At 42.2% G+C, this 144,179-nt stretch overlaps 1 protein-coding gene across 4 annotated transcripts; it reads left to right on the top strand.

Annotated features, from left to right (window-relative positions):
• The first annotated feature begins 62,800 nt into the window (after positions 1 to 62,800).
• LOC126471501 (uncharacterized) lies at positions 62,801 to 113,521 on the top strand. Of its 4 annotated transcripts, XR_007586312.1 has the most exons (6): positions 62,801 to 63,166; positions 86,844 to 86,930; positions 93,919 to 94,020; positions 94,441 to 94,516; positions 109,100 to 109,382; positions 112,632 to 113,521. XR_007586312.1 is itself a non-coding variant. In XM_050099717.1 (3 exons), the coding sequence occupies exon 1, from the start codon at positions 106,209 to 106,211 to the stop codon at positions 107,388 to 107,390; it is 1,182 nt and encodes a 393-aa protein (XP_049955674.1). In that variant the 5' UTR covers positions 104,537 to 106,208; the 3' UTR covers positions 107,391 to 109,382; positions 112,278 to 112,535; positions 112,632 to 113,521. The 4 variants fall into 4 exon arrangements, 2 of the variants coding, with proteins under 2 accessions (XP_049955674.1, XP_049955673.1); XR_007586313.1 differs by lacking the exon at positions 93,919 to 94,020; XM_050099717.1 differs by lacking the exons at positions 62,801 to 63,166; positions 86,844 to 86,930; positions 93,919 to 94,020; positions 94,441 to 94,516 and adding an exon at positions 112,278 to 112,535 and having other exon boundaries at positions 104,537 to 109,382.
• The last annotated feature ends 30,658 nt before the right edge of the window (positions 113,522 to 144,179 follow it).

Raw genomic sequence — 144,179 nt, 5'->3', positions numbered from 1 at the left:
AACGTACCGTTATCTCAACGACCTGCTGTGTGGCAAGAACTAAAACAAATTACAACATAGATTATAAGTAGTATAGAAATTTTCATTTCAGCGGTTCCAGTGACGCAGTTGAAGACAGAAGAACTTTTCTTTCAACGCCGCGGCACCATCGAGAAGACTGAATATTAAAGTAAAATTTATGATTACGTAGCAGTGAATGACATATTAATTTTTCACGGAACATTTGTTACTGAAGGTACCACTGACTTGGTGTGACACCTGACGAACTGACAGATGTCATCTGTGAAGCGATCTTTTACTTTGAGAAATAGATTAGACGCACATCTCTCAACACGAAAAGCATCTATCAGTAGTCAAGGCCACACAGACACTCTATACACACGCACAAAACGCGAGGAATCGAACATTTTCTCTCTCTTACTATTTTGAATATTTATTGAGTAGTGAAAACGCCTGGTCTTGCCTACTGATGTAATGAATGTTGTGTCTAACCTATCTTAATTTCAGATGACATCACAAAAAAAAACATCGATAATATCCCAGCAAAACCGCTAAAGAGGATGTAAATATCTGCAATTCATGAAATCAAATGTGACACAATGTAATAACCTACAGCGATGTAATGATGATGTAAACATGTTTATGTGCAACTATATTATGTTTATGCTAAGAAAATATGTGACGTGTGTATGTATAATTACTTATTTTTTTAACTGATGTATAGTGTAACTGTTACTATGTAAAAAATTTGAACAAAACGAGTGCCAAAAGGACATTGCATAGTGAACCACTGTTCACGGACATTAACAAACATTACTAACTCTGCAACTACGCAGAAACCTATGTGAAAGAAACTGTTAATGCCATTCATTATGCAGCGTATCAATGTAAACGCGATGAACGATTTCCTTGATTAATAACTACGAACATTTAGGTGAGCTATATTCAGCAAAAAACTGAAAATGTGAAGTGCATAATTCGTGCATCGTCTAGTGACATTACTACAGTACCCAACTTCAAGATGTTAACTGGATTAAATGGACACAAAGTGCCTGTCCAGAAAACAACACGACGGGTGGAAGAATTTTGGTTGGAACTTCAGGGAATGAAATGTTCTCGAAATGTGACGGACACTCTTACCTGGACTGTCCAAGGATCGACGCCAGCTATGTGCCGTCCGAGGTTCTGCAACCAAGCTTCCACGGAATGTAAAAAACGAACTGCACGTGGACCAATTACTCGACGGGTCACGTCTGATCTGTAATAAGCAATGCTTTTAGTCACAACCAACTGCATCACTACGACTATAATGGAAATGAGAAATGGACACGCTTATGTATTAATCACGTTGTTATACAACGATGTTACTGTGATCAAAAAACTTTACCACGACGATACTAACCTGTAAAAAATTATTGTGCAGCGGATGAATATGAACTGTAATAACGACACGATGTGTATAGGTCAACGCACCTGAAAAATACGGACATTTTTCTTTGAAGTATTTCAAAACAATACTATGTAACTAAGAACATTCAACAATCTAAGTTGTATTGTGTTATAACAAATATTGTAAATTTAAAACTAAGTTACCTGTCATAGAATGTAGTCTTCATATGTAATCTTGGTTGAATATTTTCTTTGTGCAACGACTGAAAAACGCGCGCACACGAACAATATGAACTGCAATACTGTGCCGCGTGATCTAACTGTACGATATAACGGCAGTCCCGCAGTTACACAGACGCTACTGCGCATGCGCGCACTCTATCTGCCAACATAACAACTTTTACGGCGCACCCGCGTCATTCAAATTTTGTATATAATGTGTATAATGTGTAATGTAAGTCATGTAAATAGTTGTAGATAACTTAGATTTTCTTGTGCCTTTAGGTGAATTGCTCGCCTGCAGGTGTGTCCTTTCGCCTCGCTATTCAGGGGGCAATATAAAGGCACATTTGCATGCCGAGCGTGAGTTTCCACGGAAACGCGAAATATTAATTAAATAAATAATCAGTGACAAATAAATAAAGCCTATGGCACACAACTGCAGCGCTGTGTCGCTGATAAAACAAAAGCACAATTACGTTACTCTTATGTCTGATGAAGAAGAGAGAGCTCTGGTAGAAGTGGTGCGAGAAGCACGTATTTTTATTTTATTGTCTGGCACACCGCCATATTTCATGTTATAGAAGAATACTGCGAGTTGCAACCACACTAGGCACTCGATTCTGTAAAGAATTTATATTTATAAAAGTAAGTAGGATTATGAACTGTAGGCTTATTCATTGAATATATCTGATTTAACTAACTGTGTAACTTTTTTATGTTTAGTAGACAATCACCTCTGTACGACGTATTGGCATGGCTGGCAAATTATTGTAATATTGAGATTTAGATTATGAGTCCGCACCTACCGCAGCAGTCTTTGGAAACGATTTAATTACGAAGTCTGATTATTCAGTTTTATTTCACGGTCAACTACGAGTAACATTGCCTTTACGAAAAAGCCATTGTCAAGCGTCTGATACCGAATAACTAAACGTCCACGTTCCAGATAAGCAAATGCAATTGCAATCACAATCACCATCATACAGATACAATGATCAATATCTAAATAACAATATATATTTTTATTTATTTATTTTATTTTATTTATTTTATAGGCACTGTGTCAAATTGTTTCCGGAAATCTAGGAATATGGAATCTGTCTGTCGCCCCTCATCCATGGTTTGCAGTATATCACGTGAGAAAAGGCCAACGTGAGCTTTGCACTTGCGATGCTTTCTAAATTCGAGCAGATTTGTGAACAGAAGTCGCTCCGTTTCAAGTAATTTTATTATATTCGACTGGGAATATGTTCAAGAATCCTGTAGCAAACGAATGTTACGGATAATGATTTGCAATTTCATGGGTCCGTTCTTTCATCGTCCTTATATAAAGGAGTCACCTCTGTTGGTTTCCTGTCGCTTGGGACTTTGCGCTGGGTGAGAAATTCGAGATAAATGCACGTTAAATAAGGGGCAAATGCCGTAGGAACTCTCTGTAAAATCAAACTGGGACTCATTTCAAACCTTGTGACTTCTTTGTTTTCAAACCTTGCAGTTGCTTCTGTACATCAGTGAAGCCTATTACTCTGTCCTCTCTACGGGAAGTTGTGCGACGGTCAGACAACGATAAGTTTGTGCGATCCTCCTAGGCGAATGATTTCTTAAAAGCTAAGTTTAAAACTTCGGCTTTACTTTCATTGACTTACGTGGCAACGTTGCCACACTAGACTGCCCAGAAAGTGAATGGGTAGCTGTCTTAGCCCCGTCGAGAGATTTTACGTGGGACTAGAATTTTCTCCAGTTCTCCGGAAGATCTTTCGCTAGGTGATGGCGGTAGTTGTATGTTTTCCGCATCGGCCATCTTACAGATGCAGGATTTTACTGTCTGTCATCATTTGACGGATGCAGTGGCAATAGCGCTCCAAGCGGTGAGAAAGCACACAGCCAGGTGCGTCTTGAGGATAATGTTGGTTTTTAATTATTTTATACTCGATTAACGAAACAGTTCCTATAATTGTGCGTTCCTTGCGTTAGTAAATTACTTAAACATATGAATTATCGTGAACTCATACGAAACCAGCCGAATTACGTTAATTCAATAACATAAGCTACAACTTTTTTGTGAAGATATACTTTCAAGTCTGTACACTTGACAGCAAAAAAGTGGGTCACTGCCGAATACAACCAACATAACGCAGCTGTGTTGCAGGTCCTCTAAACACCAAAGCCCTGTGCGGTTTGACTACACACAATGGGTACCGCAAGAGACTACTTGAGACCAAAGGTCTTTATGGCAGTCAGTCTAAGCGTCAGCTAATATCGTCATACAAAACATATTAGAAAGCACGTTCTTATCGATGAGATACCCCATAACACTCATAAACTAACCTTAATTACAAGTGACATTCCAAACGTTCTGAGAATACGGATTATTTTACATATATCGTACAGTAATCCTCAGTCAAAATTAAATACTTGAGACAATATACGGAGTTACAAAGCTGTACGGCAATTGGAAAAATATTTTTCGCTCTCGAAAAGGTTTTCCATCCACGTGCTGAGCGTCGCTCAACAGCGAGTGGCTCTGGAAACTGGATATTGGACAAACCAGAAAAAAACGCGATTAACGGCAACAAGCACTCTAAGGAAATCTCAGCATTAACGGCAGCACACCGGTAATATCATTGATCTCGTAACACATCAACAGCTACGTGTACACATATTTGAACTTTAAATGACATGACCGACGTCGTCGTTCTGGACCTGGATTGAAACCCAGCACCTATAGCAATAGCTAACTAAGCTAATTTTTGTTTGTGCCTAATTGAGACCCAATCACTAGGCATAAAGAGACGTGAAGTATAGACGTTTACACCAGCATCAGTTATCAATTCAGATCCTGAAAATAAATGACGAAAATAGTTGTACTGGACTGGGAATCCTGTCATAACAGTTACCTTCCTGGGAACTACCCCCAACGACGTTTAATATGGTGTCATTCACATGGAACAAGGTATGCTCATGTGTAAAATTGAAATGCCATCATATAAAGCTTCTGACAGTGATGCGAAACCAGCACCTAATCGGATTGTTAACGAAGTACGTAATATCAGAAGCTAAATATCAAATGTTTTCACCAATACCGAGATTTTGGAACCGTAAATGACGAAAGAATTGTTTTTCCTGACTGGGATTCGAACCCGGCATCTAGCGCCGTCGTTTTCTAGCCAGGAACAGACGATAAATAGCTATTGGTTCACCAGTAGCGAGATGTACGCATCTTTAGCTAGACATCAGGCGACGAAAAGTTCTGTGCTGAATGGAATTCAAACCCCTCACACGTGGTCATGAAGACACTTTAACTATCAAATTCTTTTCCAATAATAGCTAGGAGTGCATGTTTTCACTTTCAATGATATGAAGGAAAATACTCTGTCGGCTAGAAGTTGAATCCACAACATATCGTCGTTGGTGACCACAACGAACACAACGTCAAACCCAAATCCGTTTTCGCCAGTAGGATGGAAAGGAATGTTTGAACTTGAAAAGATATAAGGAAACGTTTGATCTTGTAATGTTGTGATAGAAAGCTCATCATGTGCCTGTGAGTTGAAACGAACACGTTACAGCTGACAACGCCCGAAGAGACGTTGAAAATGCAACTCTTTTGCACTAGTAGTTAGGAGTGCGCATGCTATGGATTGAAATAAAATAATGAATATTTTGTGCTGATCATGATTCGAAACCAGATAGGTGCCTTTCGAGGAGGCCTAGAAGAGTTTTCAATCTTTGGGAACACAGTGAAATCGAATTCTAAATCCCAGTCCAGCACCACAAATTTTAACGTCTCATTTTCAAATAAAGTAAGAGCCTTGTGAACTTACATGGCCATTGGTTCATAAAATGAAATACGTTTTCTAGTTTACGACGGCTTGCTGGTGACAGAGTCTCTGCCTTCCGGGGTTTCTCCATCCGTCACAGCTCAAACGCATGCCGCTCTGTCCCAGTCGGCAGCGAAGGGATGTTATATTTACTGCGGATATTGAACTATGGAGCTTATTGGCGTTCTGTACTTGGCGTTACTAGAGGTGAAGGAGAGCTACTGGTGTGTGTTAAAAATCTACGCCTGACGTGAGATGTGAACCTACACGTTTTACACATCAATACAAGATTAATCCAACAGACCACAGAACCCCCTGCCAAGCACGTAATTATGAATTGCAGAGTATTCATTTAGATGCAGATGCAGATGTCAAGGGACGCGTAACAGGAAGGAGGGCGGGATCTGGGAATGGATAGAATTGCAGAATTGCTAAATTTAAGCGTGAAATGCTTGCAAAGTATTGTTTACTTAGGTGTGTGCCACAGTTAGTTTTATCTTAGGATCGAGAGATACGGAAGGACTGTTTTCAGAACGAAGACTGGGTTATAGGGAAAGGGAGATCAAAGAATACGGTTTCATAGGTGTTGAGAGGAATGACAGAGAGTAATGACAGCAGCAATTAAAAGAGAAAATGTAGCGTCAATGGAAACCGCTAGATATGTTTATAAAGTTTTGGGGGAATGGAATAGAAGGGCACTTGAGGCGATAGTGTCAGAGAGAGAGAGAGTCAGAGAGAATAGAGGAGATATTAACAACGGGTAAACGTAATATGAAATCGTTTGGGTATTGTGTTGATTACGGAGGGTGTATTCATGGATGGAGGGAAGAGAGAGATGTATTTGAAATAACAAAAACTACTGTGACAGAGTCCATATACGCTGATCAGTTAGTAAGTATCTAGATAGGGTATAAATAAAATCAAAATAGAATATTTAACAAACAGTATATTCAAAAGAAACCCACTTGAATTAAAAAGGCAACTCAAAGGAAAATTAACCCATATTGTATCTTTTCTGTTGCCATGTGATCTTCCACTAGCTCCCAAAGAGGAAAATTGTTGAAAAAGAAGACGTAACATAAAATTTTACAGTCTCTAATATTTTGTCCAGAATCGTTCATTATTTTGTACTTCTATCACGCGTCTTGGCATAGAATGTATAAGCCGTCGGACATAACAGCCTGAAGAAGCAACTTCCTCCCAGGCTTCCAGGACGCAGTCCCAAAGAGCGTCCGCAGTAGTTGGTTGGTTTCGTGGACAGTTCTCTGTTAATGTTCTGGCGACCTCAGCCCACATGTTTTCCATGGGTTTCATATCAGCCGCCAGTGGCGGCCAGTCCATGACGTTGACGCCAATCGTGGAGAGCCGCTTCTGAACAAATGCAGACTTGTGAATGGGAGAATAGTTCTCTCGCAATGTGACGTCCCCTTCTGCGCACAGCATTCGCACTGACGGAAGCATCACATTTTCCAATATGTGGGCATACTGCACGCTGTCCAGAGTTCCTTCTATCCTGTGAAGAATTCCCGCCCCTCTCGCAGAAATCCAACTCCAGCAGGTAACAGATAGCCGGCCACTTCTTCTCGTCGTGGTTACACACTCGCGTCGATGGCAAGTCCCTTGCGGCCTGTAAACTATTCGTGGACCGTCGTTACTGGTGGAAAACACCTTCTCACGACGTTGTCCGACGACGCCCTCAGATGGAGCTCCGTAAATGCTTGCCGATATAAAACGTTGTCTTCGCTAAGTCCTTGTTTCACGGCAGATCGTCGTGCATGTAGTCCAGCGTCCCTCAGCCTTCGGCGAATCGTGTCACTGGAGCCAGGGAAGTTGGTCTCCCACCGCAACTGCTTCGCGTTCAGAAAGGGATTTTCTGTGCTCCTAGACACTGCGTCCCTGTCTTTCTGCTGTGAGCTCACTCTCTTCCTACCTGAGCCAGGAGCCCTGTTGGTGGTGTCTCTTTCAAGGTGTATCCTCCACCATCTCGTTGCAGTGGTATGTGGTACGCCATACCGTCTGCCAGCTTCTCTGATGGAGCATCCTCCTTCTTCAATGAGAGCGACGACTCTCTCTCGAATAGACCTCTCCCAGTGAGCCATTACGGCAGACAGCCCGATGTGTGTTTCTGCTCGCCGTTCTTATACAGATTCCGATGTGTGTTTCTGCTCGCCGTTCTTATACAGATTCCAGGAGAGGAGGTAAACATATTTACGTCAAAATGGTCCAAATGGCTCTGAGCACTATGCGACTTAACTTCTGAGGTCATCAGTCGCCTAGAGCTTAGAACTAATTAAACCTAACTAATCTAAGGACATCACACACATCCATGCCCGAGGCAGGATTCGAATCTGCGACCGTAGCGGTTATGCGGTTCCAGACTGAAGCGCCTTTAACCGCACGGCCACACCGGCCGGCTTATTTACGTCAAACGGAGCGGCAGAGGCAGAGGCATGCGGCGCAGCCGTGCTGGCTCGTCCCAGGCTGTTGGCCCACCAACGCCACCAAAAATGGTTCAAATGGCTCTGAGTACTATGGGACTTAACATCTATGGTCATCAGTCCCCTAGAACTTAGAACTACTTAAACCTAACTAACCAACCTAAGGACAGCACACAACACCCAGTCATCACGAGGCAGAGAAAATCCCTGACCCCGCCGGGAATCGAACCCGGGAACTCGGGCGCGGGAAGTGAGAACGCTACCGCAAGACCACGAGCTGCGGACCCAACGCCACCGCTAGCTCTCTCATTTCCGTCTCGCCTCGGCCAGCCTGGCTGGCCCGTAGCTCGCGAGCAGCGGCTAATACAGACCCGGGCCGCATGGCCACGATCACCCCTTGAAGGATCAAAAGTTACACCTAACCTACCCAAGTCTGTAGTATAAACTAACGTTGCTACAGCTATTATGCTATAACATGTGCAGGCACATCTCACTTGACGATTCATTCAAATATTTAAGGAATAATACGTTCAAAACATAGCTACCACAAAATATTTCACCTAGCTAGCAACAGCGTGACGCACGAAACTATTCTTTCTTGTAAGCGCTCTGCATTATATGCAGCCTTAAGACACAACAACTGAGCGGAATGTAAAAGTAAACAGGTTTGGCAGCAGCTTCTCCAAATAATAGTATATACGTAGAATATAATACACGTTTTGTGCGCTTATAACATGTACTCAGTGTCTCTGAAACAATATGTGCTGCACGACGGAAATTACTTTTTGCTGAGGCACTTCATTTACATCTCAATGAGACACGACTACTAGAGAACATTGCTCTTTACTGCAGTCAATCCACTTGTAAATTAACACCATGATATCGCAGATATTAGGCAACACGTTACTGGGGATGAGAAAGGCCTTAAGGTTTGCAACGAAACACGCTACTCCTAGCTACCACTGAATAAGAATTTGATTATTAACGTGTCTTCATAACCATGTGTGCGGCGTTCGACTCTCTGTCAGCATAGACGTTTTCGTCGCCTTATTTCTAGTTAAATGTGCGCACATCTCGCTAATGGTGGACCAATATTGGACATTTATCGTCTGTTCCTGGTTAGACAACGACGGCGGTAGGCGCCGGGATCGAAACCTGGTCAGGCAATAGAACTTCAGTCGTCATTTACGGCTCCAACCTCACTACTGGTGACAAACTGTGATATCTACATTCTGATCTTACGTACTTATTCAACAATCCGATTAGGTGCTGGGTTCGCATCCTTGTCCCCAGCAATACATGATGACATTTCAATTTTAAACATGTGCATCTTTGTTCCTTGACAATGCAACAACATACAGCGTCTTTCGAGGTTAATTACCAAGAAGGTAATTGTCCTGTTAGGGTTCCTGGTTTCGTACAAACATTATCGTCATTTACGTTCAAGTTGACAATTGATAACTGATATTGGTGCAAACGTCATATTTAACGTCCCTTTCTGCCTAGTGATCGAGTCTCGATAAGGCACAAAGCTTTGCTAGGTTAAGAATGGCTTTACGCTCTGGGTTTGCATCCGGATCCAGAACGAAAACGTTAGTCACTTCATTTAAAGTACAACTTTGTTCACATTACTCATCAACAGTTACTTGTACACAATGATATTGTTGTGGGTTGGCAGGAGAGCCAACACCAGGTTACAAGAGGAAGCCGAAAGGCTCGCCTTTTAGCTCACGCAGGCTGGCGTGAGGTCTGGAACAGGAAAAGGAAATTAGAATTTAGAAAAACGGACATAGCTGGTGGAATACTTAACTTTAATCCATTAATGGTGAACGTCGGTCTTGCCGTTACATTATTCACAATATTAATAGCAACTGATAATGGCGCCTTTCTAGGTCGTAGCCAATGACGTAGCTGAAGGCTATGCTAACTATCGTCTCGGCAAATGAGAGCGTATTGGTCAGTGTAGCATCGCTAGCAAAGTCGGCTGTACAACTGGGGCGAGTGCTAGGAAGTCTCTCTAGACCTGCCGTGTGGCGGTGCTCGGTCTGCAATCACTGATAGTGGCGATACGCGGGTCCGACGTATGCTAATGGACCGCGGCCGATTTAAAGGCTACCACCTAGCAAGTGCGGTGTCTGGCGGTGACACCACAGATATTACTTGTGATTCGCTGTTAATGTTGGGATTTCCATAGAGTGCTTGCCGCCGTTAATCACGTTTTCTTTTAACTGCTTAGTATTACATAAAGTTGATGCGAAACCAGCCCCCGTTGAACGTCGTTAAGCATATGTTGGGTAAACCTTTTAGACAGCAAAGAACTTGTTTCCAATTGCCATACAACTTTATAAATCCATATACTGTCTCAAATATTTAATTGTGCCTAAGGATTATTGAACGATTTATGTGGCAAAACTAGTTGTCCCATAATGTTTTAAATGTCACTTATAGTAATTAAGTTTAGTTTACAAACCTTAAGGACTGTCTGATCTCTTCTGTACTAACGTGGTGTTACTTTACATCTGGACGGACTGTCGTAAAGACTGGTGTTCTCTTCTAGTCTCTAGCGATACCCAGTGTGTGTCTTAAAAAGACTGTACTGTGGAGGGTTGCGACGATGTGCAACAAAGATATGCCATGTTGGTTGCATACATTCAGGTGCAGCCTACACGTTGGAATTCAGGCGTGACACACTTTCTTTGTTGTTGAGTGTACATATTTGCAGCTTACTCCTCTAAACGCAAGGGAATATAAACGTGTATTTCGAGCATGTGAAGCCCGTATTTCACATTTGCGTGTTGTTGTAATCATAAATACTTTCCTTGAGACTTAATTTTATGGAGTCAAACGATTCGCCTATTCTTAACCTTTATTCGTTCCATTAACGCACGAATAATTTTGTAAATCTAGTTACTTTTGCTTCAAAAACGAATGTGTTGATGTACCGTGCCGTTTGTGGTTCAACTTTAGCAACATGTATAGTACTGGTTCCTTCTGTATTGGGAAAACGTTCTATCGCTTTTGATGATTTATTATCACGTCTGAGGCGTTTTATCTAAAGCTACAGCTATGGTGGAGTATTTCGTACATTAAGTAATGTAGGTGAAATCATGTTCCAAATTCATTGATTTGGCCTGCAGTGTAGCGGACAAAATTCGACTTTGAAGGGTAGACATATAATGTCTTTATGTAGAGGGTCAGGTCATCTGGTATTTGCTAACAGTTTTTTGTTATTAAAGGAAAACATTATTCGGTAAATATCTGTCCGGTACAACAGAATCGCAAATACACAGTTCTGTGATGTACCGTTTCGTACCTTCCAGGGTTCTTAGGAAACTAAAGAATGACAAATGTGTGATTTTGTAGGTATTGTCGATTTTTATGTTAGTTAAGGTTCCCAATCTGGCGGTAATTAACACTGAGGGACAAAATGAAATTTTCTGAGGAATGAAAACAAAAAGGGTTCGATTGTGTTCGCCACGAATTTAAATTATTTTTAAAATATTATTTCTAGTATTACCACTGAGTTGTCTATGACTCTTTGCCGCACCTGTTATACTTTGTGCGAGTCGACTGAGCTTCTGCAGTGGTTTCGTTTTGCAAGCTGCCTGCCACGCACGTGAACTCAACACGCAAACGACGAAACAAGCGCTTCTGAGCTCAGGCAGAATACAGCACAATAATACAAACGTTAAATTGATAATTATTAATGACGCTAAATTCCAATGCAGGTGAAGTTTCGTTATTCCCAAAGTAAAATTTAATTAAGTTCGTATAATTAGAAAGTATCCAGCTAACTTTCGAAATTAAAAGGAAAGAAGTTGTAACGGCACCTGTATTATATAGGAAACAGCGTCATATTGAGACTGCAGTTCAGTGAGCTAGAGTCCTCTGACGATATTTTTCATTAAAAGGGTCGCTTCATAAAAACTAGACTGAGGAAAAGTTATTTCAAAAATAATTAATTTATTTTCTTTCAATCAATATTTTTCATGTTATTTTCATCAAAAAATTTTAGCCGCAAAACGCGTAGAAGGTTAAGATTTTTCTGAAGCATTAGCGTAATAACATTCTAATTGGCTCCCAAAGGCTGCTCAGCTCACAACAGCGACGTATACTGGATAGCTTCGAGTTTTGATCCCAGTATGAGAGAGAACTAACGATAGAAATCAGTCACAAAGTCACGGAAAAGTGTCGCAAAGTGTCAGCTAGGCAGTGCACAGACGACGCAAACGCGAGTCTCACTGAGAAACAGTGGAAGGAGCGTGACGCTGCAGCAGTGCGCCGCAGAGCGACTTCCGAACGAGACACGAACCGCCGCCGTGTGCTCGCCCCAAAATGCTCTGCTGACCACCTGCTCCGACACACTTCTCCAAATTACCGCAAGAGGAGAGGAAAATTACAGGGTTGCCACTGTGACAACTGAAAATCTCCCTCTTTGTTGCTGCATGTAGCGAAAGCTTGCAGAATTTTCTTCCCCAGTACTAGTTGTGTTTTCTTGTCGACAAACTAAAAGTAGCCAGTGTCCTTACGATTGGCGGCATGATGTCTGGGCGTGTAAATACAGTTCCCTTCCCATACCGTTCACAGAAACATAGCGGTGTTCTCTTCTCTGCTTTCGCTTTTAGAAGAACCAGTGAGCTTTTATTGAAACTCTCTGATGATCTCCTGTGATTTTCACTGCTTTAAAAGAATCTTTTGAAGTTCTCTGGTTTAAGAGGCACTCACAGTGGCTCACTCACACGACCGCTCTCCATGGGTAACAGAAGAAATATTGAACTTAATTGATGAAAGGAGAAAATATAAAAATGGAGTAAATAAATCAGGAAAAAAGGAATACAAACGTCTCAAAAATGAGATCGACAGGAAGTGCAAAATGGCTAAGCAGGGATGGCTAGAGGACAAATGTAAGTATGTTGAGGCTTGTCTCACTAGGGGTAAGATAGATACTGCCTACAGGAAAATTAAAGAGACCTTCCGAGAAAAGAGAGCCATTTGTATGAATATCAAGAGCTCAGATGGAAACCCAGTTCGAAGCAAATAAGTGGAAGGAGTATATAGAGGGTCTATACGAGGGCGATGCGCTTGAGGACAATATTATGGAAATGGAAGAGGATGTAGATGAAGATGAAATGGGAGATATGATACTGCGTGAAGAGTTTGGCAGAGCACTGAAACACCTTAGTCGAAACAAGACCCCGGGAATAGACAACATTACATTGGAACTACTGACGGCCTTGGGAGAGCCAGTCCTGACAAAACTTTACCATCTGGTGAGCAAGACAGGAGAAATACCATCAGACATCAAGAAGAATATAATAATTCCAATCCCAAAGAAAGCAGGTGTTGACAGATGTGAAAATTACCGAACTATCAGTTTAATAAGTCACAGCTGCAAAATACTAACGCGACTTCTTTACAGACGGATGGAAAAACTGGTAGAAGCCAACCTCGGGGAAGATCAGTTTGGATTCCGTAGAAATGTTGGAACACGTGAGGCAATACTGACCTTACGACTTATCTTGGAAGAAAGATTAAGGAAAGGCAAACCTACGTTTCTAGTATTTGCAGACTTAGAGAAAGCTTTTGACAATGTTGATTGGAATACTTTTTTTCAAATTCTAAAGGTGGTAGGGGTAAAGTACAGGGAGCGAAAGGCCATTTACAATTTGTACAGAAACCAGATGGCAGTTATAAGAGTCGAGGGACATGAAAGGGAGGCAGTGGTTGGGAAGGGAGTGAGACAGTATTGTAGCCTCTCACCGATGTTATTTAATCTGTATATTGAGCAAGCAGTAAAGGAAACAAAAGAAAAATTAGGAGTAGGTATTAAAATCCATGGAGAAGGAATAAAAATGTTGAGGTGCGCCGATGACATTGTAATTCTGTCAGAGACAGCGAAGGACTTGGAAGAGCAGTTGAACGGAATGGGCAGTGTCTTGAAAGGAGGATATAAGATGAACATCAACAAAAGCAAAACGAGGATCATGGAATGTAGTCGAATTAAATTGGGTGATGCTGAGGGAATTAGATGAGGAAATGAGACACATAAAGTAGTAAAGGAGTTTTGCTATTTGGGGAGCAAAATAACTGATGATGGTCGAAGTAGAGAGGATATAAAATTTAGACTGGCAATGGCGTGGGAAGCGTTTCTGAAGAAGAGAAATTTGTTAACATCGAGTATAGATTTAGGTGTCAGGAAGTCGTTTCTGAAAGTATTTGTATGGAGTGTAGCCATGTATGGAAGTGAAACATGGACGATAACGAGTATGGACAAGAACAGAATAGAAGCTTTTGAAATGTGGTGCTACAGAAGAATGCTGAAAATTAGATGGGTAGATCACATAACTAACGAGGAGGAAATGAATAGAATTGGGGAGAAGAGGAGTTTGTGGTACAACTTGACAAGAAGAAGGGACCGGTTGGTAGGACATGTTCTGAGGCATCAAGGGATCTCAAATCTAGCATTGGAGGGCAGCGTGGAAGGTAAAAATCGTAGAGAGAGACCAAGAGATGAATGCGTTAAGCAGATTCAGAAGGATGTAGGCTGCAGTAGGTATGGGAGATGAAGCAGCTTGCACAGGATAGAGTAGCATGGAGAGCTGCATCAAACCAGTCTCAGGACCTAAGATCACAACAACAACATTATCGACATTTGGGCGCAATATTTTATAGCTCTCAGGGTTAACTATTTTGGATTTGAAACATGATTCTTAATGGAGGGGTTATTTAATATTTATTCTGTGTTTTAGTATTTACTACTTTAATAGAGATTTTCTTGTCTTATTACTAACCCTATTTCTGCACATAATTTTTATTTCTGGCAGCGTTAGTTTCCGTAATGAAAGTAGATTTCAAATTTTGGAATTAATTTACAGTGTGAGCGAAAGTTCTTTATCATTACTATTAACGACACTTTGGGAGCAAGATGATAATTATTTTGCAATTGATATCTGATTCTTTATACTGGAGATACCTAATACTTGAGCTTCCACGTTTTATCATTTGCTGAACTTGTTGTCTTACTATTGTTCCCACTCGGTTGTGTTGTTGTTGTTGTGGTCTTCAGTCGAAAGACTACTCGTAGATGAAGAAGCTTTCACAGGATAGAGTAGCAAGGAGAGCTGCATCAAAGCAATTAGTGCAACCTACATCGTTCCGTATCTGCTTCCTGTATTCATCTCTTGGTCTCCCTCTACGATTTTTACCTCCCCCACGCTTCCTTCTAACACTAAATTGGTGATCCCTTGATGCCTGAGACTGTATTCTACCAACCGATCCCTTATTCTAGTCAGATTGTGCCACAAATTTCTCATCTCCCCAATTCTATTCAGTACCTCGTTAATTACAAGGTCTACCCATCTAATCGCCAGCATTATTCTGTAGCACCACATTTCAAAACTTCTGTTCTCTTCTTCTATAAACTGTTTATCGTCCATGTTTCACTTCCATATATTGTTACACTCTATACAAATACTTTCATGAAAGACTTCCTGATACTTGAATCTATACTCGATGTTGAGAAATTTCTCTTCTTCAGAAACGCTTTTCTTGGCATTTTTAGTCTACTTTTGTGTGGGGTCGTATCCACTTGTCGCGTATAGGGTGCCTAAGGGATGCCGCGTTCTCGGAATGCTATACAGAAATTCAAGCAAATAACGTTAGTAGTTTTATTTCTATAAATCAGATTGACAGCTCTCGACGTTGAAGTAACAGTGGTGTCGCAAGCGATGGACGACATGCAAATAAGTCAGAGTCCTTTGCTGCATACAAGGTTCATGCAAGTTCGTGGATCAGTAGTAAGGCTATCGTAGTGTTCTCTGCTAGGCCTGTCCGAATACTGAGCCGATACCGAGCGGCCGAGGTTGGCAGGAGCGGCACTTGTACTCGTATTCTCCTCCTGTGGAGGCCGCTGCTGTCGTGGTGCGGTCCTAATCAGTGCACCATTGGCCGACTTCGTTTCACCGCCTTCTCTTCTCGCGTGTGGTTGCTGGTCTTACCTAACCAACCGACCGCAAAGAAAAATCGGTCGTTCTTCGACCAATAAGACTACTCGCGTGCAGTTAGTCGGTCGGTCGGCCAACAAGCTACACATGCACAATTTGTCGGTAGGCCGATAAACAGGAAACTGGATAGGGTCCTTTACTGACGCGTGACACTACTGCCTCTTTATCTAGTTTGTTAAACATATAAATCCTTGTGCTTGTTTTACTTGCCCTTTGTAGTTTGGTAATCATTGTTGATATTACTCTATCATGACCACCGAAACCAGTTTCTATGTTGGCATCCTCAGTGAGGTCAGATCTATGTGATTTCGCGAGTGTTGTCGCTTGCGCTTAGTCACTTTCGTGCAATGAGTAATTTGCAAGTGACAGTCTTTTGAATGTGTGCTGGAAAATCCAGTCTGTGACGATGTGGGTGGTGATTACTTTGGGGACTTGTGGTACCGCGGAAACGAGAGCGTAAGGGTGCTGCATTTCCAGCGTTTAATTTGTGTTGTGGTAGTAGCGCGAGTGATAGCGGAGCACGCGCAACGGAAAAAAGGAAGTAACATTTTAACAAACGTGATATCCATAGAAGAAGCGTAAAGACTTTATAAAACTTCCACCACGGAAGAAGTATGGAGATAAATGTAGACTTATTGACGAAGTCGTTTCTAATGATTAGATGAAGCCAGTTTATAGAATTTCTTAATGGAATGAGAAATGCTCATTTGGAAAACGTGAGAATGAAATTTCAAATACGTAATAAACATCACTGCAGTCAGTAGTCATCAACGAAATGACGTCTGCAAAGAGATGAAAATAATAAAAAAGCACTTACGTCTCGTGAAATTGCTTTAATACTGGAATACACAAGCAGATCAGGGGTTTATTACATTACAGAACGGGTTCGATGTGGCGAAGAAGACTTTCGAAAGTAGATTAATTTGTGTTTAATTTTACGGAGAATTTACAATTTTCTCAGGGAAACATTCGGATACCCCCTGCTTGCAGTATCAGCCTGACATTCTTGGATAAACCGCAAATGGCGTTGCCATCCAGGCACTGTGTAGGATGTTTTACTGATGATGAAAACTGCAGATGGAACACTGAGTGACAGGGAACGTATTTGCATTTTGTCGTTTAATGAAATGAACATCGACAGTAGAATTTATTATGCTCAACGTGATGACACGAAGCGTGCACCTCACAGCAAAGCCTTATTTGTAATATTGCGAGAGTTGTTTGCAACATTGAAGCAGTCTGTCTACTTCAGTTTTGATATTCAAATCGTAGCTCCGCTCGTGTTCCAGGCAACTGCTTTCGTGTGCCAGTATTTGCTGTACTGCTGTGGCTGCGGTAGCAGGCATTGGTGCAAATAAGTAGCTTGGCGAGGAGAACAGGTGTTTTTGTGGCTAACGCCAAGTGATTCTCTGAAACGCGTGAGGATGTTCGCTGACGCCTCACATTTGCTCAAACTCTCAAGGAACCACTTGCTGGATGAAGGTATTATGTTGGAAACCGAGCAGTGACAAAAACCGTGTTGTAGAGTTATCTCAGAACACATTACAATGAATAGCACAGACCGAGAGCGAGTGTCCTTTGTAGTAATGTAAGATAGTAGTTCAACTGCTAAGACGATTCCCTAACAATTCCTGCAGGAGGGCACTCAAGTGATTTCATACAGATGGAGGATGAGGCTTTCCATGCGCTCAGTTCAAAACCACACGAAAGTTAAAAACTGCATGCCTCTGGATGTGGTACTCATTTTCTATCCCAAGAACGGTGCCTACTTAAATTTTATGAATGTTACGAGTACACGCGCGTTGGCTCCTCAGAGTATCTCCTACATCAAAAAGGTTTCTCGGAAACAATTCCGTCACGTTCCGTTCTGTTCAGTGAGTTAGCAAGCTTATAACATGAATACATTTTCACTGCCAGGCTAAATCGAGACTGTTCGGAGAACTTTTTTCCTCGTAAGAGGCCTCGGGCATTTATATTTGTGACATCACACATCGATACTGCCCTACTGGCGTTCCACAGTTGGCAACGAAACTGCAAATCTACCTCAGATGCTGGCAGTGGCTGTGCGAGGTGTGGCGGACCCAGTGGTGCGGCCTACCGGGCCACGATTCCAGCCACTCTGCACCACGAGCGCCTCTGCTGCTGCGATGTAAGATGGCTGGCAGCAGCCACTCACCTACACCTGCGCCCGGAGCCACTTCACTACGTGAAGCTACGCAGGCGAAACAGAATTGTCGAGATTTGCCAGTAACATCGACAAACCGTGGCATCCTGCTGTACCTATCGCGCCTACTTTCATGCTCTTTAAGCTCCACAATGATGGAACACGATCATCCCTATTCCGCTACTTTGTGTGCTAGGTGTCCATCGGATGGAGGGTGACAATACTCCGTGAGCATCATTGTTATGTACAGAACAACTCATTAGTTGGACAGTACAGTAATGTACTCGAATGCGCCCAATGACTCACAACGAAATATTCTACAGATGCAAGGCATTTGTTCAAATGGCTCTGAGCACTATGCGACTTAACTTCTAAGGTCATCAGTCGCCTAGAACTTAGAACTAATTAAACCTAACTAACCTAAGGACATCTCACACATTCATGCCCGAGGTAGGATTCGAACCTGCGACCGTAGCGGTCGCTCGGCTCCAGACTAGCGCCTAGAACCGCACGGCCACTCCGGCTGGCAAAGCATTTGTTCTGTTTTTCTGTGTCTGTGCATGTGTTGCGGATGGCTCCAATAAACCCGACCCCGTCCTCCCACTGGGCGATCCACAATGCAGTACGTCCGGGATAGGGTCCGAAGGTGAATCCACCAGCTGGAATGCTGGGTGAGGTTTATGACAGCCATCCGCATCACAGCACAGAGGTAGACATACAGAAGAATGGAACAAATGCACTGCATATGTAGAGTAATTGGTTGTGACTGACTAGGTGCATCTGAGAGTAGTGGTATACCGTCCGACTAGTAAGTCGGTTGTACTGTGCATAACAATAATACGGAAGAACGATTGACGCTCTCCATCCTATGGACAACCTAGCACACAAAATAGTGGAATGGGGATGACTGTGTTCCATCACCGTGGATCTCTAAGAGCAAAAAAGTAGGCGTGATAGACAGAGAAGGATGCAGTGCCTTGTTTTTATTACTGCCGAATCTCGACAGTATTGTTACGACATATCGGTAATATGCTCTTTAGCAGGATAATTAAGTGTGCTAACATCCCCTGCAGAATCGCTTTTCGAAGAGTTCGTCTGCATTTGGCTGTAGCACTGTCTAAAATCGCCTAGAAGAGGTTGAAACCGAGACGTCGGGATTGGTAATATGCATGCATAGTCTATATGTATATGTCTAGTGGAAAGTTGGAAATTTGTGGTAAGATCCTATGGGCCCGTACTGCTTAGGTCATCGGTCCCTAAGCTTACTCACTATATAATCGAACTTATACTAAGGACAAAACACACACCCATGCCCTAGGAAGGACTCGAACCTCCGACGGGGAGAGCTGCACGAACCGTGACAAGACGCCTGTAACCGCTCGGCTACACCTTGCGGCTATGTGTAGTGTTGCCAGCGGTTGACGGTTGTGGTTCGAATGCATAACATGCTAAGCTTTCGTCTATAAATTGCGTTACCAGGGATGTGCACTCTGTAGCTATGGGAAAGGGAAACTGTCGTGGTACAGTACGCTACGTGCAGTCGATGCATTGTCAGCTACCGAATAACTTATTACTAGGATAAAAAATACTCGAAACCTACAGTTTGGAGATGTTCTGGCACGGTTGTGGGGGCCTGTCAGAGCTGGGCGGTGTAAACAAAAGTAACGATGCTCATGTGGTGACCGATAAGAGCGCATACATATGGAAAAAAGTGGAAGTCAGATGAACGTATAGAATTGTGTCAGACTTTGAGTTTCCAGCAAGTGTGTGGCTACATGAGACTGCAGACAAGCTCTCGCATGTGCCACAGCAGCACACGGATTTGTTTCCAGACTACGAGTTTCCAATCTGCACCATTCGCTGGGTCTCATCAAGGTATCAGCCGAGTGTTACAATACTTTTCATGACCTTTCTATGTAAATGCGTGCATGTAGATCATCAGGAGGAGGGGAATTCTCTTTTTAAAAGCATGTGTATAGGGGAGGCAGATATCCTCGCATGAAGTCTAACAACACATGGGCATGCCTGCAATATGACCATATATGCAATATATTTTAAAATTTATCACCATAGTGAACGGGGTAACATACTTGCGGGGTGGTTGTTATGTCGGATGTTGGACAAATATACAGGGTGTTACAAAAAGGTACGGCCAAACTTTCAGGAAACATCCCTCACACACAAAGAAAGAAAATGTGTTATGTGGACATGTGTCCCGAAGCGCTTACTTTCCATGTTAGATCTCATTTTATTACTTCTCTTCAAATCACATTAATCATTGAATGGAAACACTCAGCAACAGAACGTACCAGCGTGACCTCAAACATTTTTTGGACATTTCCTGTAACAATGTCCTCCGTTAGCGACGATACATGCATCCACCCTCCGTCGCATGGAATCCCTGATGCGCTAATGCAGCCCTGGAGAATGGCGTATTGTATCACAGCCGTCCACAATACGAGCCCGAAGAGTCTCTAAATTTGGTACCGGGGTTGCGTAGACAAGAGCTTCCAAATGCCGCCATTAATGAAAGTGAAGAGGGTTGAGGTCAGGAGAGCGTGGAGGCCATGGAATTGGTCCGCCTCTACCAATCCATCGGTCACCGAATCTGTTGTTGAGAAGCGTACGAACACTTAGACTGAAATGTGTAGGAGCTCCATCGTGCGCGAACCACATGTTGTGTCGTACTTTTAAAGGCACATGTTCTAGCAGCAACGTGCTCCATTGAGCGTAGGTGGAAGAACATGGGGCCCAATCAAGACATCACCTACAATGCCTGCCCAAACGTTCACAGAAAATCTGTGTTGATGACGTGATTGGACAATTGTGTGCGGATTCTCATCAGCCCACACATGTTGATTGTGAAAATTTACAATTTGATAACGTTGGAATGAAGCCTCATCCGTAAAGAGAACATTTGCACTGAAACGAGGATTGACACATTGTTGGATGAACCATTCACAAAAGTGTACCCGTGGAGGCCAATCGGCTGCTAATAGTGCCTGCACACGCCGTACATGGTACGGAAACAACTGGTTCTCCCATAGCACTCTCCATACAGTGACGTGGTCAACGTTACCTTGTACAGCAGCAACTTCTCTGACGCTGACATTAGGGTTATCGTCAACTGCACGCAGAATTTCCTCGTCCATTGCAGGTGTCCTCGTCGTTCTAGGTCTTCCCCAGTCGCGAGTCATAGGCTGGAATGTTCCGTGCTCCCTAAGACGCCGATCAATTGCTTCGAACATGTTCCTGTCGGGACACCTTCGTTCTGGAAATCTGTCTCGATACAAACGTACCGCGCCACGGCTATTGCCCCGTGCTAATCCATACATCAAATGGGCATCTGCGACCTCCGCATCTGTAAACATTGCACTGACTGCAAAACCATGTTCGTGATGAACACTAACCGTTGATGCTACGTACTGATGTGCTTGATGCTAGTACTGTAGAGCAATGAGTCGCATCTCAACACAAGCACCTAAGTCAACATTACCTTCCTTCAATTGGGCCAACTGGCGGGGAATCGAGGAAATACAGTACATACTGACGAAACTAAAATGAGCTCTAACATGGAAATTAAGCGTATCCTGACACATGTCCACATAACATCTTTTCTTTATTTGTGTGTGAGGAATGTTTCCTTAAAGTTTGGCCGTACCTTTTTGTAACACCCTGTATACTCCATTAGAGTATTAAGAGCATTGCATTACACGTGACTAATACTTCTGAAATTGTGTGGCTTTAACAGTATAGCATTTTTAGGTGCAGAACCGCGTAATCATTGAAGTGTGCGTTTTTGCTCTCTGATCGTTTCTCTCATGCCGCTAACTTCTTGGCACTAACTCCAGATGGTGGAATAATGCTTCAGAAATTATTGCACTGTTGATTTACATGAAATGTTTGAAACTCCATATGTCTGGACCGCATAGCAATGCAACACTTTCATGTCTATTATACACCAATGAGAGGTGCGACCCTCCAAGAACACGCACGAGTACAGGGAAATCTCGTATTTTTGGATGGGTGCCGTGGGTAAGATTAGTGTTGCAGGAAGCATCGGTCAAGGACAATGTGGGAGGGAAATGTCAATCTCCGACTTTATCCTACTAATGCGACAATACTCTGTGGCGCCCACACATACAGAGAAAGATGACCAGACATAATCGTAAATTCTGCAATGTGACTGATGTGCTGTAAATATGTAGATACCCACTTTTTATCTGTATAGGATGCTGCCTGGAATTCTTTGGTGTCATGATGAAGAACAATGCACAGCGACATTTTGTTAGAGCTCATCCTTTTCCTCACGCTCTTCGAGACTAACTGGTAATTGGCTCAGGAACTTACGCTTTGCAAGACGTAGTACCCATTACTGCCAGTCAGCGGATGCCTCCTCTTGCTATTCTAAAGAAGCCGTGCGGCAGTCTCTGGTTGTGCACTGTTTTCAAGAAAACTATGAATCCTCAAACAGTCATTGACAGTTTTCCCTTGCCACATCCGGAAGAATTCATGAATAAATTGGGCGCCGGTTACTACTTTTCCAAAGTATATTTGCACGACGCTTACTTGCAACTCTGTCTGGATGAGTAATCGCAAGAGATCTTTTTCATTAATACTCATGTAGGTCTCTTCAAATTTTTTAAATTGCCGTTTGGCAGTGCTTCCACACCCGCCATGTTCCAGCGCTTTCTGGAGCAGCTGACTGCAGAAGTTCCTTTTTGCTCGAATTATTTAGACGACATTTTCATCTCAGGTCGCACTCCTGACGTAAACGTTAGCAATCTTCGCACCCTGTTTCAAGTGTTGTCTGCAGCTAGCCTTTAATGTAACAGAGACAAACGTGTGTTTTTTTGGACTCTACTTTAATACTTAGGAAAGGCCATTAATAGCGAGAGTGTTCACCCATTGCAGTATAATTTTCTTGTTATCCATGACCTTCCAACCCCACACAATGTGCGGAAATTGCAGTCTCTTAGTGGAGGTCATGCACTACATCCGATTTATTCGTATCGCCGCTCAAATCGCGGTTGCCTTGCATCGTTTGCACAGGAAGAATGGCACTCTTGCGACCAAACAAAAGGAAGTCTACTTCCCTGAAGCGGAAAGATGCGTAGCTTAGTGGTCGATGCCTTGTTCATTTTGGTCCAGCTAAACCTTTCATAATAGCTGCATACTTCCTTGTATGGGATCGGTGCTTTTGTTCCACAAATTTGGTTCTGTTGACAGGCTGATTGCCTTTGAGTCAGAATTATTGAACAAAACTCACTGCAATTATTTGCAGATTGAAAAGGAGGTTATCGTGATTGCCTATGGTGTCTAGTATCTTTTTGGCAGAAAATTTTAGTTGGTCACTGACCATAAATCTTGTCAATCTTTGTGTAGCCCTTCTCAGTCAAGCCTAACTGACACGGCTTAGAAGCTACAGTGGTCCTCTTTTGTCAAATTACCAATATGAGATTGTGTATTGGTCCATTTCTAAGTTTGCTAACACAGATGCTCCTTCTCGCTTCGCCGTTGGCCCAGCGACGACATCTCTGCTTCTTGTTGCTACATTAATGCACAAGACAGGGGTGATTTGCATACTTTTCCACTTAATCACCGGAAAATTCCTGAAGCCACATCATCAGATCCATATTTGCTGATAGTGTTGCACTATACCCACACAGATTGGCCACTTTATTATGTCTCCATGCTTGTCTTCAAATGTGGGGTATCTAGGAAACTTGCTTACTCTGATTACATTCAAACAAATCGTATTAATGAGTTTTATTACAAAAAGAAAAGAGACAGTACTTAACTTTGTTAATTACATTGATGTGCTGCAATCAAAGGTCGACATACAAAATAAGCAGTCTGTTTAGTATAACATTTCGCAAGTCTGTGTCACATAGGGTGTACAAACGAAGTAACAAGAGTTGACGCTTCTATCCAAACCGCTAGTGCTGAAGCTACTATTCAACTGCAGCGGCGCCAGTCGGTAGCGGCGCTTATGTCGTCTACTCATAGTGGCCGCTACTGTAGCGTTGTCGGCCTGGTGAGAGTCAGTCAGCGTGCGACCGGCTGACGTCTTCTCACAGCCATCTCTGCTCTGTCGTTCCCGACTGGCGTGCCAGCGCTTGACTAAATGCCGTACCCTCTTCTAGCCGACACATTCGTAGCTCTGTGGTTTGCCAATATTTTGCCCATCGGCACGTGCTTGCGGCTCAGCAAGGTGTCATTTTGCTTCGCACCAATAATGACCAGTCACATACTGTGGTTCAGCAGGCTCTCCAGCCTGACGTGCTTTGTCTCGTACACCCAGGTCACTGGGCCGTCGTTGGCACACAGCACTTGGCGTAACATCATTGTGTGTGACATGGTGCAGATACAGAAATGAACAGTTGACCTCTCAGTGCCAAGCCTGGGCTGAACAGCACTCAGCCCCGCCTCAACAGTTCTTTGAATGGTCTGGACCTCGAACACCTTGGCAACTTTTGCACTTCAATTTCGTGGCATCTTACTTGAATAAACCTTGGCTCATCATTGTTGACCCTTTCAGCAATTTTTCCTTTGTCATTCCTATTCTCTATGCTCTGACTCGTTCCACAAGCCAAGCCTTGTCGATTTTTTGTCTCAAGGGATTGCCAAGAGTGATTGTGACTGACATTTGACCTATAAATTTGTTGCCACCAAGTCTGAACGGTTTTGCACCACCTCTAGAATCACCTACATGATGAGTGCATTGTTCCATCCACAATCCAACCACGCAGTGGGACATTTTGTATGATCATTTAAGCAACAGATAGACAAATTTCGTGCCTCCCACACATGGAATCAAGCCCTGTTGCTCTTCTTGTCTTCTTACCGCCCCCACCCATCCGATGGACCATTGATGATGGAGATGTTACAAGTACAGTGCCGCCAACCTTGCTCCAGTTGCTGCAACTGCCTTAGGAGCGGCACCCACTCCACCCAGACAGGTAAAATATCACACTAACAATTCAGTCTTTTGCAGACTGTATGGAGGTCAGAGGTGCTGGGAAAGAGGCTCCATTGTACCGCTTCCTAGACGTTCTCTTTTTTCTGTAGCGACCACATTGGTTGCTGAACGCCATCAGATTCAAATTCGTTCATGTTAATTGCATTATCTTGCCACTGGATTTCTGTTTTCAGATTCCATGCCTACCTCTAATCAGCAGCCCTCACTTTCATCCAGCTACCGTGGGCCACGCGCCATCGTCGCCAGTCCCAGAGACGATAGAAGTCTAAGCCCTTAACAGTTGTCGCTGTTCTGGCAGCCAACGTAGTCTGGGGATGGTCCCCTCTTCCCAGTGGCTGCAACACGTGCCACCGCGGGTCCCTCTGCAGTCATCGAGATGAGTCCATCTCTGGATGAGTGTGAGCACCCTCTGGCTGATTTTTTGGCTGGTGTTCCTGGGTGGGCTCAGGGCGTATGCAGGAGAGCGGTTGGGAGCTCGGCACTGGCCTCAATTTTGGTACCTGCCTCCCCATTGTCGCCTGCATCCAGCCCTCCCCCTGGTCGTCGTTTGCTCATCTACACTACACGACGATGATGAGTTTGGGGGAGAGGAATTCACTACCACGTATTGATACCATCCTCCAGGCATTTCACAGTTGGCAAAGGAACTGCAAATTTCAGCTAGATGCCGATAGTGCTCGTGCAGGATCCGGCAGGCGCAGAGGTGTGTGCCTTCTGTGCCACACTCCAGCAGCTCTGTACCACGACCACCCTCTGTTGCCACAATGCAGGATGGCCAGCGGCAGCCACTCACCTGCACTCGCGCACAGATCTACTTTGCTACGTTAAGCTACGCAGTTGCGGCTCTGGCAGCAATGTTCGTGCTGTAGTACAGTGAGCCTGTTTCCTGCTGACATTGTGATAGCTCTACTCTTTCCCTTGCCGCAGAATTCTAATGAGTCGCCATAGACTTGGCGAAATGCGAGGTAAGTAAATCGTCCCTTTCTTGTGTTAACTTGGTCGCTATTCACTTCTACTCAAAAGATGGTTCAAATGGCTCTGAGCACCTTAGAAAAGTCCCATAGTGCTCAGAGCCATTTCAACCAGGCAGTCGCGCGGTTCCGAGCTGAAGCGCATTGCAATGGGAAAGCTATTAGTGACAGACGGAAAATGGATAGGACATTTCAGTAGGAAATTCAATGCAGTTTAGTTTTACATTGGGAAACATTTTCTCTGGAAGTTGCGGTGTCCGAGTTATTCGAGAAAAACATAAAGTGACGTTCAACAGCCCGGCCCACCCGCACGCTCAAACCCCACCTGTCACGACTTTCGGCGTGTTGTTCGTGACACACCCTGATGACAATGCAGCAAATTTCACGACTACAAGAAGTTTGCCTGATCGACCTTACTCGGTCTTCCTCGACTGGGCCGTACTGTATATCGGCGTCACCTAGCTGCTCTAATCTCGGCTGACAGAAATCACTGTAGATGACCAAAACATCCGCGAGAGTGTAAACAAATCTGGTATTCGTATTCTAAACGAAAGTATTCGTTGTAATTGCGAAAGAATATGGGAGGCTTCTGTTTCAGAAAGCGCCGACGTCCACACAGATAATGCGATCCCATTAATAGGAATTTGGTGTACTTTTAATTGTAACTAAACATGTGGAACGTAATTTACACTTCAGCCAGAATGATTTGCACTTTTTCTCTGGCGCCCCACGGGCTCCCCTCCTAAGCCGACCTCCGCCCCCCAGAGCTGCTGCTGCGGCCAGCGCCCCCAGTGGCCTCCAGACTCTCCCTCTGCCTCTGTGCGCGGCTTTCAGCCTCTGGACCGCTCTAGTCACCCCTCGGTGTCTTAACCCCTTCCGTTCCCCCGCCGTCCGGTCCCTTCTTCTTGTATGTCCCACATGTTCCTCTCCTCGACGATTCTGAGGAGAACCTCGTCATTCCTTATTTTATCACCTCCATCTAACTTTCAACATTATTTTGTAGCACCACATCTAAACGGCTTAGATTCTCCCTGTTCCGGTTTTTCCAGAGTCCGCGATTAACTTCTCTACAACGTCGTGCTTCATTCGTACGTTCTCAGAAAATTCTCCTGCAAATTAAGGCCAGCGTTTGCTACTACCAGGCTTCTTTCGGCCATGAATGGCACCTTTGCCACTGTCAGTTTACTTGTCACGAACGACAGTAGATTCGACGGCGTGCTAGTTTCTGCCCATTAAACATACTGGCCTCAGGACGAGGGCGTGGTGAAAAGTAATGCCTCCACATTTTTTGTGCTAAAACTGTTAAAGCTACTTAAATAAAACAAATTTTATGAGCATTCTACATATTTGTCCTTCACGTCTACGTATTTATTTCTCAACATAGTCATCCAGGCGACGCACATACTTATCCCGACGAGGACCAATTTGTTGATACTGTTACTGTAGAGTGGTTGACTTTGTTGACAACCTCAACTCTGCTTGTACTGCTTCACCACTACCAAAGTCAAGTCCTCGAAGGTGTTCCAAGTTCTGAAAACGGCCACATACGATTTTGTCCAAGACGGGATTACATGGAGGATGGTCGATGACGGTGAGCACGAGACCCCGGGCTGTTGCAGATGTAGCTGTGCCCGTGCGTCGTCTGGCGTTGTCATGCTGAAGAACTGGATTTATCACACGGAGTGCGACGTTACTCAGATGAAGGTAACTAAAAACTGATGCAGTTGTCGAATGGATGGCCGATAGCCTTCGTTAGGTTGTGGGTATGACAGGCGAATAAGTACTAGTAATCATAATACGTCTATTACTCTGCTCTATCAAATGTCAGACAATCCACAATTAATGCAATTGAACCTTTAAATACTTAATGCTACATATGTAATAATGACAACCAGTGGAAACTTCTAAATAAACATTTAATAATGAGGCCCTGTGGCAACGCAAATCTGATAAATCTTACATAAGAGTCGGGAGGGGGTAAGAGGGAGGTGAAATTGAGTATAATCGTGTAAGTACGTACTGACTGTCACAAAAGTGGTTCGTACAGAAGAGAATCTCTCAAGGTAATACATAGGACTACAGAAGGTAATACGTCACACCTGTTGTATATTTTGAAGGCAAATTGTTACGGTGTCACGCGGCAGATGTTCAGAGTGGGGCTCTGACACCGTAATATTATAAATTGCCTCAAAATTCCCTACGTCTCAGACGGCAGCAGCTGTCGGCGACGGAAGTGCTGCGACGTCAGTCGGTGGCGGCGTCACCGGCCCTCGCCTGCGGCTCATTGTCGGACGGCCCGAACATTTTCCAAGATCATCTGATGGCTGAAGCTCGCGAATCAGCAGTCGAGGTTATGAAGAAGAAGTTATAAGACGAAGTTACGAAATTCAGTTGAGAGACGTAAGTTCTTTCCAACAAGCAAACCTAAATCTGATCGGCTGGGCTGTGAAGGGTCTGACCTCTGAATGATCACAATTCTCCTTGGAGAGCTCGCGTCCGCTTCTCTGGGCTATGCTTTGCTCAGTTAAGCTTGCGAAGCTCGAAGTTCCGTTTCCACTTGCAAGATACGGATCTCCAGCGCCCGTCCCTAAGTTTGGCGGACGATAGTGCCGCTCGCCAAAGCTTCTGCCTCACTGCAATTCGTCAAGACACTCCCCCCGCGCTAACCTCCCACCCTGTCGGAAGGACGCTGCAGGCTGGCCGCCTGTGTTGGCCACTGTGGCTCAAAACGTTTCTCTAGTTCCCTGCTATCACCTGAATGTGTTTTAGGATAATACGACAGCTGACAATCACTTGTAATTTACAGCTGCAATTTATTATTCAGTTCGATAGTGGACTAATGTGAGGTTATGTGAATCTGCATATGTTGCAGGACTGTTTCCGAAAACCGTTCCGTAACACCGTACAATAAGCAAACACTGAAATGTGTTTTAAATCATAGGTATGAAAGAGCTTCGAATTAAAGAGTACTGTCCAGGTAAAGTGTAGTATTTGCCTGACGATAATGACAAACCCAATAACTCTTTATTCCAAGCAGTGAGTGGAGGCAGTCAAGTTTTAGTAACAGAAAATTCACATTAAATTAGTCTCCTCAGTCTACTTCTGCACAGAGACAAGTAACAAGTAGGAAAGTTACTAAACCTTTTGGATACTTGTACGACCGTTAGCCGAATACACTGACACCATACTACCGCAAAGTACGGGTGACCGACTAAAGAAAAATCAACTACACACTGACTAAAGAAAACTCTGCAGGTGAATGGGACCTCATGCTCTTCCAGATGTTCTGGTCGTGCAAGGATTTTCCAGTTTTCGTATGTCCGGGCTTGTTGCAGTTGTTATCACGTTCTCGCTTCCCGCGCCCGGGTTCCCGGGTTCGATTCCCGGCGGGGTCAGGGATTTTCTCTGCCTCGTGATGACTGGGTGTTGTGTGATGTCCTTAGGTTAGTTAGGTTTAAGTAGTTCTAGGGGATTGATGACCATAGATGTTAAGTCCCATCGTGCTCAGAGCCATGTGCACCATTTTTTTGTTATCACGAATCATCTTGTAACATCGCTGTGTTGAGAATTAATTTCAAATGCAGGGTGTTTCCATGTGTGAATTATTGACCATCACTTCTGAAAGCACATGCAAAAACTAGTCAAACGTCCCGATACACATGGGTACATAAATCAACCGTTGTACACATACAGCACATTGACTCTTCCAGTTCATCCGTGTCAAGGAACACATGGCATCTCTTAACGTTAAAGTAGGTGTTCAAAATGTGCTCCATGCGTCTGAGTGCAACAATGAACTCGTCTCTAAAATGAGTTACGAATCCTCTCGGACAGTTCTAGGAAATTTCGTACATGCTGGAGCGCTGCTTCAATCCGCAAGTCTAGTTCCTCAAGAGAGCTGATCTCGGTAGCGTAGGGGCATGCGTAAACAGATAGTCGATTCCGAACCTTAGGATACCAATATAAATACCGTGGTAGCCATCGGCATTTATAGTTTGTTCCTATTTCTACTTAATGTGATACCTTGGCAAGGGCTGATATGGGCACCCGTGTTTATTGGATCTCTTTAGCTACTTTTGGCCCGTACTTTCCAAGTGCACTTCTGAAACACCCTGTATATTGGTATGATGTGCACGACAGCGATATTACAACAGTGATCCTTGGCGAGTATGTTTATCGTTCTACATAAATCTTTATCCCTTTTGAAGCATTTGAAATGGCAGTATCGCTTAACTCTTTTTATTGTAACTATGAAAGTCAAAAACAGGTGGTTTTTCAGACATAGTGCTGCTTTTTACTTGAGGATAGAAACGTTGGGTTCCCTGTACGTCCCAGTACAAACACGCATGCATGCCCTTCCACTTTACTTCAGCTGGTGGTTTTGGATACGATCCTCACGACTATCCCCTCAGGGGCTCGCCGCTCTTTGACGGGTTGGTGCATGGCTACCACGGGGCCCCATTCTTTGCAGCATCTCTTCCCTTCCCTGCTATATGTCTATCCTCTTGCTTTTCTTTTTCCCATCCCTTGGGGAACATGTTTGGGATCTTTTTGGGAATATGTTATGCATTTTCAGTAGCCTGACATCTCCACTCTTTTTCGTTCCTTTCTTCTTTAGTTGTTCCCCTTGTCTCATCCGTCCTCTGCTTCGGCGTTTGAGGATCCTCTTTCCCTCCTTCTACCATCTCTGCTCCTGAAGGCCGGCCCACGCATCTGATGCATAACGGGTGATGTGTAACGCGTAATTCCCAGCCACAGGTCGAAAGGTAGAGTTTGCACATACCCCTCCCTGGGCCTGACCTGTACCAGGGGGTGAGTGCCTGAGATCTTACCTTCTCAAATTGCCAATTGGTCCCTCTGTCAGGCGTTCGCGAGGTGTGAACAGTCACCTAAGGCAGATAAGCCCCTACTGAGGGGTGGCCCCCCAGTTGGAAAGAGCGTGCCATCAGACACACTGGCAATCATTGGGGATTTTCTCACAATGAGTCCATCATCTTCTTCACAGTCTACACCTAATACACACAAACGCAATGTGGTTAACGATTCAGAGACCTTCCCAGCTGCACCGCAGTTCATTGTGGTTTCTCGTACTAAAGATGGCCAGTCCTTCACTGCAGTAAATCCATTTATTACTCAGAGAGGTACTGATGCAATTGCTGGCCCTGTGAAATCCTGCTGTAGTTTACGCAATGGCACTTGGCTTTTGGAGACTACTTCTGATTCTCAAGCACAACAATTGCTTACTGCTTTGCTCCTTCATTGCTATCATATTCGTGTCAAGGCCCATAGAATGCTCAACTCTTCACGTTGTGGTATTTACTATAGGCTGCTCGATGGTCTAACCGAGGCAGAAATCCAAAGATACCTCTCTGAGACGGGCGTAATTGCAGTACATCGAATGATGGAAAAGGTAGATGCCCATAGGCTCTCTTTTCTCACTTTTGATAGAGTAGTGCTTCCAAGAAAAATCAAAACAGGCTATGAAGTTATCTCAGTCCATCTGTACATTCTGAAGCTGAGGTACTGCTACCAATGTTATCGTTCCAACAACACTCGAACAGCCTGCCAACTCCTGGTCATATGTGTAACCTGTGGTAGGGATGCTCATGAGGGCGATTGTCCACCTCCTTCTCTCCACTGCATCAATTGCTATGGCGACTTGCAACCTCCTCCCGAAATTGTCCCATGTATCTCAATGAGTAGGCCGTCCAGGAGTTCCAGGTGAAGGAAAAAGTGCCTTACCCTGTCGCTCGCAAGTTGTTGGCTGGTCAGTAACCCAGCGTTTTACCATCTGGCACTTACAGTACTCTTTTTGGTACTTCTCGCTCCATGAAGGACATGGCCACATAGACATGCAACCTCAAATTCATCACCATAGATGTAAATGATAGCATCCCCGTCTCCTCATCCTAAAGCTGTGCGGCAAGCCACGAAACTTTCGCCTCATGGGGCGAAGTCGCACGCTACACAACCAGCAGGCCGGAAAGGACAGAAGGAATACTCCTGCAAAAACTTTTTACATCCCTTCAGCCAACAAGCATCTGAATCGTCATCTGCCAAAAAAGGTTCCAAAAAGTCAAAGACAAATGGTCATCGCCTTCGCCGACTCAGAGACTCTTCACGTGTCACCATATGATACCCTCACCCAGCCGACCTCCTTGTCGCCGGTGCGCACTGCCAACAGATTTTCTTCCCTGGACTCTGCAGACCAATGGAGGGAGAATGCTGACGCCTCTGTAGACCTAATGGAGCAGGATTCTCGAGCCTTCTTGCTCTGTAGCAGTGAGTCTTTCAAGTTTGACTCTCAGCAGCCAATGAGATGACGCCTCTTCATTCTTTCCCTCCTCCCCTTTCCTCGACTCTCCTCCAGTGGAATGTTTGCCATGTTGCATCCAGCAAAGACGACTTACTGTTGCTCATAGATTGGCAGCGTCCACTTGTTCTCACGACTGCTTTGAGCTTTCGCATTTCTTCCTCGTATGCTTTGAACTTCCACCTGAGGACGGCATTCTATCTCATGGGGGCGTCATGCTACTCTTCCAGATTGACGTTCATAGTCAGCCCAACTCCCTGACTACCCACCTTCAAGTTGTTGCAGGTTGTATGTTCCTTCCTTACTTCAGCTTTCCCTTTGCACTGTTTACATCCCTCTGTCATTCGGTGTCACAAGGGCAGATTCATACAGCTTGTTGGGCACTCCCTCACCCCTTTCCGCTGCTCGGTGACTTTAATGAGCACCATGCCGTTTGGGGCAGCAGTTGACAGAAGCGGACTACCGGTGGTGGTAAAAAGGAAGGGCGGTCTGCATACCCTAAATCCAACGAGGCATAGAAAAAAATATCATGGGCCGGATTAGCAGGCATGGAAGACAGATGGCTTGCATAATGACTCAGAAGGACAGCTCGCCGATTGGACAGCAGAGGTTCAGCAGTCTCAGCATAAAGACTTTCCACAGGGCTGGTGTAAATAGCTCCAGCTGCTGAACGTAATCCACGGTGGTGGACAGAGCCGAGACACCGAAGAATAGACAGCCGAGCAGAGGATTAAACTATGTTTCCATAGTCCAATTTCGAGCGCACTAAGGCGCGGTAGAGGCGGAGAAGGACCACTCAGTCAGCTACCCAGGAGGTGCCATTCAGGACATGGAGGGTGTTGAGGGATCGCAGACCGCAAGCCGAAAGGGAGGAAACGTGGGAGGACCAGCGCAGTTTTCTATCAAACGTAAGACCCAAGAATTTAGCGACGTCTGTGAACGGAAGGTTGACAGGGCCTAGATGTAAGGAAGGCGGAAGAAACTCCGTACGACGCCAAAAATTGATACAAACGGTCTTACTGGGAGAAAAGCAGAAGCCGGTTTCGATGTTCCAAGAGTAGAGGCGATCGAGACATCCTTGAAGACGTCGTTCAAGAAGGCTGGCCCGTTGAGAGTTGTAGTAGATCGCAAAATCGTCTACAGAGAGTGAGCCCAAGACATCGGGAAGGAGACTATCTATAATTGGATTTAAGGCAATGGCAAACAGTACAACACTTAGCACAGAGCCCTGGGGTACCCAGTTTTCTTGGGAGAAGGTACGGGAGAGAGTAGTATTCACCCGCACTTTAAATGTGCGCTCTGCCATAAATTCACGAAGAAAAAGGAGCAGCCGACCTCGAAAGCCCCAAGAGAACAACAGTGTGCGGAGGATGCCTGTCCTCCAACAGGTATCGTATGCTCTCTCCAGAACAAAAAAATATTGCTACTGTTCAGCGTCTCCTGATAAAATTGTTCATGATATAAGTGGAGAGAACAACAAAATGGTGAATGGCAGAACGATGCTTTCGGAAACCGCATTGGGCAGGTGTTAAAAGACTTCGGAATTCCAGCCACCAAGCTAAACGGCAATTCACCATACGCTCCAAAACCTTACATACACTACTCGTGAGAGAAATAGGGCGATAGCTAGAGGGGAGATGTTTGTCCTTTCCAAGTTTCGGAACAGGAACGACGATATCTTTCCGCCGTCTTCTGGGAAAAGTACTGTCGTTCCAAATTGGATTATAAAGGCGAAGGAGGTAGCGGAGACTATGGTATGATAAATGCAGCAACATTTGGATGTGGATACCATCCGGTCCTCGGGCATAAGAGCGAGAAGAGACTGCATGTTGGAGTTCCCGCAAGGAGAAAACATTATTATAGCTTCCGCGATTTTGAGAGGAGAAAGCAAGAGGGTGCACTTCCGCTGCACGTTTCTTCAGGAAAAAAGCTGGCGGGTGATTTGAAGAGCTCGAAATCTCAGCAAAGTGTTGACCCAAAGAGTTAGAAATTGCGACGGGGTCCATTAATTTATCATGTGCGACTGTGAGCCCAGAGACCGGGGAGAAATTAGGCGCGCCAGATAACCGTCGAATCCGACTCCAAACTTCCGAGGAGGGAGTGAAGGTGTGAAATGAGCTAGTAAGGAAGTCCCAGCTTGCCTTCTTGCTATCGCCGATGACGCGTCGGCATCGCGCACGGAACTGCTTATAGCGGATACAGTTGGCCAAAGTAGGATTGTGGCAGAAAACGCGAAGAGCAAGTCGCCGCTCACGTATTGCGTCACGGCACCCCTCGTTCCACCAAGGAACTGGGGGGCGCCGGGGCAAATTGGAGGTGCGAGGTATTGAACGTTCCACAGCTGTAAGAATAACTTCTGTAATATGAGTGACCTCATCGTCGACGCTAGGAAAGTGACGGTCATCGAATGTCGCTAAATCTGAAAAAAGTGTCCAATCGGCTTAAGTAAACTTCCAGCGTCTCGGACACATGGAAAGTCGTCACTCGAGTGTGTATCAGCAAGAGCGAACCAATCAAAGCACCGAGCTAGCGGAACAGTACCGACTGAAAGGTCCAAATGAGAGAAATTTGTCGTGGAAGCAGACAAAAATTTAGGGTCCCCAGTGTTGAGGCAAACAAGATCCGCTTGGTGGAAGACGTCTGCGTGGCTCACTATTGATAGACAACGACGCTGAGATTCCCAAAGCGGGTGGTGGGCATTGAAGTCCACAACCTGCAAATAGGGGGCGGGGGGGGGGGGGAGGGAGCGAAGCTGCCCAGGAAGATGAAGGAGATCAGCTCTTGCCATTGGTGTGGACGATGGAATATATACAGAGTAAAGAGAGAAGATGCATCCAGAAAGGGAAAGATGGACAGCAACAGCTTGGAAGGAACTGTTTAAGAGGATTGGGTGATAATGGACAGTATCATGGAGAAGAAGGAGGCACTCCAGCACATGGAGGACTCAAACAGAGGGGAGATCAAATCGGACTGACTGAAAATGAGGGAAAGCAAAGCGATCGTGAGGACGCAGCTTTGTTTCCTGAAGACAAAAGACGACCGGCGAGTAGGATCGTAAGAGGATCGACAATTCATCCCGATTGGCTCGAATGCCACGGATATTTCAATGGATAATGGACATAGGGTGTACAGGAAAGGGAAGAATGTAACCAACGACTGCTCAGAGCCGGCGGACGACAGCGTGGAACGGCATTCAGCTGAAGGCAGAAGATCCTGATCCATAGGTTGTTTGGGAGCAGCTCCTGCCACCAGCGATTGGCCTGTTGAACGGCCGCCTGATGTGCGCCTCGGCGGCACAGAAGACGGCCGAGGGTGGTGGTGCTGTAGATGAGACAAGCTGTGGCGGAGGAGGAGAGGAACTGGGTTTCTTATTAGCCTTCTTGGAAACAGGACGTTGAGATGAGGGAGGAATCGATAATTGTGAAGTCGGGGTACATAAAAAATCTGGTGTCTGATTTTGGGGCTCGTGATTTAGCTGCCACACATAACGCATTTGGCTGGATTGGAACATGACTGGCTGGTATGATAGAACCCCTGACACCGATAGCAACGTGTAGGGTTTGGGATGTAAGGGTGAATGGAAATTCTCTCATAGCCTGCTTTTGCGTCCGATGGAAGTTGAACTCTGTCCAATGTCAAGAAGACAGTATGTGTTGGAACCAAGTACTTGTCAACCCTTTTCATGGCTATGAACAGCCGTTACGCCTTGGTCACACAGGTTGTTTTGAATTTCCTCGTCGGACAGTTCGTTGAGGGAGCGCGTATAAATCACCCCACGTGATGAATTTAAAGTGTGGTGCACTTCCACCCGGACAGGGCAGAAGTGTAGCAGCGAAGTACGCAGCATTTTTTGTGCCTGGAGGGCACTGACTATTCCTAACAAGGTGCCATTTCGTAATCTTGAACAGGACTTTACAGAACCAGTAATTGCGTAATGAAAGGATTAACTGTGGTGAAGTCCTGACCATCATCAGACCGAGAAACAACGTGGAACTGTGGCACTGATGGAAGAATTGTCTGGGGTCAAGACTCATCTAGCTTTCCCTTGTGAGACGAAGTGGTAGATGTAGGGGAAAAAGTGGGGGGGGGGGAGAAGGGAAGAGGGGAAAAAAGGGGGAAAAGGGGGGAATAAGGGGGAAAAGGGGGGGAAAGGGGGGGGGAAAGGAGAGAAAAAGGAGGGAAAAAAGGAGGAAAAAGAGAGGGGAAAAGAGAGGGAAAAAGAGAGGGAAAACGAGGAAAAGAGGAAAAGAGGAAAAAAGGAAAAGGAAAAAGAAAGGAAAGGAAAGGAGAGAGGTCTCAAACGCTGCAGCGGAGAAAAGGGTAAAGAGAAAAGTTAAGGGGTAAGGAAAAGAGAAGGACAAAGGAAGGACAAAGACTTGCTAGGAGAGAAAGCGAAGAAGAGGGACTGTTTTACAGTTTCGAGCGTCCATCTCTGGACATAGGCACTGAACATACCCCCGAGGGAGAGAAAGGGAAGGGAAGAGGTGGAAGTAGGGGTGTGGGGGGGGGGGGCGATGGGGATGGGGAAGAATGCAGAAAAGGAAGGTATGCAGCCCGGAAAGCAAAGAGGGCCACAAAAGAGTTGTGGACCCCCTGGGGGTTTCATCTCTGTGTGAAGAATAATAGGCAGTGTGGAACCACAGCAGCTACAGACACCGGAGGCTGGGGACATACCTGCAGCAAAGTCACCAGGTGAGTAAGAGTAAATTTACACGTGGTTTCAGCCGTAATTTAAGATAATGTGACTAAAGCAGTATATGAAGTACTTAAAAGCCATTTCATATGCAATAGGGTGAAATTTGTAGTCCCAAATCGAGCTGATAAATTTTGGATTAATTCTGTCCTGTATTTATATAGTTCATTGTGGGTTTTTTTAGTATCTCCTGAGACTAAGGTACTTTATTTTTTTTTTCCTTCCTTTTAGCATCAGTTAAGAAGCCTGTATGTATGTGTATGGACAATGTTCACTTTAGGACTGGCGCTTAATTACCTAGAAGCAACTGATGCAAGGTTTTCACTGTAGTGTGTCAGTTAACTGATAAATGTGTTACGTAGCTCATCAGCTACAAACCATTAACTTGTAACTCACTGCCTCAAATTTTGGAATAATTTTTTGCTAATTTTCTGGCTTTTATGACAACCATGGTAATTTTTCAATAAAAATAAAAAAATCATGCATTTAATCGTTAAAATACAGTGTCTATCAAGTACTGTGGGACTGTATCATTATCTTTGTGGATTAATTGCAGTAAAGTATTGAGAATTGAAGATGTGTGAATCTACATTTGCATAAATACCCCTCAAACATCTGCGAAATGCATGGCACAGGGTATTTTGGAAAGTACCACATGTTAGGATTTCTCCTCATAGCAATTGTGTATGGACTGAGTGAATAATGGACAATTAACTGCCTCCATGTTTACAGTAAATAGTCTCATTTTGTCTTCAGAGTTTCTAAGGGAGATACATGTATGAGACTGAAGAATATTTCAAGATTCTTCACTAATATTGGTTTTTGTATTCTCATAAGGTGACTTCTGTTGGATAATTTGTAACTGTCTCCTCAGGACTATTGCCACCCAGTGAATCAAACCTGTGACCATCTGTGCCATCCTTTGCTGTATACATTCAGTCAGCTGAACAAATGGTCTCATCCCTCACACTTCAGCAATTATCTAAGATTGGCCACACAAATGAATTGTAGTCATCCGCCTGTTATGGACCCTGTAAAATTGTCCCATTTTGTCTCACTAAAAATTGTTATTGCCTTAGTTTATGGACTATAATTTTGAATCATTGATAATGTGGTAACAGGATATGACATTTTCTCATTTTGTGAAATGCAGAGTTTTACCTTTCTGTACATCAAACAAATTTACCAATCTTTGCACCACTTCAAATTTTTTTTACATGTCTGGTTGATTATTCCTGCAAATCTTTCCTGATAATAATTCATTATTGGTAAGTATCATTTGTGAAAAGTCTGAGGTTGCTATTAGTACTGTTGGTCATCTTGTTAACGTAAAAGAAGAATGATGACAGTTCCAACACACTCCTCTGGTGCAAGTCAGAAGTTACTCTTACTTAGATTTCTGAGTCTCCATCCAAAATTCCATACATAATTTATCTAGTGCATCACTTTATCAAATGATTGAGTGCTCATACAGTTTTTTTTTCTTTTTATTAAAGTCATCTTCCTGAGCTCTGCAAACATTATCATAAAAGTGCCTACCATTCAACAAGCAGGTAATAAATTTCTTGATTTACTTTTTAGTACTCGAATCAGGTTTGCTTGAACCAACAGTGCCAATGTATAGAATGTTGTGCCAGACATTTCCTGTTCCCACATGTGTCAAAGGGTCTTAACCATCACTCCCAACTAGTGTCAGTCGTATCGACAAAATGGAAATGGGGTGGAAGCATAGAGGCAAATGAAAGAAGAGACTTTGTTTACTGGTCAAACACTGTCTTTGCTTGCTCCAGCATTAGTAATGGATAAAGCTTTTAAATGTCTGTCTATTGTTTGACCCCTCATCTGTATGGTAAAACTTCATCTTCTCCCATAACCCAACAAATGGTATAATGAGCAGTCTTTGTGATAATGATTTATAAAATTTTGATGATTTACATTTATTTAAGTGCTGAACTTTCTTTTCTTTCAGGAAAATTCACTGTCATCACCAAGCAAGTGGGGACGACATGATGATGCAGGTAAGCTGTTAAGATGCCACTGCAATTTATCAGTTGTGAGTGTGGTGTCACCGCCAGACACCACACTTGCTAGGTGATAGCTTAAATCGGCCGCTGTCCATTTAGTACATGTCGGACCCGCGTGTTGCCACTGTGTGATCGCAGACCGAGCGCCACCACAAGGCAGGTCTCGAGAGACGGATTAGCACTCGCCCCAGTTGTACGACGACTTTGCTAGCGACTACACTGACGAAGCCTTTCTCTCATTTGCCGAGAGACAGTTAGAATAGCCTTCAGCTAAGTCCCTGACTACGACCTAGCAAGGTGCCATTAACCGTATCTGAAGATAGTCTTATTTGTATTATCAAGAGCGATGTACCACAAGGATGGAATAAAGTTAAGTATTCGAGGAGCTGCATACTTTTCTTATTAGAATTTACTACTTATCCTGTTCCAGAATTCACGCCCGTCTTCGTTAGATAGCGTGCATTTCGGCCTCCTATATCTACAAGGTGTTGGCACATTTGCCAACACAACATTGGCGACGAGGGAAACGTATTCTTTATAATTGCTTACATTTACTTGTGTCATGGCTTCGCCAGATGTACTGTCCGAATTTTATCGCTTGCAGAATCAGCAGACGCAGGCGTTATTGGATGCCCTTGGACAGCTCGTCCAGGGTCAACGTGCCATTCAAACCGATGCGGCAGCCGCCGCTTCGCCGCTGCCGCCGCCACAAGATGCAGTTGCACCGCCGTTTCGCAATTTTGATGCACAGCAAGAGACCTGGACTGAGTGGTCACGCCAGTTTGGATTTCATCTCGCCGCCTACAGAATTCAAGGTAATGAGCGGCAGCCTCACTTATTGTCTTGTGTCAGCGTGCAAACGTACCGTGTGATGGTGAAATTGTTTCCCCGACGCGACGTAGCAACTCTGTCCTACGAAGAAATTTTGTCGGCATTGGACGCCTATTTCAAAGAAACAGTAAATGTCGTTGCAAAAAGGTATACGTTCTTTCGTACAAAACGTACAGCCGGTCAAACTAATCGGGAGTGGGTTGCAACTTTGCAAGGCCTTACTAGGGATTGTGCGTTTGAATGTGACTGTGGCCTTCCTTATTCAGATACAATGGTACGTGATGCAATAGCACGGAACGTTTCTGATGTTCGCATACAGGAACAGATATTGAAACTAGTCAATCCCTCCCTTCAACAAGTGATAGACATATTGGATAGGCAAGACACACTTGACTGTGCTCAGGAATCTTTTGAAACTTCGCCAGCAGTGTGTAACATTAACCGGCCCGCCGGGCGCGCTGCGCGGCCCGGTAAACTGCCCTCGCACACGTCCGCACCTCTGCTGTCATGCTCTAAACCAGGTGTGCCGCGCCAGCATACAAATGCAGTGAAATCATGCCTGCGGTGTGCTACTAGACATTCGCGTGAAAATTGCCCGTCACGCCAGGCTATTTGCTTTTTCTGTGATAAGAAAGGACATGTTCAACGTGTTTGCCAGAAAAAGCTCAGATCGGACACTCTTAATCGTTCCAGGCCCTTTGCTTCGCGCCGGAATCGAACCAAGGACACTCAGGCTCGTGGACCTTCCCCCATGGACATTCATGTAGTTAATTCCGCTTCGGCCAGTGCCACTTTCTCTAACAGTGACTGTGTTCGTCCCACAAAACGTGTGCATCGACGTCGCCGGAAATCGCGTCAATTAGCAAGTGATGCTGTGCCTGTATCAGTTCAAATTGCACGAGACAGTCGCTCTTGTCGTCAGCAGGACAATAAACTTTTTGTAGATTTGGACTTTAATGACAAGGTCATAACATTCCAGCTCGATACCGGAGCTGCAGTTTCACTGCTCAATCACGACACGTACAAACAACTGGGCAAACCTCCGTTGCGTGCTGCAAATGTTCAGTTAAAAAGTTATTCAGGACAGCAGATCCCTGTGTTAGGACAGTGCACTCTTCTTGCAACATACAAGGGACAAACAAAACTTGTGTCATTTTACGTTCTTCGTTCTTCTACTGCAGTGAACTTGTTTGGTTTAGATTTATTTCAGTTGTTTCACTTGTCTATTGTAAATCAGGTCCTATCAGTGAATCAGACTGTGCCTTCAGACAGTATTTCTCGGCTATGTGATGAATTTGCAGACATTTTTGCACCGGGCCTAGGTTGCGCTAAAAACTATGAAGCACATTTGGAACTGAAAGTCAACGCGCAACCGAAATTTTTCAGAGCGCCCAATGTTCCCCACGCATTGCGTGATGAGGTCGCCGGAACATTGCACGATTTAGAATCACAAGGTGTGAGTGAATGTGCGCAATGCCTCTTCCCTTTCAGCTCCGCTTCATCGCTTACGCCGTACAGGTGCTCCGTTTCTCTGGACGACGGAATGCGAACTCGCCTTTCGCCAGTTGATATCGGCGCTGCTTTCTAATACTTGCCTTACGCCATTCGATCCCCAGAAACCCCTTTTGTTGATGGTAGATGCATCGGATTTCGGGATCGGTGCTGTGCTTGCGCACAAAGTTGGCTCGCATGAACGCCCTATTGCCTTTGCGTCCAAATTGCTCTCGTCTGCGCAACGAAATTACTCGCAGATAGAGAAAGTAGCTTTGGCTCTCGTGTTTGGTGTTACTAAGTTCCATGATTTCTTGTATGGTCGTCACTTTACCATCATCACAGACCACAAACCTTTGACGTCGCTTTTTCATCCGAACAAGCCGGTACCTCCGCATACAGCGCAGAAATTCATTCGCTGGTCTATTTTCCTCTCGCAGTACCGCTACGATATCTTGTATCGGTCCACTGCTAAGCACGGCAACGCCGATGCGTTGTCCCATTTGCCTGTTGCTGAGGATGAAGCATTCGATTCTACCGAACTTGCTTGCATTTTCATTGATGTGGAAACTGATGAAGTGGTCGAATCGTTTCCGATTGATTTTCGTCGAGTAGCTACAGCCACAGCTGCTGACCCGGTCCTTGCTACCGTTTTGCGTTTTGTTGCCACGCAATGGCCTTTGTCAAAGTCTCGGATCGAGTATCCGTTGGTTCGCCGATTTTTTGCTCATAAGGAGACACTTTTTGTACGACGTGGTGTTTTGTTGTTGCGTTCTGATAATGATCAGTCCAGAGTCGTGGTCCCACGTTCGTCACAGTCCTCTGTTTTACGGCTTCTTCACCAAGGACATTGGGGTATAGTGCGAACGAAACAACTTGCTCGTCAGCACTGTACTTGGTTCGGAATCGATGCTGCGATTACGAATATGTGTTCTTCTTGCATGACGTGTGCCGAACAACAATCCGCACCGCCGCGGAAAGTCTTTGCATGGCCAAAAGCCACTTCCCCTTGGCAAGGCTTGCACATCGATTTTGCTGGTCCATTCTGGAATGCTCGATGGTTGGTTCTGGTAGATGCCTTCAGTAATTTTCCTTTTGTTGTCCGGATGTCTTCCACGACGTCCTCTGCCACCATCCAAGCGTTGTCTGCTGTCTTTTGCATTGAAGGTCTTCCGCAGACTATTGTTTCCGACAATGGCCCACAATTCATCTCCGCAGAATTTCAGTCATTCTGCAAGGCCAATGGTATTCAACATCTGACATCCGCGCCGTTATCACCTCAGTCAAACGGTGCCGCTGAACGATTGGTCCGGACTTTCAAGTCACAGATGTTAAAGTTGAAAGAGTCGCATTCTCAGGAGGACGCATTGTTGCTCTTTTTGTCTTCGTATCGCTCTCAGCCCCGAGATGGTCGCTCGCCGGCTGAGTTGCTCCACGGTCGTCCTCATCGAACCTTGATGTCTTTGCTGCTTCCGCCGCATCAGGTTCCTGTGCACCGGCAGACTTCTGCTTTTGCTCCAGGCGACGTTGTATTTTATCGCAACTATCGAGGTTCACGGCGTTGGCTCGCAGGGCGCATTCTTCGCTGCCTCAGCCGCGCGTTGAATTTGGTTTTGGGGGCCTCTGGTGAGGTGCGTCGGCATCTCAATCAGCTGCGCCTCTGTCGTCGCACGGGTTCTGCCGCTCCCCGTCTGCTTTCAGCTACGGTGCCGTCCGGTCAGCGCCCTGGGGACCCATCTACTGGCTCGCCTCATCCCCAGGTGTTACCGACGATGCCTTCCATTCTGCCCCATGGCGACGCGCCGCCGCAGCCGCCGCCACCGGCTGTTCTCCCGCCGGCGCCGCCCGCTGTGGACGCCTCGCTGCAGCCGCCAAGCGCCTCCCTGGGTCACGCGCCGCCGATCGCTCCCCGTGACCAGCTGTCCTCCGCCATGGAACTCTTGCCCGCTCCGGACAACATGGCGTCTTCGCGCGTGGGCTACCCCGACGCAATGGAGGTCGACCCTTCGGCCCCTCCTGTCTCTTTACGGGCGCATACACCGCATGTTGACGTGCACCCTGGACTAGGTTTTCAGGCGTTTCCTAGCTCCCCTCGGACCGAATGGCCGGGTGCGGGTGGCACAGCCTCGCCTGTTGTTAGGCTCCCCATCTCATCGCATACGTCAACATGGGGTCCTCCCCACGGCGGGCGGAAGCCTTATCACACGACCGTTCGCCGATTTGCGGGGGAGGAATGTGGTGTCACCGCCAGACACCACACTTGCTAGGTGGTAGCTTAAATCGGCCGTGGTCCATTTAGTACATGTCGGACCCGCGTGTCACCACTGTGTGATCGCAGACTGAGCGCCACCACAAGGCAGGTCTCAAGAGACGGACTAGCACTCGCCCCAGTTGTACGACGACTTTGCTAGCGACTACACTGACGAAGCCTTTCTCTCATTTGCCGAGAAACAGTTAGAATAGCCTTCAGCTAAGTCCCTGACTACGACCTAGCAAGGCGCCATTAACCGTATCTGAAGATAGTTTTATTTGTATTATCAAGAGCGATGTACCACAAGGATGGAATAAAGTTAAGTATTCGAGGAGCTGCATACTTTTCTTATTAGAATTTACTACTTATCCTGTTCCAGAATTCACGCCCGTCTTCGTTAGATAGCTTGCATTTCGGCCTCCTATATCTACAAGGTGTTGGCGAATTTGCCAACACAACAGTGAGAATTCTGTGTAATGTGGTCTTCTGTACACAGCAAATGGGAAGTGATTCTCCGTTACACATATGGCACTTGTCATCCACTTCATAATTCATAATACTGTCTCAGGAAAAAGGAAACAAAAATGTTGTACAAGGTCAGTATTGGGAGTTTCTTTTAGAGCTGCCGGCCTTCTTGGAATCAGAGGTCACTAAAAGTGGAAATGGATTGCTGAATTTTCTAGAATGTATGAATTCGTTTTCTTGTTTGGAATTTGTTACTTTGTTTACTTCAAGACTACATGTTTGCTGGTGGTTACTTGAGATCATGCTGTGTGTGGATGTGCCCATCTAATTACATCATCTACACCCTACATCTACAGCTACATCTACACTCTGCAAACCACTATCAAATTAATGATGGGCGGTGGGGGGGGGGGGCGGAGGGGGGGCATGTCCCACTGCCAGTTACTAGGGTTTTTTTCCCTGTTCCATTCATGTGTTCATCAGTTATTTTGCTCCCCAAATAACAAAACTCCTTTACTACTTTAAGGGCCTCATTTCCTAATCTAATTCCCTCAGCATCACCCGACTTAATTCAACTACATTCCATTATCCTTGTTTTGCTTTTGTTGATGTTCATCTCATACCCTCCTTTCAAGACACTGTCCATTCCGTTCAACAGCTCCTCCAAGTCCTTCACTGTCTGTGACACAATTACAATGTCGTCGGTGAACCTCAAAGTTTTTATTTCTCCTCCACGGATTTTAATACCTACACCGAATTTTTCTTTTGATTCCTTTACTGCTTCCTCAATATACAGATTGAATAACATCAGGAAGAGGCTACAACCCTGTCTCACTCCCTTCCCAACCACTGCTTTCCTTTCATGTCCCTCGACTCTTATAACTGCCATCTGGTTTCTGTACAAATTGTAAATAGCCTTTTGTTCCCTGTATTTTACCCCTGCCACCTTCAGAATTTGAAAGAGAGTATTCCGATCAACCTTGTCAAAAGCTTTCTCTAAATCTACAAATTCTAGAAACGTAGGTTTGCCTTTCCTTAATCTTTCTTCTAAGATAAGTCGTAGGGTCAGTATTGCCTCACGTGTTCCAACACTTCTACGGAATCCGAACTGATCTTTCCTGAGATCAGCTTCTACCAGTTTTTCCAATCGTCTGTAAATAATTCGCATGAGTATTTCGCAGCTGTAACTTATTAAACTGATAGTTCAGTAATTTTCACATCTGTCAACACGCGCTTTCTTTGGGATTGGAATTATAATATTCTTCTTGAAGTCTGAGGGAATTTCGCCTGTCTCATACATCTTGCTCACCAGATGGTACAGTTTTGTCAGGACTGGCTCCCCCAAGGCTGTCAGTAGTTCTAATGGAATGTTGTCTACTCCTGGGACCTTGTTTCGACTTACGTCTTTTAGTGCTCTGTCAAACTCTTCACGCAGTGTCATATCTCCCATTCCATCTTCATCTACATCCTCTTCCATTTCCATAATATTTTCCTCAAGTACATCGCCCTTGTATGGACCCTCTATATACTCCTTCCACCTTTCTGCTTTCCCTTCTTTGCTTAGAACTGGGTTTCCATCTGAGCTCTTGATATTCATTTAAGTGGTTCTCTTTTCTCCAAATTTCTTTAATTTTCCTGTAGGCAGTATCTATCTTACCTCTCGTCAGATAAGCCTCTGCATCCTTACTTTTGTCCTCTAGCCATCCCTGTTTAGCCATTTTGCACTTCCTGTCGATCTCATTTTTGAGACGTTTGTATTCCTTTTTGCCTGCTTCACTTAATGCATTTTTGTATTTTCTCCTTTCATCAATTAAATTCAGTATCTCTTCTGTTACCCAAGGATTTCTACTAGCCCTCAATTAAATTCAGTATCTCTTCTGTTACCCCAGGATTTCTACTAGCCCTCATCTTTTTACCTATTTCATCCTCTGCTGCCTTCACTATTTCATCCCTCAAAGCTACCCATTCCTCTTCTACTGTATTTCTTTCCCCCATTCCTGTCAATTGTTCCCTTATGCTCTCCCTGAAACGCTGTACAATCTCTGATTCTTTCAGTTTATCTAGGTCCCATCTCCTTAAATTCCCACCTTTTTGCAGTTTCTTCAGTTTTAATCTACAGTTCATAACCAATAGATTGTGGTCAGAGTCCACATCTGCCCCTCGAAACATCTTACAATTTAAAATCTGGTTCCTAAATCTCTATCTTACCATTATATAATCTATCTGAAACCTTCTAGTATCTCCAGGGTTCTTCCATGTATACATCCTTCTTTCATGACTCTTAAACCAAGTGTTAGCTATGATTAAGTTATGCTCTGCACAAAATTCTACCAGGCGGCTTCCTCTTTGATTTCTTAGCCCCAATCCATAGTCACCTATTACATTTCCTTCTCTTCCATTTCCTACTGTCGAATTCCAGTCACCCATGACTATTAAATTTTCGTCTCCCTTCACTACCTGAATAATTTCTTGTATCTCATCGTACATTTCATCAGTTTCTTCTCCATCTGCAGAGCTGGTTGGCATATAAACTTGTACTACTGTAGTAGGCATGGGCTTCATGTCTATCTTGGCCACAATAATGCGTTCACTATGCTGTTTGTAGTAGCTTACCCGCACTCCCATCTTTTAATTCATTATTAAACCTACTCCTGCATTACCCCTATTTGATTTTGTATTTATAACCCTGTGTTCACTTTACCAATAGTCTTGTTCCTCCTGCCACCGAGCTTCACTAATTCCCTCTATATCTAACTTTAACCTATCCATTTCCCTTTTTAAATTTTCTAACCTACCTGCCCCATTAAGGGATTTGACATTCCACGCTCCGATCCGTAGAATGCCAGTTTTCTTTCTCCTGATAACAATGTGCTCTTGAGTAGTCCCCACCCGGAGATCCGAATGGAGCACTATTTTACCTCCAGAATATTTTACCCAAGGGGACGCCATCATCATTTAATCATACAGTAAAGCTGCATGCCCTCGGGAAAAATTACGGCTGTAGTTTCCCCTTGCTTTCAGCCATTTGCAGTACCAGCACAACAAGGCCATTTTGGTTAGTGTTACAAGGCCAGATCAGTCAATCATCCAGACTGTTGCCCCTGCAACTACTGAAAAGGCTGCTGTCCCTCTTCAGGAACCACATATTTGTCTGGCCTCTCAACAGATACCCCTCCGTTGTGGTTGCACCTACGGTACGGCTATCTCTATCATTGAGGCACGCAAGCCTCCCCACCTACGGCAAGGTCCATGGTTCATGGGGGGAGGAGGGTACTTTTGATAACAAGCATAAATGTGGTATTGGCTCCAATGCTTTTTAGAAATTGGATGAAGGCAATGAAGTAATGGCTGTATTTATCAAAGCTTTCAGCACGTCATGTGAAAAATATGGGTTGATCGAAATAAATGAGATTGGCATTGAGACTATTCTGCTAGGGCTACTTCATTATGCTTGAGCTGTTTTAATATTCTGGAACAAATCAGTCTCATGGATGTTGGATGGTAGTTCTGTGGATCAATTATTCTACCCTTCTTCTAGACAGGTGTGACCTACACTCAGACTACTCAGCACTTTTTTCTCTTCCTGGTATCTATGATAGATTATAGTTAAAAGAGGGGCTAACTCAACTGCAAATTCCGTATAGGATCGGCAGTCGATTCCATTGGGTCTGGAACTTGGATCAGTTTTTATAACTTCAGCTGTTTATGAACACCATTGATGCTAATACTTGCTTCGCTCATCTTTTCAACTGGTAGGCAGACAGTGATTTTGTCCAGATCAAATTTTTGTTTTGATGGTAGTTTTGACACTTCTATTACACTTAACTATTCCAACAATAACTCATGGCACCAGTGACTCAGACCACTGTGTTCACTTATATTTACCCCAGAGGCTCGGTTCAGAAGCAGCAGCTTTGATTCGTGTGGAAGACATCAGAGGGAGTCATTAACTCATCAAACAAAATTATTTGAATTAGTGTAAGACATCCTGAAAGAAGATCCATCATATCTAGTGTTGTCTGGACACACAAAAAAGCTGTTCATTGAAACCAGCAAAATGACTGCCCACTGAACTGCAGAAGTTGCCAGTCCTCAAAATGGAGCTGGCAGCTCACGTGACACTCCAACTGACCTGTGTCAGCATGACACTGCTAATCGTTCAGTAAGGATGAATGGGTGAGAGTGCCTCATGCTCAAAGTGGGCAATTTGAATGTGTGCAAAACTACAGTTGTGAAAATTGTCTCTACTGCACGAGCTGAGGTACTATGACCCAGATCTCCCTGTTGTGCATTAGCCACTCCTCTTAGCTTCCTTGACATCTCCCCTCCCCCCCCCCCCCCCCACCACCACCTGAGCACATTTCCACATATGTTTCATGTTTCACAAAATTATCAAATTTATTTTATTGTAATTACTTCCTCTGCTTTTGTGATTGTATCCTGCTTTTTATGTGATAACTGTAGGTACTTTTCTGTATAATCATATGATGCTCCTCTCTGCTGAGCTCTTACACAGCATGTATTGCACAGTTCATACCACTGAAACTGCTCAAGGTTAATTTTTAATTGCAGCAGTAGTGTTGTATGTTATTGAATCATAGATTACTTGTATTGACTGTACCTTCAGTTAGGTAGCTGCCACCCCCTCTTATGCAGCATGGCCACTGACATCATGCATGGAGTGACACGCAATTCCTCTCTCAGTATACATAAGATCATAGGAAGGACGTGATGGATGAGCACTCTACTTCCAAACATCTCATGTGCCATTCGTGACACTGATCCTTGAGCCAGCTTTAAAGGAATGCCCCCAATATTACCACAGTTTGAGCGCCTTAACTGCAGTCCTAGCCTTATATCTGGCTTCTTTTCTCTCTCTCAAAGTGGAAACTTGCCACCTAACTGGCATATCAAATAACCTGGTCCATTCTTGCGTCATACTTCCTCCCAACCCCTTTCAACATCAGTAATGCCACTGTGGAAGAACCAAATGCAAGACCTGCCATATGCAGTAACGTAACATATCATATTGCAGCCCCTTTAGGGGAATTTGCCACATCATCAGAGGCTATTCTACACTATCAGAGGCAGGGCATTCCATAAAATCATTCATATTGTATACCAGCTCTGCTGTAATTTCTGTATTGTGTTTTACCTGAACTTGATCACCAAACAACTGTTCAGTGACTATCTCAAATTGCAGCGAAGAGCAAAGTTGACTACCCGGTGGCAGAACGTGCTGCCAAGAAAGAGATGCTCAGCTGTTCCCTAGCTTCATAACCCACAGCAACTGAGTTCCCAATCATTCCTGTCTCACCACTGCCCTCATCTCCAGTATCACATTCCTTGATTTAAATAGAGGATTTTCCATTAGGGTGTACATTTCAGTCCCAGAATCCTCCATGCCTCAGTCTTCACTAGCTCCTGTCCCAGACACACACCCTCCTCTGCCCCTACAATGTGCCTTGTTTTTCACTCTCTTCATTAAACTCTCTCTCCAACTCAATCCTTGCCTTTTCTGTCCCCCACCACTCTCATTCACACTAAATTGCACACTACATGCAACTTCCTCTCTCTACCAATGGCTGGGCAATGTATAGGCTGTTCCATTTCAATTCAGACTGCAGGAAACATTGTTCTTTCTCTGCGAGTTCAATTTTCTGATGCCTAATGTGGACTCTGAGTTAATATCTTTTAAAAATGCACAGCTGTGACAAGTAAGAGCTTCCAGTTTCCGTAAGAGTCACAGTTAATATAATTAAAACACTGCCTGATTCTAAGACTTACCTCAGAATCTATTCAAAGTAAAATTCTCAAACACAATTCAAAATGAAGGTAATACTCCATGGTTTTTTTTGTGGTATTTTCATGCTATTTTAAGGACTTACAGAAATCTAATTTTCAACGTGATTAACATTTTTTTCTGAAAACACAATTTTAAATGGAATGAAAAGAGCTTCATATAATTCAGCATTGATTTCAAAACAGTTAGTAACCTTTCTATGGTATCTTCAATGAGGAGTTATAGAGAACATAAAAAGGAATTGAAATACTGGCAAATCCTGCTGGTTGCACTATGCTATGTTACACAACACCCATCAATCCTGACGACACCATTATCAAAAGACTGCTATTTCACTGTGGGAGGATGCTGACAAGTGGGACCCTGAATAAACAACCCACTTTTTGTTCCCATGGGCAGTGACTAGATGGGACGAGAAGGAAAGAGGCTTTCCTTTACATTCTGTCTAGTACGTGTCCGCTGACCTGGGGTTCAGGGTGACTTTTCTGAGCTCCATGTCTTTCCCTAAATCTCTCTAGTCCTTATCCTTCACACCTCTTCCTTCCCCTTCAACTTCACTGCCAGGAGGAGGAGTCACTGGCTCCCAAAGATAGCAAAAGTAATACCCTTCTTGTCTCTGCTCTCTCCTGCCACCACTTGGTGAGTATTTTTTTCATCTATCTAATTAAATTAGAAACATGTTTTTTAACTGTATAATAGTTTTTTGTCAATTTCATATGAAAATTAAGTAATTTAAGCTGAGAAAACCTCTATGTAACTATCAACTAAGGTGCTGGATGGAAGTTTTAAGTGCTATAATAAATAATATCTCCCCTAAATACTGCTTTGTATGCCTACCTCCCATTTTTGTGACTCCTCCAGGGTGTGCAGTGTTGGGGGGGGGGGGGGGGGCTGATTTGCAGCTTGATACCAAATTCATTATTGCTCAGTTGTGGGCTGGCACTTGGAGGGCCTTTCTAATAAATTTTGTGTGGTTAAAGGGGCCTTCTTCCTTCAGCATGTGGCATTCTTCCCTTCATCTCCCCAGCAGGAACCTACTGTCCTCTGCCCTCTTTGTATTGGTCATACCAGGTTGACACACAGTTTTTTTACTCTGTAGTGAGCCACCAAGCCTACAACCCCACCCTCCCCCCTTCCCTTTGTTGTTGCAAGGCACTTCAAATGGTGATTTTGGTCCTTTGCACTATATATGTTCTCTCGCCATACTTGTCCAGAGTGTAGCTGGATGACCCTCACATGGTTACATCTGTCCTCTGTTTTCTTTGCAAAAATGGTTTGTCTTCAATGATTTAAATACCTGAATTCCCTTGTGGAATTGGGGACCCTCCGTTAGTATTGGCATTGCTTTGGGAGGTCTTGGGCCATGCTTCCATGGTTCCTGCCCTCCCCTTTCCTCTACATTTTCTCTGGTTTTTTTGTGCCATTTTGCTTCACCTTTCCTTTTGCCTTCTTCTGGTGGTGTTGCCTCAGTTATCGCAATCATAGTATGGCCTGAGGATTAGGATGGGATGGTAGCATGGCTGGTGCCTCATCGTACGTAGCACCTGCTGTCACCCTTCCAAAAAAAATCCCTCATTTTCTAGAATTTCCCTACCAACCCAATATTTCTCTTGTTTCTTTGTTTGCCTGTTTTCCTTTACCATTTACTGCCCTGTGCCATTTGTGTTGTTCTCTGTAACCCAAGCAGATCTTTCCTGAGGTTAGCTTCTACCAGCTTTTCCATTCTTCTGTTAGAAATTAGTGTTTGTATTTTGCAACCATGAATTATTAAATTGATATTTCAGTAAATACAAATGTCAGTTCCTGCTTTCCATCTTGTACACCAGATGGAATAGTTCTATTTTGTGAAGGCTGCTCTCCCAAAGCCATCAGTAGTTCTGACAGGATGTTGTCTACTCTAGGGACCTTGTTCTGACTTGGGTCCTTCAGTGCTCTATCAAATTCCTCCTGCTTTATCATATCCCCCACCTCATCTTTATCTATATCCTGTTTTGCTTACATAACACTGCTTTCAGCTTCACCTCCTATGTATAGTCCCTGTATTATACTCCTTTTAGCTTCCCCTTCTTTATTTAGTAGTTATTGTTTATCTCAGTTCGTGATATTCATACAGATGCTTCTGTTACCTCCAAAGATCTCTTAAATTTTTCTGTTGGCAGTGCCAATCTTTCCCCTAGTGACGTATGCTTCTAAATCCTTAAATTTGAACTCTAGCTTTTCCTACTTAGAAATTTCATACTGCCTGTCACTCACTTATAGATGTTTGTATTCACTTTTGCGTGCTTCATTTGTTGAATTTTTATATTTCCTTTTTTTCGTCAGTTAAATACTGATCTCCTGTGTTGTCCAAGGATTTCTACTAAGCCTTGTCTTTTTATATAACTGATCCTCTGCTGCCTGTACCATTTCATCTCCCAAAGCTACCCATTGTTTGCTGCTGCAGGAATGGGCAATATTTATATCTTAAGAGTCATTCTTGTATAGGCAGAGGTTAGCAGAAGGCCACACCCTTTAAAATGATGACATGCAATAGTTTAGTTTACATTTAAGAAAAGTTATGAATTGTTGAAAAATTCTATTTTGGCAGGCCAGACAAAAATCACTAGTGGGTCACTGTTTTCCCACACCTGTTCTGTTGTGTTCCTTTCCCCTTTTCTATTGTGTTCATTTCCCCTGTTCTAGTCAGTCTTTGCCTAATGCTCCCTCCATAACTTAGAACCACCTCTTGCTCTTTCAGCTTATTCAGGTGCCGTCTCCTAAATTTCCTACCTTTCTGCCATTTCTTCAGTTTTAATCTACAATGTATAATCAGACCCAGATTTCATTCTTTCTCTCAAAATTATATAATGAATCTGAAACCTTTCTGGCGTGTGCAACTCTTCCATGTGTATAATGTGTATTATGATTCTTACACCAAGTGTTACTGATGATGAAATTGTGCGCAGTGCAACATTCTACCAGGCAGCTTCCACTTTCATTTCTTTTCCTGGTCCACAATAATCTTCTATTTTTCCTTCTCTTTTTTTCCTACTATTGAATACCTATGTACCATCACAGTTAAATTTTTGTATCCCTTGACTGTCCTAATAATTTCTTTTGTCTCACCACACATTTCTACAATCTCTCCATCTGTGGAGCTAGTGGGATTGTAAACTTGTGCTACAGCTGTGGGTTTCAGCTTCATTTATCATGGCTACAATAATGTGTTCACAATGTTGTTCACAGTAACTAACTTGCATTGTTATTTTCTTTTCCATTATTTCACTCGCCTACTCCTACATTACTTAACTTTATTTGTATTTACAGTCCTGTATTCACCTGACCAGAAGTCCTGTTCCTCCCACCACTGAACTCTACTAATTCCAGTTACATTATAACTTCACACTATGTATTTCCCTTTTTGAATTTTCTGGCATCGCTCCCAGATTAAAGGACCCCATTTACCATGCTCTGACATGTGGAATATCAGCTTTCTTTCTCCTGATGACAACATCCTCCTGAGTGATTCCCACCTGAAAATCCAAAAGGTGGATCATTTTTAGCTCTGGAATGTTTTACACAAGAGAATGCCATCACTTTACCATACAGTACAGCTGCATGCCCTCAGGACAGATTGCTTTAAGCTGTTGGCTGTACCAGCACAGTAAGGCCATTTAAGATGTCACAAGCAAAGTTCAGTCTCTCGTCCAGACTGTTGCACCAGCAGCTACTGAAAAGGGTGCTAAATATCACTCAGAAAACACACACACACACACACACACACACACACACACACACACACACACACACACACATACGTACATTCATGCAGCTGGACACAAGAAAGTTGTTTCATTGTGCCTGTCTGCAGCTCAAAATGTCTTCTTTATGGTGAGTTGCAATCTATAATTTTCATAATATCATTAATGTTCCAACCTGAGTTCTCTGTTATTTAATTTGTTTCATTATCATTCCATGACTAAACATCCTCAGTTTCTCTTCTACTTGCATATATTTGTGCCTAAATTTTGACAGTAGCTTGAAACTGATCTTTTTTCCTGATAATCAGGAGCCTCTCAAGCACAGAGAGGAGGCTGGCGGCAAGAGGGGAGGAGGAGAAGAACAAAAAGAGGCAGTAATGGTGAGTTTCATGAGTAGCATATCGTTACTCCCACACTCATTTCCGTTTCCCTTGTAGGTCACCCACAGTTTTCATGAGCATGGAGCTCCAACCAATTACTATAGGCCATTCTTTTGTGGGCTGCTATCACTTTCTCAATCTATTTTTTAACCTGAGAGTAAATGTCCCTCTGCAAAAGTGCAAAATACGGGAAAAAAAGTACGGGGGAAAAAAAGTACGTAGGGGGGGGGGGGGAAGAAAGTACGGGGGGAAAAAAGAAAGTACGGGGGAAAAAAAGAAAGTTTGGGGAGGGGGGGAATGAAAGTATGGGGAAAAAAGAAAGTATGGGGGGAAAAGAAAGTGCGGGTAGGGAGAAAGAACGGGGGAAAAAGAAAGAATGGGGTGAAAAAGAAAGTACGGGGAGGGGGGGGAAAGAAAGTACGGGGAAAAAAGAAAGTATGGGGGGAAAAGAAAGTGCGGGGGGGGGGGGGGAGAAAGAACGGGGGGGAGAAAGAATGGGGAGAAAAAGAAAGTATGGGGGGGAAAAGAAAGTACAGGGAAAAAAAGAAAGTACGGGGGGAGAAAGTATGGGGGGTGGGAAGAAAGTACGGGGAAAAAAAGGAAGTATGGGGGGGAAAAGAAAGTACGGGGGAAAAAAAGAAAGTATGGGGGGAAAAAAGAAAGTACAGGGGGGAGGAAGAAAGTACGGGGGGAAAAGAAAGTAAGAAAGTATGGGGGGAATAGAAAGTACGGGGGGAAAGAAAGTAGGGGGGAAAAGAAAGTACGGGGGGAAGAAAGTACGGGGAAAAAAAAGAAAGTACGGGGAAAAAAAAGAAAGTACGGGGGAAAAAAAGAAAGTACGGGGGAAAAAAAGAAAGTACGGGGGAAAAAAAGAAAGTACGGGGGGGGGGGGGAAGTACGGGGGGAAAAAAGTACGGGGGAAAAAAAGAATGGGGCAAAAAAAGTACGGGAAAAAAAAAGTACGGGGAAAAAAAAAGTACGGGGGAAAAAATACCAGCAAAAGGCAATGTAAAATATTGGGAAAAAAAGTGAAAATACTGGAAAAAAGTAGTGGAAAATACTGGAAAAATACTCTTAATGAATTAACCATATATTGGTAACCAAGCTTTCATTCACCTGAAGTTGTCAGTGTCCAGCACCCAAAACTGTTTCACCTTACCTTCAACAGTTCTTTCATATTCATTAAATATTTTTGAACTTAAATTGTGATACTAATACTGCTGATTTTGAAGGTGACATGGAAATGTACAGTAATAAAGGAAAAAAGTGCAACAGTAACAGCAGGTTGCTTCCTTTTAAATCACATGGCTTTTTTTCATGTTGTGACCAAACTGCCTTTTACATAACTGGCAAAACTTTTAATACTTGAAGTTTAGGGTCAGTTGTAGAGTGAAAGTTCTAAAGGAGGTGAAAGTCCTAACCCTGGTGTTTATTGATTTAGGAAGAACAGAACAGCTTTTCCTGTGTTCTCCTAACGGTAGTATATTTCTTTAGTTTTGTGCATGTTCTTCTCTTTGGAGTTTAATCTCATGTTTTTAACTGTAAATATTAATTCAGACAGTCTTACATGCATTTTTCAACCATTCTGAACAGCCAGCTACACTGCTCAATAAGCTGTGTCCTTTGGTGACATGTTGGGAGGGTAGCAAGTAACATTTTGAGATTTTTCAGCTTTTACAGTTTACTTCGTCAGTTAGTCTTGCTAGTAGGATGGGTAGGATGTGTGCATACTGTGTGTGGATGCAGGAGGAGCTGGCCACAGTTAGCAAACAGCTGAATGCACGTTTGTCTAGGGTCAGCCACCTTCAGACTGCTGCCTCAGGGTGTATCAGCAAGCAATCTGGTACATCCCATGGGACACCTTGGGTGTCACTGTTCCACTGAGTTACCCTGCTGCTGATATACATCAGTGGCCAACAACAGGGAATCTGCCCATATAGCAGGGTGGTGAAGTGTCGGTATTACTTGAGCCAGAGGACCAATGTGGAGGCTGGCCACATGACCTTGCCTGTATGTTCTAAGAGTGAACAGGTGGCCATTGCTTTAGCAGGGTCTGAGCAGGCAAATTTGGACACGGGTTTGCTAGTTATCAGGAGCTCAAATGTCATGCATATTGTGCAGCCCCTTAGGCAAATAGCATTAAGGGGTGGAAAGAATGCCTGTTTGCACTCGGTACAGCTATCGAGCACGTGAGGTGCAGTCTTCTGCAAGTTGTGGCTCACGTCGACACTGGTAGTGCTTGTTACATGTTTTCTGAGGTCATTGTCTGTTCGTACAAGTGATTGGGAGAGGTAGAGAAGGCTGCTGGCCTCACGTGCAGGGTTCAAGTAGAATCTGAAATTTGAAGGAACAATGCTGCAGTTTGAATCCAAGTGGAGGGTCTCGGTTAAAGGTTCCCTCCAAGGAAGTTTTCATGCTCAAGTTTTTCTTGGGAGCAGGAGCTAGTCCAAATCCAAGAAAGCTCCGACATACTTAGCAAGGTGTGGAATGTATATCAGAAAGACAGGTGAGGTGGCATAACTGTGGGGAATGTTCACTGCAGTTGAGAAGAATATTGTCTTTATTGTGGTCAAAGTTTATTGTGACAGTGAAAGTTATCTGATTGCATATAACAGGAGGCTTAGCTGAAACAAAGTTAACAGTTGGATGTTTTTCCTGCCACCTGTTCCAGAGTCATTCAAAGTCAGCCTACGGTCACAGTGCGAAAGTATCCAGATCGTGCAATAGCACTTGGAGGTGACTTTAACCTACCGAGTACAGATTGGGCCATCTATGGATTCATCAGAGGGGGTTCAGATGGTCTTTCAAAATACTTTCAAATAGTTTCCCAAAAACTGTCTTCAGCAGCCCACACACCGTGGAAATATCTTAGACATTGTAGCTTCAAAGAGGCCAACCTAATTGACGGCATCAGTATAGAGACCCAGATAACACAGTAAGCCACTTTCAAACTTGTTTCCAGATGTAAAGTTCAAGTATATAAGCTTGATCAAAGCTGGAATATTCAGGCCTGTTAGTTGGATTCAAGCTTGAAACAAGCATCAAAGTTGGCAGAGTTCAAGCTATATTTCAAGCTTGACTTATCAAGTTTGGCTCCAGCTGTATCTACACACGTGGAATACAGCCTGGTATTTACAGCTTGTTTTAAGCTACATAATTATTAATCTGAATTTATTGAACCTAATTAATTAAATAAATATCAGAATGGAAATGGTGTGAAAAAAATTATCAAGACATGTATGTTTAAAATTATTTATTTTCAAAGTGTTTGAAATTGTTTTATTTTAAAATTTAATTACTCTGAAGCCCCTCCGGCCCCAGCACACAGACCAGAGCAGGATCAAATATCGCTGACTTCTGCCGGTATAATGATCCAGTAACAGGTAAAATAAAATGTTAGCCATATCTAAACATAAAAAATGTAAAAAGTTGAAACTAATCAGCCTAAATATAATTTATGCCCCAGATTAGCAAAAGAACTTCAAACTCACTGATGTAGTAATAATCATTAACTAGTATAAACGTCACTGAGTAAGCAGCTGCTTCTGGTGGCTTCATTCCAACGAATTTTAAAGTAATTTGAAATAACTTTATGTTTGAAATTTTTGAAGTAAAAATGACATTTGGGTAATTTTGCGATGACTTCATGAAGAAGGCACACATCACTATTTCTAACAGTTTCAGGGCCATTTAATCTGAATCTGAATTATAAAGAAACAATTACTTGAAATCATATACACCTCATACTGTAAGCTTATAAGGAAACTACTGTTTAGAAAATTGTAGAAGTTTTATTCTACCCACAATTATTTTTTGGCGAGTAAAACTGAATCAAAATGAAATAAAAGACGAAATCGAAGTGAATTTAAGAAATTACCAGTTCAGTGGAACTGAAATGTAAAAGAACAAAAAAAGGCGAGATTTTAAAAAGGTAAAATAACATTAGGCCTAAGTTTTAATTTATTGGTGCCACGTACTAGAGAGCTAGTTTAAAATGACATCTTTTTGCTGAACATCTTGTAATATGTATTCTTAGCTGGTAATCCATTTCACTTTCATCCATGCTCAATTTTTCTACATAAAAGAATATGATATTTCTTTACATTACGTAATAATATTTAACATTTCTAATATTAACGTACCACCAGAGAAAAATGCACCAACGTACCTGTAATACATTATATATCCTCTTCAGACCCGGTGTAGCAGTAAGACAGGAGACGCCACACACTTACCGAACTATTTTCCAGTATAAAACAAACTTCACAACAGTCAACAATCGTTAACACGCGTCACAAAGGTAAAATGGCCGTAAGACTAGCAGAGTCAGTGCAAGGCTTATAAATGCTTGTGGCACTTCCCGTGGACATCTATGGAAGCTATGCTGCGCGCGTCTGCTGTACAGCCTTCCAGGGAAATTACAGTTTATTTCAAGCTTGGGAAAATTATTTTAATTCAAGCTAAATTTTTACAGCTTGATGTAAACTGTGTAACAGGTTGATTTTTCAATCTTGAATTTTCAATTGAACCTAAACTCAATATCCACCTTGAAATAAGCTGTGTAACAGGCTGATTTTTCAGTCTTGAATTTTCAACTGAACCTAAACTCAATATCCACATTGAAATAAGCTTGAGTGCTAGCTGGGGATGGGGATTAGTGATAGGGATGTTATCATGATGATTTCAGGTATAAAAATTAATCAGTGAAGAAGGCCAGTGGAGAAATAGCTGATAAGCACTTGTTAGTGTAACACATAGGAATGGATAGATATCACTTATTTCCCTTAAGATTTCCCATAATACCTCTACGACAAAGTTTAAACAGATTGTTAGTCGCAGCTCTAGAGAAGTATGAAGTGAATTAAGGTTGGAAAAGACACACTGTGGTTTAATAATGAAGTCAGGAAGATGTTAAAGCAAATATGAGTAGAGATTCATGCATCTGTGGAAAGATATAAGTGCTTAGTGTAAAACTACTACTACTACTGTTGTACTGTAGAAAAAGATGTCAGAGAACCCAAGAAAATTCTGGTAATGTAAAATCGGTCAGTGGTGCTAAGGCTTCTGTACAGAAGTTCATTGACTAGTTTAAAGTGGCATTTTAGATAGCAAAATAAAAGCTGAAATTTTGAATTTTTTTGTTTTGTTTAAGAAAGCATTCTTGCAGAAGAATTGTACAAACATACCATTGTTTGTTTGTTGCACAATGTCCCATATGGTTAACACAGTAATATGTATCCCTGGTGTAGAGAAACAACTGAACGGATTAAAAGCAAATAAGTCACCAGGTCCAGATTGAATCCCAATTTAGTTTTTACAAAGAGTATACTAAGGCATTGGCCCCTTCCTTAGCTTTAATTTGTCACAAATTTCTCACCTAGCACAAAGTCCCAAGAAACTGATAAAAAGCTCAGGTGTTAAATGAAGAGTAAAAGAACAGGTCTACAAAATTTCAGACCAATATCCTCCTCAGTTTGCTGCAGAATTCATGAACACTTTCTGAGCACTCTAGCTTCCCCCCTTCAAGCTAGATGAGCTTCGTTCTTTGTAGTTTTTTTGTTTGATGCTTATTTCATGAGATATTTGGCCCGGCCACTATCAATGGACCACCCTGTATATAAGGAACCTCTGAATTCAGTGACAGTGCCATACTGTGAAAAACATTGGAATGATATGTGTAATCTGATACAACAGAGCCCTGGAGATGGAGCAAAAGAAGTTGACATAGCTGATGTAAAATCAAATAAAGTAATTCCATCAGAAGCTTTTGATATGTATTTTCAGGACTTTCTTGTTCCTTTGTGGCCATAATTTGTGGCTTACAATAATTTTACTCTAAGTTTTTTTTATGCGAAGAATTGAGGAAAAATGTGTGTAAGATGTGCAAGGTGATATGACATACTTATATCATTAAAAAAAAAAAAAAAAGAAAAGAAAATGATAAATACCTATACAGTATTTGTTCTTTTACATTGTAGTGGTAAAATTGAGCAAATTGGAAAACATTTTGCAATAAATATTTACTTATCATTCCTTTGGCTCTTAACAAATGACTGTATTGTTGAACAGCCTTGAATTCTCTGCATAACGCTTCCTATTGACACATGCACTGACTAAGAGTTTCTTATTAATCAGCATTGTACTGTAAATGATTGTTGCATGGCATGTGATTGTTAGTCATCTGCCTCCTGGCTCCCCTCATACATGCTTTCAGGAAAACCAAGCAGATTAATGCTTATCTATCCCACTCCATTACACTTGTACTTGTACCAATACAATTCATTTTAATTCCGAATATTGTGTTTTTAATGAATAATGTAAGATATGATTTACTGACACATTAGTAAATCCCACAGAGCATTAAATCTTATTGCAAAAAGGATTTTAGTGTGTATAACCTCTTAAGCTTGGATATATTCATTAAATGGTGTCATGTTTTGTCAACTAAGACTGAAAAAATTGACTTTTTTTTTCAAAAATATCGATGAGAGAGGGGACACTATAAGACAACAAGTACTATCATATAAAATTAGTGTCACTGACAGCTTTTAGGTCTAGCTTTCCTGCCAGACCTCACATACTATCAGTTTCTTCTCATACTCCTCCATTTGGCCCCCAGTCACTCTTCTGGGCTCTGATTCTCATCTGAGATCATGAAAACTTTGTACTGCCTGTCTCAGTTTGTCACTGGCATTGATTGAATTTTTAAAGTTGATGCCAATATCTCATTTATATTGATTGATTGATTGATTCAGTCTATCTGGAGGTCAGTAAGCTAGTAGGACAACCCTGCAGTCTTCAAAGTGGAGGAAAGTGCTACTTTCTTTCAAGGCTGTCCTCAGTGTGGCTAGTGTGTGAGGATGAACACACAGCAGCAACATGTCTTCCAGCAGCAAATCAAACTTGTTCTTTTAAGCAGTTCATATTGGTGCTCAAACTAACCAAGTATGTGCTAAATTGCCATGTGAAATGTATATCCAAGAGATGAGCCTCATATGGTTGAATTTTGTTGCAAGAAGAATGAAAAAATAACCTACTGCTCCAGTGTAAACTCTAAGGTGCACTGTGTTGTGTCTTCCTAAATGTGGAGTTTCAATGGAGTGATTAAAACACAGTAGGATAGAAGAGCTCACATCAAAGAATGGGATAAGAAGTTCATTGTGGCTTTCGACATTAGAGCACAGCATTGCACATACACCTAAAATTATGTAGTATGTCCACAAGTTGCTCTCATTGATTGTGCGTAATGTTACATGCTACTGTGTTTTACTTATATTTTGAAATTAAGTGAATAATGGAAGAATATATGATAACACAGAAACATTTATTTTGGGAAATAACATTACGTATATATTGCATGTGTGAGCATGTATTGCTCATATAGATGTTTAGCTTTTTGCCAAATAGTATCACATTTATCATCCTTACGAATCTTCTGATTGTAATTATTTGCTACATGAGATTGTTTCTTCAGTGATTTGATTCTGTACTTTAGTCAAGCATTTCAAACGTCAGTCATACATAAATTCTGTGCTTTACAGTTAAATGATCTTTACAAGTGATAGCATAGGTGCATATCAGAATTTAAAATCATGTATATTCGGGTTCAGACTTTTGAGTGGGGCTACTTCCCATGTTTATAAACTTTAACTGATTGCCTTCCAGGTGTAATGGTTAATAATAAAAAAAAAATAAAAATAAAAAAAAAGAGGAAAAGAAAAGGTTGAAAATGTGGGAAGTCACGGTGAATGAAAAGGGCTTTTTAAAATCGTTAATGACCGTGAAAAAGGGAAAGAATGAAATGCAAATTGGACTTCGTATTACAGAAAAGTTATCGGACTTCGTGATTCGGAAAAGCTATTGTTAGGGTGGTCCTTGTGACGTTTCTGAACAAAAGTCAAACCAATTTCCACTACAAAAACTATTTGAAAGAAAACAGAGAGTAACAAAATACGATTAACAGGGGGAGATGGCGTAGATATGAGTTCATCCTTTACCATGTTAACATGTCTTCTCTCGTGCGGCGTCTAGGTCTTGTTCTCCAAAAATCTCCTGCTTCATTTCAGCGTGAAAAGTCTTAGCTGCTCCGAAATTTTGCAATAAATTTCATTGTCCAGGAATTACTGATGTATACAAATCAAAATCATCTTGATACTGAATGCAATGTATTTTACGTTTCTGCTTCCATCCTCCGAAATTCATATAAACTTCCACAATACGTCTGCACATCAATAAGTTTTTTCGTCTTAATCCGACCAAGACTAGCTAATAAGTAAGTTAAGCTTCCGCTCTCAGAGACAAAAGCGGGTAGTAAAACAAAAAGAGTTACAATTTTAGTACCTTCATTTTCTTATAAATTATACCGTCGCAGCTGTACGAGCGCTCGACGGCAGAGAATATATATATATATATATATATATATATATATATATATATATATATATATATATATATATATATATATATCTGAGGTAACGAGTGTAGCGCGGCGAAATTCAAAGTCCCGCTACATCGCCCCCTCGACTGTCACGCTAAAACATTTAGCGTGGCAGGCTAGGAAACAATGTAATAGATATACCTAAATGTCAATATACACATATTTCCATAGGAAAGGCCATTTGCATTCTTAGGGGATAATCTTTGTCAATATTTACTTTCTAAACCTATATACTACATACAATTGTTACAGATTTGATACTGTTTACAAAATTAATATACATATATTAACATAGAGTTTGTTTGAGCAAGCTGCTCGCCAGCGCAGTTAATGTTGTGTGCTTCCAGCGTTTCATTCCCAATCCATCTCTGGCAGGCTTAGTCTTTGCACATGCGCAATAGCATCACTGTGTCGTCGCGTCCGGCAGTTTCAAAATCGTTGTGTTATGACAGTCTTGCCATTTATGCTGGAATAATAACTTGTAATGAACACTATGTGAAAGTGAATACTATGCATGTTAAGTCCGGTGACACAATAAGATTGAGCGTGTGCGTGATATGAAGCAATGTCCATATCTTCTGTTACGACACAGCACTCCAGGTCCTAGTGCGTTTTCATGACTAAAAACTACATCGACCACATATGGCCCGGGAACAATAGCCTCCACGTCGCCTACTACAGTTGCTGAGTTTGTGTCTCCGAAGCATCTGAAAGGTGGCCAGGAACAACGGCTTCGAAGTTCGCAAAGGTAGGTGTTTCATCACGTTGTTTACACTCGCCAACAAACGTTCATTTGCAGTGTGAAAATCCTCATTATCGTCGAAATAAATTGCAGTTTATGTTGGTTTACAAACAGTTATTTGGTTTATGCACCAGAAGTTTCACAAATAACACAAATTTCGTCGTTTACAACGTACACAGTTTGCAACACTTTTTGCCATATTTACATTTTAACAAACTTCACTGTGTCCCAGCATGTTTACATCGTTAATTATGAAAGCTTACATTTCGTGGTCACATTTCAAAATATGTTGACAATGTGCAAAGTTTTAACACGTATACAAATACATATAAATTTACAAGAGTATGCATGTGAAATATTTACACTAAAAATTATACTAAGTCCCATTGGCTTTCTTTCATTGGGGTTTATGATCATTATGAGTTTCTTTATTCAGATTTGGGCGTGCCAAGAGGTATCAGACTTAATATTTAAAGCAAGGGCTTTCCTTCATTTATTATTCATTTCTTTCTTTTGATTACATATCTGGCTAGTGGTTGACCAGTCTTGTAATGCCATCATTAATCCTTTTTCAAAATACTTAATTTTCTTCATGTCTTTTTATTCACATCTGAATGTTTACTGTCACACAACATATTCTTACATTCCATAAACAAACAATACCCAGCTGCAGGAGGTGGTAGGATAATGGAGAAAGAAAGAGAATGGAAGGTTCAAATGCCTCTGAGCACTATGTGACTCAACTGCTGAGGTCATTAGTCCCCTAGAACTTAGAACTAGTTAAACCTAACTAACCTAAGGACATCACAAACATCCATGCCCGAGGCAGGATTCGAACCTGCGACCGTAGCGGTCTTGCGGTTCCAGACTGCAGCGCCTTTAACCACACGGCCACTTCGGCCGGCAGAATGGAAGGAACTAGTCACTACCTATAAACTACCAAATCCTACAGCTACTACATAAACAAAGAACATAATACATTATAACGTTTGCATCACCTTCAAGGGGTGTGTGAAAGGAGGTGCTTACCATTTACCAAATCATGGGTAAATGTGTGTCCTTACGTCAAGTATGTGTAGTGTAACATCATGACAGATTCTCAGTTTGTGTTCTGACTGTTCATATGACTAAGTGTATTATACCTTAACAAATCATTGCATGAGTAAATCACATATCTGCTCAGTACTTCCTCGATATGTCCACTTCTTGTGGATACTGTCTATTCAAATGGAAAATATATCTCTCAGAGATTGTCTCTCTCATAATGTGTGTAATATAATAACGTACCAAATTTCCTCTCCCAAGGTTGACCATTAACTCCCTTCTACTTTAGTGCAGTAGAAACATCATGTATGTGCGTGTGTGTGTATATATATATCATTTATTTCTATAAAACATAAATAAAGAATGTAGTATTATAATTGACAGTAAAATATCTCATACTCAGTGTCTGAGGCTCGACGTCGGCTGGTCACTGCTCCTTTGCATTTACCTTTCATAGCCTGAAAAGCCAAATATTGTCTTCAACGCAGATGTAATTTTGTCATCTGTTTGCTTAAGTGGAGGTGTTGTACAAGTCACAAAATGGCCTTAATAACTCTCCTATCTTTTGCTTCCTCAGGGTTTTCTGTTGTGTGTAAGTATAATAAAGGCTATCATGGCACTAAATTTCACTTTTGTAATTTTCTTTATACAAATGTATTTACATGAGGGCTGTGTAAAAACTGTATTTCAACTGAAGTTCCTTAAAATATCATTCTCCTGTCTGAACACAAACTGTAAATGTTTTCTTCCACACGGTGGCTTAACAAAACTTAATGAAAGGTTACTAAGTTACACTTCTGAAATAAATTAAAGCTAATGTGTTTCCAAGTTACATTCTTATTACACTTCTTTCAACAGCTGTAATCTTCATTATGTTCAATCTGCTTATCTTGCATTCATTCATTTTCAAGGGCAATGAAAATAGAACACGTGAGTACAAGATGTTAAATGTGTATCTAACTCATCACAAATGTTTTCTTTCAAACTGAAATTGTTACGTAGGCCACCTAATCTTAAAGATGTGGACTGTTTTCTCACTTCTCTATGTAGCACAATATTACCAAAACATTCTCATTCATTCCTTACTCACATATTCCTCATCAAACATTAATATAGGCCCTATCACATACGTGGGGCCATCTCGCACTTCCATTCTCATAAAACTCCAATAATATTTTCCTCAAATAATCTCTTGTTTCCATCAACTACTTCACAGTAACTTACCTTCTTATATTAACCTAAATATTAACTCATTCATACTGATCATTCATTCTTACATCCTCATTCATTTTGCTACATACCTATGTCACTACTGATCTCAGTAGCTATTATCACCTCTCATTATAGTGTCTTAAAATAACTAGTTGTTGATTCACCTTGCAATTTACAATTAACAACAAATGTAACCTGCATAGATCTCATTCCTGTATGAATATCTTTTCTCATTCAGTAAGTGTACTTACCTGGGTTTACATTCTCTTCATAGTTATGTGTGCAAGTGTAACTGCAGTATATAATTTCCATAAATTAATGTTTGTGTTCTTAGGCTGTATAACTTAATGTTCGTGTATTCAGTACAAATATTTACGATCTCTTTTTCACAGCGACTTGTTCATGTCCAAATTAGTTGTCATTATATTATGTTGTTTTAGTGCACAAAGGGTTTCAAATGTCTGTGGGGATGCAGCACCCTCGGCTTGTGAGATAACGGGTATTCTAGGGAGTAACAACCTGGGTGAGGTATGCTTGCTATTCTGAAAGGACCTGAATATAATAGCTGCCATTTCCTGTTCAGTTGTTTTAATTTTGTTGATTTCACATGCGTCTAGCACCAATCTGACATTGCCATCTTGCTTGTCTACTGCCAGGATAGGATTGCAATAAGGGGAATGTGATTTTTCTATGACACCCCAGGTCAACATACTCTCGATTTCGCGTAAAACTGCAGGTTTCTTCGCCCATGGAATATTATAATGTGTCCTAAAATAAGTCTTATGTGGCTTAACATCCATTTTGTAGCCATAACCTCTGATTACACCAGGCCTCTCACTGAAAACTTGTGCATAATCACATAATAATTTGTACAATTCTTCTCGCTGTTGTTTCGTTAAATAGTCAGATTCAACACATGTCTGATACAATAAATCCTGCTCAATCTCCTGATAGTCTGAATCTTCAAGTGTTAAATTACATACACTAACTATGGTAGGATGTTGTTGTTGTTGTGGTCTTCAGTCCTGAGACTGGTTTGATGCAGCTCTCCATGCTACTCTATCCTGTGCAAGCTTTTTCATCTCCCAGTACCTACTGCAACCTACATCCTTCTGAATCTGCTTAGTGTATTCATCTCTTGGTCTCCCTCTACGATTTTTACCCTCCACGCTGCCCTCCAATACTAAATTAGTGATCCCTTGATGCCTCAGAACATGTCCTACCAACTGATCCTTTCTTCTGGTCAAGTTGTGCCACAAACTTCTCTTCTCCCCAATTCTATTCAATACTTCCTCATTAGTTACGTGATCTACCCATCTAATCTTCAGCATTCTTCTGTAGCACCACATTTCGAAAGCTTCTATTCTCTTCTTGTCCAAACTATTTATCGTCCATGTTTCACTTCCATACATGGCTACACTCCATACGAATACTTTCAGAAATGACTTCCTGACACTTAAATCAATACTGGATGTTAACAAATTTCTCTTCTTCAGAAACGCTTTCCTTGCCATTGCCAGCCTACATTTTATATCCTCTCTACTTCGACCATCATCAGTTATTTTGCTCCCCAAATAGCAAAACTCCTTTACTACTTTAAGTGCCTCATTTCCTAATCTAATTCCCTCAGCATCACCCGACTTAATTAGACTACATTCCATTATCCTTGTTTTGCTTTTGTTGATGTTCATCTTATATCCTCCTTTCAAGACACTGTCCATTCCATTCAACTGCTCTTCCAAGTCCTTTGCTGTCTCTGACAGAATTACAATGTCATCGGCGAACCTCGAAGTTTTTATTTCTTCTCCATGAATTTTAATACCTACTCCGAATTTTTCTTTTGTTTCCTTTACTGCTTGCTCAATATACAGATTGAACAACATCGGGGAGAGGCTACAACCCTGTCTTACTCCCTTTCCAACCACTGCTTCCCTTTCATTTCCCTCGACTCTTATAACTGCCATCTGGTTTCTGTACAAATTGTAAATAGCCTTTCACTCCCTGTATTTTACCCCTGCCACCTTTAGAATTTGAAAGAGAGTATTCCAGTCAACATTGTCAAAAGCTTTCTCTAAGTCTACAAATGCTAGAAACGTAGGTTTGCTTTTCCTTAATCTTTCTTCTAAGATAAGTCGTAAGGTCAGTATTGCCTCACGTGTTCCATTGTTTCTACGGAATCCAAACTGATCTTCCCCGAGGTTGGCTTCTACTAGTTTTTCCATTCGTCTGTAAAGAATTCGTGTTAGTATTTTGCAGCTGTGACTTATTAAGCTCATAGTTCAGTAATTTTCACATCTGTCAACACCTGCTTTCTTTGGGATTGGAATTATTATATTCTTCTTGAAGTCTGAGGGTATTTCGCCTGTTTCATACATCTTGCTCACCAGATGGTAAGAGTTTTGTCAGGACTGGCTCTCCCACGGCCGTCAGTAGTTCCAATGGAATATTGTCTACTCCGGGGGCCTTGTTTCGACTCAGGTCTTTCAGTGCTCTGTCAAACTCTTCACGCAGTATCGTATCTCCCATTTCATCTTCATCTACATCCTCGTCCATTTCCATAATATTGTCCTCAAGTACATCGCCCTTGTATAGACCCTCTATATACTCCTTCCACCTTTCTGCTTTCCCTTCTTTGCTTAGAACTGTGTTTCCATCTGAGCTCTTGATATTCATACAAGTCGTTCTCTTATCTCCAAAGGTCTCTTTAATTTTCCTGTAGGCGGTATCTATCTTACCCCTAGTGAGATAGGCCTCTACATCCTTACATTTGTCCTCTAGCCATTCCTGCTTAGCCATTTTGCACTTCCTGTCGATCTCATTTTTGAGACGTTTGTATTCCTTTTTGCCTGTATCACTTACTGCATTTTTATATTTTCTCCTTTCATCAATTAAATTCAATATTTCTTCTGTTACCCAAGGATTTCTACTAGCCCTCGTCTTTTTACCTACTTAATCCTCTGCTGCCTTCACTACTTCATCCCTCAAAGCTACCCATTCTTCTTCTACTGTATTTATTTCCCCCATTCCTGTCAATTGCTCCCTTATGCTCTCCCTGAATCTCTCTACAACCTCTAGTTCTTTTAGTTTATCCAGGTCCCATCTCCTTAAATTCCCACCTTTTTGCAGTTTCTTCAGTTTTAATCTACAGGTCATAACCAATAGATTGTGGTCAGAGTCCACATCTGCCCCTGGAAATGTCTTACAATTTAAAACCTGGTTCCTAAATCTCTGTCTTACCATTATATAATCTATCTGATACATCTACATCTACATCTATACTCCGCGAGCCACCTTACGGTGTGTGGCGGAGGGTACTTATTGTACCACTATCTGATCCCCCCTTCCCTGTTCCATTCACGAATTGTGCGTGGGAAGAACGACTGCTTGTAAGTCTCCGTATTTGCTCTAATTTCTCGGATCTTTTCGTTGTGATCATTACGCGAGATATATGTGGGTGGTAGTAATATGTTGCCCATCTCTTCCCGGAATGTGCTCTCTCGTAATTTCGATAATAAACCTCTCCGTATTGCGTAACGCCTTTCTTGAAGTGTCCGCCGCTGGAGCTTGTTCAGCATCTCCGTAACGCTCTCGCGCTGACTAAATGTCCCCATGACGAATCGCGCTGCTTTTCGCTGGATCATGTCTATCTCTTCTATTAATCCAACCTGGTAAGGGTCCCATACTGATGAGCAATACTCAAGAATCGGACGAACAAGCGTTTTGTAAGCTACTTCTTTCGTCGATGAGTCACATTTTCTTAGAATTCTTCCTATGAATCTCAACCTGGCGCCTGCTTTTCCCACTATTTGTTTTATGTGATCATTCCACTTCAGATCGCTCCGGATAGTAACTCCTAAGTATTTTACGGTCGTTACCGCTTCCAATGATTTACCACCTATGGCATAATCGTACTGGAATGGATTTCTGCCCCTATGTATGCGCATTATATTACATTTATCTACGTTTAGGGAAAGCTGCCAGCTGTCGCACCATGCATTAATCCTCTGCAGGTCCTCCTGGAGTACGTACGAGTCTTCTGATGTTGCTACTTTCTTGTAGACAACCGTGTCATCTGCAAATAGCCTCACGGAGCTACCGATGTTGTCAACTAAGTCATTTATGTATATTGTAAACAATAAAGGTCCTATCACGCTTCCCTGCGGTACTCCCGAAATTACCTCTACATCTGCAGATTTTGAACCGTTAAGAATGACATGTTGTGTTCTTTCTTCTAGGAAATCCTGAATCCAATCACAAACCTGGTCCGATATTCCGTAAGCTCGTATTTTTTTCACTAAACGTAAGTGCGGAACCGTATCAAATGCCTTCCTGAATTCCAGGAATACGGCATCAATCTGCTCGCCAGTGTCTACGGCACTGTGAATTTCTTGGGCAAATAGGGCGAGCTGAGTTTCACATGATCTCTGTTTGCGGAATCCATGTTGGTTATGAAGAAGGAGATTTGTATTATCTAAGAACGTCATAATACGAGAACACAAAACATGTTCCATTATTCTACAACAGATTGACGTAAGCGAAATAGGCCTATAATTATTCGCATCTGATTTATGACCCTTCTTGAAAATGGGAACGACCTGCGCTTTCTTCCAGTCGCTAGGTACTTTACGTTCTTCCAGCGATCTACGATAAATTGCTGATAGAAAGGGGGCAAGTTCTTTAGCATAATCACTGTAGAATCTTAAGGGTATCTCGTCTGGTCCGGATGCTTTTCCGCTACTAAGTGATAGCAGTTGTTTTTCAATTCCGATATCGTTTATTTCAATATTTTCCATTTTGGCGTCCGTGCGACGGCTGAAGTCAGGGACCGTGTTACGATTTTCCGCAGTGAAACAGTTTCGGAACACTGAATTCAGTATTTCTGCCTTTCTTCGGTCGTCCTCTGTTTCGGTGCCATCGTGGTCAACGAGTGACTGAATAGGGGATTTAGATCCGCTTACCGATTTTACATATGACCAAAACTTTTTAGGGTTCTTGTTTAGATTGTTTGCCAATGTTTTATGTTCGAATTCGTTGAATGCTTCTCTCATTGCTCTCTTTACGCTCTTTTTCGCTTCGTTCAGCTTTTCCTTATCAGCTATGATTCGACTACTCTTAAACCTATGATGAAGCTTTCTTTGTTTCCGTAGTACCTTTCGTACATGATTGTTATACCACGGTGGATCTTTCCCCTCGCTTTGGACCTTAGTCGGTACGAACTTATCTAAGGCGTACTGGACGATGTTTCTGAATTTTTTCCATTTTTGCTCCACATCCTCTTCCTCACAAATGAACGTTTGATGGTGGTCACTCAGATATTCTGCGATTTGTGCCCTATCACTCTTGTTAAGCAAATATATTTTCCTTCCTTTCTTGGCATTTCTTATTACACTTGTAGTCATTGATGCAACCACTGACTTATGATCACTGATACCCTCTTCTACATTCACGGAGTCGAAAAGTTCCGGTCTATTTGTTGCTATGAGGTCTAAAACGTTAGCTTCACGAGTTGGTTCTCTAACTATCTGCTCGAAGTAATTCTCGGACAAGGCAGTCAGGATAATGTCACAAGAGTCTCTGTCCCTGGCTCCAGTTCTGATTGTGTGACTATCCCATTCTATACCTGGTAGATTGAAGTCTCCCCCTATTACAATAGTACCTTTTAGTATCTCCAGGGTTCTTCCGTGTATACAACCTTCTTTCATGATTCTTAAACCAAGTGTTAGTTATGATTATGTTGTGCTCTGTGCAAAATTCTACCAGGCGGCTTCCTCTTTCATTTCTGTCCCCCAATCCATATTCACCTACTATGTTTCCTTCTCTCCCTTTCCTACACTCGAATTCCAGTCACCCATGACTATTAAATTTTCGTCTCCCTTCACAATCTGAATAATTTCTTTTATTTCATCATACATTTCTTCAATTTCTTCGTCATCTGCAGAGCTAGTTGGCATATAAACTTGTACTACTGTAGTAGGTGTGGGCTTCGTATCTATCTTGGCCACAATAATGCGTTCACTATGCTGTTTGTAGTAGCTTACCCGCATTCCCATTTTCCTTTTCATTATTAAATCTACACCTGCATTCCCCCTATTTGATTTTGTGTTTATAACCCTGTAGTCACCTGACCAAAAGTCTTGTTCCTCCTGCCACCGAACTTCACTAATTCCCACTATATCGAACTTCAACCTATCCATTTCCCTTTTTAAATTTTCTAACCTTCCTGCCCGATTAAGGGATCTGACATTCCATGCTCCGATCCGTAGAACGCCAGTTTTCTTTCTCCTGATAACGACATCCTCTTGAGTAGTCCCCGCCCGGAGATCCGAATGGGGGACTATTTTACCTCCGGAATATTTTACCCAAGTGGACGCCATCATCATGTAATCATACAGTAAAGCTGCATGCCCTCGGGAAAAATTACGGCTGTAGTTTCCCCTTGCTTTCAGCCGTTCGCAGTACCAGCACAGCAAGGCCGTTTTGGTTATTGTTACAAGGCCAGATCAGTCAATCATCCAGACTGTTGCCCTTGCAACTACTGAAAAGGCTGCTGCCCCTCTTCAGGAACCACACGTTTGTCTGGCCTCTCAACAGATACCCCTCCGTTGTGGTTGCACCTACGGTACGGCTATCTGTATCGCTGAGGCACGCAAGCCTCCCCACCAACGGCAAGGTCCATGGTTCATGGGGGGGGGTATGGTAGGATATACCAATTGAAATTGACTTACTTTGTGATGTTTTTGTCGTGGTTCAATCGTCTTGTTAAGTTCAACATTGATTAGTTGTTCTCCTACAGATAATTGACATATACCATTACTTAAATCTATGATTGCTTTGTGTTCATTCAAGAAATCCATCCCTATGATGCAGTGTACAATAAGCGTGTCTACAATCAGAAAATTACACTTGAACTGTGTACTGGAAAACGTGAAGTTGACTAGGATTGGCATGCGTATGTTCTTAGATTTAGTACCTGTGGCAGTAACCACGTGGCAATTCTGTACGGGTGAAGCAGGTATGTTTATAATTTGTTTCAATTCATTATAGAATGCGGTTGACATCACACTTGCAGCAGCACCAGTATCGAATAAAATGTGTACATCATAATCGTTAAACTAAACCCATGCCATAGCTTGTATGAATTCTTTAACACAGCTGTCTGACTTAATGTTTTTCTCGTCTGTTAAGTCCTGTTCTCCTGTCATTTTGTTGTCGTACCTGAGGAAATAAACCGTCTAAGCCGTTGCGCTCTTACAACACCTCACGACCGAAGCACGAGGGCTTGGCTCGGTCGTCGACTGTTTTCCATCGTCTGCTGTGTTTGGCCGGGTTCATTGACCAGCTCCACTATGTTTACATTCCAGCCGGTTGTCGCCCACGCGTCAGCTGATGGCGCGCTGCAATTGTTATTGCTACTTCGTGGCGGGGAGTGCATAACTGTACTGGGAAACGGCAGATTCCGTGGAGGGTTATGATTTATCATGCGTGAATTTTGTGTGTTCCACATATTCTGTCGGTGATTGTTGGGATTGATGTTGTTTTGGTGGTAATTATGTCCGTTATATGGCATGTCCCTGTAAAAGTAGCCCGGGTTGTACCGGTTATTCTCACGTCTCCTATTCCCGTTGCTGTTGTTGTTGTACTGTCTGTGATTTTCATTTTGCATGTAGTTACCATTTTGATATGGGTGATAATTATTGTTGATATTATTCCACGAATTTCTGCGGTTGTTCCTACCGTCATACACGTTTCCATTTGAATATGTTTCGCGCGCAGGCATCGCAGGCATGGTTCCACCAACCACCGTCACTAAGGTTCCTTTGGGGTGGGTGCTGATTTTGGTTACTAATATGAGTAAAATTTGAATGGTGTGAATCGCCTCTGTAAGCTACGTCCATTTGATCTAAGATGTTTAAGAAAGTCTTAACGTCATTCTCCGGTACTCCTATCAATCTGTCTCGGTATGGAAAGGGTAAGTGGCTCTTTAAAGTGTCAATTATCGCTGGCATATCGGCTGGTTTGGACCTGTAGAGTATCTTGTCTAGGTACCTCTCCAAGTGTTGTCTTAATGTCTCTTTTTTTAGGGTCATAGGTCTCGGGGTTACACAGTTCTCTCCTTAGACACTGTTGCTCAATCTCGGAACAGAATTCGTCCAAGAAGGCTGGTTCGAACTGTTCAAACGTAAGGCACCGCCGTTTCATAGCGGCACCCCACTTAGCTGCTCGTCCTCTCATGATATTGGTGACGTATCTGATTTTATCAACTTCTGACCTACTTCGTGGAAAAACACCGTTAAATGATCTAATAAACACAATAGGGTGGACTTTGTGCTTGTCCTCACTGGAAAATGTCTGGAAATACCCATGCCTTACAAACGTGTCATCGGCCATGCCGGTTGGCATAACTGTATTGATGCAGTTTATGTCACTTGCTACTCTAGGTGTTTTACTGTGATATTGCTCGTTTGGTGGAAAAGAAAGCGGCACATTTTAATTTTGAATGGAAATGGGCGATTCCACAATAGGTGTTCTGTCTGTGTCATTAGCCATGGTTTTAGCTGTTCTGTCGTTCCCTGACGATGCGTTTGCACCAATCGCCAAACACGGCACAACATTGTCTCGTAATTTTCTCACTTCGTCTTCCATATGTTTTGTCTCGTCTTTAACATGTGTCTTTGTTTTTGAAAGTATGTCCAGTGTAATTGTTTCAAGTTTTTTGTCCAGATAGTCGTCACACAATTTACATTCGTGTACAATTCTTTCGGCCATGTTGGTGTCGTTGTTTAGTGACGCGAGGTCCGCTCTGTCTTCTAATTTTTCTATCTTTTCTTTGAGATTGGTTTGTTAATGAACTACCATTGTGAGCTGCTGGGTAATATTTCCCACTTCTTCAGCCAGCTTTTCTTGGGTGGAGCCAGCTGAAGTGTGGGCCTGAGCTAACTCTTTCACACGGGTGTTCACTTCCTGCTGCACATTAACTATTTGATTTAACTGATTCTCACATCGGGTGATATTGTTTTTTGTTTCATGTGTGAATGTAACCAAAGTTTCTTCCTGTTTAGTGACTCGGTCGGACAATGTCTCAAATCGCTGGGTGAGCTGTTGAGTGGTGTTATTTAATTCTGTCATCTGTTTTGTCGTTCGTTCAAAATTTTCGGTCATAGTGCGGTTTAATACGTCAAATTTTTCGTCGCTTTTATCTAGCCTTTGTTTGAAGTCTTGACCAAGTGCGTCCAGTTTTGCGTCAATTTTCTGTCTAACGTCTCGTTTCATATCTGTAAATAACTCTAATAGTCGGTCCAGTTTGTCAGTCTCCTGTGTCCGATTTGTGTCACGTTGCTGAATTTGTCTCATTCGGTTCTCACATTTTTATTTTTATTTATTTATTTATTTCGTATTCCATTAATCCGTATTGTGATAAATCACAAGGATGTGGAATGAGTCATGATTACATACAACAGATATAATACACATATATAAAATGACAAAAATGTACCATAAGATTATGAATAAGTTTGTAGGTTAAAATCAAATCAAAGGTATAGCTCAAGTAATATAAAACAATACCTAAAAAGGAAATATAGTACATTTTCCAAATTAAACAAATAATACACATATATAAAATGACAAAAATGTACCATAAGATTATGAATAAGTTTGTAGGTTAAAATCAAATCAAAGGTATAGCTCAAGTAATATAAAACAATACCTAAAAAGGAAATATAGTACATTTTCCAAATTAAACAGTTAATGTGATCTATAGCAAACAAATTTTTATCAGTATAAAAAATCATTGCTTTATCTGTAGATACTCATCAAGAGAATAGAAGGAATTTACCATTAGGTATTCTCTCAATTTACATTTAAAAGTAGGTAAGACATTAATGTGATCTTTAATACCTGATGGAAGGGAGTTGAAAATTTTTGTGGCTGAATAATGAACACCTTTCTGAACAAGACTTAAATGTTTCAGATCCCTGTGTAGATCATTTTTAGACCTAGTATTATGATCATGACATTCACTATTAGTTTTAAAAAGAGATAGGTTGTTAGAAACAAAAATCATCAAAGAAAATATGAATTGAGAGGTAAGTGTTAATATTTGTAACTTATGAAACAGACTTCTGCAAGAATATCTTGGATGAACACCACTCATGATTCTAACAGCTCTCTTCTGTGCAGTAAATATTTTTTTGGCTAAAGGCTTGTTGCCCCAAAATATTATGCCATACGACATGATAGAATGAAAATAACCAAAGTAGGCAGCTTTAGTAGCGTCCTCATCACCAATGGGGGTGATTACACGCAGAGCATAAGTTGCCACACTGAGCCTTCTATGTAGGTCTAAGATATGCTCAGACCAGTTCAGCTTGCCATCAATTAGAATGCCCAAGAACTTAGATGATTCACAGTGTAGTATATTTTGGTTACCACAGTTTAAGTGGCATACTTCATTTTCTTGTTGAGATGTGTGAAATTGCATATACTGAGTTTTCTGAATGTTTAGAGTTAGTCCGTTGCACTTAAACCAGTGTAGGATGTCAACGAGTACAGCATTACATTTATTTTCTAGGTCACTGTTAGTTCGACTTTCAAGCAGAATAGTGGTGTCATCGGCAAAAAGAGTAAATTTACACTCGGTGTCTGTGCAAAGTGGGAGATCATTGATGAAGATAAGGAAAAGCAAAGGTCCTAGGATGGACCCCTGAGGCACACCACACTTTAATGTGCCCCAATCAGAAGAAATGGGACTATCATTGGCACCATTAATTATTGATGTTAACAATGGCGCTGACGGTCTAGTCTCGCGTCCTTTCCACATTTCGTCATTTAAAGTCACTATCTGTGTATTATGACAAATGTTGCGAGTTTGAGGCAAAATCATTGCATTGATCTGTGAACTCGTCCATGGAGGGAAACGTGGACTTTCTTGTTGGTTGAACGATGAATCTAGTTCACTTAACTCATCTGCCGAAACTATCTCGACCTTACCGCTTTCCATTGTAATAGGATGTATAATCGTAAGTCAAAAAGGGAATAATATAAGTCTGATTAATAAAGATTTGACTCAAATTTAGGTTGAAATATTTTCTCGTCAATGTAAATGATTGCTCTATTGCAACAATGGTTGAGAAAGATGCAGCAGGGCTGACAGAATTTTTTGTGACAAATGACTGTTTGGCGGTCAAATTCACGACCTTCATATGCTACAACAATACTATAATTATCACAAACTACTATAGAGATAGATAATTTTGGAGAAGAAAACTACAGGATGTGTGGAAAGGGAAAAATGGATTCTGCAGTTGGCTATTGAATGTTTGCATGAAACATAATTGTGTGACTCACCATTAAATTTTCTGTGCTGCAGCGGCTGGTCAATCACTTTTGCGTAAATCGTATTCGTCAAAATATGGATTTTCTTAATACATCTCCATCTGATAATCACCAAAAGGTCTCAAAATAACAGTTTTGCATCAATATATGCCATGCAAAGAAAAACAGATTGAATTAGCTACAAAAATTCTTTACAGTATTGTTGTATAATCATTTGCTCAGGTACAATGAAGTTGGTGTTTTCGTTACCCTTTAAACTTCAGGATTTTTGGTTATTCTCTGTTGGGGAAAAAAAATACAAATTAAAGTTTCAAATTTGCTCAAAAACGACACTTCCGAAAATTGTGTCCTGTAGCGGGAGCCAGATGTAGTGGTTCATAAAAAAGAAGAAAAGAAAAGGTTGAAAATGTGGGAAGAAATGGTGAATGAAATGGGGGTGGGGGTTTAAAATCGTTGATGACCGTGAAAAAGGGAAAGAATGAAATGCAAATCGGACTTCGTATTACAGAAAAGTTATCGGACTTTGTGATTCGGAAAAGCTATTGTTGGGGTGGTTCTTGTGGCGTTTCTGGGGCAAAAGTCAAACCAATTTCCACTAAAACAACTATTTGAAGGAGAACAGAGAATAACAAAATGTGATTAATAGGGGGAAATGGCGTAGATAAGAGTTCATCCTTTACCATGTTAACATGTCTTCTCTCGTGCGGCGTCCAGGTCTTGTTCTCCAAAAATCTCCTCCTTCATTTCTGCGTGAAAAGTAGTAGCTGCTCCTAAATTTTGCAATCGTCCAGGAATCACTAATTTATACAAATCAAAACCATCTTGGTATTGAATGCATGACGACCCACAGATGCCACTCAACTCTTCTGGCAACTGCGTCCCAGAGTTGGGTAGTTCTCAGAGGTCTCGTTCTGAATTTGGCCTATGTGATGGTTGTCATCCATATACAGAGTGGAGAAAAATCGTCATGAAATTTGAACTCTGGATAGCTGATGCCAGTAGGAACTAAAATTACTAATGTTGTGTAGGTCAACAACGCACAATTTTTAAACTGTGGAAACTTGGTGTCATGTGCTCCAATTGGCTGTGGCATTGCCATGTTGCCAGATTTTCTGGACAACGTGTGACCGGAATGCTTTGCCTGTTGGAAATCGTGGTGTATCTGAGGCGGCCCACATGCTCAATGGTAGCATGCTAGCCTTCCACTCTGGGCCCTAGGGGCAAATCCATCGGGGTCCCGACACATCCATTGTAGTTTCATGATAAGATGTACTGGGAACAAAATCATCAGCAGCTGTTAGTTTGCATACAGAAAGTCTTTTACAAATTCTTTTGGCCCTTAAAAGGGCCTTTTTTGTAGCATTGTTCACAAGCTTGGTAATGTCGAATGGTGTTTTGCCAAACTCTTTCAAAGATTGCTGGCATGGCCTTGATGTGATTGGCGGCATGTTGAATGAGATGCATTAATTCCTCTTTGTTTCTAGGTGGATCGTGCCCAGGTGGGTGAACTAGAACCTTGTAGAATCCACACAGGAAAAAATTTGGTGACTGCGTGGGCCGTGTCCTACGGGCACCTCTGCCAATTACCTGGCCATCAAAAAGCTCATTTAAATATCCGTGCACAGCATGACTGTTATTTGGAGGCACCCCATGCTGCAATCACTTGCATAGCTGAGTGTCCAGGAGAACATCTTCCAGCAGGCCTGGTAGAGTTCGTTCAAAAAGTGAAGGTAATTTCCCCCAGTAAGTCGAGGGGGTAGACGGACTGGCCCAGTAAGATGGTCACCCACAACGCCTGCCCAAATGTTGAGCGAAAATTGTTCCTGGGGTCCGTGGATGTACATGACATGAGGATTTCCCCTTGCCCAGTAATCAATGTTTTGAGTGCTGTAAACACCATCCCAGTAGGAGGCACACTTGTCGGTAAGCAACACAATTGGGTGAGGGTGGGGTGGTGGTGGTGGTGGTGGGGGGGGGGGGGGGGGGGGTTGTTGGGATCTCATGCAACATGTTGCAGAAACCACTGACTAAACTCTAGCCTGTCTTCATTGTCCCCCACAGGATTTAGGTCTTGAACAGGGTGGAAAGTAAATGGATGCTGGCCACCATTCCTCAAAACCTTCCAGACTAACTGATGGGTGACCCCTATGTTGTTTCCAACTGCTGGAGTACTTGTTGTAGGTCCTTCCTCAAAGGGGTTGAGAACAGTCTCTTCAAATGCAGTGTCCCATCATGTTTGAGGTCTTCCAGCATCACCACGATATCCTGCTAACGAGCCTGATTCGCCAATTCATTGGTGAATTGCTGTAAACGTTTTGCGAGTGTGGGTGACACATTACTGGGTACCGTTCCTCATACAACCATCAAGCTTCATGTGCATTACCATCAGCTAGTCCATGAACAAAATCAGTGTCTCGTCATTCTTCAAACAAATACTGTGCTACCATGCTCACTGTATCAACAAATAGCAGATGATGTGTGTGTGCTCCGAAACAAAGCTTACGTGTGAATGCCTCTTATGTGAGATGGTGATAAACATCGAGACCTATTCGACACATGTTCGTATCGCGTTGGGGCAGTGACTGCACGAGGGATGTTTGTTTGTGTGAACCGACAGTTGTAGCACTGCCCGTCAACTGATGAACAGCAACAAGTCAATCCCACGGCCAATTGGTGTGTGTAGCACCAAGTTTACATAGTTTAAAAATGGTGCGTTGTCGACCTACACGATGTTAGTAATTTTGGTTCCTACTGGCATCAGCTATCCAGGGTTAAAATTTTGTGACAATTTTTCTCCACCTGTAAAAAGGAGCATTGTTGGGAAAATATCAGTTATTAAACAGTATTCTGTGTGATATTGTGTAACTCGTCTCCCTCTCCCACTAATGTACCTTCATGTACTTAAAATTCTGCAATTTATTGCCACCAAATGAGAAGTAGTAGAAGCTGTTTTGCTTAAGGTCCAGCTTATCACAATCTAACTGAACATACTGCAGTGAAGTACAGGTGGGACAGGAGCTGGGTATGTTTGGAGATTAAAAAATGTTGCCCAAGTTGCTTCACACTGTTCTGTCCCCTCGGCAAAATACAATCTGCAATGACCTACAGTTTTTAGTGAGTATGTGAGGAGTGCCGAACCTCGATAGAGCTGTCTTCAAAGGATTCTCAGTCCAGGTAGCAGTGTTTCTAAATCTGAGCCCACAAGGGTCAACATGACCAGTTTGCATGATGATCACAATTTGGCAAAACTATCAAGTCCGTATTGTCATTTGACGGTCACTCTGTCTGCCTGTCTTTGTGTTACCTGTACCACAAAGGGTGAAGTTCCATCTGATACGCGTTTCTGATACACTTGTGTGCTACCATTGTGTGTTTAACGGGTACCACTATACTGTTAACAATCTTACACAGCTAGAGCTGGCAACACAAAAATTGTCCAAATGTGCTGTGCCTACTGTAATGCACCTCTTTCTCCGGGCGACAAATATTAATTATTATCAGTAGTAGTATATTAAGCTACAAATTATCATTTTAAACTTGTGTGGTCTCCCTGGTGTGTCAATCGACCACCAGTCCCGATCATGCTGTTCACTCTAACAAAGAGTACATACAGGGTTGAAGACATGGAGAAAGATAGATATCATCACAATTTGAATTTAGAGTAATGTAACTTTCATACCTTTATTGGTTGTTGTTGCACGCTCGTTGTCCAGTGATGAATCTCGCCATCCACTGTTTGTTAAATCAATTTGAGGTCCAGGGTGTGTATTTTGCTGCATAAGAACTGACGCATGGTTAAACTTCCAACTTTTATTTTATAAATGCTGATCATGATGATATTCAATAATTTTCAATGTAACAACTTTTCCAATACATCATTTCATTCCCTCTATCCTTGACCTTCTCAAATCATGCGTATTACAAGACGTCTCAACACCAACTCCCCACTGTCTCTACACCCGCCAACAACTGGTTTCTGTTCACAGAGCTTACAAACTGTGCAGTATTGCCAACCTTGGTTGTATATCGATATTTTACACATCTCACGTGTACATATATGAAAAACATAGTATGAAAAATGAAAAGTGTTTATAATGTAGTTCTGTGGCAATATACCTCACTATTGTCATCATATAAACAGTTTTGTAACAAAATAATAATATTTCACTTGATGTTTACGTAGTAGTTCACTTGCTCCTTCAAGTTGATTGATGGCACCGCACACCTTGCCAGCCGGTGGTATCGGTAGTTTCAGTAGTCCGTTACATTACACTACTCACACAATGTCTGACAAGTCTTTTTAGCCATTCAGAAAACTTAGTGTCACTCAGAGAGAGATTTGAAGAAAATGTCAGAAATAAGTTTTTTTGTGAGTATTATACAGAATCTCATGGCTGTCGATATCCTTTCGTAAAATGATACCTTTCAAACAATTTTCTTCAGAAAAATTGTGCCCATATGGGGAGTGGTTTGAGTGTGATGGAATTTGTTTTTGACTTTTCAGTTTTTAGCATGTACTCGAAACTGGTATCTACAGAATGTCGCTTGCAGTTGTATGTTGTGGGACCTGATGAATGTGCAGAAGCATTGTTTTTTTCCAATTCCCTAAAATAACAGGTGAGTCATGTCATGGTTCTAAATAATACTTTAGCTGAAAGCAGTTAAGTTTGGTTAGTAACATGCATGGCTTCAAATGAAGATTGTGCAATAAGTTCCTCAATCGTAGGCCATGTGGGACAGATAGGTTCTAAATGCTACACTTTTGTTGTGATTAATCATGGTCCCACTTAGATTGTGGCTGTTTTTTCTATGATTTGGAGCGATCCAGTTACCTGAAGAAATATATTATAAGAGCTTAAAGGTGACAATTGAGGCTTACAGAAAGGCATTCATTCTTGGCCTGTCTTCTCAAAATAACAGAAGCAGTCCATGTTGAAGCACAAACAAGTCTCGCTGTGTTTGCAGATTGTGTATGTGATAGTATATTGTGGTCATAGGGGCTCACTTCAAAGCAGGACTCATCACTGAAGACAATTCTACTCCAGTCAGTGAGATTCCAGGCAGAAGGCATGTACAGGCAGCAGTGAGATATCAACCTTACTGTCACTAGCCATTTAGCCTGACAACCAGTAGTGGTGTGTGCTATTTCTATTTGCAGCAGGACTCCTCGGGTTGTCATCCATGGCATCCTTACAGTATGGAGGTACACGACAGCATTCTGTGCCTCATTTTGTTGCCATTCATTGAAAGCCATTTTGGGCTCACATTTCATTGAGATAATGTCTGCTCATACACGGCGAGAGTTTCTACTGCTCGTATTCACGCTCGACTATTGTTACCTCGACCAACAGCGTCACCAGATCTCTTCTGACTAGTGTGTGTTTGGAGCGTTATGGGCACAGCAGTAAAACAGTCTTGAGATTTTGACGACCAAACACACTACTTGGCCACATTTGGCATTGGATCACTCAGGAGGATATTCACCATACCTATGAGCCAATAACAAGATGAAAACTGCTTGCATAAGGGCCAGAGTTGGACCAGTGCATTACTGATTTGCTCAGTTTGTGAAGCTCTTTTTTCTGGGATAAACCATCCAATTTTTCTAAAATTGTAATCGTTTGTTTATCTGTATATGTACACAAAATCCAGATTTCTATCTCATTCAGATAATTCCTTTGTGTTGGTTCATTTTATTTGCCTCGGGTTGTATAAGTCAGAAAAACAGCTGTTATAGATGGGCTATTTTCCTTAGGTACCCATCAGAGGTGGGAATTTTTTGTAACCTGACAGCTAGTCAACCTCCCTTCATCACTGAATACACTTGTTCTGTGTTGTGCTGCTCTGTTCAGAGGCAAGCCAGTTTGAATCCTAGTGGTGTATGAAATGTTCACTGCTAGCATTTGGCTACCATGGAGAATAGGAGTGGTGGCACAAGTATCCTGATCAGGCAATGTCCCACCTCTTCTCTGTGTGTTACAACGTGAGGACTGACTACATTGTTGATAGTGATCCATCGGTCGGGTGGGGACTTGAAGCTTGGTGGCCCTGTGAGGAGTAGGCCACGAATCGGTACCATGTTTCATCCTCTTCCTTCTTCTCTGCTCTTCATCAAATCTCTCTCTCTTCCTTCTTCTCTGCTCTTCATCAAATCTCTCTCTCTCTCTCTCTCTCTCTCTCTCTCTCTCTCTCTCTCTCTCTCTCTCTCTCTCTCTCTCTCTTCTCCCCCCCCCCCTTTCTTTCTCTCCCTTTCTCTCCCTTTCTCTCCCTCTCTCTCCCCCTCATCCTCTTGGAGAACCAGTCACAACTATGTCATGGTGCTTCAGGATTACTTGACACACAGTAATCAGTGTAATTGGAATGTACAATTTCATAACTTTTTGTGGGATGTATGTTATAGTCCAAAATCTTCTTCTGAAACATCCACTAAATTTTATCTTCTACTGCTCAAAACAACAATGACTGGAGACCAAGTTTAAAATTACAATTAAGTGTAGATGCTAGCAAGTGCAACAAAGAAGGGATCTTTATTCAAACCAATAAGGAAACAAAATATGTACAAACAGTAAATATTAAAAAATCTCTGTCTTATAAAGTGGATTATTATTATTATTTCTTTCATTTCTCAGACGTTATGTCTGGTCAAAAATGGAAAGTGACGTGGACCTTGATCAAGTGTGACTTCCTTTTAACTGTACGGTATATGTTATATTGCATTTAGGAACTTTCAGGTAATTGAACATATATCAATAATTACAGATTTCGAATATAATAGAGGGAAACATTCCACATGGGAAAAATATATGTGTATAATATATGTATAATATTCGTTCGGTAAGTCACATCATCTTTGTTTTTAGATATAATTATGGATTTCTGTAGTTGTATATATAAGTTTGGATGTAGCTGTATTGCATTGATGTACTGATGGATATTGTGTGGTATGACTCCTGTAGTTGATAGTATAATTGGTACAATGTCAACTTTATCCTGATGCCACATGTCCTTGACTTCCTCAGCCAGCTGGATGTATTTTTCAATTTCTCCTGTTTTCTTTTGTATATTTGTTGTATTGGGTATGGGTATTTCAATTAGTTGTGTTAATTTCTCCTTTTTATTGGCGAGTATGATGTCAGGTTTGTTATGTGGTGTTGTTTTATCTGTTATTATGGTTCTGTTCCAGTACAATTTGTATTCATCATTCTGCAGTACATTTTGTGGTGCATACTTGTGTGTGGGAACATGTTGTTTTATTAGTTTATGTTGTAGGGCAAGTTGTTGATGTATTATTTTTGCTACATTGTCATGTCTTCTGGGGTATTCTGTATTTGCTAGTATTGTACATCCACTTGTTATGTGATCTACTGTTTCTATTTGTTATTTGCAAAGTCTGCATTTATCTATTGTGGTGTTGGGATCTTTAATAATATGCTTGCTGTAATATCTGGTGTTTATTGTTTGATCCTGTATTGCAATCATGAATCCTTCCGTCTCACTGTATATATTGCCTTTTGTTAGCCATGTGTTAGATGCGTCTTGATCGATGTGTGGCTGTGTTAGATGATACGTGTGCTTGCCATGTAGTGTTTTCTTTTTCCAATTTACCTTCTTCGTATCTGATGATGTTATGTGATCTAAAGGGTTCTAGGAGTGGTTATGAAATTGCAGTGGTGTAGCCAATGTATTTATATGAGTGATTGCTTTGTGTATTTTGCTAGTTTCTGCTTATACTAAAAAGAATTTTCTTAAATTGTCTACCTGTCCATAATGTAGGTTTTTTATGTCGATAAATCCCCTTCCTCCTTCCTTTCTGCTTAATGTGAATCTTTCTGTTGCTGAATGTATGTGATGTATTCTATATTTGTGGCATTGTGATCGTGTAAGTGCATTGAGTGCTTCTAGGTCTGTGTTACTCCATATCACTATTCCAAATGAGTACGTCAATATTGGTATAGCATAAGTATTTATAGCTTTTGTCTTATTACTTGCTGTCAGTTCTTTTTTCAGTATTTTTGTTAGTCTTTGTTTATATTTTTTTTAGTTCTTCTTTAATATTTGTATTATCTATTCCTATTTTTTGTCTGTATCCTAGATATTTATAGGCATTGTTTTTTCCATCGCTTCTATGCAGTCGCTGTGGTTATCCAATATGTAATCTTCCTGTTTAGTGTGTTTTCACTTAACTACGCTATTTTTCTTGCATTTGTCTGTTCCAAAAGCCATATTTATATAATTGCTGAATACTTCTGTTATCTTTAGAAATTGGTTGAGTTGTTGATTTGTTGCTACCAGTAGTTTTAGATCATCCATGCATAGGAAATGTGTAATTTGTGTGGGTATGTTCCAGTAATGTTGTATCCATGATTTGTATTGTTTAGCATGTTGGATAGTGGGTTCAGAGCAAGGCAGAACCAGAAAGGACTTAATGAGTCTCCTTGGTATATTCCACGCTTAGTCTGTATTAGCTGTGATGTGATATTATTTGAATTTGTTTGGATATTAAGTGTCGTTTTCCAATTTTTCATTACTATGTTTAGGAACTGTATCAATTTAGGATCTACTTTGTATATTTCCAATATTTGTAGTAACCACGAGTGGGGTACACCATCAAATGCTTTTTGGTAATCAATGTATGCATAGTGTAGCGACCTTTTTTTAGTTTTAGCTTGATATGTCACCTCTGCATCTATTATCAGTTGCTCTTTACGTCCTCGTGCGCCTATGCAACAGTCTTTTTGTTCTTCATTTATAATTTTGTTCTGTGTTGTATGCGTCATTAATTTCTGTGTAATGACTGAAGTTAATATTTTGTATATTGTTGGTAGGCATGTTATGGGGCAATATTTAGCTGGGTTTGCTGTGTCTGCTTGATCTTTAGGTTTCAGATAGGTTATTCCATGTTTAAGTGTATCAGGGAATGGGTATGGGTCTGCAATGTAACTGTTAAATAATTTAATAACTGTTAAATAACTGTTAAATAATTTAGTTAGATGTGAATGTGTTGTGGTGAACTTCTTTAGCCAGAAATTTGCTATTTTATCATTTCCAGGGGCTTTCCAATTGTGCGTAGAATGAATTGCTCGGGTGACTTCATGTTGCAAAATTACCACTTCAGGCATTTGTGGTATCATCTTGTATGTGTCTGTTTCTGCTTGTATCCACCGTGCATGTCTGTTATGTTGTACCGGGTTTGACCGTATGTTGCTCCAGAAGTGTTCCATGTCTGTTATGTTTGGTGGATTGTCTATTTTAATGTTTGTGTTATCTGTTGTCTGGTAAAATCTCTTTTGGTTTGTGTTGAATGTTTGGTTTTGTTTCCTTCTATTTTCACTTTTTTTTGTATCTTCTAAGTCATTTGGCCAGTGCTTGTAATTTCTGCTTCTTTTCATCTAATTGCTCTATTGCTTCTTGTTGTGAGATTTTACCTAACCTTTTTTGTTTTTTTTCTGACATTTCATTTCTTATAAATTGTGTTAGCTGTCTGATGTCTTTTCTCAGTATTTCTATTCTGATCTGTAGCCTGTGTTGCCATGCTGGTTTTGTGGGTTTCTTCTGTGTGTTTATTATTATTATTATTATTATTATTAGTATTATTATTATTATTATTATTATTATTGTTATTATATAAAATCTGGGTTCATTGCTGCCGTCCAGTGTCAGTGATGTCAAGGAGTCATCTTCATTCCGTGTTTGGCATGTGTCACTATTGTTTTGTTGTTTCAGGTGAGGAGTTATTTCAGAGGGTAACTTTTTAAATGAAAAGATTTGACACGAGATGCCGTATTACTACTTTATTTATGTTTTACAGGTTACTCGCACCTGTACTGCTATTAACAAATGTTCATAACTGTTGGACCAGCTGATTGGAAAGTGCTTTCCTTGCGCGGAGTTCTGGTTGACATAATTTGTGTGTAATATTCTCTGCAATGCCTCTCTTTCTTTTGTTAAATGAAGGGAACTCTGTATCTAAAGCATTTGTCACCTTTTATTCATTTTTGTCTCTGTGTGCTGTAAAGCAGAACTTCTTTTTACATTTTAGATAAGATCTGAGTGTCGATGATAGCTATTGATACATCTTTATTTATATTTTCAGGAGTGCCTGATGAGATAAAGAGGAGATTTTTTAAGGGTGTACCTCAACGTTGGAGACACTACTGTTCAGAGTGGACAAAGAATGAAGGTATTTAATTTAATTTGTTGTTTTTGCTGAAGCTAGTTTATTTACAGTTCACAATGAACTCGCCATTGCCAAAACATTCTGGATTAGTCCCTCATTTCAATCTACCTAAGGGAAGGTAACTATGAGAAAAAGATGGAATAACCAGTTTATTTAAGGCATATGTTAACAGATTTTCAATCAAATGATACATATACAGACTACTAAACTACTACATTTCAGCACAGCTCTCAAATGTAATAGGACACAAATGGCAGTAGGTGTAATTTCAGAGGGTTACTTTTTAAATGAAAAGATTTGACATGAGATGACTTATTACTTCTTTATTTATGCTTTACAGATTACTCACACCTGTAGCTCTGTTATGTAGTTCATCACATTAATCATCACTGTCAGAAATTCTTCAAAACGACTCTTGTAGGTGCTTGTGGGACATGTTTATAACACATGAGCTACTATCTGCCATCGCACACAACAGTCCCAGGATGGTAAGGAAGATTTGCCTCACTTGTGGAACGTGTTTACACATCTTCCGTGCACCATTCAAATCCATAAATTTCTCAAGGCTTGTCAAGTCCGTGGATTTTCTTGTGGGTGCAAGACAGTTTCAGGCATGGCAGAGAACACTTTTGTTGCTGACTGCATTTCTGTTTATCGGTGGCATTGAATTAATTTTCAGGAAGAAACCCGGCCGTGATAAGAATTCTGATATGTGTGTAGTAGAGCACTTCTTCACCCTACATAATGATGTGGAATGTGACCTGAGATAGGTAACCAATGTGTGGAAATATATTGTACAGACCTACTGACAGTGGATGTGGATCAGTTAAGATGTACATATATCTTTTTCACATATGTACTATTCCACTAAATGGGCACACAGTAGATGTACTGTGCTATTGACTGAAGAGTGTTTGCTGACACTGCCCGACTAGACCACAGAGCTTGTGCAGAATGTTGTATGTGCTTTTGAGCTTTCCAGGTGTTGGTTTTAAGTGCTACTTAAAAGGAACTGTCTGTCCCAAGGTATTTTGGGTGCACGTTATGATACTCTGTCTCTCTCAAAATGGACATCAAGGACTCTGTGTGCCAGTCTATTTGACAGGTGAAAACGTGCAACTTAAGTTTTGCTTACATTAGGTTGTAACCTTCTTTTTTGGAAGTATTGGTTGAATATGGCTAGATCAGAAGATGTTGACCAGTCATCTGCATAGCCAAATCATATGGGCTGTATTGGAGAAATATCACTTTCATTTAAATTAAACAAGAGAGAAGCGACGACTGATCTGTGTGGTAAGCCATTATGCAAAACTTCTGTTTAGATGCTGTCATTCCTTGTAGTCATAGCAAATATCTTTCCAACTAATATGTTGTCAAATAGTTTCAATGTCCATTTTCATGGAATATGTTCTAATAATTGATGGCAGAAATCTAAAGCCAAGAAGCAGAGGCAGTCAGATAATCCCAAAGATTCCTTGGATAAAATGAAATGAGTCCTGTGTATGTTCTAATCCCACCACTATGTGGTGACAGACACAATGAACTTTATTAAGCCTAGACACAGCTTGTTATAATAGATACACTAGCAATGGAGAGGTGCACAATAACAGTGAGGTAACACATACATCAAGGTAAACATGACTGAGTTAGAGCTGGCCAGTCCTGTCTCCAAAACCTGTCAGCCGACCAGTAGAGTGCACAGATGAGAGGCTCTGCGAGCATCCATGAGTGTCAGCCTCTGGCTGTTGTTGAACTTCTAGCTGTATCTGCTGACTTGTGTGATGCACATTACAACTGCTTACCCAGCTTTTGGGTGTGGGTAAATACAGTGGGCAGTTCAGGAATAAGATTATGCTCATCAGAATTGACAGGGGGAAAAAAACCACTAATGGTTCACGTATATCTGCCAATGTCACAATCTGATAAAGAGAGAGTGAAAGTATATGACAAAATGTTTATGAAAGGAGGATGGAAATCTAATAACCGTGAGTGATTGGAATGCTGTAGTAGGCAATGTAATAGAAGGCAGAATTGTAGAACAGTATGAACTTGGCAATGGGAGTGACAAAGTAAAAAACCCCGATTCAATTGTTCTATAAGTTTATTATTAATTATGAATATACTATTCGAAAATTAATAGAGGAGGAGGTACATTTCGAAAAGTTGTAGAGTCGTGAGAAGATTCTAGCTGGATTACATCATTCATCATCATTTAAGACTGATTTTGCCTTTCAGCGTTCAGTCTGGAGCATAGCCCCCCTTATAAAATTCCTCCATGATCCCCTATTCAGTGCTAACATTGGTGCCTCTTCTGATGTTAAACCTATTACTTCAAAATCATTCTTAACCAAATCCAGGTACCGTCTCCTTGATCTGCCCCGACTCCTCCTACCCTCTACTGCTGAACCCATGGGTCTCTTTGGTAACCTTGCTTCTCCCATGCGTGTAACATGACCCCACCATCTGAGCCTGTTCGCCCTGACTGCTACATCTGTAGAGTTCATTCCCAGTTTTTCTTTGATTTCCTCATTGTGGACACCCTCCTGCCATTGTTCCCATCTACTAGTACCTGCAATCATCCTAGCTACTTTCATATCCGTAACCTCAACCTTGTTGATAAGGTAACCTGAATCCACCCAGCTTTCACTCCCATACAACAAAGTTGGTCGAAAGATTGAACGGTACACAGATAACTTAGTCTTGGTACTGACTTCCTTCTTGCAGAAGAGAGTAGATCGTAGCTGAGCGCTCACTGCATTAGCTTTGCTACACCTCGCTTCCAGTTCTTTCACTATGTTGCCATCCTGTGAGAATACTTGAAACCATCCACCTGTTCTAACTTTGTTCCTCCTATTTGACACTCAACCGGTTTATATTTCTTTCCCACTGACATTACTTTCGTTTAGGAGATGCTAATCTTCATACCATAGTCCTTACATTTCTGATCTAGCTCTGAAATATTACTTTGCAAACTTTCAATCGAATCTGCCATCACAACTAAGTCATCCGCATATGCAAGACTGCTTATTTTGTGTTCACATATTTTAATCTCACCCAGCCAGTCTATTGTTTTCAACATATGATCCATAAATAATATGAACAACAGTGGAGACAGGTTGCAGCCTTGTCTTACCCCTGAAACTACTCTGAACCATGAACTCAGTTTACCGTCAACTATAACTGCTGCCTGACTATCCATATAAAGACCTTTAATTGCTTGCAAAAGTTTGCCTCCTATTCCATAATCTCGTAGAACAGACAATAACTTCCTCCCAGGAACCCAGTCATAAGCCTTTTCTAGATCTATAAATCATAGATACAATTCCCTGTTCCACTCATAGCACTTCTCCATTATTTGCCGTAAGCTAAAGATCTGGTCCTGACAACCTCTAAGAGGCCTAAACCCACAATGATTTTCATCCAATTGGTCCTCAACTAATACTCGCACTTTCCTTTCAATAATATCTGAGAAGATTTTACCCACAACGCTGATTAAAGAGATACCTCTGTAGTTGTTACAATCTTTTCTGTTTCCATGTTTAAAGATTGGTGAACTGTTGGCAGAAGAGCCAACACCGTGTTACTAGAGGAGGCCGAAGTGCACGCTTTTAAGCTCACGCAGATTGTCGTGAGGTCTGGAACAATTAAGGGAATTTATAGTAGCAAATAAAGTACGTAGATGATGTAATACTTAACTTTATTCCATAATTGGAGAACATCGCTCTTGAGGATACAGAATTATAATCTCAATATAATTTGTAATGGCGCCTTGCTAGGTCGTAGCAAATGACTTAGCTGAAGGCTATGCTAACTATCGTCTCGGCAAATGAGAGCGTATTTGTCAGTGAACCTTTGCTAGCTACGTCGGCTGTACAACTAGGGGGAGTGCTAGGACATCGCTCTAGACCTGCCGTGTGGCGGCGCTCGGTCTTCAATCACTGACAGTGGCGACACGCGGGTCCGACGTATACTACCGGACCGCGGCCGATTTAAAGGCTACCAACTAGCAAGTGTGGTGTCTGGCGGTGACACCACAATTAGTGTGATTACTGCTTTTGTCCAGTCTGATGGAACCTGTCCCGACTTCCAGGCCATTTCAATTATCCTGTGTAGCCATTTAAGACCTGACATTCCACTGTATTTGATGAGTTCTGACTTAATTTCATCCACCCCAGCTGCTTTATTGCACTGCAACCTGTTTACCATTTTCTCCACTTCCTCAAATGTGATCCTATTTCCATCATCATTCCTATCCCATTGTACATCGAAATCTGAAACATTACTGATCATATTTTCACCTACATTGAGCAACTCTTCAAAATATTCCCTCCATCTGCCCAAGGAATCCACAGGATTCACCAGCAGTTTTCCTGACCTGTCCAAAATACTTGTCATTTCCTTCTTACCTCCCTTTCGAAGACTGCTAATTACACTCCAAAATGGTTTTCCAGCTGCTTGACCCAAAGTCTCCAACCTGTTTCCAAAGTCTTCCCAAGATTTCTTGTTGGATGCTGCAATTATCTGTTTGGCTTTGTTTCTATCTTCAACATAACTTTCTCTGTCTACCTGAGTTCTAGTATGTAGCCATTTTTGATACGCCTTCTTTTTCCTTTTACAGGCTGCCTTGACTGTGTCATTCCACCAAGCTGTTTGCTTCATCCTACTTTTACACAATACTGTTCCAAGACATTCTTTAGCCACTTCTAGTACTGTGTCTTGAAAGGAGGATGTAAGATGAACATCAACAAAAGCAAAACGATGATAATGGAATGTAGTCGAATTAACTCGGGTGATGCTGAGGGAATTAGATTAGGAAATGAGACACTTAAAGTAGTAAAGGAGTTTTGCTATTTGGGGAGCAAAATAACTGATGACGGTCAAAATAGAGAGGATATAAAATGTAGACTAGCAATGGCAAAGAAAGCAATTCTGAAGAAGAGAAATTTGTTAACACCGAGTATAGATTTAAGTGTCAGGAATTCGTTTCTGAAAGTATTTGTATGGAGTGTAGCCATGTATGGAAGTGAAACATGGACGATAAATAGTTTGGACATGACGAGAATAGAAGCTTTTGAAATGTGGTGCTACAGAAGAATGCTGAAGATTAGATGGGTAGATCACATAACTAATGAGGAGGTATTGAATAGAATTGGGGAGAAGAGAAGTTTGTGGCACAACTTGACAAGAAGAAGGGACCGGTTGGTAGGACATGTTCTGAGGCATCAAGGGATCACAAATTTAGCATTGGAAGGCAGTGTGGAGGGTAAAAATTGTACAGGGAGACCAAGAGAGGAATACACTAAGCAGATTCAGAAGGAAGTAGGTTGCAGTAAGTACTGGGAGATGATGAAGCTTGCACAGGATAGAGTGGCATGGAGAGCTGCATCAAACCAGTCTCAGGACTGAAGACCACAACAACAACAACAACAACAATCTATCTTGTTACTATCACCTACCTTCATTTTGCAAATGGAGCTGTTGTTATTTTATTTTTGTTTCATGCAGTTTGTCTGATGTCTTGGACTTAACGTTGACTTTTCTAAATTTTTAGAATCCATGATATTACTGGGCTGTGAGTTTGATTATAAGCTTACATGGATGTCATACTTATGACTTGAATCACGATTCCTTATGTAATACATATTTTAAAGTAGGTTCATTAATGTAGACTGTGGGGAACAGACCATGCTTTCTTGTCTGTTCCAATTCCACATAACTAGCCCCGCAGTCCCAGCTTTGTTATGTATGCGTACTTAATGTACCTGCTAGACACCTGAACCATAATTCATTTTATACTGTACACAAGGAGAGAATCAAATAGACCATGAAATAAGGTCATTTTGTACGGAAGACACCTGAGGAATGTACTACTTGTCAAAGAAAATTATTCGAGATAGGAATTTCGCTGCTGAGTCCGATACTTTCTGAAGGTACGCTCGTCCTGTCTATTAATGTCTGGACATGAGGAATAACATTTTTACTCAACTCTTCAATTCACCTGCCAGACCCAATGTCAGTTTGTGTCCTTCAAATAGATTTGGTAGCCCGTATCTCACTCCAGCTGGCTTACAACCAATGTTTAGCTTTCTGTGGGTGCATAATGACCACTAAACTTCACATTAGAATGAGTGTCTGGTGCATCTATTGTTTGATTTGAATGTGTACAACATCTAAGAACCACAACTGTAAAACAACTTTCTCTGCAGCATGAGAATTGTCACCTAAATCTCTTCTTGGTTTCCTCCACTTCCATGAGATTACCACTCTGTGACATCCTTAAACCCCCTGCATCCCCTCTGCCACTTTGCCCAACATGAAACACATGTGATAAAGTCTCTTCTAGTTCTATGTTATAATTATTTGTTCCCCATTTGGTATCTTGCTCTACCTTTTTTCCAATGACTCTTTGCCCTTTTCTGTATATTGACAAGATACTCTTCTGGGGTGGAATTCCTGCAGGGCACGTTTTACATGGTTTATACCCTAATACGTTCATTAGTGAGGCATTGTGGACTACTCAGCATTTTTTCCTCTCTTTAGTTTTGTTTGATTGTGGGCTGCTTAATCAGAAAATATTTGAAGCTGGTGCTTTTGGTCTCTTCTTGAGCAACTAAGGAGGGATGATAGTCCCCTTCACCACCCCATTAGCCAAACTCAAGCACACACTAGAACAGAATGTCCTAGTAATTATTAAGACATGCAACTTTATAAAATTAAAACAGTGAATACTATCAAATAGTGTCACATAACATGTTCTTTATCTCTAGTGTACTTTGAAGGTTTTATTATTTAAAATGTAATTACATTTGAATCACATTTCAGTTACATATTTGGTTTTTTTTTACCCATCAGCTGTGTTACAGGTGCACTACTTTTATTTTTCAGAATTGTTATACATCTGAAATAATTTACATTTTTTATTTTTATCATAAATAAGTAACAGTACACTACTAAAAAGTACCATTACGCAGAATGTGCCTTTGTCTTATAGCAAATGACAGCAGTGTTTTGGACCAGGCGACACTGCAAGCTGCTGGCATTAGAACGAGCAAACGTGGCCGTCCGCAGATCCGGTGCATGAAACACTGGCTAGGTAGTAACATTATACTAATTTACATCTCTTTGTTGATTGTAAACAACTCTGATAGATATTCAGAGTTATGTCATAGTTTTTACAAAAATTACTCCTCAGATTCAAATGTTTGTTGACTTGTGGTAAGTGTTCAATACCTGTGGCTTCGGAAGCTGTGATAAATGTCCCCTTAGTGAATATTTCACTCTCCAGTAGTGTGTGCTGTGATATGAAAATTGTTGGCAGATTACAACTGTGTGGAGGTCTCCAACTTGCATGGTGAACCTTTGCCTTTCACTTGCATATGTTCTGCTGACTGAGCTACCCAAGTAAAAGTCATTTCTGCCAATAAATTTCTTTCAGAAATGTTTTCATCTGTTTCTGTTCACGTTTTAACTATTCTACATACATCTGTTCTTATACATAATGTTCTTTGTGCAGGTGAAGACAGTGCCACATACATAGAGCAGAGGGTGAAGAGGATAAGACGAGCAGAGGAAGAGAACATACTATAGAGGTATGAAGTAGATTATTAAAATATTCTTAAAATAATGCAAAGTAATTTGGCCACAAAATTTGTTGTTTAAAGCAGAAGTTCTCATTAATCTGTCCAACTCTCAAAGCTCTCTTTCTTTGGGTTTACTTTCAGGATGGTAACTTGATTTTAGGATCTGTTCAATATAACAAACATGCAGGAACCTTTTTACATTTTACACTAGTAAAGTTTTGTGCATTATCAGAAATGATTACTTCTTGATTGCCAACATGTGGAGTGTAATTTTTAATCACCTGTCATATTGTCACTGCACTAGTGGCACTTTTCAAGATATGTAAGTTGACATATTTGGAAGATAGCTATCATATTCCAACAATGTGTTTAACACCTGCACAGCCCCAGAAAAGGGGGCCACCTTAAGTGAATGGCAAGGATTTGCAGGCGTTTCTTGGTTATGATTAGGTGTAGCTTACCTTTGGAGCCATGGTTCAAAGATTCAGCATTTTGACAGACTAGGCATTTCTGGATAATCCATTACACGCTGCTTTGGAGGAAAGGAAAATAGCAATAGTCATTGATTTTCTCAGCACATTTAGCCGCTCCAGGATCCCCAGCGCTCTATGGGTGCACAAGATTAGCTTCTCCAGACTGTCGTGTGGAATTCAATTGCACCAGTTATCATACCTCATGAGACAGCAATAACATAATACATTATTGTGAAGCACACAGTATCTAACTAGTGCCTCAGATGGGTTAAGGGTAAATTGTATTCAGATTTCTCTCCACCTGGGGTCTCTGTCACGGAGATGAGACACGTAACTAAAGATATTTAATGCAGATGATATATGTTATCTTGCTTCAGTAAGACTTTATATTTAGTACTTTATCCCTCAGATCCCAAGTTACTACATCATTCTCTCCCTTTACGTAAACTATTTCAAAACCGTATTCTAGAACTGAACCAGTGTGGCGTGCAGTAATTTGCAATTGAGAAGGAAGCTTAAAGGCTGGTTATCACAGTATACTTTGGTGTGATTACCAACAAAACAGTGATGGAATTTCCTAAAAGTGCAGATAAATGTGAGAACTTCTAACTCAGTGGCCGTGTAGGCTCACTAGCAGAGAATATTGTACAAACAGTTCATGTATTGTAAATGCCTCTGATTTGGAAGGGACAAGCTCCCAACCTGGTACATATCCAGATGGTACAACATTTGTGGATTAGCTAGTGCATTTTCGATTTTACTGAAAGCAGATTGGCCTACTTCTGACCAAATCTATGATATCTGTTTGTGTAGAAAGTTCAGTAATGGATCTGCGTTTAATAATTGGTCTGGAATGAAGTTACACTAGAAGTTGGATAAACCTAAAGGTACTTTTAATTGCCTCTTTGTCTGGGATACTGGAAAGTAATGAACTGGTTGTATTTTTGTTGTCAGTTAGGACACTTCGAGGCATAATAATGTGCCCCAAAAAATTTATTTTCTCACCACCAAATTTCATTTTTTGAAATTGCCTATTACATCATGTTGCTGAAATTAATATAAAACTTTCTCTACCATCTCCTCATGCTCTTCATGCATGGCAGTCAACAAATCATCCACAAATAAAGGAAATCTTTTTAGTAATTCCAGGCCTAATAAATAATCCATTGGTGCTATAATCAAAACACCACTCACATTGAGAGTAAATGACATCATTCTAAACTGGTAGGTATGACCTGTAAAGATAAAAGCATGGTCATTCTAGAAGTATCTGCAAGTATGACACACTCAAATTAATGGAAATGAAGTACTTGATCCCTTGGATCTACTGGATTTGTTGATTTAAAATTTTCTGGTCAGATATACAGGGTTACCATTTTATTAATTTCCCTCATGGGCAATACCAGCCTAATACTTCTCCCAGCCTTAGCTGCAGCTAACAAGAGGTTAGAGATTGGGCTGTTTTACGGCCCAATTGCTTCCCAGTATATCATCATGTGTACCTCTTTCACCACAGCTGTCCGTTTCAAACAAGGAATGGGCATAAATGTAGGCAGAATGGTTCATGTGCTAGAATATTCAGATAACACTAGCTTTTCCTTCAAATATCTCAGCTCGTTTCCATGAAATATTAACTAAACCTTTTCTCTGAATTTTAGTTAATCACTGAGCTTCTCATAACTTCAATTTAATTTTCTGTTCAGTATTCAGTCGAGTGAGTATTTCGGTATGCTGGTGTCAAGATTTCTTATTTTTTATGTCGACAAACTGTGACTTGATCACCTGGCAATTTTCATCCCAATGAGATGAGACTGTGCTTTACATTTGTGAAACTAATATACAATTTCCTCCATGTAGGCATCTACTATAGCCTTCTTCTCACAAGACAAATGAACATCTATTAGGCAGTCCATGATTAATGCCTTACTATGAGCAGCATGCCTATCATTGCTACATTCCCTGTCACCAGCAGAACACTGGTCTGCCATTTAACTATCTGAGATTGTGTGCTATGCTATAACTACTAAAATCCTGCCATAAATTAGGCAGGTTAATCAGGTGACACTATTTTTCAAACAGGCCTTGGGAAATAACACTTGCTGTCTCACCCGTGTCTATTGTCCCTATCGTAAGTATGCCTCCCACCACAGCATGTATGGCAGCCTGCAACACAGTTTGTGATAGTCTGACAGTTTATGTTGCCATTAGATAGATAAAAAATCTACTCAGCAGGGCAGGAGGGGACACACACAAACACACACTTTTGGAGCCACTGGTTCCGTCCTCAGAGCAGGGTCGAAAGAGAGGGAAGAGGGATGAAGGGAAAGGAACTGGAGAAGTTTAGGAAAAGGGCTAGAATTTGGAAAAGTCACATAGAGCCTTGGGTTAGGGAAGACTTACCAGAAAGGATGAGAAGGGAAGACTGACTGTCTGGGACTGTGCCGGACGAGATTCAAAAACCTGAGAACTTTGAGGTGGAAGACAGAGTAATCTACAAGAAAGAGGTTAGTTTTTTGCTCTTATTAACTCGTGCACAATTTTTCAGCACTGAGTGCAATGTATATAACAATAACAGAGATGGGACAAGGATGGGGAGAGTGGAAAATATACAGGTCAGAAAACAAAAAATGTAGAAAACTAAAACAGTGAAGTAGGTAGTAGTTAGTGTGAAGAAATGCTGTGATGTGAGACATTAATGTGCACTCACGAACTGTGTGTAACTTTCCTGGCTGCGGCCTGTTCAGTAGCATATATTGTGATCGTGTAGTTGTTGGAGTTGTCTGCTAAGCAGCAGCAGCAGTGACTGAAAACTTCAAGTATGACAACTTGCCTTTGTCTCCCCCAACTGTGAGTCAGCCAATTTTACCCTTATTCATCTATTGCCATCTACACGTCTAGTATTTTGATGTATCTATTTCTCTTGGTAGATACAATTTCATTGGTAGCAGCAAGACATAAGGAGGCCATAGACATCTGTTGTTGTTGTTGTTGTTGTTGTCTTTAGTCCTGAGACTAGTTTGATGCAGCTCTCCATGCCACTCTATCCTGTGCAAGCTTCATCATCTCCAGTACTTACTGCAACCTTCATCCTTCTGAATCTGCTTAGTGTATGCATCTCTTCATCTCCCTCTACGATTTTTACCCTCCACGCTGCCCTCCAGTGCTAAATTTGTGATCCCCTGATGCCTCAGAATATGTCCTACCAACCGGTCCCTCCTGCTTGTCAAGTTGTGCCACAATCTTTTCTTCTCCCCAATTCTATTCAGTACCTCATCATTAGTTCTGTGATACACCCATCTAATCTTCAGCATTCTTCTGTAACACCACATTTCGAAAGCTTTTATTCTCTTCTTGTCCAAACTACCTATCGTCCATGTTTCACTTCCATACATGGCTACACTTTCTGCAACAACTTCCTGACACTTAAATCTATACTCGATGTTAACAAATTTCTCTTCTTCAGAAATTCTTTCTTTGCCATTGCTAGTCTACATTTTATATCCTCTCTACTTTGACCATCATGAATTATTTTGCTCCCCAAATAGCAAACTCCTTTACTACTTCAAGTGTCTCATTTCCTAATCTAGTTCCCTCAGCATTACCCTACTTAATTCGACTACATTCCATTATCCTCATTTTGATTTTGTTGATGTCCGTCTTATATCCTCCTTTCAAGACACCGTCCATTCCGTTCAACTGCTCTTCCAAGTCCTTTGCTATCTCTGACAAAATTACAATGTCATCAGCGAACCTCAGAGTTTTTATTTCTTCTCCATGGAATTTAATACTACTCTGAATTTTTCTTTTGTTTCCTTTACTGCTTGCTCAATATACAGATTGAATAACATCAGGGAGAGGCTACAACCCTGTCTCAATCCCTTCCCAATCACTGCTTCCCTTTTGTGCCCCTCAACTAGAGTCATTAACTCTTCATTAAACTGTGCTTGTTCAGTCATGTCTGCCATACATGTCTGAAGTTGAAATTATACCCCACAAGTATGAGCCCCATAAGGTTCAATAAGTTTCAGGTAACTATTTATTCCTCAATATGATTATAAACGTATCATCTATTGGATTTGACAGCTTTTTTGGATTCTGTGATTTAGGAATAATTTTTACTGGTTTGTTCTTTTGTTGGTAAGGGATTTATTATTAACCTGAGTGCAGAATTGTGAGTTGTGTTGAGATGTGGCTCCATCCACACCAGGTACCCTGTCATATTCCCCATTCTGCCGAGACGATATCTGTTATGTAGTTAGTTTGATTATCATAGTAGGCTGTAGCTTGTGTTTGTTAAAAAGTTCACTAGTCTGTGCTTGTGCAGTTCCTTCTTTAACTTTGTCAAAATTTTCACATTATGGGTGTGAGTGTACCACTTTAGTAAGCTTTGGAAAAACAATTGCCTTCTTCTGCCACTTCATGTCTGCTTGTGGGTCATCTTCCTGGTTTTGACTAGTGATTCTTTTAAAGTTCTGCCAAAAGTCTGCTGAGTTTCTAGGATTGACACTTTGGATTTTGTTGCTTGGGGTCCTTCTGTTGCTTGGTCTTTGAAAAAGCAATGGAATCCGTCGGATTGAGAGTTGTTTTGTACTGTGTATCGATGTGTGTTTTTTGTTTAATGATCGCCAAAATGTTTCTAGGGATTAGAGCTGCACCTTTTCTTACTTCTTTAATGTGAGCACTGAAGATCATTGTGGTACTTATTGTGTTTGTAATTTAGGTATTTTGTTTCTCTAGAACATTTACGTTATGTGCCTTTTCAGTTACAGCCTTATCGTATGTAACAATGAAGTTTTTTGGAAAGTTTTTTTTTTTTGTGGCGTCTTAGGTTTTAAGGAAAAATTATGCTAAGTGGTGGTGATGTTAGGAAGATTGGGAGATGTTGTCTGACAGTGCTCATACTGCGTATTTATGTGTTGGTGTATTGATGTGCCTGTGTTATATGTGAAAATTTGTCTTCACTGGGTTGCCTCAAAATATTGGTTTACTGAATTTAGTGTTCTAGCAGACATCTATTCCTGTCGGTTCTTCTGTCTCTAAAATTATGGGTCTAGCATTGAACTCGTGGAAGGTAATGCACTCATAAACTGATGAAATTACTTTAAGAATTATAACTACCAGCTGCTTAATACATATTTTTATTTATACCAATCCGTGTTTGACTTTCAACAATTTTAATTTGATGGAACACACATTAGTCTTAGTTTGCACAGTGTTAAAAATAACAAATATTCTGTATGTTATGCACCACTTATAATTGTGGAAAATAGGAGTAACAACACATGTTCTTAACAAACATATCAATTGGCAACAGAGTTAACATTGGAAAATTATGTCCGTTTCAGCAATATTTTTATTTCAATATTAAATGTATAAATTGTGGGGAAAAGTACTTAAAAAAGAATTTTTCCTGGAGAGCTACTACGAATGGACAGTGCAAGCGTTGGAGCGAATGCCGGGAATATTCCAATGAAGAAGTGCCATCGTGAGAAGAAAAAGAAAAAGGAGAAGCAAGAAGGGGTCACCTCGGAGGCCGGTGAGGGTCTGGCTTCGAGCAAGCACTGCTGCAGCTATCAATAGGTGGAGAGCCGTCGTCCATTTTTTCAATAGGTTTGTCAGCCACCATGTTAAGGTGGTCGGGAGCGGGAGCTTCCTCCGCCGGTGAACGGCCACATGTCCAGCTACCCGCGGTGCGGCCAGGCAAAACGGATGACAGCCTGTGGTGGCAACCACTGTGTGGCGCAGGAGAAGAAATGCGCAGTGGCAGAGAAGGAGAACTTTGCTTCCTATGAACCTTCTTGGAAGGTCATTTAGTCGAAGTACTGGTCGATGGCTGGAAGTTCGGGGGTATGTAAGAAGTCTTCATGGGACGGTTCCTTCTTGAAGGCCCGTGCATCTGACTTCTGGGTCTTAGTCTTGGCAGAAGCTGATGAAGGTGCTTGTGTCTGAGGGGTGACGGGAGGAAGAGGAGACGTCGACCGGGCGATCTTAGCACTGGCCGAACGGATGACCGTAGTGCTAAAGGTCAGATCGCATGTCTGTGTCGACACCTCCCTGGTAGGCCGAGGAGAGGCGAGGACGCTACTGTATTTCCCCGCTGGAAGCAGTGTGGGCTTCCTACTAGCAAATAGCTTGCGAGCAGCCGAGGTGGACACTTTCTCTTTGACCCGAATTTCCTGGATACAGCGTTCATCCTTGTAGATGGGACAGTCACAAGAGGGCACTGCATGGTCACCCTGACAGTTCACGCAACAAGGAGACGGAGGCAGACAGTCACCTTCATGGGCGTCCCTGCCACGAGTGATGCATTTAGCTGCATTAGAACAAGACTGGTAGGTTTGGTTAAAACGCTGTCACTGGTAGCAGCTCGTAGGTGTCGGGACTTAGGGGCGAACACAAATAACCTCACAGCCCGCTTTGATGCGCGAAAGCAGCTGAATACTATCAAAGGTGAAGAAAAGTGTCCGGGTCGGTGCAAGGTTATTGTTGACCTTTTTCATGACCGTATGGACAGCCGTCACGCCCTGCTCAGCGAGGAAAGACTGAATCTCCTCATCAATCAATCCATCGAGTAATCTAGTAGATACCACACCACGCGACCAATTCAAAGTGCGGTGAGCCTCCACCTGGACAGGGAACGTGTGTAGGAGCGTGGCTTGAAAGGCGCTCTCAGTTTCCAACAACAAGGTACCGTTACGCATCCTGGCACAAGACTTGACATCTACGCCCTTCTGAAAAACGAAAGGGTTGACAGATGAAAAATCCTTTCCGTCCTCAGATCTAGAAACTACGATCAACTTTGGAGCAGATGGTAGTACGTTTGTCACTGGTGGCTGGTCAAGTTTCTGTTTTTGGGCAGAAGTCGAGAGAGGAGAAGAAGAGAAATCCATTGCAGATGAATCCCCCATGATTGCCAGCATCTCTGATGACACGCTCCTTCCTTGTGGGGACTCTCCCAGAGGGCGCTCCCACCTCAGGTGAATGTTTACACCTCAGGTCACATCTCCCGAGAAACAGACGGAGGGACCAATCGGCATGGTCGGAAGGTATCAGCTCGGGCAATCACCCCTCCCCGAGCCTGGCCTTTACCAGGGGGTACGCACGGGCCCTACTTGTCTATCCAGGGCACAAAGTTATGTTTTGCCCCGTCACTGGCAACGCGTGCAAATGCGTGGGTCGGCCTTCAGGCACGCATGGGGAGGAGAGAAGAATAGGAAAAAAGAAGGGAGGGAAAGGACAGACTGTTTCAAATGCCGAGGCAGAGACCATAGGGTGGACAAGAAGCCAAGGTAAAAAGTAAGGAAGACAGTGAGAGAGGGAGAAGGACAGAGGAAGGAAGAAACCAGAATAAGCGAAAAACCAAGATGACCTCAAATACAAGTCATTGAACCATCCGTCTCTTGACGCAGGTGCAAACTACCCCTTTGAGGGGGAGGGACTCCTTTTAGTCGCCTCTTATGACAGGCAGGAAAATCTCAGGCCTATTCTTACCCCCGACCCGCAGGGGGTGTCTCATTCATTGAGCATACTACTACATGCAACTGTGTTTTAATTATATTGTGGAAAGGAAAATTGCTACTCACCATATAGCGGACATGCTGAGTGGCAGATAGACACAACAAAAAGACTGTCTCAAATATACCTGGTAATAGTACACTACTGGCCATTAAAATTGCTACACCAAGAAGAAATGCAGATGATAAACAGGTATTCATTGGACAAATATATTATACTGGAACTGACATATGATTACATTTCCATGCAATTTGGATGCATAGATCCTGTGAAATCAGTACCCAGAACAACCACCTCTGGCTGTAGTAACAGCCTTGATATGCCCGGGCATTGAGTCTGTGGTGTCACCGCCAGACACCACACTTGCTAGGTGGTAGTTTTAAATCGGCCGCGGTCCATTAGTACATGTCGGACCCGCGTGTTGCCACTGTTAGTGATCGCAGACCGAGCGCCACCACACGGCAGGTCTCGAGATACGGGATAGCACTCGCCCCAGTTGTACGGACGACTTTGCTAGCGACTACACTGTCGAAGCCTCGTTCATTTGCAGAGCAGATAGTTAGAATAGCCTTCAGCTAAGTCAATGGCTACGACCTAGCAAGGCGCCATTAGTAACATTGCATGTATCTACAGAGTCTCACTTGTATCGTCAAGAGCGATGTACCACAAGTATGGATTAAAGTTAAGTATTCCAGAAGCTACGTACTTTTCTTTATAGCATTCATTACGTACCCTGTTTGAGACCTCACGCCCATCTGCGTGAGCTTAGTGCGTGCCTTTCGGCTACTTCCGTGGCGTGGCTGTCTTGCTACGCCACAACAGTTGGCGACGAGTCAAAAAAGGGTCTTGTTCTTTCTACTTGCTTACATTTACTTGTGTCATGGCTTCGCCACAATCTCCAGATGTACTGTCCGAATTTTATCGCTTGCAGAATCAGCAGACGCAGGCGTTATTGGATGCCCTTGGAATGCTCGTCCAGGGTCAACGTGCACTGCCAAACGATGCGGCAGCCGCCGCTTCACCGCTACCGCAGCCACAACATGCAGTTGCACCCCCATTCCGTAATTTTCAAGTGGACGTGGAAACACGGACGGAGTGGTCACGCCAATTTGGATTTCATCTCACCGCCTACAGAATTCATGGTAACGAGCGGCAGCCTCACTTATTGTCGTGTGTAGGGGTGCAAACGTACCGTGTGATAGTGAAATTATTTCCCCGACGTGCCGTAGCAACTCTGTCCTACGAAGAAATTTTGTCTGCTTTAGATGCCTATTTCAAGGAAACAGTCAATGTAGTTGCAAAGAGGTATACTTTCTTTCGTACGAAACGTACGGCCGGTCAGACTAATAGGGAGTGGGTTGCAACATTGCAAGGCCTTACAAGGGATTGTGCTTTTGAGTGTGAATGTGGACTCCCTTATTCAGATACAATGGTACGTGATGCAATTGCACAGAACGTTTCTGATGTTCGTATACGGGAACAGATTTTGAAACTAGTTAATCCCTCCCTTCAACAAGTGATAGACATATTAGATAGACAAGACACACTTGACTTTGCACAGGAATCATTTGAAACTTCAGCTGCCATGTGTCACATTAACCGGCCCGCCGGGCGCGCTGCACGGACCGATAAACAGCCCTCGCGCTCGTCCGCGCAGCTGCCGCCTAGCTCTCCACATGTGCCGCGCAAGCATACAAATGCAGTGAAATCATGCCCGCGGTGTGCAACTAGACATTCGCGTGACAATTGCCCGTCACGCCAAACTATTTGTTTTTACTGTAATAATAAAGGACATGTTCAAAGTGTTTGCCAGAGAAAACTCGGATCAGACACTCTTAATCATTCCAGGCCCTTTGCTTCGCGCCGGAATCGAACCAAGAACACTCAGGCTCGTGGACCTTCGCCTGTGGACATTCATGTAGTTAATTCCACTCCGTCCAGTGCCACTCTTTCTAACAGTGACTGTGTTCGTCCCACAACAAGTGTGCATCGACGTCGCTGGAAATCACGTCAATTAGCAAGTGATGCTGTACCTGTATCAGTTCATATTGCATGAGACAGTCGCTCTTGTTGTCGGCAGGACAATAAACTTTTTGTAGATTTGGACTTCAAGGGCAAGGTCATACCATTCCAGCTCGATACCGGAGCTACAGTTTCATTGCTCAATCACGACACGAACAAACAACTGGGCAAACCTCCGTTGCAAGCCGCAACTGTTAAGTTACATAGTTATTCAGGACAGCAGATCCCTGTGTTAGGACAGTGCACTCTTCTTGCAACATACAAAGGACAAACAAAACTTGTGTCATTTTACGTTCTTCGTTCTTCTACTGCAGTGAACTTGTTTGGTTTAGATTTATTTCAGTTGTTTAACTTGTCAATAGTCAATCAGGTCCTCTCAGTGAACCAGACTGTGCCTTCCACCAGTGTTTCTCGTCTATGTGAAGAATTTGCAGACATTTTTGCACCGGGCCTTGGTTGCCCTAAGAACTATGAAGCACATTTGGAACTGAAAGTAAACGCGCAACCAAAATTTTTCAGAGCGCGCAATGTTCCCCACGCATTGCGTGATGAGGTCGCAAGAACATTACACGATTTGGAATCACAAGGTGTGAGTGAATGTGTGCAATGCCTCTTCCCTTTCAGCTCCGCTTCATCGCTTATGCCGTACAGGTGTTCCGTTCGTCTGGACGACGGAATGCGAACGCGCTTTTCGCCAGTTGAAATCGGCGTTGCTTTCAAATACTTGCCTTACGCCATTGAATCCCCAGAAACCCCTTTTGTTGATGGTAGATGCATCGGATTTCGGGATCGGTGCTGTGCTTGCGCACAAAGATGGGTCGCATGATCGCCCTATTGCCTTTGCGTCCAAATTGCTCTCGTCAGCACAAAGAAATTATTCACAAATCGAGAAAGAAACTTTGGCTCTCGTATTTGGTGTTACTAAGTTTCATGATTTCTTGTATGGTCGTCACTTTACCATCATCACAGACCACAAACCTTTGACATCGCTTTTTCATCCGAACAAGCCTGTACCTCCACGTACAGCGCAGAAATTCATTCGCTGGTCTATTTTCCTCTCGCAGTACCGCTACGATATCTTTTATCGGTCCACTGCTAAGCACGGAAACGCCGATGCGTTGTCCCGTTTGCCTGTTACTGAGGATAGAGCATTCGATTCTTCCGAACTTGCTTGCATGTTCATTGATTCGGAAACCGATGACGTGGTCGAATCGTTTCCGATTGATTTTCGTCGCGTAGCTACAGCCACAGCTGCTGACCCTGTCCTTGCTACCGTTTTGTTGCTACTCAATGGCCCTTGTCGAAGTCTCGGATCGAGGATCCGTTGGTTTGCCGATTTTTTGCTCACAAGGAGAGACTTTTTGTTCGACGTGGTGTTTTGTTGTTGCGTTCTGATAATGATCAGTCCAGAGTCATGGTACCACGTTCGTTACAGTCCTCTGTTTTACGGCTTCTCCACCAAGGACATTGGGGTATGGTGTGAACGAAACAACTTGCTCGTCAGCACTGTACTTGGTTCGGAATCGATGCTGCGATTACGAAAATGTGCTCTTCTTGCATGGCGTGTGCCGAACAACAATCCGCACCACCACGGAAATTCTTTGCATGGCCAAAAGCCACTTCCCCTTGGCAACGCTTGCACATCGATTTTGCTGGTCCATTCTGGAATGCTAGATGGTTGGTTGTGGTAGATGCCTTCAGTAATTTTCCTTTTGTTGTCCAGATGTCTTCCACGACGTCATCTGCCACCAACCAAGCGTTGTCTGCTATCTTTTGCATTGAAGGTCTTCCGCAGACTATTGTTTCCGACAATGGCCCACAATTCATGTCCGCAGAATTTGTCATTCTGCAAGGCCAATGGTATTCAACATCTGACGTCCGCGCCGTTTTCGCCTCAGTCAAACGGTGCCGCTGAACGACTGGTCCGGACTTTCAAGTCACAGATGTTGAAATTGAAAGAGTCGCATTCTCGGGAGGACGCGTTGTTGCTCTTTTTGTCTTCGTATCGCTCTCAGCCCCAAGATGGTCGCTCGCCGGCTGAGTTCCTCCACGGTCGTCCTCATCGAACCTTGATGTCTTTGCTGCATCCGCCGCATCAGGTTCCTGTGCAGCGGCAGACTCCTGCTTTTGCTCCAGGCGACGTTGTATTCTATCGCATCTATCGAGGTTCACGGCGTTGGCTCGCAGGGCGCATTCTTTGCTGCCTCGGCCGCGCGATGTATTTGGTTTTGAGGTCCTCTGGTGAGGTGCGTCGGCATCTTAATCAGCTGCGCCTCTGTCGTCGCACGGGTTCTGCCGTTCCCCGTCTGCTTTCAGCGACGGTGCCGTCCGGTCAGCGCCCTGGGGACCCATCTACTGGCTCGCCTCATCCCCAGGTGTTACCAACGCTGCCTTCCATTTTGCCCCATGGCGACGCGTCGCTGCCGCCGCTTGGTCTCCCGCCAACGCCACCCGCAGTGGACGCTTCGCTGCAACCGCCAAGCGCCTCCCTGGGTCACGCGCCGCCGATCGCTTCCCGTGACCAGCTGTCCTCTGCCATGGAACTCTTGCCCGCTCCGGACCACGTGGCGTCTTCGCGCGTCGGGTACCTCGACGCAATGGAGGTCGACCCTTCGGCCCCTCCTGTCTCTCTACGGGCACATACACCGCATGTTGACGTGCACCCTGGACTAGGTTTTCAGGCGTTTCCTAGCTCCCCTCGGAGCAAATGGCCGGGTGCGGGTGGCACAGCCTCGCCTGTTGTTAGGCTCCCCACCTCGTCGCATACGTCAACATGGGGTCCTCCCCACGGCGGGCGGAAGCCTTATAACACGACCGTCCGCCGATTTGCAGGGGAGGAATGTGGTGTCACCGCCAGACATCGCACTTGCTAGGTGGTAGTTTTAAATCTGCCGTGGTCCATTAGTACATGTAGGACCCGCGTGTCGCCATTGTTAGTGATCGCAGACCGAGCGCCACCCCACGGCAGGTCTCGAGATACGGGATAGCACTCGCCCCAGTTGCACGGACGACTTTGCTAGCGACTACACTGTCGAAGCCTCGCTCATTTGCAGAGCAGATAGTTAGAATAGCCTTCAGCTAAGTCAATGGCTACGACCTAGCAAGGCGCCATTAGTAACATTGCATGTATCTACAGAGTCTCACTTGTATCGTCAAGAGCAATGTACCACAAGTATGGATTAAAGTTAAGTATTCCAGTAGCTACGTACTTTTCTTTATAGCATTCATTACGTATCCGGTTTCAGACCTCATGCCCATCTGCGTGAGCTTAGCGCGTGCCTTTCGGCTACTTCCGTGGCGTGGCTGTCTTGCTACGCCACAACAGAGTCAAACAGAGCTTGGATGATGTGTACAGGTACAGCTGCCCATGCAGCTTCAACACGATACCACAGTTCATCAAGAGTAGTGACTGGCATATTGCGACGAGCCAGTTGCTCGGCCACCATTGGCCAAACGTTTTCAATTGGTGAGAGATCTAGATAATGTGCTGGCCAGGGCAGCAGTCGAACATTTTCTGTATCCAGAAAGGCCCGTACAGGACCTGCAACATGCGGTCGTGCATTATCCTGCTGAAATGTAGGGTTTCGCAGGGATCAAACGAAGAGCAGAGCCACATGTTGTAACACATCTGAAATGTAACGTCCACTGTTCAAAGTGCCGTCAATGCGAACAAGAGGTGACCGAGACGTGTAACCAATGGCACCCCATAACATCATGCCGGGTGATACGCCAGTATGGCGATGATAAATACACGCTTCCAATGTGCGCTCACAGTGATGTCGCCAAACACGCATGCGACCATCATGATGCTGTAAACAGAACCTGGATTCATCCGAAAAAATGACGTTTTGCCATTCGTGCACCCAGATTCGTCGTTGAGTACACCATCGCAGGCCCTCCTGTCTGTGATGCAGCGTGAAGGGTAACCACAGCAATGGTCACCCAGCTGGTAGTCCATGCTGCTGCAAACGTCGAACTGTTCGTGCAGATGATTGTTGTCTTGCAAACTTCCCCATCTGTTGGCTCAGGGATCGAGACATGGCTGCGTGATCCGCTACAGCCATTCGAATAAGATGCCAGTCATCTCGACTGCTAGTGATACGGAACGCCGTGGTGGATCCCAACGGACTCTTATTACCCTCCTGAACCCACTGATTCCATATTCTGCTAACAGTCATTGGATCACGAGCAGCAATGTCGTGATACGATAAACTGCAATCGCAATAGGCTTGGTAGGCCTTTCTCCTCGTCACATAAGGCATCACAACAACGTTTCACGTTGCAACGCCGGTCAACTGCTGTTTGGGTATGAAAAATCGGTTGGAAATGTTCCTGATGTCAGCAGTTTTTAGGTGCCTCCACCGTCTCCAACCTTGTGTGGATGCCCTTTTGCGCAGCACAGCATCATCTTTCTGTCAAATTTAATGTCTGTAGCACATCATCTTCGTGGTGTAGAGATTTTAATGGCCAATAGTGTAGTTACCGGTACTTCTTTTGGGGGTGTGCAGTATTGTAGTGCAGTGTAACATAAATGAATATTGACAAATAGTTACCACAGATTTGTGTTTGCTTGTACTTCCAGTTCCAAGAACAGCTGCCAGCCAGGGCAAGTAGCTGTTTTTTATGCTGCGAAGCGGTGGGAACGACAGGGGCACCCATGACTGCCCTCACCAACACCAACAGAATCAGCCTCAGCCAGAGGCTGGTCGAAATTATTTACATGTGGAATGTGGAAATTGACAGGAAAGGAATGCTCTGTTAAGCATGCTGTTCACAAATTAATGAGGTAGACAAAATGGAAACGTGGGTGAAGCAGCTCAAGAAATTAATTATACTCTGTGTGTTCCCCAGGGACCATGATTATGGTAAGCATAGCAGACACTCCGCAAATGAGTCACATTATCTGATTTTTGGTATTTATGACAATTTTGTCTTTAAACAAATTATTGTGATTTCAGCACAACATGGGAAAAGGGGGGGGGGGGGGGGCGGCGATGGTGTGATCATTCTAGTTGAGAGTGGTTTATGGCTGTTATGGAACACTGAAAACCCTGCTATTTCAGTGGACCACCTTGCTTATTTTGAAGGTTACTAAATGTAAAAGACAGAATCCTGTTTTATTCAGTGAGTGGAAGGTTTGGCAACACTGCTCTACGAGTATAATCTAAGCTTTCATTGTTGTGTACAAACTCAATGCATTGTTGAAACTGTTGTAAGGTTGTAACAGTCAGTCGACAAGTTACTATGGAAGTGTGATGTGATTACGTAGTGTACTACGTGCAGTCTTCGTCAGTCTATAACAAAAAGAAGTGTTAGTGCCAAAATACAATTTTAAAACAACAAACGTTAATTTCTTTCTTTTCTTATAAAGACAGTGTATTGCAAAAAGACAGACGAGTGTGAGTCTACTGAAAGAAGTGCTAGTGATTGTGACGAACTGCGTAGGTCTACCAAGTCATCAGTTTCCCTTCCACAGTTTTCAAACGATAAATGTGCTATTTCTGGCCCATCCATAAATTGCAATTCTAAACAAAGTATTGAATGCGAGATTAAGTACCAGCAAAAATGGGAGTGTAAGTAAAATTAGTTGTACTTTGATCACAAGCAGGGTGGGGCTTTCTGCAAATTGTGTGAAATGCATTTAAAAAACGATATCCAAGCTCTACAGAAAACAGGAGGGGTGTTAATTTCTGTACGTTTCACTAAATTTAGAAAATTCACTGGAAGCACAGGAAAACACACCAAGTCAGAAAAACATGCAAGAGCCATTGCACTTGAAAATTGCAGATTACAGGGATTAAATGCTCCAATTCATACACAGATATTTAAACAAAATGACAATGCTTTGCGATTTAAAGCTTTTACATTTTCATCATCAATTCGAAGTCTGTATTTCCTTAGTAAGAAAGAAATACCCCATACAACAAAATATGAACCTCTAATTAGTAAGGTAGTACTGAAAAGTGACATTAACCTTTGAAATTTTAACCACTTTTCGAGCGAAAGCTCCACATATCTTAGTAAGTATACTGCATCAGAATTGTTGACTTGTTTGGGCGATTCTTTAGACTTTCAAGATGAAACACTTCTCCACGACAAATATTTTTCATTAATGGCAGACAAATCTACAAATATATCCAACCAAAGTCAACTGTCTTTAGTAGTAGGATATGTTGCACTGTCTCCATCGGTTGAAGTGAAGGAAAGATTTTTATGTCTCGTCCATTTGAAAAGCACTTCAGCTGAACCGATATTTACAGCAATTGCTACTGAAATAAAGAAAAAACTCTCTCGACAGGTTATCATCTTGTTCTTTTGGCGGTGCTGCTAATTTTAGTGGTTCTATCTCAGGAGTCCGCACTCGGTTGTCAGAGAGGAAGGGCCATAAGCTGCCATACATTCACTGTAGAGCACATGTTTTGTCAATTGCTGCCACCAACTCTAGGAATAAACACCCCATTATAAAATGCACGTTACATGTTATTCAAGACACTTACAAACTTTTTCATGGTTCTTCCAAATGAGAAAATGTTTTGCATGAAATTTAGTGTGCTTTAGAGCAATCTGTTTTAAAAATACCCAAAGCTGTTGACATCCGATGGTTTAGTACCTATCGCACAATTCATGCTATTTTCCTAACCTTCAAGTCCATTATAATGGCATGTGAACATATACACAAGGATGGCACGGATTTAACAAGTTTAGCTGGAGGAATCTTGTTAGAAATGATTAATTCCAATTTCATTGTAGGTTTAGTGATTTTAGACGGTACGTTAAATGCAGTCTCAAACTTATGTAAAGTTTTGCAGAGACAATCACTTAAAATTTCGCAAATCCCTCTACTTGTTTCTGGAACTCTGAAACATTTAAGACGCATTGACTGTCTTTGTGACTGTGATGGACATAGTGCAGAAAATGAAACTCTTAATGAAATTTAACTTCTGTTGCGTCCTCCTGCAGTTTTTTAAGGTGTGCTATTCATGAATGTAGAGGAGCAGATTCAAGCTACAAAAAGTGCAAGGAAATTTGTTGAAAGTATGATTGATGAAAGTGAGCAACGGCCTAATGAGAAGGCAATAAAAGTGATAGAAGTAAGAGCATATTTGGAAAGTTTTAAAGAATTTCTGGATTTTAGTGGTAATGATTGTAAAGAACAGTGCTTGATTTTGGGGCTTACAAACGTCGACACTGTTATTAGAAGATATGTCTTCAGATGTTGCTTCTTTCATTCTGAGAGCCAACATCGGCTACGAAGCACTACGGACACTCACTGAATGTGTGCTGTGCATTCCAGTTTCGACTTGCAGTGTGGAAAGGTCATTTAGTACAATAAACAGGGTTATGACAAAATTAAGGAATAGGATGGGTCAGGAAACTCTCCAAGCTTGTGTGAAGATTTCAACTTAAGGGGCCGATGAGCCAACAGAAAGTTTTATTGATGACATCATCTAGAGATATGCTGTAAAAAAGCCTCTACGTATTAGTTTGATGTAAATGTGAGTTTTTTTGCATGCAATGAAATTATTTTATTATTTAATATAATTATCTTAGGCTAAGCCTAACAGCTTAGCACTTAAACTACATATAATTTAATTATATATTAGCTATTCATGCAAAATTGAAAATATTAATAGCACTGCTATGTCTTTAGAATGCTATCACTTAAATTTTTAGCCTATAACTTTGTCCTGTTTTTAGTAACTTATTTCTGTCTCTCAAGAATGGAGGAACATATGACAACACAGAAACATTTGTTTCAGGAAATAACACTGTGTATATAATTTGTGAAAGTCCGTGCACTTCTATGTGGTCCAATTAACTGATATTAAAAATGGAGGATATCTTTTATAACTTAATGCAATAGAAACTGAAGAAAATCAGTGTCTAGTTCAACATACTAAAGTTTATTAGAATAGTGATTCAGGAGCTTGAGTGAATGTCACAAGTAATGATTGTGTGGGGTAGGCCATTGTATCATATTTTGTACTGCTTCAAACTGCTGCTAATAGTAGTTACAGGTACTCCTTTTAGGGTATGCAGTATTGTAGTCCACTATAACATAACACAAACAAATATTGAGAAATACATGTCTAAGTACTTGCTTATACTTCCAGTTACAAGGATGTTGGCTGAGCAAGTGTTAGATGTGCAGAGGAGCAGTTGGTACAACAGGCTCACCCCTGACGGGCTGTACTGGCACCACAAAAATGCGGCTATACCAGAGGCTGGCGAAAACAAGAGAAATGCTGGACGTGATAACAGAGTGAGCCGGAATGCTGTGTGAAGTGTGCTGTGCCATAATTAATAAAATAGATGAACAGGAAACCAGGCTGAAGCAGCAAAAAGAAATAATAATCCTCCACATGTTTCCCTGGGACCCTGATTTTGGTAATCACAGCAAACACTCAAAAAATTAGTCACATTATCTGATTTTTAGTCTTTGGCACTCATTGCAACACACATGTTATACTGTTGTTTATTACTTCCATTATCCTTGAAAAAGCTGTGTGAGTGTGGGTTTTCTTAGAAATGAGTTGCGTTAAATGAGTGCTTCCTGACTGGAAACAATATTAAAAAATAGCATATGTGCATTATGTACCAAATAGACCTGATGTTTCCATCCACAACCAATCAAAATTTGTTCTACGCTTCAGTGATTAAACTTGACACAGCAAATTAAGCATGTAACATAAGATGGTATGTTTTAATAACCAGATTACTACAGCATTTTATATTTTAAATTTTGGTCACTATCAGAAATGTTGGCAATAAAGGTTTATTTGCCCTGGAAAGGCTTTAGATAGCCAGCTTGAAGCTGGAGTAAAGTTCCAGAAAGCCAGAACTTTATTCAATGATGTACGAGAACTCAGTCACACACTGATCAGTAAGCACCCTAAAATATTCAAATAATTGATTGTCCTTTCTCATTTCATGCTGAAATGATTAGTTTCTCATTTGGTTGTTCTACTTTTGAAAATAAATTATTTGTTATATTAAATCAAAATTTTGTTTTTTGTCAATCGGGCCCCATTGAGGAGGAAGGTCCAGCTCCTGTCACTGAAAAGTGAAAAAGGGGTGGGAGCATACCTGGTGCTAGCACATTGAGGACGAGTTTCACAAGCAGTAAAAAGTTAGATTTTGTAACATATAATTAACACCATCCTGTTTCCTGGCCTCCTTCCAGGATGCTCACAAATTTCATCAGCTCAGGGCTCAGCCATAACAATACTTCCTCCTCTTGTGCACTGCCCTGCACAATAATGACTTACTTGATCAAATGAACTCCTTTCTACATATCCTATTCATCTCCATTTCATTCTCATTACATCTACCATGCCAGTCTGTTTCCTGGCCCCACAAACTTTGCAACTTCTTTTGCACTGACAACTGAAATGCTGTCTCAAATCTAAATTATCTGCTATATGATCCAAAATATTTCTCAAAGACCAATTGCATACTGGCTCTTAATTTACAACAAGAAACTCTCCTTAATTATTAATGTCATGTCACGTGTCAGTGGTTAGTACACAGAATCTTAATGACAGGTCAACTTCATCCTCATCCTCCAGATGTAATGGAAGTTGTCATGGTTCCTACAGCTCTAGGGGGAAGGCAAATTGCTGAACCAGAATGAGACATCATAGAATTAAATATGGCAAGACTGGACTGTGCATGGTTATCAGCATCTGAACAAGATCCCAATTATTACAGTTAAGTGCCCACCTAACTAGATGTCGTCGTCGAATAAACCAATCAGATCATCAGGTACTGTGAAGAATAGAAATGCTTCATCAATCTCCACAAGATTTCATGCACAAGAGGTAAAGCTCCGAAAGTGTATAAAGGTTTAAATGCAGCATTTGAACTAAAAACTGACTTTCTTGTGGCGACCAGTGTTCATTGGTACTATAGACATTACATTGTGAGACACACAATTTTACCAAAGCGATAGGTTACATCATAGTCTATACTCATTAAACATGACAATTGATATTCTTCAATAATGACAGTCACTGCTTTTTTTATTTATTGCAGTTGGGAACTGAGCTTTCCTCATTTTTGAGCAAATATCACAAACATGAATGTATGGAGGAGAACAAGTCTATCATTCTAGAAAAGTACTTTGATGCATGTTTGATGAGTAGTCAAAATTGCAATCATGGCCTGACAAACCTCCTAAAGTCTTCTGAAAATACTTTCCGGGTTGCGAAGTAAGTGCCAAGTGCAATTCAAGAGGTCTTCTTGTCTTAGTGGTTCTTGTGTTTGACATGTGTTGATTAGTAATTCAATGAACCTACCTCAGTGTACTTCAGCACATGTATCACAAATTGTGCAGTGTGATGTAAAAGTAACTGTTCAGTTAACTTCATCCTTTGGGATTTGCTATTGATAATATTAAGATAGGTCTCTGGTACACAAAACAGAATCAAATGATAATTCTTCCGATGGTCTTTCAGATTTTGCATTAACTTCTTTGCCAGCTGTCATCACCATGACCAACAGTCCACTATCTAGTAAGTGGTTTCTTTTTTATACCTCTTCTTCCATAGAACCAATCTGAGGAGCAAATCTTAGAGGTCATGGAATGTGTCAGAAAATGTACAATGTTTATGAAACCAAAAGAAAGCCATAAGTTTATGTAAACACAATCAAGAATATAACAAGGGAATCAGCTTAATTTTTCAAGCAACTACTCAACAGAACAGGAGTAGTGACCTGTGAGGAAACTCTTCAATTTTTATTTGAAACCACATGAATTACTGCTAAGTTTTCTGAATTACTGTGGCAGCTTATTGGAAATAGATGCTGCAATATACTGCGCACCTTTCTGCACAAAGGTCAAGAAAGTGTGATCCAAATGCAGATTGGATTCCTGCCTAGTGTTAACTGAGTGAATGCTGCCAATTCTTGGGAATAAGCTGATACTGCTCACAAGGATCAAGGAGGGATTGAACCAGTGACAGTATCAATTTGCGACTGTGTGGATTTTAAAGCCATCGTCAATCCTCAATTTCTTGTTGCAACATTTCCTTCGCCACATCGAGAAGACTTGTTAGAAAAATATTTGCCTGGACACAATTTGTTAAAGTTCAATCTACAAATGTATCCAACTTTTAATGGTATTACTTCATTTAATAACACTTCCCTCCATAATATACATCTAAATGCAAATTCAGAAAGATAGGGCGGCAGTACACACAGCTGGTCTCACAGACCCTTGCAGTATCTGTTTCCAGGTGCATGAACCACCACGTTAAGTAGTTAAAGCAGTGGTTATAATTTCCCAATACATTCATGATGGAATACTTTAACAAAGGGTGAACAAATAATGTACTTGTGCACCTACATGCACCCATTAACGTTCTAACGAATGAGCAACATTATTCAATTAATTATGCAACATTACTGGTTCACCTACTTGTCAGAGTATGTTGATTACAATCCATTACATTTATTATGAACCACTAGAAAAAAGAATGCCAACAATTAAAAGCTTCCAGATACATTTTAACTCAGATGTTCACATCTTAAAGCCCATTCTAAATCAGTAAATGCACGTAACTCAGTACTTAAGTTTGATATAGCTTGTTGAATACAAACCAAACATCAAGGTAAAGAATGAAAACAGTGAAACTAAGGATTCACAGTACCATCCACTTCCTAGCATAGGTAATCAAAGTACTGCAACAAAATACTTTATCATATCACTAACATCTCATCTGTCACATGTGCCAAACTTCACTTTCCATCACTGTGCTTGTGTATGATCCACTACAATGTAGACATTGGAAAGTGCAGTTTCACAAACATTTGTGGTATAAAATGTTGAAGTTCTTCATAAATAAATGAAAATAAGTAAAATGGGGTTTACGATATTATTCATGTTTTCATCACACGTGGTTTGTATTGAACGTGAGACCTAGCACACTGCACATCATGTGGATGCATCTGAAGTTATTTACAAGCACATTAACAACAGACTACATCTCCATAAAGGAAACAATGAGAAGGGGAAAATGAGGAAGATGATGGTGAGGTGAGCTGCAGTCTTGTGATAGACCATCATACCAATGATAGTTGCGGCCACGCAGGAGTGGAAGATGTCACGGGAAGCCTTTGAACACCAGTGAGACTCCAATTACTAGTAATGAACACAACAAATAAACATAGATAAATAAATATATCTAAAAACAAAGATGATGTGACTTACCAAATGAAAGTGCTGGCAGGTCGACAGACACACAAACATACACACAAAATTCAAGCTTTCGCAACAAACTGTTGCCTCATCAGGAAAGAGGGAAGGAGAGGGAAAGACGAAAGGATGTGGGTTTTAAGGGAGAGGGTAAGGAGTCATTCCAATCCCGGGAGCGGAAAGACTTACCTTAGGGGGAAAAAAGGACGGGTATACACTCGCACAAACACACATATCCATCCACACATATACAGACACAAGCAGACATATTTAAAGACAACTCTTTGTCTTTAAATATGTCTGCTTGTGTCTGTATATGTGTGGATGGATATGTGTGTTTGTGCGAGTGTATACCCGTCCTTTTTTCCCCCTAAGGTAAGTCTTTCCGCTCCCGGGATTGGAATGACTCCTTACCCTCTCCCTTAAAACCCACATCCTTTCGTCTTTCCCTCTCCTTCCCTCTTTCCTGATGAGGCAACAGTTTGTTGCGAAAGCTTGAATTTTGTGTGTATGTTTGTGTGTCTGTCGACCTGCCAGCACTTTCATTTGGTAAGTCACATCATCTTTGTTTTTAGATATATATTTCCTACGTGGAATGTTTCCCTCTATATAGATAAATAAATAGCCACAGATGCATTTTTACTGGAGACTGCCATTGATTTCTATTTGGATGCCTACAGTGCTATATTTCAATCACGTTGCAGTCTGCTGTAGCAATGTGAACTGTAATAGCTGTTGACTGTAGTTTGGGGGCTAACTGACCATGTGCTAAAATTATATATAAAAACAAAGATGAGGTGACTTACCGAACAAAAGCGCTGGCAGGTCGATAGATACACAAACAAACACAAACACACACACAAAATTCAAGCTTTCGCAACAAATTGTTGCCTCATCAGGAAAGAGGGAAGGAGAGGGGAAGACGAAAGGAAGTGGGTTTTAAAGGAGAGGGTAAGGAGTCATTCCAATCCCGGGAGCGGAAAGACTTACCTTAGGGGGAAAAAAGGACAGGTATACACTCGCACACACGCACATATCAATCCACACATACAGACACAAGCAGACATATTTCTGCTTGTGTCTGTATGTGTGGATTGATATGTGCGTGTGTGCGAGTGTATACCTGTCCTTTTTTCCCCCTAAGGTAAGTCTTTCCGCTCCCGGGATTGGAATGACTCCTTACCCTCTCCTTTAAAACCCACTTCCTTTCGTCTTCCCCTCCCCTTCCCTCTTTCCTGATGAGGCAACAATTTGTTGCGAAAGCTTGAATTTTGTGTGTGTGTTTGTGTTTGTTTGTGTATCTATCGACCTGCCAGCGCTTTTGTTCGGTAAGTCACCTCATCTTTGTTTTTATATATAATTTTTCCCACGTGGAATGTTTCCTTCCATTATATTGACCATGTGCTAATCAACACAAAACACACAATTCACATAGAGGAAATAACTAGCCCAAGCCCTAACCAACAATGTACCTTGAACAAACTGCTTACATCACTAAGAAGCTTCCTAACAGGGTTGCGTTATTCAATTGAAATGGAAACTCATGTGCTGGCCCTGCATCTTAAATATCTGTGCGCACATCCTCAACACATTAAACTACCTTACCTGTGAGGCAGCTATTAGCATGTTGGAATCCATAATATGAACTGATGAATTATTCTAACCCAGCAACACTCTGGAACAGATTAGTACACCCCTAAATAGACAACTGTATTGTTGAGGCCAGAAAGTGGGTCACATATGTATTTAAAGTTATAAGCTGCCACAACTCTTCTACACTACATGGCATGTGATTTGTGACATCTGCCACATGGAACTATGAACCACTGTGGCTCAACACTTTGGGATCTGTTGGTAGTAAGTAACCTGAAATTCAATGGACACACTATCAGAATTAAACATGACAATTTCTCTATCTCCTAACTTTGAAAGTTTGTAATTTTATAATGGTCTGTTAATCCTTTCCCTCTTTCCCCTTTCATGAGGGGTTTTCATTCCAGCAAACTATGCTGTACTTTTGTTTTGGTCACTGGCAGTATCCTTACACCAGCATTCAAACATCTAGCAGTTATGGTCTCATTCCCGCAATGCTGACTTTCTTTTTGTGGGCACCTTTGTCCTGCTGTGTGAATGGCTGTGTATGGCAGCTGGTAGCGCTAGTAAATTCAGACTATCAAGCTCAATTAAAATTGAAATATTTTCTGATTCTGCACTTGGATCATTATCCAGTTTTCATCAATCTCACTTTCATAAAATTTCACTTTTATCTACTTGTCATTGCACCTGATTCCTAATCTCCATCACTGTTTTAGTTTAGCAACTTCAACACTAAGATGAGCATGTGCAGTGAGATGACATACCAGTGCCACATTTCAAGGTGTTTAACTTTACATCAACTGAATTTGAGTGTAAATCATTCAGCTTTTTAATTTTTTTTGCAGGAGCTGCAAGAGGTACACACAGGTGAGATTTTTGTTTTCTTCAGTAGCTTAATTACATGTTACAGTTATCAGTTTAATGTTTCCTTTGACATTAATTCTTCATTGGTGGTGTGCTAAAATATTTTAATGAAACCGTTGTTCAAAATTTTATACATCAGTGTGACACTGGATATTAATTACATATTATATAATTTGTACTGAAAATTGGCAGTGCCTTTGTAATGACAATAGATTGGTCACAAGTGTGCAGTTGCGTTTAAAATGTGTACTGTGGTAGATTGTGAGGGAAATTTAATCAAAGAGGAAGAAGACAAATATTTAAGTAGCAAATTGACATTTCAAAAGAAGTCATTATAAAGGTAAGCAAGTATTACTAATTGTAGTTATGTTTCGCTCACAGTCCCCTTATTCTGTAGTCATGGCTCAAATATATTCATCTCAAGATGATCATTTTAATGTATACAACTATCACTCAGCATAGTTGAGCTTCTTAAAGAGGAAAATTGCCAATGTTATTGGTGACTGGAACAAGTTAACCACATTCATGGCCAGTGATTTGAAACATCGTCATGCTGTGAAATGGAGAATATTGTCTGTGTAATCCTTTCTTTCTCCCAAAGCGGTATTTTGCCGCTTGACTGACATATGAAATAGCCTGGCCCAACTGGGTGACACAGTTCCTTTACACCCTTCGCCTGCCAAGAGGGTACTTGACTACCCAATGACAATATGCTACCAAGTACAAGGTGCCCCACTTGTTGGTAGCTTCAAAACCTATGTACTGCATTCTCAAGACCCATCTCCACTCCTCTCACCCCGTTCACCCCCATACCAGCTTCCCTAATTGCAACACATCGGAGTTCCCCTTAACTCATTCTTAAGTTCCATAATCCTCCTTCCCTCAGTACTCGCTACACATATGCTGCCCATTCCCATGCATAGCTCCGTCCCTGTCCCTGTCCCTTCTATGTTACACCCTCTGCCACCCCATCCCCTCACTGACCGTCTCAGTCTGTCCACCGCAGCTCCTCACACAGTTGGCCTGCAGGCTTAAGACCATTTTTCTGATTGGCAGTGGGACAGAGTGTGGCAAATGTTATTCCAGGCTTAGCCTTTTAGTACTTATTTCCAGATTAACCTTTTCATAGCCAGTCTAACATCTTAGGCTGATGCATAAGACTGTAGTGTTTTATGTAAGTTAAAAAACAAAGACTATACATAATGGGGACTTAAGTGATCATAAATAATATAATCTGCTTAACTGTTCACTACAGTCTGCCAATGTTGGGGTAACTTTCTGAATACACAACTGTACAAATCATGTGGTTTTGTAGCAAATAACTTTTAGATCCATGTTAAAAGTGTATTTCCACCCCAAAAGGAAGTATGTGAAGATCATTGAACAGAGATCGGAAAAGACGAAAACTGTAGGGTGCCCTGGCTGCTACGGCCGAGTGGTTCTAGGCACTTCAGTCCGGAACCACACTGCTGCTGCTGCTGCTGCTGTTGCTATGGTCGCAGGTTCGAATCCTGCCTCGGGCATGGATGTGTGTCATGTCCTTAGGTTAGTTAGGTTTAAGTAGTTCTAAATCTAGTGGAGTGATTACCTCAGATGTTAAGTCCCATAGTGCTCAGAGCCATTTGAACCGGAGGGTGCAAGATCAGGTGAAAAAGGTGGGTGCAGAATGACTTTCCAACCAAATTGTTGTATAGTGTTTCTTGCCAGTCTAGCAGAATGCCAGTGGCTGTTATTGTGGAATAGCATCACTTCACACTGTCCTCCTGGTTGTTGTTCTGGGACTGCATCTGCAAGATGTGTGTTGTTGACAACAAATGCCAACAGGAAGGATACACCTCAAGCAAGCAACTCTTAGTACACCCCATGGTCACTGCTCTACCATATTCGTAACATTATCTTGTGTGGGTGTGCACAAGTATGTGGTGTTGCTGCTTTGTTTGGACTAAAGCATTGTCTTTATGCTAATGTAAGGGAAAGAATAGAAAGCAAATTTTCTGGTCATCAGTAATGATACAGGATAGAAATGATACATGATAGAAATGCTCAGTAGTGTACACATACTAATTGATGCCAAGTGAGTGGGTAATGCACATACAGCCAACAACTGATTTTTATGGTTTGGCATGTGGTACCCAAGTCAGGTTCCTGAGTGCAGTGTTTTGGGTAATCGTGAATTAATGCATTTAGATGATCATCAAATGCTGAAGGTCTTTCTGTAAATAGTGGGTCATTAATGTCAAAACAATCATTCTTTAAGTGAGAAAAACATTTTCTTATCATGCTCTGTCCCACTGCATTATCCCCATTCATGGTGAGAACACTTATTCATAAACACCACTATTCTCGTTTTGTCCATTTAGCAATTTTAAATTGAAATTAGCAGTGCTTCGCATCAACATGATATTCATAGATTGTGGACCCACTCTTTTAGGTAAATAGTCATTGAGAACAAGGTAATGTACTTTATAAAAATGTTGAAAAGCACACTGTATCCATTGGCCCCTAGGCATAAGAAGGTAAGACAGTTCCAGTATTTGCCATGAAAATGGCAATGAAAGAATATTGAAATACGTGGCCTGGTTCATTTTGATTGTAACTGAAATGATTATGCCACATCATGATATGAAAATCAACCCACAGTGTGCAGAGTGTAGTTCCGGCTGGAGTTGAACACTTCATTTGGCCACTGGTGCAATGTATGACTCAGTACTTTGAAAAGAGGCTAAATTGTGACTCAGCTCGTTGGGGGTGTGTAGCACAATGTGATGAGTTTGTTTCATTGTTTGGCCTACTGGTTATGTGCAGCCATATGTGCCACTGTGACCAATAGGCTTTTCCAAGGTACGAGACTCTGATCTTAGATTTTATGCAGTTCGCAAGGAAACAGGTGAAGACAGATTAGCATCCACTGACAGCAGTAGTATTTGTGGAGTATCGAACACATTGTCATAATAAAAGCGAGACACCCATGTCTGGTACCTTTCAGGTAGAATATTTTTATGATCCCTCTTCCTCTATTGTCTTAAATGGCTGCGAGTTGAACATTTATTTTAGACGTGTTATGTAGCCCATGTTGACACAAATCGGGGAATTTCTTCATGGTGTAGTGACGTTCATCTCCAAACGTGATACCTCCTTTATGCCATTCTCTTGCACTTCCTGTGAACTGTTTCCTCTGCGGTGATTCCGTATGTACCATAAGACTTTAATGAGCTCTGGGGATAGGAGCCCAACTGGTAACAGTCCTAAATTATGTCTGAAGTGTTCTTTTAAGGGTGTGACATTTTCCTTGTATGAGCTTAGCTGGGAGTAAGCATCTATTTCTAATGGCAAATCTTTTTTGTAGAACATCGGAGCACCAAGTGATTCCAGGTGACGAAAGCTGCACATGATGTATCCTTTCAAGAACATTTGTTGGGAAGACTAATCTGACATCAGTATGTTTTTGCACATGTGTTATGACCTTCTTGGGGACATGTGACCTCAGTAAGCATCAACACAGTGAAAAATGGGAAAAGAGGAAATATCAAAAAAATTGTAAAGTTCAACTCATTCTGTTCATGAGAGATCCAGATGGTACAAGACACTGGTATCCAGGTTGATGTTATGTCCCTTGCCTTCAAGAAGGCTTTTGGTACACTTCCACACAATGACAATCTTGTAAGCTTGTATTTTGTTCAGTTTATTCGATCAGCTTTGTTCTCATTTGATACTTCTTACGAATCAACTTCTTATGAATCGACAAAATGTTGTTGGTAAGTAGTACTGGTGATCTTTATGAAATTAAGTTTCATTGCATTCCAAGAAAGTAAGACAGAGCCATTGTTCACGATACAGAAATCTCTGTACCCATTATGGAAATACGTACTATCGTTACTCAGCCAGCTGAACAGCCTCCAGTTTCAATCAGTCATGAAGGAGCACTAACTGTAGGAACCACAGACACCCTGCATGGCCTCGTGCAAGTATCCGAAACTTATCTGTTTATGGTATAAACTGCAAAATTAAATAATGAAGGATCTATGTTGGCTGTTTCTGAGCTTTGTATACATATTCTGATATCCGCACTAACACATATGACATACAAAAGACATTATCATGCTTTTACTACTATGAAAAAACACAGATGGCAGAACTTGTCGTTTGTCTTGACAAGAAAGGTATACAGACAATGTTGTTTGCTACTTGCTTCGCAATGTTCACATTCCCATTGTTGCCATGAACTATACTATGCATCACCATGTGCAGTCCAAAGACCATTATTTTCTGTGTTATGCCGCATGTCTATTTTCAAGCTGGCCTTACAGCCTAGAACTGAATAATAAGACTAGCTAAAGCTCTAATTGCCAAAAAGGTGAAAAGTGAACTTTAATTTCACAGAAAAAGAACCTTTGCAGGTTATGAACTGGAAAGAGACTAAGAATTACTGCAACCAGGAACAAGGTTAGGTAAATGATAGAGGAGATGAAATCTGTAATTTGCACCCGTAAGAACAAGAATGTGTGGCTCACAGTGACCACCAGCTAACTCCTTTCAGAGGAAGTAACTGATGTGGAAAAAATATTGTGGGTTCCCATGTTTTCTGTAAAAATCTGAGCTGTACTAGCAAACAACTTGCTTAATTCGTGACTGTGTTCAGCCAGAAATGCACAGTCTTTGTGCTACATCAAAGTAGTATGTACTTTACAACTAAACCACCAACAGGTGGGCACATATGCCTTACAAAAACAACACAGCCATTGTGCACCATGCACCAAGCTAGCCAGGCGACATGTGGAAATATTTGCCACAGCTGCAGCTGAACAGAAGGAATCCCTTCCACACCAGCAACTGCATAAGCATAAGCATTTAACAAATGGGCCACAACCAAGTGCAGCCTGTGAGCATATACATTATCACCTGGATGCATTTACGTGGCTAGTAGACTGGTGGTAAATGTTCTGCCTGATCAGTCATTCCTCACCAGGTGGGGTTGCTGAGTCACACAGATGCACAGTGCATGTAGAACCAGTGACCGTGCTGTCCAAATGTAGAATGGGAAGTTGCATAAACCGAGTATGACTGAGGACAAATTGTGATGGTGCACAGGCTAGGCATCAGCATTTTGGGGACTGCACTACTTGTTCATTGTGCAATGAGTACAGCAGTGTCTTCAATCTGAGGTGGAACCAAACCCCCGATATTGTGGGGTTCGGCAACCACCCCCATTACGTGCACTATTGATCGAAAAACATACGTTTTTCATATTAGGTGCATTGTGCTGCCACCCATTGCCAGGTACTCCATATCAGCAACCTCAGTAGCCATTAGAAATCAGAGAGCAGAATGGGGCACTCCACAGAGCTCACTGACTTCGAACATGGTCAGGTGATTGGGTGTCACCTTCGTCATACATCTGTGAGTGTTATTTCCACACTCCTGAACATCTACATCCACTGTTTCTGATGTGATAGTGAAGTGGAAACGTGAAGGAACACATGCAGCACAAAAGCGTACAGGCCAACCTCGTCTGTCGACAGTTGAGGGGGGCCATAATTTGTAATAGGCAGACATCTTTCCGGACCAACACACAGGAATTCCGAACTGCATCAGGATCCACTGCAAGTACTATGACAGTTAGGTGGGAGGTGAGAAAACTTATTTCATGGTTGAGCAGCTCCTCCTATGTCACACATCACACTGGTAAATGCCAAATGACGCCTCACTTGGTGTAAGGAGCATAAACATGGAACAGTTGGAGAGTGGAAAAACATTGTGTGGAGTGATGAATCATAGTACAGAAGGTGGCAATCAGATGGCAGGGTGCGGGTATGGCGAATGCCCACTGAATGACACCTGCCAGCGTGTGCAGTGCTAACAGTAAAATTTGGAGGCGGTGGTGTTGTGGTGTGGTTGTGTTTTTCATGGAGGGGCCATGCACCCCTTGTTTTGCGTGGCACTATCACAGCAGAGGCCTACATTGATGTCTTAAGCACCTTCTTGCTTTCCACTGTTTACGAGCAATTCGATAATGGCGATTGCAACTTTCAGCACAATTGAGCACCTGTTCATAATGCACTGCCTGCGGTGAAGTGATTACATGACGTTAACATCCCTGTAATGGATGGGCCTGCAGAGTAGTGACCTGTATCCTACAGGACACCTTTGGGATGTTTTGGAACGCTGACTTCATGCCAGGCCTCACTGATCGACATTGATACTTTTCCTTAATGCAGCACTGTGTGAAGAAAGGGCTGCTATTCCATAAAAATCCTTCCAGATCGTGATTGGACGTATGCCTGCAAGAGTGGAAGCTGTCATCAAGACTAAGGGTGGTCTAACACCATAATGAATTCCAGCATTGCCGATGGGAGGCGCCACAAACTTTAGTCATTGTCAGCCAGGTTTACGGATACTTTTGATCACACAGTGTGTGTGTCATCATAGGCTGGGCAGGCTGGTAAAACAGGACAGGTGGCAAATTGTGGCAAATCTACCATCGGACTGTAGTGCTGGGAAGAGTACAAGTTTGAGAGACCACAGTGCACTGAACACTCCTAGCAATGGGCCTCCACAGCCAACGAACCATGCATTTGCTAATGTTACCACAGCATCGGCAACTACGACAAATAGGCATGTGACCCTAGGTACTAGAGATTGGCGCATTAGCGGAGCATTTGCTGGTCTTATTAATCCTGACACCACCTCTACCATTGTCGATGGAAGATGGGAATCCATTGTGTTCCATGGGAACATGTCCTTGACACCTGCACTGCAGGACAGAGACAAGCCCTGGGACACAGTGCACCTGCTTCAGCACTGCTACTTTGGGTTATTGCTGCCAAAGCATTGGAGGCATCGGCCAAGTCTCCGCCACCGAGCAAGAAGAACGTCGCCAACAGAAGTACTAGTGTTACAGTATCCCGGTGGAGAGCCCTAATAATGGAATTTGAAAGCAGAACACAAATCTTCCGACTAGTCCTTTTTAAATGTGGCGGCATGTCTTTAAGAAGCAAAGAAGGCTTTACATAAGTAACTTTCAGACAAAATAGTGCTTCCATCACCAGACTCAGTGGAATAGATGTTCCTAAACTTATTTCAGCTACAGTGATGTCAAAATGTTATAGTAGTAATTGTGTGTAAGGCAGAGCAAATCTGATTTAAAATATAAGGAAATCTTTTCAAAGGAATTCAGCATCACAAGTGTGACAGATGGTGTCATTTCACAATTTTCTTAAGTTTTGTCACAGAAGAAGTCATTTAGGAAATCAAAAGGTGGAAAAGTTGAGTGAAATGGGAGAACACAGTTATTGGGATATGCAGGCAACACTGCAGATCTAGTAGAGTGAGAGAAAGCGTTCGTCGGAACAGTAAGATATTTAGCTAAGAAACCATTGTATTAGACTGGTTAATGTGGAGAACGCTATTATGGAAGTAGAAACATATGTCAAACTTTTCAACAAGCTTAACCAGAAATTAACATATTTCGAGGCATCAAACTTATTTCCCCCATAAACTTATCAGAAAGTGCCAAGTAAGATCAAACTTTCATCCTATAATCCAGTGATCTGTTTAATATGGGACAGGACTCTGAAGCACTGCAAGATACAGATGAAGAGAACTTTTAGATCTTTGAACAGGAAAATACAATGAACAGCTTCGGGTGCAATCCATGAATAAAACACCAGGACATATAGAAAAAATATGAGAATAGTACAACCTGATTGAACACTGAATGTCATGCTGAAAATGACGATGCAGAGATTAAGGCTGACAGTGCACATTGTTAGGAGGAAAGACACTTGCCAGGCCAAAGCTGTGTTTATTGGAAATCCTGGTGGACAAGTCCAATTGCAAGATCAAGCAGGCAGTGCGGACATGAGCTGCAGAATGATTTTCAGCAATTTTGTTTCTAAGAGAACGGGATCCAAAATGCTGAGCTGCCTATCTATGGAAGAGAATTGTAAACCCTGTGCACCGTCTTAAGGGTCACCAACCACCCAAATCTGCATGCGTATGCATGTGCATGTGCCTGTATGTACAGGGTGTTTCACAATTACACTAACCTAGAGGGGATTTGGACGGTGCCTTAAGGAAGAAAATGAGAATATGAATCCATTTCCAGAAGTGTCATCCAATGCCACTACAGGGTGGTGGAGCTATAGGCACCAGCACTTTTATATGTTCATCTATACTGGGTGATTCTGTGATTTTACAAACTCTGGTACATTTATTTATCTCCATCATCCAGAATTAAAGGTAAGAGTCCCTGGCCTGGAAACTTTAGTCTGAAGTTACAAGTGAAAATCTGTCCAATACCTCTGACAGTGGAATATATGTACCGGTATTTTTGTTTTTAAGATTGTAATGTATGCAACTTCAAGTTGTAGTATGGATCAAAAAAAATTTGTCCAGTAAACTTGAGCTCTAGAAGGCATGCCTTAAGACCTACAAACACTTTATCTCTGTTATTCCGAAACATCTATGCAGCTGAAAATCATGTGCTCATACCTCCTCAGGAATGCATTTTGGAATCAATATTTTTGCTCGTTTTGGTTGTGTACACTACAATCTTAGCAACAATTATACCGCTGCCAGTGTTCCACTGTCAGATGTATCCGAATGGTTTTTGCTTCTAACTTTTGACTATCGTTTGTAAACCAGGATCCCTTACCCAACATGGATACATATATCCACCATTCCTTTGTGACATCATGGACTCACCCTGTATATACATACATACACCATATCCTGTAACTTTGAATTTCTGTAGCACCACTACTGCTTTCATGGAGTGTCCTTAACTTTTAGCTCACTGTGCACCTCTTGCTCTGTAACTATATGCTGAACCTTTGTCTTCAGCTCTGGAAGTGATTGTGCTTTGTTGGGGTACACATGAGATTTCAAATACAGCCCAAGAAAGAAACCAGATGTGTCTGTACCCCAAAACATGGGCGGCCAGTTCATGCCACCATGTTGGGACATCACCCAGCTAGGGAATTTATCTTTTAACATGTCCATTGATGAGTGACAAGTTGCACCATCGTATTGAAATTAATCTTGTGCAGCATTCCCGCAATCCAGTTTGGGCTATAAATTCATTAACTGTGGATAGCAAATGTTAAAATAATATTATGACTTTCTGGTGCTATCTTCTCAGATGTATGGCCCAGTAACTCACTCAGCCCAAATGCCACACCCCATTTTCACTGGTTGCACATGTAATGTGCTGTCCCTTAATTACTAAGTTTTCTTTTTGTACCACACTTTCTAGTTTTGGTTCATCAAGAAGTCATTCAATGGAAAAAGCAAGTCGTCAGTGAACAATGTTTTTGAGATTAAGCTGTTGTCCAATTACACAAACACCCAAGCAGCAAATGGTAGGCACTTTTGGTTGTTATTTGTTTTCAGTTCTTTTGTCATTTTTGACTTGTAGATAAAAAGATGCAGAAAATCTTCCAGAATTAATTGCATGCCAGTCCTGCGAACACCCAATAATTGTTAACATCGGCAACAAGATTTCATGGGATCAACAACAACATTATCCCTCACTATTGTGATGTTGACCACTGAGTGAATAACATGATGATACCTCAAGGATTTTTTGTTTACAAATTAACTGGCTTTCTCAAATTTAGTGATCTCTCTCATCAATGTCAACCTATCCAGTGCACTACATTGACTGGCTGCAAATTCAGTGGAATGACTGCTTAGTCTCTGCACAAGATTTACCACATGTTTAATACATTTAGACTGTTTAACATTCTGTTCTGCAGTGAAATGCTTTATTGCTAACTACAAAGAACCAATATGAAAATCATGCAGAATACAGTTAAAAGAGGAACAGTAAGCATTTCAAAAGTTGTGTTCTTTTGCGGGACACCCTTGATGTAGCTATTTTCATTTTCCCCATGCTATGATACTCTGATTGAACCATCCCACCTGCTAATTCACTATGTTTTTCCATTTCGTGTATTTACCCTCCTGCTATACTTCACATTTTTTTATTTCCTCCCTGTAGTAAACTGAAGTTCAGCAAAAACTCTTCAATTATCTGCTTGTTGAACTGCCTTAATCCTTTCTAATCAAATTCTGAGAGCTAAAAGTGACAAATTCCAACATAGTTTGACCCCTCTTCCACTACCTCTCCCTTTTCTCCCCTCGTTGCTAATCCTTAATATGACGTTTTACTTCTTATATCTCCTTTGACTTTCCCACCTAGCCATAAGCAATATTTAGTGAGCTGCCCCTTTTGTGTAGCTATGAAATGTTCTGAGCAACTTCAAACAATGCTGTCTGTACATTAATGGCTAACTGTAGCCCCAGTTAATCAGGCTCAGATCTGATGGGGTAACGTGAAAATAATGAACGTGCAACAGTTTTTAATCCACAGCTTTTGGCACATCTGGGCTGATTTACAAGTTGTTGTAACATTTGTTGTACAAGAATGTAAATGGTGATCTGAAGCTAACGACATGTAACAGGAACAAGAGTGAACGGGAATTTTTTAATTTTTGTTAGGTAACAAGCAACCCTTCCTCAGTTTACTCAGTTAGCACTATGTATCTACGGCCTGACAACACTTGGTGCTTAGCGGCAACTTGCCTTTGATTAAAATACAGATAATGTTAGGTAACTGAACCTCATTGCGCTCGTGTAACTCCAAAGATTTAAACAGCTGATGCCAGAGAATTCACCAGGAGACAAGAATGTAACCTGCACTCTATTTACCTGGCGATGGTAGGACATCTCATGCCAACAGATTGTGTTGCGAGCTGCTACATGAACCAGTGTGCAGCCCAGTGTGAGCTGGAATGTGTGCAACGTTTTCCTTAATTTCTCCGGACACCACCTAAAAATTAACTGCGTACCACCACATCTCTTCTTCCAACCTTAATGTTTGTGTGGTGTCACCGCCAGACACCACACTTGCTAGGTGGTAGTCTTTAAATCGGCCGCAGTCCTGTAGTATACGTCGGACCCGCATGTCGCCACTGTCAGTGATTGAAGACCGAGCGCCGCCACACGGCAGGTCTAGAGCGACGTCCTAGCACTCGCCCCAGTTGTACAGCAGACGTAGCTAGCAACAGTTCACTGACAAATAAGCTCTCATTGGCCGAGACGATAGTTAGCATAGCCTTCTGCTAAGTCATTTGCTACGCCATTACCAGCTTATATAGAGATGGTTATTAATGTATCAACTAGAGCGATGTACACCAATTATGGATTAAAGTTAAGTATTCCAGCAGCTACGTACTTTTCTTTATAGCATTCATTACGTATCCTGTTTCAGACCTCATGCCAGCCTGCGTGAGTTTAAACGCGTGCATTTCGGCCTTCTCTAGCAACATGGTGTTGGCTCATCTGCCAACACTTCAGTTTGTATGTGCCATATCGCTAAGTCCTGTAGGAAGTCAACAGAAGCTCGTCTCCCATTAGTGGTAGCTCGTGGCAACCTGGAAATGTAGTTGGGCAGCCTCACACCTGTCTCCTGTACACTCATGAACCTGTCCATTACTGAAAATCCTATCAAAACCCCTTCAGTAAATTTCAGTGATTAGCCTTCACATACAGACAAAAATAGTGAGATGCTTTGAATGTTCAAACATGTGTTATGAATTAGTGTGCAAACTGATGGTGGTGGTGGTGGTACAGGTGACAAATCAATATATTTCATGAAGCAATTGTGTCACTAACAGCATATTCATCTGTAGTTAGGTAAATCTATTAGCTTCTCGGGTACTGCATCCATATCTGGTCTAATTTTTTCCTATTAATCATTACATAAAAATCATAAGTTGCTTTCAAAAAGCATGAAAAAAGTTTCGCTATGTTGGTCACAGCTCTGCCTGTCACTCAAGTAACCATGAAGAGCCCCAGTTGGCGAGATGCGTGGAAATGAACTCACCATTCCTCCTCAAAAGACAAAAGGCCATGAGAAAGTGGTTGCTGGAGACAGATCTTGTGTAGGTTTAAGCACGATTTGAAGAGGTTCTAAGAGCTATCCAAGCAACTCTGAGAAGAACAAAGAAAGTATGTCACAGACGTCATTGTGAGGCAGAAGCAGACTGTAGACCAAACAAGAGCACAGAATTGTTCCTAATGGTGCCACATTTTATTAAAAGGGTGACTGACTCAAAAACATTTGTGAAAAACTCCAATTATAAAATCCTTATCGATGACTGAAATCACCGGAAGATGGGAGTACTTCAACCATCAGCAACTGTGATGAACCCGAAGTATGGTTGTATTTCCAGTCTCTAACCACAGCTGAAATACAGTGGCCCCCACCAACACTGGATGAGATCAATACATATCAAATAGCTAAAGAAGAAAAGCCCAGGTGGAGACAGTACAAGCCAAGATGATCCAGACAGGATGTGAAGAACTTGCAGGATACTACACCAGCTGATACCAATTATCAGGACTGAAGAAGAAATACCGACAGAATGGGAAACACTGATTATCTATCCAGTCCATAAAAAGGGGGGGGAGACACAGGAATTTTGTATTACCATTGAGCGGCCCTGCTCATCTTAAGATACCTGATCCTATCCCACTGCCTCATATATAGAACTCAACTCTTGACAATCTTTAATATCAGGGACTTTTCCAGCCATGGCAGTCAATAATAGATCAAGTGTTCATTTTCTGACATTTCACTGAAAAGCAGAGGACACAGAACTACACATTTTGTTTCCCTATTGCAAGAAGTCCTGTGTCTGACAACTGAACAGGGTTCCATGATGGATGCAGAGTTCAGGATGCCACTGAAAAACACTCCAGTAGACCTTTACCAGGCTGATGAAACCCATGGTTTTCAACTTCCTATCTTCACACCACCAAAAGTTACTTTGGAACTGTTCAGTTTTGGCCTTGAGAAGACCCTGTTAGAATTTTAGGGACAACTTTGATGGGATCACAGTAGAAGGGAAGAATGTGGAATATGTGTAATGAGATATGATTATTTAGCAGTTCTGAAGAGGAATTTGAACATATGACCAGGGCAACAGAGATTGCTGCCAGCAAATTTTGGTTACCCATAAGCAAAGCCAGGCTGGATTATCTTGTTACCACTTGTCGACAAGGTCAAGATGTGGGTGAAGCAGTCATTAAATGTGGAAGACCGTTCCTGCATGTGTGTTTTCAAATCTAAATATCTGGTAGTTTTTTTCATGGAGAACTCATCATATTAATTAGAGATTGACTCCACATTCCATCCAGGAAACCAATGCACCTACAGTCTAACATAACTGCTTTGATCCAGGTGTCTCAAGATCATTCAAGATCCAGCTATACAAAACATTGATCCTACCTATGGTACTGTATTGCTGAGACATCTAGTATTGATTGGAGACCATGGACAAGGGAACTTTTAGCTGCATATAGTCCATTGGGTTTGACTGCATGGAAGCAAATTAAGGAAGAATGTATACACCTTTTTTTCACTGAAAGAGTGTTGTGTGCACGTGTGTGGGGGGTGGGGGGTTATTGTCAGTTTCCCCACATCTGCTATAGCCAGATTCATTTTTGTTTCACATTCTAGGGGCATATGAATACTTAACTGTAAAGAGATGGGGTGAAAGGCTGTAGAATGTTTGATGGGTGAACAGCGCGAGTATGTTCACATACCAAAATTTTGGTGAAGAAGGGGGGGAATGAGGATTGAGCAGTTGGTTCCTCACTTTTCTCGTGTTGTTTTACAGATCATTTTACATTCACCTTTTTTCACCTTGACAGGAGAATTCTTACAGTGCTTGTGTAGTACTTTAACATCTATGTTGAGGGCACACCCTCTTACATGAATACATACATCTGAGGGGAAAATCTGTAGCCAATAATTGGTGTACTAAAAGCATTGAAGAAAAACAGATGAAAATGCAGCAACATTAATAACTCAAGACTCAGTATGTTCAAGTCACTATGCAGCCAGAATACTGTAATTCTAACTTTAGATTCTTATGTGGTGAAGTATTTGGCTACAATGATCACTATAATAACTGTTCCAGTAACTGGTATTCAGTTCTATCTCCCATGTCCCTGTATGTGACTAGGATTTGGTCAGTAATTAACTATCCCAGAGCCACTACCAGTCATAGATTGCTCATATCACAAATTCCAAGGACAATGAAAAATTCATAATAATCATTTCCCCAAATTGACAAAATTCAGAAACTTGGAATGCCATAATTTACTCTTTAAGGTGTGTAATATAGTAGAAGTTCGAGTGAATGAGACAGATAGTACAGTTAAGGACTGGAGAATGTGAGTGCTTGTCTTAGCATGGATTGCATGCATCTACCTTTACTTTATCCATCGAGTGTTGTTGAGTGAGAGCATTTACCAACTTCCAACAAACTTTATGCTTAACATCAAACCTTTCCTGAACATTTTCTTGGCTACATGCACCAAGTAAATTAACAACACATGAACTAATTTATAGAGCAATTAGTCTGCAGCTCTTTTAAGCATGGGTGAAAGCCGTATTGTCTAAAGAATTGACCAGTACATTGTAAACCTGTGTAAGGCATAGAATTTTGAAATACAGTACACAAACATGGTAATATCATTGCAGCAATATGTTTGCATTCAAAATAACTATGCGAGCAGACTTCGTAGTAACTTCCAACAAACGTTTTGTTCTTCATGAGTGTCACTTGCAAACCAATATGTACATAATACTTTACTTCATTCATAAACATTATGTGAGTGCTAATACTAATATGAAAAACGGCAAATGTTTTGTTCACATTCATAAGCAGTGACGTCATCAGTTTAATTCATATGGGGAACTTTGGTATACATTTTACAGACTTGAGGTTTCATTGTAGAAATCTTATCAACAGACAGTTCTATGAGCATCACAAAACAACAACGTATTTCTATTACTGCATAGTAATATTCATTAAGGAAGACTGAAGGAAAGCTGGTGACATGCAAGCACATGTTTGCACTGAATTTTTCCTCCCCAAGCTTGGTTAATTACATCAGCGTCTATGTCAGCTTTTCAACAGACAGACTTGCATTGAACCCGATTGACAACATAGGAAGAAATAAGGAAATTAGATGTTAACTTTATGCATAAATTTGTGTGTAGTAATTGCATATAATTCCACTATCTGTATAGTAGCAGATGTTTGAAAACTAGATATGCAAGATGCTGTATTACTGAGGTGCAATAATGTATGTGAACCATTTTCCATCAATTTGGTAACTAAAGAAAACATGGTATTTCACAATTCCTGTCACAGGCTTGTAGAGCAAGTTAGGTAGATGAGGTTTTGGTAAGGAGGCAATGTCGACAAATATACAAAGTCTCCTGTACAACCTGTGAAAGCCTGGAATAGGAATTGTGGAACACCCTGCACACTGAGGAGAACAGTGAGAACTAACGACAGATTGTCTTTTGCTTGCGGTGGCAAGTGGAACAGTAAGACATGCTTAATGAACAGGTGCATCTGCCTAATTGTCTTTCTCAACTTTTTCAGGAGAGTTCTCAGTATACTTCAATTTAACTTTTGCATTAATCTTTTAGCTTTAACAGTAGTGCCACAGCCAACAAGCGCATTAGAGCAGGTATGATTCAAATTCTGTGACATAATTTTAGTAATTAAAAACGGTGTGGAAAACTGGACTTTACAATGTTTGTACAAGTATCTGAATTTTCATGATGTAAGGAGGTATTACATAACTCTACATTTATATTGTTATATTTCACAAAGTATTATATTAAAGAAACCTATTATTCTACTCACTCTATCATCTGTTGAGCCAATCACTTAACTCACAAATATGACAATGGAAAACAAAATATAAGAATTGGGCATCAGAACTTGCATAGAACTCATTTTGGTGTGAAATAACCATACCAAGCAGAGTAATAAAACATTTAACAGCTTGGTGTGGTTTTTTTACTCCAAAATACACCTCTCTTTCACATATCTATCAGCACTGAACATGAGCTGAGCAATGAACTGGTACAGCATTTTTGACTATATAAATGAATGGCAAATATAGTGACATTGTGATTTCTTTCAGTACATTTAATTTGATGATCGAAGTAGTTTGTCATATCTGTAAAATATATGTAGGTTTTTGTTACTGTATATTATAGATGCCAATTAACTTCATTTACCTGGTACATTCATTTAAATATGTTTATTACATACCACAGAAGTTACGCTACTTGATATGTACATTGCAGGCAGTAGTGTTAACATTTCGTCACCTGTGTCAGTTTGGGCTTCCACAGCTACTGTGCTGCACTATTGGTGCAGAACAGAGGCAGATAACTCTCGAGTAACAAATATTTATGTACACAATATTCTATGGTTAAATATAATTTATGAGAAAAACAGCAAAGCTGCAGGAAAGGAACATACATAAGTAGCTTGTTAGGAATATCTCAAGTGAAACTAAACCCAGATTTATTTTTTTGCTAGTGACACTGCCTGTGTTAGTAAAATGTTTTTGTCCTGCTCCTGGTCACAACTGATTTCATAGCACATACATCACACCAGTGGTAACTGTGGTTGATATTACACTGAAGACAGGTTAACAGCAGTGACCAGGGAGCAATTTACTCCTCATGATAACAGGTTACTTTGTACCCTTTCACCACATATCACGAATTCTGGATAGTGTTTTTGTGAATTTAGTTCAGTGCGAAGTACATACATATCTTGGAAGACAGGTGGTAGTTTCTTGTGCCACACAACATGCTGCATTCTTCTGGTTATCCTGTCTCCCTCAAGAAATATCGTGATATAAATCCTCAGCCGGGCCAACTTAGAAACAGCCACTCATAGAGGTACCACCATTCTCTGAACTTTTTCTAGAACACTCACAGTTCCACCACATCTCACTGATTGGCCCATGAAACATCAGGATGGGACTTCCACTAAGACTGGCATTTCACACTGTATTTATTATAAGCTGCCCGTTTTCTCACCAGATGTAGAAGTGTATCAGTCACTTGTAACACATCGTCATACCTCAAAGAATATTTAGTGGTCCACTGGTATTTAAGACTGCATTCAGCTGATTTCATCAGAGAATCCACAGCATGCAGACACAGGCAGTCATTGTTTACTGTTCATTCCTTGTTTTCTTGGATCTTATGGTAAACATTTCAGCAAAGGTGAAGGAAATGCAGGTACAGGAGGAAAGGTTCTGGCTGTTTGGCAGGTAGAGCTACTTTGTCAAAATTTTAACATTTTTGTGGAACTATATTGGCATACAGGTAGTTCATGTCCCTCTCCCAAATGGAAGATTGCAGGTGAAGGTGCTTCAGGTCTCTTGTCAAGCTGACTGAACATCATGTCTTCCTGTTAAAGGTCCAGAAGCATATTCTTCAATAACAGTCATATTTCTCCTAGTGTGGTCACCAAAATACAAATGAAGACCATTAGTGCAGATGTCCCTCCGCCACACACCGTTGGGTGGCTTGTGGGGTATAAATGTAGATGTAGATGTCCATGAGGTATCGGATGACTGGCAACTCTGCAATCTTGTATTGTCTGAGAGGCTGTGTACTGAAGTGTGTTTTGGGATGAAGTACATTGGTTCTTCATAATTTCAGCAGCAGTCCCCCCCACAATGTTTCGTCACTTTCACTTCAGTCTTTTCTTCACATTTGGCACCAGTAACATTACTTTCGTTCTGTCCCTCAGGAACATCCAACCGGTGCATAACATCACATGTATTTTGGAACACCAGCCTCCTCTGTTCTACTTTTTCACTTGCCTCAGTGCAGTGTTGAAGTGCTGTCCTCCTCTTCAGGATTGTCCTTGTAGTGACTGCACCAACATGGGGTTACAAGTTTCCATTATTCCTCATTACTTCTTATGATGATAATTCTTCGAAGACCTGGAACAGTTCCCATTTTTTTGGTCACCACTTCATTTTCCATGCAGAGAAGTGTCCCCAACTGCACGCCACATTGTTCCCAAGTGAGTGTCATTGTGGGTGAATGATGGTAGGAACACTCCTGTCTACACACCCATTATGGTCTATTCTGTTCTCACCATCTCTTTGCTTTTTGTCAGCCTTCATACCCAGGGCTTATTCTGAAGCTTGTGAGCACTAAGATTCTTGCAAGGATGGATTACCAGCCATCACATAACCCACAGTTAGGGGGACCACATGTTTCTTACAGGTTTACACCCCTAGGAGGACTGGCTTCACTGCGTCTATGGAGGCCCTCCTCCCCATGGAATGTAAGATTAGAGAAAGAAAATGAATGACACCCTCAGGCCTCACAACCTAATACCATTGGGGTCGAAAAAAATCAAGAGAGGCCGACAGGAGGGAGGGAGAGGGGGAGGGATTTTTTTTTTTTTTGTGTTTTTAGGGTGCACAACTTCAATGGTCATTAGCGCCCAGACCACGTTAGGAATGCACCGCGAGGCACAAGTTTAAAACAGAAACTAAAAGGGAAAACACGATAAAAGACAGACTGACAGGCATAGGATTAAAAAAAAAACAGCTTAATCAAATGTCCTTAGAGAGGTTTGTCAAGTTGATAAAACGAAGGACGCGAGCAGCTGCCCGTGGGATATCCACTAAAATGGCATCGAGAGTACATGGCAGGCCAAGATCAAGACGCAGTGTGTTAAAATCCGGACAGGACGTTAAAATGTGGCGGACCGTCAGCAATTGCCCACATGGGCAGAACGGCGCCAGCGCAGCCGTCAGCAGATGGCGATGGCTGAACCGGCAGTGTCCAATTCGTAACCAGGCCAAAACGACCTCCTCCCGCCGAGAAGGGCATGAGGAGGTCGTCCAAGCCGCGGGAAGAGGTTTCAAGGCCCGAAGCTTGTTGCCCGTAAGTGCAGCCCAATCGGCATGCCACAGCGATAAAATGCGCCGACAAATGACCCTGCAACAATCTGACGAAGGGACACAACAAGAACCTGTCCGAGGCTGGAGGACTGCAGCCTTGGCCGCGGCATCTGCAGCTTCATTCCCAGGGACCCACATAAAGCTAACCGGAGAACTGTCGTCCACCAGCTACTGAAGAGAGCGTTGGATCCGGTGCACGAAAGGGTGAACTGGATATGGATCACTGAGGCTCTGGATGGCGCTCAGGGAACAGGAGCAGATGACATAAGCAGAATGTCGGTGGCGGCAGATGTAAAGAACAGCCTGGTAGAGGGCAAAGAGCTCAGCTGTGAAGACGGAACAGGCCATGGAGCCGGTATTTGAAACTTTGTGCCCCGACAATAAAAGAACACCCGACCCCGTCATTGGTCTTAGAGCCATCTGTATAAATGAAGATCATATTAATGAACTTCAAACGAAGTTCGACAAAACGGGAGTGGTATACCGAACCGGGGGTAGCCTCCTTTGGGAGCGAGCTGAGGTCCAGGTGAACGCGAACCTGAGCCTGGAGCCAAGGTGGCATGTGGCTCTCGCCCACTTTACAGGTTGCAGGGAGTGAAATATCAAGGTGTTGAAGGAGGCGATGAAAGCGAACTCCAGGGGGTAGCAGGGCAGAGACATACAACCCGTATTGACGGTCGAGAGAGTCCTCCAAAAAGGAACGTTTAGACGGTTGGTCGGGCATTAACAGTAGCCGACAGGCATATCGACAAAGCAGTACATCGCGCCGGTAAGGCAGTGGCAATTCCCCGGCTTCAGCATGAAGACTCTCGACGGGACTAGTATAAGATGCTCCGATCGCAAGACATAAACCCCGATGTTGTATGGAGTTGAGGCGGTGTAAGATGGATGGCCGTGCAGAGGAGTATACGAAGCTCCCATAATCCAACTTGGAGCGGACGATCGACCGATATAGGCGAAGTAGGATGGTTCGATCCGCTCCCGACGACGTACCACTGAGAACACGGAGTACATTTAGAGAACGGGTACAACGGGCAGCCAAATATGACATGTGGAGACCAGCTAAGTTTCCTGTCGAATGTAAGACCTAAAAATTTTGTTGTCTCCACAAATGGGAGAGCAACGGGACCGAGTCGTAAGGATGGTGGGAGAAACTCTTTCTAGTGCCAGAAGTTAATACAGACCGTCTTCTCGGCAGAAAAACGGAAGCCATTGGCGACACTCCAGGAGTAAAGACGGTCAAGAGAACGCTGAAGACAGCACTCCAGGAAACATGTACACTGCGCGCTGCAATAGATGGTAAAATCGTCCACGAAAAGGGAGCCTGATACATCAGCTGGGAGGCAATCCATTATTGGATTGATCGCTATTGCAAAGAGAGCAACACTCAAAACTGAGCCCTGTGGCACCCCATTGGTGTCTGACAGGACAGAACCCACACGTACCCTGAACTGTCGATCCATTAAAAAGGAATGAATAAGAAGAGGGAGGTGACTGTGAAGGCCCCATGTATGCATGATGCGGAGATTGCCCGCCCTCCAACAGGTGTCGTAAGCCTTCTCCAAATCAAAGAACATAGCCACGGTCGGGCGCTTCCGCAAGAAGTTATTCATAATGAAGGTCGACAAGGTGACCAGATGGTCAACAGCAGAGCGGCGCCTATGAAATCCACATTGTACATTAGTAAGTAGGCATCGAGATTCGAGCAGCCAAACCAAACGAGAGTTAACCATTCGCTCCATCACCTTACAGACACAGCTGGTAAGCGAGATGGGTCGATAACTGGAAGGCAAGTGCTTGTCCTTCCCCGGCTTAGAAATCGGGACAACAATAGACTCGCGCCAGCATGCGGGAACATGTCCCTCAATCCAGATGCGATTATAAGTACGAAGAAGGAAACCTTTACCCGCAGGAGAAAGGTTCTTCAGCATCTGAATATGAATAGAATCAGGCCCTGGAGCGGAGGACTGTGACCGGGCAAGTGCGTTTTCGAGTTCCCGCATGGTGAATGGGGCATTATAATGTTCACGATTCGAGGAGCGGAAGTTAGGTGGTAATGAGCGGAGCTCAAAACCTCTGCGAAAAAGCAGCCGAAGGCATTGGAGACGTCCTCAGGGGCCACAAGGACATCATTCGGGACCGTCAAGCCAGAAACTGGTGAGTGGACCTTAGTGCCAGATAGCCGGCGCAGGCTACCCCAGACAACAGAAGAAGGAGTAGTGAAACTGTTGAAGGTGCTTGTGAAAGCAACCCAGCTGGCTTTCTTGCTTTCTTTAATAATACGACGACACTGTGCACGTAATCGTTTATAATTGATACAATTCGCCACTGTATGGTGGCGATGAAAGGTGCATAAAGCACGTCGACGAACACGTAAAGCGTCTCTACATGCTGCGGTCCACCAGGGGACCGATACGCGACGTGGAGTAGTAGTAGTGTGAGGGATGGAATATTCAGCAGCAGTGAGAATGACTTCCGTGAGGTGTGCGACCTGACGAGCGCAGCTTGTGAAGGTTTGATCCTGAAAGGTCGCCCTAGAAGAGAAGAGCCCCCAGTCTGCTTTGGAGATGTTCCAACTAGATGAGCACGGAGAGGGGGGTATGATGCAGGAGATGGATAACACATGAGAAGTGGTTGCTGGAATACATATCAGAAAGTGCGTGCCACTCAAACTGGCGTGCAAGTTGGGTAATGCATATAGACAGGTCTAAATGGGAGCAGGTGTGAGATGTGTCCGAAAGAAAAGTAGGAGCGCCAGTATTGAGGCAGACAAGATTGAGCTGGTTGAAAAGGTCTGCTAACAGGGAGCCCCTCGGGCAGGATGCTGGAGAGCCCCAAAGGGGATGGTGGGCATTGAAGTCTCCAGTTAACAAAAATGGCGCAGGTAGCTGAGCAATAATTTGCATCATGTCTGCCCTGGTAACGGCAGTCGACGATGGAGTGTAAATGGTACAAATGGAAAATGTAAAAGTGGGGAGGGTAATTTGGATGGCAACTGCCTGCAGGCCAGTGTGCAATGTGATGGGATCGTAGTAAATATCATCCAGGACCAGCAACATAACCCCTCCATGAGCCGGAATACCTACCACAGGGGGTAGTTCAAAACACACAGGTGTAGTGTGCCAAGGCAATGTGATCACATGGGCGTAGCTTCGTTTCCTGGAGTGCTACGACGAGCGGACGGTGCAAGCGGAGCAGCAACTTCAAGTCCTCTCGGTTGGAGCGAATGCTGCGAATATTCCAGTGAATAAGTGCCATCGTGAGAAGAAAAGGAAGATGAAAGAAGGGGTCACCTCGAAGGCCGCTGAGGGCCTGGCTTCGAGCGAGCACTGCCGCCGCTACCAGTAGGCGGACAGTCATCGTTCATTGGTTGTATAGGTTCATCGGCCATCTTGTTAAGATCGCCGGGAGGGGAGCTTCCTCCGCCGGTGAACGGCCAGATGTTCTGCTACCAGCGGTGCGGCCAGGCGAAACAGATGACGGCAACCGCTGGGTGGCGCAGGAGAAGAAATGCGCCGTGGTGGAGAAGGAGAACTGTGCTTCCTATGAGCCTTCTTGGAATGGCGTTTGGTGGAAGTAGTGGTCGATGTCTGGGAGTTCGAGGTACGTAGGAAGTCTGCACGGGACGGTTCCTTCTTGAAGGCCCGTGCATCTGACTTCTGGGTCTTTGTCGTGGCTGAAGCTGATGAAGGGGCTTGTGTCTGTGGGGTGATGGGAGAAAGAGGAGACGTCAACCGCGCGATCTTAGCACTGGCCGAACGGACGACTGTGGTGCTGAAGGTCAGATTGCATGTCTGGGTTGCCACCTCCCTGGTAGTCCGAGGAGAGGCGAGGACAGTACTGTATTTCCCCACTGGGAGCAGCGTGGTTTTCCCACTAGCAAATAGCTTGCGAGCAGCCGAGGTGGACACTTTCTCTTTGACCCGAATTTCTTGGATACAGCGTTCTTCCTTGTAGATGGGACAGTTGTGGGAGGATGCTGCATGGTCACCCTGACAGTTCACACAACGAGGAGACAGAGGTGGACAGACACCCTCATGGGCATCCCTGCCACAAGTGACACATTTAGCCGCATTGTAACAAGACTGGCGAGTGTGATTAAAACGCTGACACTGGTAGCAGCGCGTAGGTGTCGGGACATAGGGGCGAACAGAAAAAACCTCGTAGTCCGCTTTGATGCGTGATGGCAGCTGAACACCATCAAAGATCAAGAAAAGTGTTTGGGTCGGTACAAGGTCATTGTCGACCTTTTTCATGACCCTATGGACAGCCGTCACACCCTGCTCAGCGACGAAAGACTGAATCTCCTCGTCAGTCAATCCGTCGAGTGATCTAGTATAGACCACACCACGAGACGAATTCAAAGTTCGGTGAGCCTCCACTCGGACAGGGAACATGTACAGGAGTGTGGCTCAAAGCAGTTTCTGTGCCTGAAAGGCGCTCTCAGTTTCTAGTAACAAGGTACCATTATGCAGTCTGGTACACGACTTGACAGATCCGGCTGTGGCATCTACGCCCTTCTGGACAACGAAAGGGTTGACAGAGGAAAAGTCCTTTCCGTCCTCAGATCGAGAAACGACGAGGAACTGTGGGGCAGGCGGTAGTACTTTTGTCACTGGTGGCCGGTCAAGTTTCCATTTGTGGGCAGAAGTCGAGAGAGAAGAAGAAAAGAAATCCATTGCGGAGGGATCCCCCATGATTGCCAGCGTCTCCGATGGCGCGTTCCTTCCTTATGGGGACCCTCTGAGAGGGCACTCCCACCTTAGGTGAATGTTTACACCTCAGGTCACACCTCCCGAGAAACAGATGGAGGGACCAATCGGCATGGTCAGAAGGTATCAGCTCAGGCAATCACCCCTCCCTGGGCCTGGCCTTTACCAGTGGGTACGTGCGTGCCTTACTTGTGTACCCAGGGTGGGGAATTACGCGTTACCCCATCACCAGCTACACGTGCAAATGCGTGGGTCGGCTTTCAGGTGCGCACAGGAAGAGAGGGAGGAAGGAAGGAAGAAGAGGAAAAAGAAGAGAGAGAGGACAGACTGTCTCAAACGCCGAGGTGGAGACCAGAGAAGGCAAGGAGAAGAAGGCAAGGAGAAGAAGGCAAGGGAAAGAGTAAGGAAGACAGATGGAGAAGAACAAAGAAAGGAAGCAACCAAAAGAAGGAAGAAACGAGAATTGAAAAACCAAAATGACCACAAATATAGGTCGTGGAACCGTCCATCTCCGGACGCAGGCACTAACTACCCCCTTGAGGGGGAGGGACTCCTTTTAGTCGCCTCTTACGACAGGCCGGAATACCTCGGTCCTATTCTAACCCCTGGACCCGCAGGGGGGGGGGGGGGGGGGGAGAGAGAGAGAGAGAGAGAGAGAGAGAGAGAGAGAGAGAGAGAGAGAGAGAGATGTCTGCAAGTAAGCAGAAGCATTGTCAGAGCAGTCAGACAATCTTTCAAAAGATAATCACATGTCTAAGGTTATTTGACACACAGAAGAAAGATTCTTGCATTCAGGGTTAGACTCCAACTATTACTTAGGAAAAATGTTACTCAACAATCCATGTAAGAAAAATCTGTCAGTGCATAAAAAAATAAAGGTTAACGTTAAGAGTAACAGTGCTGCTAATCAATAGCAATAATTTTTACAACACGCAGACACTTTACAGAGACTTGTTACATGTTGCGTCCAGTTAACATTGAAAGGTTTATGTTTACATGCTACAAGCAGGTTACTCCTTAGCTAAAAAGAGAAACTACTTCACATGAAAGATTTTCCTCATTTTAATAGTAGTTGAAATAGCTATACCATATGTTTGATGTGGTAATACAGAAGATGATATTCCTCATAACCACATTGAATTGAAAGATTGTAACATTTCTATGGACTGATTTCAATGTGTATCTATAGAAAAGCATCATACAGCAGTATGACATTGCATGTTTAGCACAAAGCTGGGGGACTTTATTTCAATTGATGGTTACTGATCAGCTGTATTTTGAAACAAAATGTTTGTCATGATTGTAGCTCATGCATGTTTGGATAATGACAGATTTCAACCAAGACAAAATGTGTAGATTTCTACATACCTAGTTTATAGAACACAGTAAACAACATTTTTAGGAGTTCCTCTCACTTCCATAATACTTACAGAGGCAGTGAAGGTTTCCCTAAATAATGACATTGAGAAGCT

Source organism: Schistocerca serialis, chromosome 3, assembly GCF_023864345.2.
Source record: "Schistocerca serialis cubense isolate TAMUIC-IGC-003099 chromosome 3, iqSchSeri2.2, whole genome shotgun sequence".
NCBI classification, from domain to species: Eukaryota; Metazoa; Arthropoda; class Insecta; order Orthoptera; family Acrididae; genus Schistocerca; species Schistocerca serialis.
Note: the sequence above shows the minus strand (reverse complement) of the source record. Positions and strands in the feature narration are given on the sequence as shown.

What these genes read in the sequence shown, in the direction of transcription:
- LOC126471501 (XM_050099716.1), top strand. Translation starts at nt 106,209, where the DNA reads ATGCCTTCAGTAATTTTCCTTTTGTTGTCCAGATGTCTTCCACGACGT.